Source organism: Corvus moneduloides, chromosome 5, assembly GCF_009650955.1.
Source record: "Corvus moneduloides isolate bCorMon1 chromosome 5, bCorMon1.pri, whole genome shotgun sequence".
Taxonomy (NCBI): Eukaryota; Metazoa; Chordata; class Aves; order Passeriformes; family Corvidae; genus Corvus; species Corvus moneduloides.
This window is the reverse complement of record NC_045480.1, coordinates 66570202-66714380: the sequence shown is the minus strand read 5'-3', so window position 1 is coordinate 66714380 and position 144179 is coordinate 66570202. Positions and strand designations below refer to the sequence as shown.

Below are 144179 nucleotides of genomic sequence, written 5' to 3'. Positions count from 1 at the left end.
CTCTATGCATTTGCATTAATATTCTTAATCCTTTTAAGCTCTTGACCTCAGTTATACCTTGTGAAAAAGATTTCCAAAAGCTATTTGCATTCATGTTGATAAGCTTCTTCTTTTAATATTTTTCTTTTTCAGTTTCACTGGAACCCCCTTCTGGTGGTCTGAAATTCTGAATTGGTTTATTGAGAGCAGTTTGCTAATATCACATCTTTTGCATGTCTTCTGCCATACATGGACAGGCATATCGAGCCTGTCACTTACAGAGTGGTTATTTTCCTGCCTGGTTAATTATAAGCAGGTTTTCAGCATTCCTTAGGAATCCTTTTTGATTTTTCTATATCCAAATCTGATTAGTTTATCCATCTTGAAGGTTCCCAAGTGGTCACAGCCACATAATTTCTCGAAATGCTGGTTTTTTCAGAATTTTTCTCTCCTCCATTCTTTGTTCTGAAATACAGTTTTCTATGTACTCTAGGGCATTGTAGAAAACCAGCCTTTCATTCTCTGTAGTAATGAGCAGATTTCAGGGTTGTTTAAATGTAAGAAACTTAAAAAATTCTTAAAATCTGTGGGTTTTGTGCATATGTTACTCTTTAATAACATCTTTTAAATATATAATTATCTTTGTAGCATTTCCAAATACTAATCACTAAGAATTAAAATATTTTCTGTCTCTGGCAACTTGTCCCAAAACAAAGATAGTAAATTTTGCAGTCTGCTTTAAAATCATGTTTGTATCTCATTGTGAAGGCTACATTTGCAAGTAACCCAAATCAAATTCAAGGAAATGTATATATGTGGTTTAAATTTTACAATACTGGATGCTAGGTGTTATATATATGTGTGTATATACATATATATCTATAATTTTTTTTCCAAATTGATATTTTCTCATTATTCAATGTCATAACCATGTTTTCTGCTTTTCATTTTTTACAGGTCAGATGTGATATAAAAACACTTAAAATTATTTTTATTTTTAAACCTGTGGTCAGATCTGAACCACAGATGACTTGTGACATGGACGATACAGGTCTGTGTTTGATAGATGGCTTCTGTCATCTTTGTCTTGTGTATGTGTGTCTTCAAGCGAGTCTAGTTCTTAAATGATTTTTATTCCCTATCAAACTTGTGATCATTTTTAATATTATTCAAAAATGCTTGGCACATTGAAGTGCACAATTAACTAACCAGTCTAATTTGCAAAATTAGCTTGCCATTCTAGGCTGTGAGCACTACCATTATATTTTAGTATGTAAAGTCTACTGATTTTCATTCCTTTATAATTTTCTATCCTCTTGATCATTTTCTACTTTTAGCAGTCTGAATGTCTGAAGATATTTCCAATGAATGCTGTTCAGTGGTCATGGCAAGCCTTCAATTAACAGATTTGATGTAGCGTATATCATTATCCCATTATCGAGTCATCCTTTTCTTCATTGTTTTTTAAATTTATTTATTTTTGGTTGAGAAATGTTCTTTTCTCTATTAGTATTCTTTAAGGTGTCTTTTCAGTGTTGCCAGTTACACACTATCACCCTGCACAGCGACTGTCATATTTCAGGAGTATAGAAGGCTCTGTTAAATAAAAGCCAAAACATATTTAAATGAAGGAAACAACCCAAGCCAATGCAAAAGAACCTCTCTAAAAGCCGGTCTCCCTTTTATTCTCATAATAAAATTTTCATACAAAGTGATCACCTTAAGATACAAGATCAATTGTGACACACAGTGAAGTGCAACAAGGTACTTTTCACTATTTTAAAACATTAAGCACTTGCATTTAATAGTAAAATACTTTTATTTTAAAAAGACATAGCATTTTGTAGTCTGCTTTGCCACCTCTTCCAAGTAGGCAGCCCATCTTTCTTTGTGGACAAACTTTCCTGTTAAAAACAATGTCTTTTTCCATATAAATGTCATCAAGAGCTTGCACTCATCTTTGAAGGTGCCTTAGAAGGAAGGGGTGAAAAGCTGGTAGATGTAGGGAAGAGTAATGGACAGGTTTTATGAGTGGCTATTTGCCCATGCCATGAAGTGAGGGCTATGATAGCTTGTCACAGTTTCATCCATCTGCTTCTGGCATTACTAATTAGCACATCGTGACATATTTTAAGTTGTCAGAAATTAGCAATTGGGGGTTTTAGACTCTCAAATGTCTTCCTCAAGATTTTCTTTTCTGTTCACATATTCCTGTGATGCAGGTGTTTACTGAAATGGCTCTTCTGCATATTCCATTTAGTGCTGGTTTTTTGGGGTGTTTTATGTTTGTTTGCTTTGATTTGTTCTTCTTCCATGTAAAAATTATGGTGTTATTCAAAAAGTCCAAATAATCCATGATAGAAAGTATTTTGAAGATGCTGACAAAGACTATATTAGTATTAATCCTTGTTTCCTAGGCATTTAGTAGCATATTTCTTTGTGGTCTTCTTAAACTTATGGGATGGGTAATTCTTCATTTCTCAAAATGATGTTGTGCTTTTTTCCCCTATTTTTCCGTTAGGATAGATGCTTTGCCACTTGAGGACTTGTTCACAGCAGAAACATCATTAGAGGAAATAGGGGAGAAAGTGTGTGGACTAAGTCCATATATAAATGAAAGTACATTGAAAGTAACCCTGTGTTATAATATTAATTATTGCCAAGAATATAGTTTTAGCTGTTAAAACTGAGTGCCAGTTTTCAGGAAAGATTTTTCTCTTCTTCCTTTCTCTCCATTGAAGAAGAGACAAATGGGAGAGAAAATTACATGACAAGATTTTTAAAGTGCTTGTTCACATAATTGTGCCACCTCTCTCTTTCTAATAGTTTGCTTTTTCCTAATAGCTTGCTCGGTAAGTTACCAGAGGCTAAATGAAATAGCAATGAAGCACCAAGCAGATGTCACTTATGCTTAAAAATATCAGCAGTAGTTTCTTTTGAATTTCTCACCTTCTTGCAAACATATAACTTGACTTAAATTAGAAAGCCATGAAAGTTCCTCAAGTTTTGTGGTATAATTGATGAAAACTACTTCTTCAGTTTTCAAAAAGCAGGTTGAAAACATCAGTAGTCTCCCTAGGTGGAAATTTCAATGAAAACCAACAGAGACATCATTTCAAAATTAAGTACTTAAATCTGTTGTTTTTATTGTGTGCTAAAAGGCACTTTCTCCCTCAGTAATTTGTTTTCCTCAATTAAAACAATTACAGAATTAAGTGTAAATTGATATTTTATTTTACACAAGTCAAGAAATTCACAGTTAAATTACCCACTACTACGTTATCTTCATCCTCCGGAGTGTATTCACCACAGCGAAGGACTTTATTTTACAATTGCACCACATGAATACATAAATATTAAAATAAATAAAGAGCTATATTTACAAGATCATTTACAGAGTAACTCTGCTGGTTGCCTTAACTTAAGACACAATGATACAAACAAGCCAAAAATTACTATTAAACACTTAATAGAGTATGAACATCCCAGTATCGATAGGATGCCGAGTTTTCTTTGCCTGTTGCTGTAGCTATTATATTGGAGAGACTGCTCTGTTGCTTGTGTTGAAAAGTATGCATGGCAACATATATTGCTGTTCAGGAGCGCCTGAATCAATGGACTTCATGGAAAGTATGGAGGAATTGCACTTTGGTGGTATTTAGAAATCATGGATATTACCATATATATGTATAATTATAAACTATTAATATTATCCTTATATGTCAAGTAGTTTACCTTGCCATTTTAAGTTGTCAGTAGCTTTAGCAGTGTATAGACCCCAAAAAATGCACTCGATGACACTTTTAAAAGAGATTTACTGTTTCTTGCATACTCTGAGTTAGACACGTCGGAGAAATACTGGCAAGACATTCTCAAGAGGTCAAAACAAAAAAAACTTTAATGGCAACCCCAGAAAATTGAGAACGTTGGCAAAAGGTTTAGAGCAGCATTCAGTCAACATAAAACACTTCTCAAAGCATTAATTTAGCCCATTCAACTCTGCAAAATCTAAGCCCATTCGATTTTAAGTTACTCAAAAATTCCAAGAGGGAATTAGAAAAAGGAGAAAGAAAGAAAGAAAGAAAGGACAGAAAAGAAGAAACATAGCTACGACTCCTGGTTGCAGTGGTGTTCAGCTGATAGAAATTCCAAGAGGAGGTAGGGTCAAGACATGTTCTTGCCTCGTGTTCAGCCTTAAATACCCCTTGACCTTCCTGGGCCCTTCTCCCAGGTGGGACTTCTGGTCATTTGGCCACTCAGGAGCTGGGTTAGGGGCTCCAGAGGTGAGTGTGAAGCATTGCCTCTGCTGTGCCAGGGATTGGCAGCCACTGCAGGTGCTGGGATACAGGCCCAGAGAGGATGGGCTGTACAGGGCAGTGCACTGCCTCACCAGAGCAAAACCTGACCTGCCCCTTCACCTAAACACACACATGAAATGTTTCAAGCCAGCAGTCCTTCCTGTCTCTCACAAGCAGGTTGACTGAAGAAATTAAGTGAAGATACATAAAATTCATGTGATTGGAAGCTGAGAATTCATTACTTCTAGTCATAGATTTGCGCTGATGGATAATTTCTAAAATTACATCAAAAATTGTGATGCTAAATTAAGATCAACTTTTGTAAGTAGTGTGATGCTTTCCAAAGTTTGGGTTTTCTCATCAAAATAAGGTAAAAGCAAAATGTCACATTAAAAACAGAAGTTACTTTCCAGTTTTGAAATTAAAAGTCTGAATTCTGTCCAGAGGAGCATAGTAGGATTAACAATGAGGGTAGAACGTGACCGACAATGAATTTTACCTTGTCTGCACTTAAAAACTCTAGGAATATTAATCCTAAGGATAAAAGCTGCATTTGCAACTTACTGTTTTCATTTTATTTTTCCTTTTTACCCTCTGCCATTCCAAATTCTCCCTTTTCCTTCAAACAAACAGAAATCTGTAAGTATGAATAGCTGCAAGGAGACCAAGCATAAGAAGTTTTAGTCCAAATGTTATTTTCTGACAACATCACAAAACAATGGAAGCACCACTTCACCCCCAGCTTGAATGTTGCCACAACTGCGACACTGCAATTACCAGTTTTTAAGCTTACTTTTGTCTGTGGGAACAGTTTTAAAACTACAATATGGCAGACTTAAAACTTTTCTGAATGAGACAGATGGTTTCTTCACATTTTGCTTTCTGGGAACCATTTGCAGTTCTGGCAACTCAGTGGCTACAGAAGTCTGGAGGAGAAAAATCAGCTTTGCATTAAAAAGTGTTGGTGTCTATGTATGGTAGTTATGTATATTTGTATTTAACCATTCAAATTCTCTAGCTTGTCTTTTTGGGGGGAGCACTATTGGAACATCCCATGCCTTCCAATGGGATACACTTAACTGAAGTATAATCCTGACTTTAAAAAAAGAAAAAAACATTTTTATCTGTCAAATACTTTGATAGGTGTTCCCTTCCACAATAACACCCATCTCAAGATAGGCCCATTTCACCACAAAAAAAAAAAAAAAAAAAAAAAAAAAAAAAAAAAAAAAAAAAAAAAAAAAAAAAAAAATTCTGCTTCCTTCTTGAGACATTTTCCTTTAATTATAAGTGTATGATACCAGGTTAGAGATAGAACTGCCATTTGGAAGTACACTACAGTGAAAATGGTACATTGTGGCAGAACAAAATGTTGCCCCTGAGACCAAGTCTTATATAGTTTGGTGTGTGCATGCAACTCTAAATTTAAAATGAGCTAATTTAATGCATGCTTAGGGCTTTTGTCCTTGTCCTCCAGTCCCTACAGTAACATGTGTCTACGTGCAAAGGGAAATGAGGTTAGAAAGGGTAGAAGGAGAGCCTGAAAGAAGGCTCTTCCGAATATGAGAACTGAGAATTGAAGTATGACATCTGAAGTAACTTTAGTTAATCAAATTGCTGGGGTGTGAAGCAGGAAGCATGAATGCGCTCCATTCGTGCAAAATATCATCACATGCATCCTTCCCAGAATACACAATACTCTCTTGATGAGCAGCAGGGAGGGAGGTGTAATTTATGTTATCTAAACAGGTATTTGACAATCTGGAATTGTTTCACTTCATTGACAGCATTTATCTTTGAAACATGGGATAATAAACTCTGCCCACTGCATTGAATGAGGACAGAAATGTACTCAGTCAAGAAGTGCCATGTTTTTAGAGTGAAATTATACAAATGCTGGTGTTGGTTAATGCTCCTTGCTGATTTTTTAAAATATTTGGTTTCTTTTTATATATTTGTATCTTCTTTCTATAGAAAGAAGTGTCAAAACAGAGTGGATGCCTTTACATAATTGTCCCACTGGACTACTTTATGCAGAAAGGCATACTGAATTATAAGGCAATTTTTGGTTCAAATGCAAATGATGTACCAACATTAAAGATTCAGTGCTTCCTGCAAGGCTGCTGTAGGAAGGTCTCAGAGATAGAGAGTACCACTAAGCCACTGTTTTGGACTTTGTCACTTTAAGAAGCAAACATCTCACTTTTTTGCTGGTTTTGTTTATTTGTCTGTTTTGTGGTTTGGGGGGGTTTTCAGTGCTCAGTGGGACCATTTCTTCCTCCCCGTGATGCAGCAGCGACATGGAACTGAAGCGCCAACACCAACCAAGTCCAGCCAGCTGAGAGGGAAATTAACACCACAGGCCTGGAGCTGCCCTGGACAAGGCCAGCACCCTGTCTCTGCCACCAGAAGAACTTTGTAAGCTCCTACCTTCACTTTTTCTTTGTTTCAGGGAGAAGGTTGAACCAAGAAGGCTTCTCCATCACATTGTCTTTTTCCTCTGGACCATGTGGTCTGCTACTGCAGCCACCAACTTGGGTGAGAGGCTTCTTCCCCTTCTTGTTTTCTTTGTTTCTGGGGAGTCCATGAGATTCAGCACTTTCATATCTAGAGGATATTGCTGTTATCTTGTTTGTTGCTGTTTTGTTTTTTTAATAAACTGTTATTTTTTCACTTATATCCTCTCGCATTCATCTCTCCTTATTGATGAAAGGGAAGTGGTTAAAACTAGGTCATTTTGGAGTCTTCACAGCACATAATTTTCTAAGACAGTGATTAAAGAAAAATATTTTCTGATTAGGAGGCAAACATGAAGCAGTGGGCTCAACTCCTTTCTGTCAAGGAATCTACTGTGGAGCGTGATCGAAGAATTTATATACATGGATACAGAAGTGATGAGTGCTCAAAACATACTGAGTCTTGTCACAGATACATACTGTAAATGAACTAGCATATTGTTTAAGAAGTGGTTTTCTCTTTTGTATTAATGCCAAAAATACTGGGCATTTAGTACCAGCTGCTGTGTAGTTGTATCCAGCTGTTATCTCATTACCTTTTCCTTTTTTTTCTTCTTTTGTTTTTTAATGTTTAGGGTGTTGGTGCAGCTGGGTGGTGCTTGCATCCTCTTGTCTCTAGGTAACAGTAGTAAAAGGCAGCTTAAAAGGATCCCTTTTAACTTTTGACTGTGCTAAATTCATCTTTGCTTTTCTTCTTTTCTGTATCAGTTCAAGAAAGGAGAGTCCTCTTCCTTACTTTTTCAGTTTTCCTTTCTTTTTTTCCCCCTGAATGTCTGTATGAGATGCTGAGTTGTCTGTAGGGGATCTCCCTCAGTGATATGGACATCAGCACTAGGTGGATTAGATGATTGTAAATTAGATAGCATATGCACTGTGCTATTGCATTTATACAGCCAAAGCCCCCATTTCAAAGACATCAGACATGAATCAGTTAATGTTGCTTGAGTTTGTCATCTGACATCTAAGACTGGTTTTTTTTTAATATTATAGCAGTTCTATGTATCTTTCCTCCTCCTCTCCTTCTGAAAGCTGAGTTTTGTTCTTTTCTAACAAGCTGTAGAACCTGCTATTCCTTATTACTCTGTACTTGTGCTTTATGACTGTAAATAGCTATTAAATTATTGAAGAACAAAGTGATTTTTTTTTTAGAATATTTTTCCCCTCCCCTGTTGATTAGTTTTTGGCAGGATCTGCATGTATTAATAAAATGATATACTGGGTTGTTTAGGCAACATAAAAATGGATAGTAAATTATTAAACTTTGTATGTGCCATTAATTTCCATTTTAAATGCAATATTTTCATAGTCATGGAAATTAGAATTGGAAAAATATGTATTATGCCATTCTGTTCAATCTCATCCACTGCAAGATTGCCTTGGTATATTTATGATGTATATTTCCCAGTGCTTTATTTTAACTAATCAAGTGATGAGGCTTTCAGAATTTATCTTGGGAAAGTTATCCAGAGCCAAGTGGGTCCCAGTATCAGGACATTTTTATTTTGTGCCAAAATTTCTCTCCTTTTCTCTTTCTCTCTCTCAGTTTTTTTCTGCAAAGTTTCTTTTAAGCAGCATTTCCAGCATATTCTTAAAATCCATAAACTGTATAGGGTTACATCTCATTGTTTTAAGTTGGGTTTTGGATTTGTCAGTAATAAGACAGTGGAAATATTGCCACACTTGCAGGGTGGATAGATGACTAAGGATTGCTCAGGAGTTTGCAATGCAGCTCCCTTATTTAGTATGTAACATAGACTTACATGCCTTGCTACCTTACCTGAACTTCAGTTTTGGCTTTCATTTTTTCTGTTTGTTCGTATTTGTTTTTTTTTCTACATACTGTTTTTCTACAGTGGCTTTATTTTTACATATTCTGTAGAAATAAGTCCTTAATGAAGATTACTGTTAGGTTTCTGGCTTCTACATTGGGCTAATTTTTATCCCTTAGTGAAAGGTTTGATACTTTCCACAACTGTAGTATTAAATACAAGTGGGAAGAGATCACTGCTACTTTTATAGATTGCCTGAATAGTCACTTCTGCATTTGGTCATAGTTATCTCTACCTATCCTAAAAAAGGCTGTGCCATGTAGAAGAAATTCTTCGCATACTCTGAGGTCCTATTCAGAAATGTTGGGAAAAAGAAGTGAATTTATTTGTGCTCCTTAAACAGCACTTACTGGAGATGTGTTCTTCATAGGCACAAATTGTGAACGTGAGATAATCATTCAATAAACAATTGATTTGTGTGAAAATACTTAGAGTGATGGTAGACAAGTCTTTGTAATAAAAATTACCAGCTGCTCCTCTCACTATTTTACAGTACATTCAGTTGCTTTCTTTCAGTACTTTCTTTTGGAAGCAGGACCCTTTCTAGGAACAAATGCTGATGTTTTTGTTCATCCTATTCCATTTTATGTAATTCCTACTCACTGGATCCAGTAAGGAGAATACCTCTAAATTTATTTTGCTGCCAAGAAACCAAGTTGGTATCTGTTCTGTATTAATACAACTGAATATGTTTTCCGTTCCTCAGAATATTCAGGATGTGAATTTACTGAAATTTTTTCAATAAATTCATTTTTGTCTGCCTTTTCTGGGTTGGTTCCAGACTTCCTGTATGATCCTCTTTTCTGAACACTGCAAAGCAGGCATACAAAATTCAAAATGGTGATATTTTTACTCTAGTGTTGAAAAGTCACTTGACAAATTCTACTGCCAGTTAAATTGTTATATGACAGAAAAGGGGAGCAAGTATTGGAAGAAGAAATACAGAACTGCTTGAGTCATCTTTGATAGTCAAGTCTTCACCTGGGATGAAATTCGTCACTGGGCTTGTCCTTGTTTGAAAGGATTATAATTTGTTTAAAGCAGTTGCCATAGTGCTGGCAAGAAGCAGTGACTGTATGATTGCAGGCACTAGTCTCAGAAATGGAGGCTGAAATCGCACTTTGAAACTTCTGAAAGAACTTTTCATTTAAAATATGAAGATGAAAGACAACCTTTTTAGTTCTGGAATTATACTTATGAGATGAAACTGTCTAATAATAAATTATCATATATAACTACTTTATTGAAAAAAATTAAAACAAAGTGATCATGAAGAAACATTCAAATTTCTTTTGTTCCTCTTTTTTCTTGTCCTTTTTATTGCTCTTCTGCTTAAAATTCTTTATACAACAATATAGACTTGATTACAGCAGAGTAGATTATGATTTTCTGTTTGAAAGGATATTTATGTTCATTATGCAGAGATCTTTCTGTGCTTCTGATTGTCTCCAGTGGTTAGGCATTTGAACCTCTTGGATAGCAGCTAGTATAATCCAGTTCTAATAAAAATGTAGTTTATGCATATCACAGGAAGGTTTTAGGCAGCTGTGAGCTATTCATACTCTCTCCTCAGAGAGATCTAAAATTTTTCTGTTTTGAATAAAGTGCCTTCTTCCAGTTAACTGTAACTGGGGAAAAGTATTAAAAAAAATTCCTGATGGCTGTACACACTGTTCTCCCACCCCTGTGTTTAACTGACTCTGGCCCAGTGACAAGACCATCACTTCTTTAGCACACTAATTCAGTTCCCCCTTTTGCTGGGCAGTCTCTCAGAACTGAAGGGATCTGGATTGGGAAGAGCCCGTGGGACATAGCCAGTTTCTTGATTTTTCTGTTTCAAAGTTAAGGAGCTATGCTGGATGGGGTTTTTTGGCTGTTGTTTTCTAGTTATCATTCTTGATATACAGTTCAATACACATATAGAAATCTGCTGACATAGTCACTTGTGCCTTTTTATACAACCAAATTTTAAAAAGAGGGATGTTACAGATACATCTGTAGCCACATTGGTGGCTGTTAAGTCCAGTGTTCAGATGCAATCTTCAGGTATAGTAGTTCAGGAAGGGCAGATTATTGAAGGTGGGAGCACTGGCAAGGGAAGCATCCCTCTATATTTGTGTGGCCTGTACTCCTTCCTAACACCTGGTGTTACACCCAACACGATTGGAGTTGTGATGGTGAATTTAGCAGAGCCTTGTTTTGGTACAGTAAATTCTTACACAAGCAAATGGACATCTCAACAACCCAGTTGTAGGTAATATTTAGGAGAATGTAATTTTTTTTTTTTTAATGTGTCTTAAGGATTAAGAAACATATGTTTTAGCTATTCAAGAAAAGGTGATATTACTCTTTGTGTTGGGTGAATTGAGTCCTGGTGATGGCAGAGCTCCAGGCTGCTGTGGGGGTAATCGAAGCATATCCAAAGGCAGCTGTCCTCCCAAAATAAGGACAACCCTCCGGAGCTGCAGTGACTCACACTTGCAAGCGTGCCTGCACTTTCTGGGGAAATACAGAAGCTTAGGGCTCAGATTAGGTTTTGAAGTATACCTTTGTTAAGGAGATGTTGTGCCTGGGTTAATAAATCCAGTTTGCTGTATTTATAGCTGTGTATCCCTTCTGGGACCAAGCTGGCAATTTTTGGTGGCACTGAAGTGTGCTGCAGCATGTAGTATGAGTAATGTGTGTGTTTACTTCTTCAGGCACATTTGCACCTGTAAAGCATTCCCTGACTTTCCATTCCTGCACTCAGCCTTTTTTTCCCCCGAGACTGACAACAAAAGTGCTGGCTGTGATCATCTTCTATTATAAAAATGGATGTTGAGCTCAACAACTCATATTATGTATCCTCATGAAACAAGCATCACATAAAGCTGACTCAAGGCCATCATGGACGTGATTTGGTATTGAAACCACAGCCTGTCAACAAAAGGCTCCCTAGCCATTAGGAGTCCCTCGAGCTATTCAGTGTTGTATAAACTAAGCAAGCTAATCTGACATGTTTAAGGATTTGTCTTGCTTAGATGCCAGAATACTTGAAAATTCAAACTGGAGACCTGTGAGGAAGGAAAATAAACCAGGGACTGAAGTGTGTTATGCATCTCGTTGTGTAAATTGCAAGGGTGAGGAGGAGGTGTAAGGAAGGGGGTGGGAGAGGAGAGGAGACCAGAGAACTGTCAGCTCTTGAGGGAAATGCTGCTGCTGGCTCTGGCAGAGAATAGTGCGGAGGGAAGGAGGACATTGAAACAGCAATCACAGCAGATGGAGAAACAAGGAAGATACAACTCACAGTGAAGAGTAGCAAAGGGTGTGATACTTTTCATAAGCCCCTTAATGTTGAGATTATTATCTGAAGTTAAATTCTGAAGGTTCTCTGACCACTGTTATAAATCCAGCAAGACTGAAAAGAATGCAAGTACACTGTGGAGAAGCTTCAGTAATGCTTCCGTAGCTATGCACAAAGTGATACAAATAATTTTGCCAATGTATATTTTTTCAAGCAAGAATCTGCAGCTTCCCACCTCATATATGCATCAGTTGATATCCTGTGCAGAGATCTGTCTGACACCCTTTTGCTTTTTTTTTTATGTCCACCTTCTCAAAGACAATTGTGAACTCTTTCAGAGCTCATCACATATATTCTTTTCAGGTGGAAAGAATCAGAAAATCACTCTTGCCTGCAGGTGCACAGAGCATGCTGGAAAGATCACATTTGTAGTCTCTGCATAATCCAGAATCTAAGTCAAAATTTTGGATATGAATTACAAAGTGCGGATTCATGTGCTGTTTATCTGAGGCTTTCTGTTTCTACAGTCTTAGTCTTTGACTCTTTGATAAACTAACCAGCCTACCTTGATGGTTTTTATTTCTGTAGAGAAATGTGTTTATAAGATATGTCTTGAAAAGTAGGAAATAAACCCACAGACAACTGAGTTAATATTTTCTTCTAGACTACGTAGAGATTTCTTTATGCATTTGTGAGATGTGACTGTGTGTCCTGAATACAACTCAGATACTTACTAAGCAGACCCTCTTGCCTTGCGGCTTTTGCTCTAAGGCAGAGGCTCTGTTTTGTGGTGGGGTTTTTTGCTTGGTTTTTTTTTCTCTCTCTTGCCTTTTGCCTTCCCCTGTCGCTGTCACCAGGAGAGCTGAGGCAGCGCAGGTAGAGGCTTAGATCTACTGATATCATTCATATCTACCAGTATTTGTTTCTCCTTATTGGTGGAAAGGGCTAAAACTCTATGGGGAGATAACTCTTTTCAGAGTATCCACCTCTTATTTTGTCTTAAACGGCAGAGTGTTTTAATTCCATTTTGCAGTCAAGGAATGGAAAGTCAGATTAAGTTATCTGCTCATTATAAAGCTTTGTATCAAAAGTGGAAATTGCTTACCACCTTTTTTTTCAGGCTTTAACTGGAAATCAGTGAAAAGAGGCTGTATTAAGAAATCATATTTGGATAAACTCCAGCAGATCCTAAGAGCAGGAGGTCTTTTCTGCTGTCCCCTGCTGACAGCAGACAGATGTTTTGGTGATTCTTCTACCTACACCTGGAGAAGGTTGTCAGTGTCAGCCTTATGACCTGGGAGATCATGGGATGAGCCAGAGAAACCCTGTGGAAAACTATAGGTACTATAGGTACCAAGGTACTATTAAGTGTTTCTCTACAAAGCTATCTTAATTACTCTTGAGTGTTGGGGAGGATGAAAGTTTGGTAATGTATGTAGGCTTGGCAGAAAGGTCTGTGAATGTAGAAGCTGGGGATGAGGTAGAAATGAAAGCAAGTTTTGATATAGAATAAAGGATGTTTTGCTGAAACAGTGATCGCTGAGTAACTGAGAAGGCAAAGGTTGGAGATTTGGAAGGAGATTTTTAGGAGCAGGACAAAGGTATGTGATTACAAACAAAGACATGTTTTTCACCAAGTAAATAAGTCTCAAGAAGAGCATAAGTCAATAGAAAACATGTCTTTACCAAAAAGAAAGATATGGCAGGCAAACAAGAAATGTTGATGTAGCAAGAAGAAGAAAGGTCTAAGAATTTTCCACTGTAAGCTTAAATTGTAACTTACTTACTCTTGTGATTGGATAATAATGACTGTAATATGGTGATGGTAGTAGCTATGATAGGCTATAGGCAAATGTAAAGGTATTGTGTATGGTGCTTATTGGTTGTTATGTGTTAAGATACTCAGCAAAGAAAACTATAGAATGCTTTGTGACTTGAACAGAAAGCGGCTCCCGGTATGCCTACGAGCTGTAGCTGACAGCTGTAGGGCTGGCTCTGCATACCCACTCCCTGAAACGCTGTAACTTCGCCTATGCAAGAAAGAGCTTTCAAGAGAGCCGCCTGAAGTGCAGCCAGCCTTCGTGAGCCTTTCTCCTGCACTTGAGGCTTTTTCTGTGCTTGGCAGTTATGGCAGGTTCTGTATGAGACTATGTATTGCAGTAACGAAACTAATAATAGATATTTTTGATGATGTAATTAAGACTTTATTTAGTGCAATGAATTATTTGCTTCATATATATGGTATTTGGTGTTCATGAGTTTTTCAGTGTAAAAAATAAATTTTAAAAAGTCCATTGCTTCAAAGTGCAAGAAATGTTAAATTTAAACCATTTCTAAATCATAAGTGGTTTTCTTTAGGTGTAGATTGATTGCTGAGTATTTTGCTTATCTTAGAGTTGAATATGACAAGGAACAAGAAAGCACAGGCAAAGCTGCATATATTTTTTCATACCAGTAGTTGACATTGGTCTAGTGTGGGGTCTGTGTGAACTCAGAAGAAACACAGATAATGAATTAATGGTTTGGAACATACGAACTTCCAGAATAGAAGTAGTATCCTGCTTGGTTAGTCACATGGCAAGTAAAGTCATGTGTGCTGTACTGAGAAGAATGATCATAGCAGTATATATAAGATATAAGGCCTTCCTAACTCACTGTTTTGTTTCTGTTTTAGCAGTGATTAGAAGGGATGATTAGGAAAATAATAGAGATAAAAAACAAATATGGAATGCTCCTTCCCCTAAAATATTCTTAGCTTTCTATATTAAGCAGTGTAAAGATTTGAGCCAGCTTTCATGCAAGATGTTAATAATAAAGGCTTTTCTCAGATCATTATTCCCTTAATTTATGTAATTACTTTCTAGTAAAAATACGGTACCAGTGCTTACACAAACAACTTTGGAGTATGGGGAAAAAACCTGTTTCTTTATTTAGGCCCTTTTCATCAGGGGCCAAGTAATTCTTATGCCCTTTGTAAATCTCTTATCCATTTTCAAATATCTTTAGTTGCCATTCGTTTGCTGGTTCTGAAGCCTTTTTGACTGTACATCGTTCACAGTTCACAACTTGTTTCTCGTGCTTCCTTCTCTGAATCATGTGTACACAGGGAGAAAGCTCCCTGAGATAATGGAGATAGCAATGGCAAGAAGTTAATGGAATAGCTACTCTATCTACAGTGTGATGTTAACTGGGCTACAAAGGTATTTATGTGTAGGTCGGAGAAAGAATAGCAACAGAGTGAAGTAAAATATTTCCAAGGGGGAGATACAGGTAATAGCAAGAGAAAAAAGTTTTTATTACTTCTTATTTTGAATACTTTTAAGTTGAACTTTCTAATGAGTTAGGCATTTTTAAGATTTGTTGTTGCTGTTTTATTTTATAACCCTATGCTTTGCAGTAAAACATTACTGTAGCAGACAGTTTTGCTTAGAAAATAATTGGAAAAAGGCATTCAGTTTGCTGCTGCTTTTTTATTAAATGTGCTTGAATTATGGATCAGTCCTGATTTTCCTGATTGACATTATTCTAGGAAAGACAAGGAGTTCTTCAGCATTGAGTCTCAATAAAGTAGGGATTCCTGAATTAGAATTTATATGACAGAACAATGACATGAGATGAAAACCCCAACTAAGTATTTCGGCTGCAATTTTATTGGGTTTTAAGTTGAATTTTAGGTTGATAGAATTTTCAAGATTTGTAGAAACTACTTCAGCTCGTGCTGAACTAAATGAGGCATTTTTTCCTCTGTGTTTTTATGGTTTATGGAGAACATATGATTCTACCACAAAAGAAACATTTTTACAGTGAAACCTCTCCTTTTAAGATGTGGTTCTTGAGTGGAAACCTATATCCTCAAATACTGTGTTCATTCTTTTGACTAAAACTCCTGAAGCAGAGAATGTGAACGGTGAAGCAGTGGCTTTTAGAAGGGTGAAAATATATTCCATACTATTAATGGGAGTTGCCCCAGCAGTATGTCCAGTAGCACCATTAGATTTTTGTGACATAGTGACACTGCTTGAATAATGCCCTTCATCTATCATTACTGCTCTGATTGTGTAGTATTTTAGTGGTGTATATATATATATATATATTTTAGAGCTTTTCTGACACTCCCTTTAGATTTTTAGACAGATATGAATGGGGATCCAGCCTGTGATTTATTTTAAGTGTTGCAGGGAGGCAAGGGGAGAAGTGATTGCTAAAAAAGGCTGCCCTGGAGGGTTGGAGGGGTCAAAAGCTTTGTCATTGGTTCCTTCAGTCACTGTAAGGTGAATGCTCTCACAACACATTTTACAGTAACTTTGGGGAATTAATTGCATACAAGGTTACTGTTTAGTTGTTTTAACCTAAAATTCATGCTATGAGAAATATTTCTAGCTATTTTTTCCGTCTTCTTTAATCAGAAAGATATCTTGGTGTGTGAACCTTCTCATATAAAATGTTCAGCTAAAATATTAAACCAGCAAAGATTATAAATTACAAAATATGAAACACATCCCATCCCCTTTGTACATGCTACGTAGTTATCTTTTCTTGTCCTTAATAGATTCTAATTTGTTTCACCATATTTTCTTTAGAACATTTTCATCTGGAGTATTATGGTAACTTTATGTGAGGATGGACATGGTTCCCCCTCACAGAGGGAAAGAATACTTTACCTGAGGAAGGTTTTTAAGGCTTGAATGTGATTCTTAACTATGGAGGAAGTTATTTTGTTGTTATTTTTAGTTAGAGCTTCTAAAGTGAGGCATGGGCAGTACTGTGAAGCTTTCTGTACCTGCTGTCTAAGAATTCAAAACCTAGTTCACATAAGAAAGAATCATGGAAAAGACCATGGTCTCTTATTATTCTGATGATCAAAAATGATGAAAAAATTCATAACCGCCTTTTCTGTACTTATGTTGTGCAAAACGGTACTTAAAAAACCCTCAAAATCTTCTGTTTCAGAGGGATTTTGCTTGGGTGAGAGTTTTGGGTTTTTTTACATCTAGCACAAAATATATATTTAATCTTCTAGAAGAGCAATATTTTAACATTTCTAGCAATAGCAAACCATTGAAATTATGAACCTGAGATAAAATTCAAATATTTTAGAAGTGTTCAGCCCTGAATAAAATTTTGGGCAGAAGCTCTGGAAGCACAGCAATTATTTGCAGACTGTAAACTGATTGTGAGAGGTGAGTACTCTCTGTATGTTGGGGGGCTGTAAATGCTGTTCAGTATCTAGAATCCCTCACAGGCAAAAGTAAGAATATGTAACTCTTTTTTATATTCCATGATGGTAGTAAACCAAGGGTCTTTTGTGTGTGTAACTGAAGTTACTGAAATAAAAGCTTCAGTTTTCCAGCAAGTGCTTACAATGAAGCCTTGTCTGTGTGTGCATCTGTTTATTAAAAAAAAAAAAAAAAAAGTTATTTTGATTTAGTGACATATTTATTCAAGATGTGAAAATAAGAAAACCCTTTTTCACTGACAAAGCATAAAACTTAGTGGTGTTGAAGATTCTACCTTCCAGTTTAGGGGTTTGGCAGCTGAACCCACAAGCAGATGTCTCAGTCTCACTTTTGCCTTCCTAAGTGATAACACACCTGTACGTTTCTCAGAACATTTCATATTGCTGTTAAACTCTCTGGGCCTCCCATGGTTTTTTAAAAGTCTTTTTGAGACAGAAGCTCAAAAATGCACAAATCTCCATGTAAAGGACTGAAAGGGGGTATGTGAAAGTATAGAGCATCAGAAACAATTAAAGCCATGGGATCGCTGAGAGAGTCACTGCAATCTTTGAACAAGCAAAAATAGTAATTGAGAAGTATACTACTTATATATATGTATATATATATATATATATATATATGGCATATATAGTGATCAAAATACACCTAACCTTTACAAATGCACCATCAAATCAGGTGAGACTCAATTTCACTCTGTTGCACAAATAACATTTAGCCTTGAGTGAGTATTCACACTCCTGCCAAGTGTGATGTAATTCTTCCAGAGGTAACCGACAATCAAAATAGCTTTCTTTTTTCAAGTGTACTTGAAAAGGTTGCAGGAGAAAGTAAGATATCAGAGAGCATATGTTATTGTGCAATAAGCCATGCAGCAGATATCAGAAATTAATGAGGCAAAGAAAGTAAATGCAGCAAGCAGCAGCAACTAAATTTGGGAAAAGCTTGAGTGTAACGGGAGACAGGAACATTAAGTGCTCTCCCCCTTTTCTCTATGACAAACCTGAAAATGGAGGCTTGAAGAAAACACGTAATTCTGTGCATGGAGGTAGCCATGGAACTTCAAAACAAAGCTGTAAGTTGCTAGTGCTATATGCCAAGATAAAATGAGTGATTGAAGAAATACAAGACAAATGGATCTGTAAAGGGTACAGTTTCAGAAAACAAATTTCCCAGATCATATCAATAACCTACTGTTTCTCAGAGCATCATCAGAATGTCCATCACACACAGGATGTTGACTTCATTCTGCAATTTTAAGTAGTTTTAGACATCTGTCTTCTGTGTCTTCCTGCAGAAATGTTTATTTTCCATCAAATGGAAGCACACCTTAATTATTTTTCTGGGGCCATGGGATAGAATGAATTTGTTGATATTTTGTTATAGGCAACAGAAATATACCTTCAGACCTGTTTCATGGGAGGAGGAAGAGGCAACCTCTCAGTTTGTTGAGTGACATGCTGGGTGTCAACACTGAAAAGTCCGACAGGAATGAATGCTGGAATTCTACTATATGCTCTCCTTGCCCTTAACAGCTTGTTAGGTCTCAGCACTATGTGTTGGTTGACAAAATTCTAAATTTCATTACTGTGTAATAAAACAGCTCAGCTTCAAAATTGGTCAGTTTATTGATTTTTAGTGGCAGGGGATTTGAATGCACTCACTCTGTAGGCCGTTACTGTTCGACTTTCAGAAACCAGTCTGCTGTTTTGAGCAGTGGATTAAGCATGCAGATATTGTGATGATCAGAGCAAATGAAATGTTCATACTAGGGATGAAAAATTGTGTGGGATATCTCTTCTGAAACCTTTGTCACTAAAAAAAAGGTTTTAGCTTGAATAATACTGCATCTTTGTGTTTCTTTTTCATGTTTAACTTTTGGAAAAATTATGAGGAAAATGTAGATGTTATAATTCTTTGTTTATTTTTCATGTATGTGGCATTTATAAAGAGAGAGCCAATTTTTTTATGCAGTCATTCCATTGCCTTTTCTTCTAATTCTTTCTTGGTTAAAATCTTAGAATATATTCTATTTATATGAATCAAAAAGAGAAGGAAACAATTAATTTCCCACGACAAAGGTGTTAATTTTGTGCTGCCACGAGGTCTGACAAGTGAGGTACTGACTTCATCTTGCCTGAGAACTAAACGGGATAAGAAAAGTTTTTCTTTGTGTGAAAGAATTGGGATCAGTGAGTTTGTTCATAGCTGGTTGACTGTCACCTTCCTCACACAGGAAGTTTAATTTACTTCAGTTTATTGAAGATAAGGGACTGGGAAAGCAACGATCAAATTTACTGTGAGTCACAGCTCAGCCCTGCTGGGTTTGGGCCCCATGCCACTCTCTGCCACTCAGGAAATACACAAAAAAACCCCCTCACATAGTCCTATACACAGTGAAGTTGAACTATTTAAATAATTGGTGGTTTATTCTGGTTATCTAGAATTTTTGTATGCTAATTTTTTTTATGGGTGCTGGCTTTGGAGATAATTTTCCATAAAATTAAATTACGACAGTTGAAGAAATAAAATCTTATTAGACTATCTAGCCTAAACATACCATACTTTGAAATTATTGTGTAGCATTAAGGGATGTATTCATTAAAGGCTGTGTCTGTCTGATTTTTGCATTTAGATGTCCTTTATATTTGCATACTGTTTCAAGCCTTCAGAACTGTGTAGTTAATGTGAATAGTTTTCATCGATGCTATCTACTTAGAAAGCTTATCACAGTGCTATGGATATTGATTTTTGAAGGTATGAGTTTTGAAGTAAGGTGTTGATAATTTGAATTGTCTTAGATCCAGCTGGTGCAGTCTTGAGGTTTGGTGTCTACCTCTGCTGCAAAAGTGTAAAGGAATAGCATAAACTGATAGGATAAAATGCAGACCTCTCAATCAAAACACATAAAAAAAATAGGTTTCTTTAACTTCTCTTAAAAGGGGAAGGTCAAGAAAAGTAAAGACTTTTGGTCTGAAAATGTGAAAGGTAACCAAATATTTGATTGCAAAAAATTTTGTTTGATTATTCACAATAAAAAGTGGACTACAGATGTGTAATTTACATAAATACTTTTACAAACGTTCAAGAATGACACGTGACTGTCTCAAACACTGTTTAGGACACAGAAGGACTCTGCCAGGAGATGTCAGGAACTTGAGTTAAAATAAAGGTGGTGTTATCGTTGTCTCACACCTTGGGGGAGGTTAACAAAGCTGGGGCATTTGAATGTACCACTGATAATGGACAATTTATGGACCACAAGGAAAGCCAACTGAGCAACTCTGCTGAAATCAGCTAGGACAAGGTAAAAGGTAATTCTGGCAGGGGGAGATCATGACCACTGACCACAGCTCAAGAAAACTCAAAAGAAGACAGAGACTAAGCTTGCACATTAATTAGCATTAGAAGCGAGGGGATCATTTAACCAATAAATTAAGAGAACTGTGTAGCCAATGAGCATTAATTTCTCTGTTTGCAAAAATGTATGCATAGTGAAAAGTTTTGAACAACTTTGGGAGCCCCCATCACCGAGAAGCTTAGGGTGAAGAAGGAGCAACAGGATGCTAGTGGATCCACATGTGGTGACTAACTTCTGCTTAACCTCTCTCTGTCTCTCTCTGTCTCTCCTCTTCTTGTATTTCTTTCTATCTCTCTACCTCACATTTTATTGTTAAATAAAATCCATACTATTGACTTCAGCATGTTGTCTCTTTTGCACCTTAATTTGGTCAGAGGCATCTCTCAATAACTGGATCTTAATATTCTGGTATCCATCTAATGTGGGGATTAATAAGGATTTAAGATACAGCCAACATGGGTATTCAAGAAGTCATATTAAATAGATGTATGTTTTTCGTGGGCAGGTGACAAGCAGCAGCTCCAATACAGTTTGATTTCAGACAGGTTTATTCAGCTGACATCTATATATTTCAGAAGTAAATCACCAAGAATTAAATGCCCAACATGCTTAAATGAAAGTTTATTTGTTGTTCATTGTGAAGTTGGAAGGGTATTCATTATGGGCTGAAACCTAGTGTGGTATTTTTTAGTCCCTTCTGTGATAGAAAAGATAAAACTTAAGGGGCAGTTCTAGGGCAAGGGCTGGCAAGTGCTTGGAATCCAGGTCAAAAAATCAAAATGACCTTGGTAAAAAAAAAAAATTATGATGAAGAAGATCAGTGAAGATAAATGCAAGTGATAAAATGGGAAATAATTAGGTACGCAACACTGCTGCTGAAAAAATAACAGCGCACCACAGTCCAAGTCAGCAATATGTTGCTGTTCCAGGAAAGCCAGAAGTCATTCTGAAATGTTTTCACCAAATTAATGTATAAAAGTTATGGTACTCTATTTGGGGCTGTTCAGGCTTCAGCTAGGGAAGGTGAAAGACCGACAGATACCTGTAATAATGATGATTTTGGATAGGGAAAATAATGAAAAATGTTTTCACTAAATAAACAGTAAAATTTGAGGGTGATGTGGGGATATCAGCCTTGCAATAAAAATTGTTAGAAAGTAGTGATCATCAGCTCTTTTGGTTCTTTGTGGTTTTGATTTTGGTTGGTTGGGGTTTTTTTTATTTGTTGAGGGCTTTTGCTAACAGAAATAAAAAAGAGTAATTTAATTTTTTTAATAATTCAAACTTGTTTAGAAAAAGCTTTCCATCTGGAAAGTGAAGGCTTGGAGCAGCTCCTGCAGGCAACACCACTGGAGGTTTAAAACACACCCCAAAAAACCAAACAAAACCAAAAACCTAAATATCACAGATTTGGAGATCTCATCTGAAGTATAGAACACCCAAGTGATGTTACTATATCATACAGAGATTCAATACATCATAAAGAGACTGTTAATTATTTTGGAGTAGAATTTAGGTTTTCCACATTAAATCAAAAAGTTGTTCTTTCTGTTGCTACAAATGTAATTTAAGTGTCTTTTTTACAATACATTCTAGGTTTCAGCTAAAAATGTATTTTTTCCAGTTTAAAATAAATTTTTAATACATTTTTAATGATTTTAATGACTTTAATAAATAATAAGGTTTCAACAAATCTTTGTTTTCTATTGGGAAAAAAATATTTGCCCCCACATTCCTGGCTAAAATGAGGAATTCATCATTTGTATACCCAAAACCAAATACAAATGATTAAATTCCTGTTTGACAATGAACTCTTTTTGTATGTCTTTGAACAAATTGTAAATTCTAGCTGTGCACCCCAAAGTCATACAAATGACCCTGAAGATTTGGGTCTTTTAATCAGTTAAACTCTAATTTATACAGCCTTGGGTTTTTTAATGTTGAGAGGAGGTTTGTCAGCCCTGCTGTGAGTTCAGAGTACATCTGGCACTGAATATATGATGGTAAACAGGGAGAATTTCTCTTGCTTAATGTACCAGTGGATTACTGTTGATATATATTTACAAAATTTACAGATGTAAATAAAACATAATATAACCTGTAATTATAGATAATTTAAAATTTTATATATCACAATTTTAGAGATTATATTTTATATATATATATAGTTATTTCAGAAAAATATTCTATGGGCAGGTCTTCTAAGTTGATTACTTGTTCTTAGCATAAGCCAGCTGTGCTGCTTCAGTGTGGGCAAACTCAAGTCCACTATCAGGAGGGCAGCACAAAAAAAAATTACAGTAGTATATAAAAAATAGTATTTAAAACCAATTTTTTTATAGCTTTATATTTAAAACATAACCAGGCTGACTCTTATACTGACTGTAGAGATAAACATTTGCTTGAGTATACTATACTACATAATACATATATAAAATTTTTTTCTATGTGTATATATAAAAAATGTGTATACTTGGAACACGAATGTTTAAAGTGTGTTGCCTGATGACCTGCCCTGTCTCCTGTATTTGCCAAAACATAAAAATATACCTACTTTATAAAATTTCCTTGAGATTTTCTCCTTAAGTATTTGGAAATTATTTTGTGTGTTTTTTAATTTTCTTTCAATCCATCTCCTTAGCATCTTCATAGCAAAAATGGACATTAAATATTGTCTCAAACCTTAATGCATGAGACCAAGGATGGCTAGCGTTGTTAGGTGCTAATAAACACCAGGCATTGTGAAGGGTCTGTAAATGGCACATGGGCCTACTTTACAGGTTTAATTAACCCAGTAATCAGGCATTAGGGTGTCTCTGTATGATGCTGCTGTGTGAATTAAGTACTCACCACTCATTGACTTTTGAAGGACTATAAACAGGGTAATAAGACATGATTTAAGAAACCTTTTGAGAATTAATAGCCAGCTGTATATGGTGTTTGATTAACTATTTAAAAATGTTTGATTGATGCACACTGTCAGCAAATGCTCTACCTAATTGTCCAAGTCACATTGTCCAAGCAGTTGGATTTTATTGCTGATTAACGATGTGTATGTTTGTGCATTCAGTGATGTTTCAGAGGAAAGTCTTCCTTCAATGTCACCTTTCTTTCATTTGCTTCCATCTATAAGCCAGTTCCTCTGATACTATGAAATGCATGCATGAATGATTTTGTGATTGATACACAATCAAAGAATGGCTGAGGTTACAAGGGACCTCCAGAAGTCATCTGATCCCACCCCCCTTCTCAAGCAAGGTCACCCTGAGATAATTGCCCAGGACCACTTCCTTATGGCCTTTGAGTATCTGTGTGGATAGAGACTCTACACCTTTTCTGGGCAACCTGTGCCAGTTCTTGTTCATGATCATAGCAAAAAAAAAATGTTTTCTGATGTTCAGAAGGACACTAGAAGTGAACTTCTAGTTCACTTCATGCCCATTGCCTCATCCTGTCATTGAGTAGCAGTCAAAAGGGTCTGACTGTCTCCTTGGCACACTGCATTCAGATATTTGTACACATTGATGAGATCCCTCCTTATGTGGCATACCATGTATGTTATCCTTGTATCATATATTTAATTTGTCTGATTGTCAAGAAGACTTTTTTATGAGAATGTCCACTCATCCTTTTTGAACTGGACTGATTGTGTAGAGAAGATTTAGTGATTAGATTAATGCACTATCTAATTCTGTTTCCTCTTTCAGAGGGTCTAAAACATTTTGCAGTTTATAACTAAAGGATAAATATGCAGAAAGTACTTTGGGAGGAAAGACCACAAGTTTGACTCTCCCAAATCACAAGGAAGTTTTTCTGCTCACAAGACCTATTCATGAGAGCCTGTTTCTATGATTTCTGCATTCATGGCTGATATGTGAGTACTAAAATCTCCAAGAGGAAAAAATGTGAAAATGCATGCCTCAGAGTTGAAAGGCATGACATGAAAATTTGCATGAACCATGAAACCATCTTTTATGTAAGGTGAATTCTCCATAGTGGTTTACAGCATCTGGAAACTCTTTCTGTATAAAATAACTTCAGGTTTATCTCTGAAAAATATATGTACACAGAATAAGAGGGAAGGAAATATACGGTGTGCTGTGTGTATGTATCTATGTGAATATATCTAAAATCTATATTGACCAAGGAGTAATTTTCTCTATCTTGCTGATGTATATTGTAATTCAGTCACCTTTGCTGTGTTGACAGAATGGAAACTAGTCAGTTTCAATGCTTCTTGCAGTTCGTTGATTTTTCCATTCATTCTCTTCAGTTGAATCAATTTTATTAAGGCATTATTAAGTTTTCCCTTGGAAATGCTAATTTTCTGAAATCAGAAGATTTCCTCCTTATATCTTCATGTGAAATATTTGATTGACTACTGAATGTACTACACAGTGTGCCCATTCAGCCTTGCAGAACACTGACAGATTTGCCTGAGGGAGGGTGAGAATCCCATGCCATACCTCCACAGAGGGCTTGTGCAAGCCATGAGTGAGGGAGCTGGCAAAGGCATCTTTTGACCTTGATTTGATCACCCAAACTCCTTGTTCTGACTCTGTTGATATTCTAAGTCTTAATTTCATGGCCTCTTTTACAGTGTCCAGTCCCCTGGCCTTCTGACCTTTACTTGCAACACTTCCTATAGTGGGGATAAGTATAACAACTTGCCAGATGTTACAGACAGGTAGATGTGTTCTGACAATTCCATATTTTCACAGCTCCGAAGTGTTGACACTACCTTGTACTCGTGAAAGAGCTCCATGCATTCCTTAGATTAATGCTGCTGGGTGCTTTTAATGCATCTGTGATTTCTGTTAAGATTAGTTAGAGAAAATGGTTTCTTTGTAGTAAAGAGCAGCAGATTTTCTGAAAGCAGAAGGATTCTGAGTCCGAGGCTTGAGCTCACAGCCAAGTGACAGTGCCAGAGCCAGAGTTAGTGCCAGTCTTTACCCAAATTTCAGACCAACTTAAGTGAGAACTTCTATAAGAAAGAGCAAAGGAAGGATTTTGCTGTTGATGCAAAGGCATTCTGTCATGAGGGAGGCAGAATGGAAAAAATCAGATGGGGAGATACACTTATACACAGTATGTAAAATGTTCACATGATCTCCACTGTGACTTAGACAAAAAGCAGGTACTTTTACAATGCAGCTGTTAGAAGTGTGAATGAAGTGTAAACATGCAGGAAATGTTTGTTGTAAATTCCTATTTCTCTAATATTTTTTTCTCTTAACAGCTTAATAAAACTTTTTAAGGTTATCAAGAGCATGATAAGGAGGATAAATCAGATGTCTGAATTGATGTAGTCTCACTGTGATGTGCCAGTAGCAGTAATGTATAGTGGGGCTAGGACTGCCTATCATCATTTCTTGTGAAATGGTGATAAGTGCCTGTCATGGTTTTAAACCCAGCTGGAGATGAAACACCACACAGATGCTCACTCAACTCCCCCGCCTCAGTGGAAGGGGGAGGAGAATTGAAGTAATACGTGTATGTTGAGATAAGAACAGTTTAATAATTGAAAACAAAGTAAAATACAGTAATAATGGTAAATAACAATTATAATAATAATGGTAAATAACAATAATAATGGTAAGTAATAATAAGAAGAAGAAGAATAAGAGGAAAAAAACCCCTAAGTGATTCACAATGCAACTGCTTACCACCTTTTTACTGGTGCCAAATCTCACTTCCCCAACCCAGACTGGCCTCTCTTCCAGGTAACAGCCCCAGTTTATATAAAGGACATGGTGCTCTCCAGTGTAGAATACTCTGTTGGGCAGTTCGGGTCACCTGTCCCAGCTATGGTCCCTCACAGTTTTTTGGGTTTGGTCTTGGTTTTTGGAGGTTTTTTTTGCATACCTCCTCGCTGGCAGAGCATGAGACAAGGAAAGGAAAAGCCCTTGACTTAGGATAAATACAACTTAGCATAAATCCCAAAACATTGGTGTGATGTGAACACATTTTCATTCTGCATCCAAAAACCAGCACTGTAACAGCTACCGAGAAGAAACGGATGAAAGCAGGAGAGTAACAAATGAGTTCAGAAATGAAGTGGCACTCTTTCCATTCTGATTTTAGGGACAAAATCCTGCCAATGTTCTGTGTTTTAAGCATTCTGGTTTTTTTTCTCATGTCTCTTATGAAAATATATATAATTTTCAGGTTTTTTTTTTTTTTGTATGTGTCTTTCCCCCTTCCTTCTCCCCAGTTCTGAAGAAAATGTATTTTAGAAGGTGTTTGTTTCCTAGGCAATAAGTATTTGCCATTCAGCCACTTGGCTGCTGTGTTTGTTTGCTTACCCTTTGGATCAACATCTGTCTAGCAGCTTTTAGTGTGCTGGCTTGCCATGCAGTGGAGAATGAGTTCTCCTTCCAAAACCCCTCTTGAATTTGGGTATGTTGGTCTCACTGGAGGAAATCCTGGGGAGAAACAGCAGCAGTGTGAGTCATCCTCCTCGAGGTGTTTTTCAAATGGGAGCTTTGTGAAAGTTGTACTGTGCTGCTTGCTCTCCCAGCACAGCGAAGCAGAAGCTGCTGTGTGTAGGAAGAAACGAGGAACTTGTCACAGGTAATACAAAGACTTTTGAATGAAGTTTGTAAGGAGCCATTAATTCCACAGTGGTTTACTCAACCAACAGAGAGAACAATACCACAGGGCTCAGCCACCTCATCTGAAGTTATGAACTACTTTTCAACATTAAAAGGTATAATGAGTTTTTTTTATTGAAAGATATCATTCTATAAGGACCTCAGGTTTATTATAAACAATATTAGCTTCTGAAAAGAAATCTACCAAACTGTTCCTGCTCATCGCTTTGGCCTCTCCATATAAGCCATTCTTCAGTGCATCACTCTTCTGTTTACCTTTGTGTTTAATTTATGTATGCATTAACGCAGAGCTTAACAAAAACTAATATAACATAATCTATTTTTATTTTATTATGTCAGTCCTACAGAAAAAAGGTGTTTCTTCTGCTTAAGCCTATAGCAGTTACAAAGCAAGATGAAACTTCAAAAATTAAACTGAAGAAGCTTTACTGTCTAAATTAATACCCATTAAATTATACTGTTAGTTTGCACAGCTTGAAGTTTTAGATTTTACTCAAGATCATTACTGCAAAATAAAAACAAACAAATACAAATAGTGAAACACACTAACAGCTTAAACTTGCAAGGTACTTGGAGCACTCATGGCTTTTATTATTAATTTATTTCCTTAGAATAACTGAGATGCTGATAGTAATAAATTTGTATTACTTTAGATCATTTAAGGAATTTTTTTTCTTTGTTCTAATTAAATTAATTTTATGACTGTTAATTTTATTAGTTAAAGAATTCTTGTAGCCATTTGGTTTTAGTCCTTCAAAGTCATCATTAGCTTAGGTTATCCAGTTGGAAATTACAGCTGCAGTGTGAGACATCATGGGCTAGTGACTACAATAGAACTTTCAGATCTTTGAAATATGCATTATAATAAATGCATATTTCAAAGATAATAAATAATAAAACTCCAACTTATTCATACTGGCAAAGATATATTTCTTTAATCCTTCATTGATTTGATTATAGTATGACTAAATTTCCATACAGTGGAAATTATTTGTCTTGGGAAAATAAAGGTAATTAATAATAATAATATTAATAATTTAATTTAATTTTTAATTTAATAAAAAATAATATAGGAAACTGGGCTTCACATAGGTGAGTCATTCTGAGGTGAGTTTTCTGTGTGTCAAAAGTGAAGTGGCAAAGCAAGCAGGGGGTCTCCCTGGCTTTTACTCCTGGATCTTGTCTGGGATACCACTCATGGAGTTGACTGTGTGTTGAAGCTGTGTTGGCAGATATGAGGCTAAGGTAAATGTTTGTGAGGGGAATGGACACTGATGAATACCTAAAGGTGTTTTGGGGGAAAATGTGTTATGTTACAGCCTGAACGTCTAAATATTTCTGCTGAGTGTATATTCCTTTATATACAGTAAGTTGAACTATGGATATGGTTCATCTGTTGTATGATAAGTGTAAAAGCTGAAGGAATCAGATATGTTATATGTGTTCTCTGGAGTTTTAATTGATGTTTCTGTGCACACCGCACAGAAAATATCATACTTCTCTAGATAGGGACAAACCCATTTACACTCTCATCTACTTCTAAAGACATTTGGCTGTCTATTAAGCTCTGCAGATTACTTATAAGACAAGAAGATAGACAAATGGAGTATGCTCATAATTTTGATCTGAAATTTCTTTGCTGATTAATAATTTGCTAAGGCAGTATCAGAGCTCTATCTCACTGTGTAGAGCTAAGATCAGAAGAAAGCCAACAATCTGCTCAAGATCCCATAGCTGGTCATGTAAATCTCTGCTGTGGCCCCTTTAACCATATCAGAAAATAAAGCTATAAAAGATTATTAAAATATATCTGGAGAACAGGATCAAGTCCAGCAAATAGTGCTTGTAGACCCTATGTAGACTGTGCTTACTACTGCTTTCTTATTCTAGTTCATGTCAAGAAATGATTTGGTGTGCTTCTGTAAACCTCTCTACTTTCAGTTTTGCTAAGTGATTTCTTGTTCATTTTCCTTAGAAGCTATTTGGTTTCAGCGAAAATTTATGAAAAGATTAGGTTATGTGGAAAATGAGTATTGAGGAAGGTTGTCCTGATTTTGCCATACTTTTCATTTTCAGAAATATTTGAAATCTTTTTTTGAGAAAAAATAGACTTGTAGTTTATAATGGTTTGGGTTTTGGTGATGGGTAATGCCTAAAAGAGTACAGCACTTCTGTGATACATAAGCATAAAATTTTATCTTCTAAATATTGTGCGTTAGAACGAGCAAAAAAAAAATTAAGTTTTAATAGTTAACAGAAGGTAACAGACGTCATTAGAGATAAGTGAAACTGTTCAAATTAGGCTTTGAATTTTCATCTAAATGTGCTATTCCAATATTTACAGAATATTTTCTAATACATGCAGATACTTTCCCTTTTGCATTGTATATGAATATATATACTGTTAAAATAACAGTACATTGTTTAGATAAAAACTAGAAAAATATATCCAAATATGATGGCAATAACCTGGGAGCTGGGAAACACTGATGCTGGGAAATTAGGCTTTTTACCTCTGTTTGAGACATTCAGAATTGTCAGTCTCACAGAGGAAGACAAGGACAGTATCTTCAGAGTCATTGGTGCATATTTAGTATACTGTACTGGTTCATTAGCTGATGTAGGAGGAAATGTTTTTATCAATAAAAGTTGAGTAGTGAGAAGTTAATATATATAAAGAGAAAAAAATCATTGTTCTAAGTCTTTTAGAGTGAAGTCTGTGATGTTCCAGGCTTCACCTGGAAATCTTGCTGTGCATCTGCCTGTAGGATATTCAGCTCTAATTCAAAAACAGCCATGAGAAATGTGTCATTGCTTTTGGAAGGAAAAATTAAGTACTATATATGTAGCCCATTAGTGTACTACATACAAAATTGAAAATGTTTCAGTATGACACCTGCTCTTTTTGTATCCTACTGTTTATTTATTTTATCTGTAACTGTAATATAGTTTTTTAAATCTGTGATACATATTCTTCATAATTTCTCATTTGTCATTAATCAACATATATCTAACAACCTTTGACATCTCTAATTTTTTTCTTTGCTCTCTGCAGCTGAAGAGGGAAAAAATACATTCTTTGTTGCCTTAAACACCTTAGAGCAAAAAGTGCAAAATCTAAAAGATTTTTCCCTGAAGATAAAAGCAAAGGTTTTGGAAATAGACTGTGAAACTTGTTTAAAAGTAAAACTTGTTTAAAAATTACAAAACAAGAAAGCCCTGGTTATTTGGTATACGCAAAAGGCCAGACTATGAAAGTTGTTTATCCATTTTCCTCACTTTGAAAGCAATGGGAATTAGATAGCTAAGTGCCTTTTGAAGTCTGACCCAAACATCCTAGGTGAAATTGTGTCAAAATCTCAAGAAAAGCTACTTGTTTTACCCCTTTCAGCTCTGTGACTTTAGAGTAGCTGAACTGAGGTCAACAGTTAAAGTGCTTCAAGTTGTCTGTGGAGGAGTGTGTTTGTCTTGGGGAAACTACACTGTAAATGCAAATTTTGCTCTCTATTTCCAAAGTACTCATCATCAAAACATCTCTCAATGACTCAAAAACTCTAAGGAGCTCATTGCTCAGACTTGTCTCTGTTGTAGACAGAAATACTTGGATTTAAAAATTGTAAGTAGGGGGTATGTTTCTTTACATGTATGCACCTGGTCAGTCCTTCATTTGCAGCAAAGTTCACGATACAGACTTCTGTATGGAATGTTATTCCTTCCTGCTGTGGAACAAAGTAACTGAACAAGGAGAAAACATCTGCAAATTGAATTCCACAGTTCCTTATGGAAAAATATTCCAAAGTAATACATTATGCTTGAAAGCAATGATTTTTTCTTCTCTGATTTTATGGGATGAGACTACTTGAAGGTGGCTTTTTTGTTCAAGCATATCCTTTCTTTGGTATACTTTTGATGATTTCTGTCCATACTTGTATGTACTACCCAAGCTCTTCTTAGAAGGGACTTTTTCAGTGTTTCAAAATATATTCTCAGCCAATAAAACTAATACCCTAACACATTTTTTTTAAAATATATCCTTTACCATTTGTCCCTCATGATATATATTTTATAGGAATTCTTTGGACCTTAGAGAGGAATTGATGTTTGCTACTGATAAGGAGCTGAGCAAGTAATTCAGCTGAGTACTGTGTCTAAAAATCACATCATTTATATTTTCTTGCTTTGGCTGTATGAAGCATTGATATTTTTTGTTGTTATCATGCTTATTACACTGTTTTAATCTCTTTGTTACATTCTTCATCCGCTTCAGCAATAGTTATGTATGCCCCAAAGAACATAGATTATCTGAGCTTTATGTCAGCACAATTCACATTAAAAATGTTAATTTTTTCCTTGTGCTATACAGAGTGTAAAACACACTGAACTCTCATAGAGGAAGGTTGTGACAACTGTTGTCTTGTTTGCACAGCCAATAGATTTTATAAAGTCTTTACTGCTCCCTTTTTCATGTTCTGGATTGCATTGTCCAGGTGACCATTTACTGCCATTTTTTCTGGTTACATACGATCTCACTTGAATGGAAGGTCTGTATCATTTTCTTTCTTCCAAATGTGACTTTCTGAGGCTCTTGGCTCATCACTTGTTTCACAGACTATAATCACCTGATCTATTAAGTTGAAATTTTGTCTAAAACTACTTCTCCACATTTGACACACTGTCAGCAGAGGATGTCAGGTTCTGTGTTACATCCAAGAGAATGTGCAATGTCAAGTGACTCTTCTGGTAGAAGTAGCACACATCCATTTTATGTTGTCTTTTCTTGCATGCAATGGCAGTGGCTGAAAAACACTTCTCAAATGGCCTTCATCCATGTGGATAGCTAATTGTTTGTGTTTCATTCCCACTGAGTCAGGAGAATCTTTTGCTTAGCATACAAGAAAATAGGGACCACAAGGAATCTAACCAAACTGATGAAATAAGATGGTTGAGAAAACTGTAATATTTATCCAAAAAGGAATTCCCTGGCCCACACTCACCTCTAGTGTTATGCTGTTGCTTAGCAAAATCGTAGATTCCTGTCTTTAGTTGCTTATTTATATAATTGCATATTTATATAAATATATCCATATGGATATGGGGTGCTCTACATCCCCAAGTCTCTCAATTCTTTTCTCTCTGAAAGCCCAGCATGAACTATTTATGTCAAAATGTCACGTGCATTACACCATTATTTGACTGAAATAATCTAGTCTAATTAAAACAACTGGAAGCTAAAGAATAGACATTATATATATAACAGTGGCTTTAGAGGGGGAGAAAAAATTTCTTGTAGCCCATAGCACAAGCAGTTTTCAAAAATATAGGCTTTCACAAGGTACTGTTAGGAATTAAACTATTAGGAACTAAAGTAAGAAACAGATCTTAATATGAAAATTTATTTAAATCCACATCCAAATAAAACCACCCCAAAAAACCAAACCTTGCCTCCAACCCTAAAAGTTGAGCCAACCCTATATAATTTGTTCAGAGTTCATTTCTTCGTTGAATTTCTCTGGTAGACTTCTCTTGAGTTTCGTTACAGGAGTGAGTGAGCTGATGTACTTAAGCCTGTTAAAATATGGATGGGAGCAATTTCACTCTATTAAGATTTAAGCAATGCATTGGAAGTACAGTTGTACCTTACAGGATGGTGTAAGTCCTGGTATAAGAGAATAGATGAATTATAAAATAAATTTGGTGGCAAACGGTCCTTGAAAAGTATTCATTTGATCACATTTTTTTTTACATGATTCCTATGCTGCTTAGCAAAGCCAGTGAAGTTATTTTTTAGCCATCAGAGAACAAGAAGGACAGAAGTCTGCTAAGCAACCTCTCTTATGCTGCATGCCGTGCTACAAAATAGCTGTTTAATAGGTAAGCAGATCTTTCCCACTTAATTATAAGACAAACAGGTGTGTGGAGATGGAGGAGGTGGAAAAAGCTGATAAAATTCTTTAGGAAGGGAGGAAAGAAGGAATTCAGCTGTATCTGAATTGTACCACAGCTTCTATTAGTAAAACCATTTGTTTCAAGTAAGCTGTAAGATTTTTTGTTGGGAATTGGGTTGCAAATGCCTAAAAAAAAAGCCAAAAACGTTTTAGGTTTTTCTGTAGAAAGACATTTGCCTTTGAGAAGAATGTCCAGAGCTACAAGTCATTTAATTTAGCTGTTTATAATCAAGGAAATGAAAGGAAGACCAGAGACTATGGTAATATACTGATGAGTACTATGGAAAATTCCTGAATTTAAATTTGCATATTTTTTTCTTGGGCACTGCACTTCTGTATTCATAAAGCAGAATGAAATAAGAACTGCATTCCATGCATAAGGAATTTCTTTCTCTTTACTTTAGTGTAAGTCAGCATTGAAAGAGACAACATCCAGATGACAACATCACTTTTCCTTTTTCTCTGTAGGTCAACTTATTCTTTATTTTTGGAAACTCTGATCAGTATGTATTCTTGACAAATGCTGTTTATCTCCAGACATTAGAAAGAAAATAGGGAAGCAGCTCTAAAGAGTTGGCTTGACATTAGTAAGGAAATAGGAAAGCAGCTCTAAAGAGCATGAGCCAGAAATGAATGACTTAGATTTTATTTTTCTCCAGTTACAAATTGACATTGCTTTCTCAGTGAGGATGAGAGAATGTGCAGGATCTGGCCCTTGTTCAGGAAAGCCTCTTATCAAAACTTGATGTACTGAATTATTTCTCTGCCCCTCTCGTTCATGTAATGCTTCTAAAATATTTGAATGGTGTATTTTTGTATCAGTAAAATTACAAACTAGATGCTGAGACAATCAAAGGTTGGAGTGTACTGTTGAACATGCATGTATTAGCCCTGCAGGGGTAGATAGAAGTTTCATATACAAATACAGTGACTGAATTTAGTTCACAGTGTGTAAATGGACTGCTGAGAACATTTTTATGTTGCACCCTGATGCCCTGTAATGCATTCATACTGCGATGCTCATTTGTTGTGCCACGGTCATGTTGTATCCCTGAGAATTTTTTCAGTGGCCTTCATCTACAGATGAAGAAAAACAGGGTATGTTAAATAAATGCAGTGGGAGTTTTTCAAATGACTAAGAGATAAATTAAGTAATCAGCATTTCACCTGTGGTACAAAAATGGATTAGGAACACTACAGGGTAGGTTTTCAGCATATAAAGACTCTGAGTAGCTGCAATCTTTGATAATGATGAGAGTTGAATATTTAATTCCCTGTGTGCCTTACTGAGAATTAGTTAGTAGCTATATGGGACTTGAGATCAGCTAAAGCTGTCTGCAGCTCCAAGTTTTAATTTCCTAAAGTTGTGAATACTTTTTCTTTTGGCTTACAGATCTGTAGACACTCTGCTCTGATATTATACATGCAAATTGAGTCCAACTGGATCTTTCTTTCTCAGTCTGAGCTGATGAGAAAAGCCCCATGATAACCATATGTTACACTATCTCTGTAAAGGGAGCAAGGGGATATTCTGTACTTTTCGTTACTGTCACTGGATATGTAACTTTTTCCTGAACTGCATATTTAGGTACCCATGGAGAACTGGATTTACAGTCCTGTGTTTCCTTAGATACAGTGATTTTGCTCTGAAAACAAAAGAAAAGATTTTAAGACACAAAACAGAATATTCTGTGCAACTGTGAGGGGACAAATATGTCTCAATAGCTGAAAATGCATCATAAAGTTAGTTTTTCCAGCTTTCATGAAAAAATGTGTATTTGTCTCCTTTATCATTTTCTTTGCTCTTCTGAAATGAAGGATAATAGATTCTCTGGGAATTTTTTTTGTTTTTCAGGATTTATGTTAAAGACTGGTGTAGGTAGCTTCAAATAGCTTCAGTAGTGTTTACTTGCTACTCCTGTTTACTGAGAAAGCATTCCCTATAGTTCTCTCTCACAAAACTTTAAAAGTTTTCCCCATTCATGAAAATTCTGTATGTTTTTCCACTGCACATTGTTTTCCTGTTCCCGTAGTTAGTTTGAAATGTGGTATGACTATTTTCAGACAAATAGAGATTTTCTGATTTTCTGTTTCAAAATTTTGCTATGTGGTTAACATTTTTATTTTATCTAATTTTTCTGAGCAACCCGTGTGTTTTGTGAAAATGAGAAAAAAGTTGCCAATCAGGCTTTATCAAGCTGGGACTAAAATTATGGAGATTGTACACAAGAATAGTAGCTATTTGTTTTTTATCTCTTGCTTTGTAGATCGTGCTCAACATTGTTGTAGCTGACCTAAGACTTCTAAAGGTTTTAAATACCTTCTTGAATATAATGCCTAAGGTTTTACATAGACATTAAAAAAAATGTTAAAGAGAAAAATTGTTTCCCTTTTTTTTGCTATGCATATTAAGATCATACCTAAAAAAATTATATTTTGAAACAAAACTTTAGACAATATTTCCATAACTCATAAAAATGTTAAGAACTATAGAATTACAGAAGAATTGGCATATATTTATTGGCATATATTGGAATATCTTTTCTGAGGGGAGACCTTATAATTCTCTACAGCTCCCTGAAAGGAGGGTGAAGTGAGGTAGGGTTAATCTTCTCCCAGGTAACAAGTGAAAGAACAAGAGGAAATGACCTCAAGCTGCACCAGGGGAGGTTGAGGCTGGACATCAGGAAGAATTTCTTCACAAAGAGGGTTGTAAATCGTTGGAGCAGGCTGCCCAGGGAGGTCATGAAGTCACCATTGCTGGAATTATGTGAGAAATGACTGGATGTGGCACTTAGTGCTGTGGTTTAGTTGACATGGTGGTGATCTGTCAAAGGTTGGACTCGATGACCTTGGAGGACTTTTATGACCTTAATGGCTATGTGATATTTTGTATTGATTTAAACTATGGTATAGTTAAACTTTAAAAAACAGGGGGAGAAGATCAAGTTGAAGAGATAGATTATATGAATTTTGGGGGATTAATAAAATGTGGAATATTTAATGGAGTAAATGTGTTGTGAGAATCAAGAAGAACTCAAGATGACCTTGCCTGCTGAGGAGACACCATTTTAGTTGTAGAAACAATAGGTTTTTGCAATTTTTCTGTTTTGCCAGAGAAGCAGAAGTTTTGCAGTCACACAGAATTTCTGTCTCTAATACATTTTAGATGCATTTTGGTCATAGGAACTTGTTTTGACCATATTTGACAATGCATTAAAGTGTCAAAAGCAAAATCACATTGAAATAAGCAGATGGATTACATGCCCAAATGAGAGAAATGCTGTATTACTTGGTTATCCAGTAAAAATGTGATAAATGTCCTAGGCTCAGGAGAGGTTTACTGGGAGCTTACATCTTCAATACACATCAAGGTCAATCAACTACAGGTCACAAATCTATAAGATACCAGTCTTCATTAGAGCTCGTAGGATTGCTTTTGTGTTATTGTTTGGAAGTAAGGCTTAGTAAGACTTTTCTGTAAAGATGTTTTCTTTACGGGTTCACAGACAGATGATGTTTCTGTCAATTGGATATCAGTAGTTTTGTTGCCTGGCTTAAATTTTCTTCTTAAAGTATTAGCTTGAAATAACAGCAGCATAGATTTTAGAGAGCATAGGGGCAAATATTCCAAGGGAATGTGAGAGGGTAATTTGTATAGGGCTGAGAAAATGAAGGCACAAGGAGGAGACAGGAGGGCAGTGAGGGCATAGTTAGTGGGACATTTTTCTGCTTAAAACAGAGGCATGTAATTGCATATCTTGTCGTCAGGTTGTTTGTAGGTGTTTAGTTTGCTGCAGTATGTTATCTCTTTCTTCAGTTAGTGCGTGCTCTTTCTCAGTTGTTTTTTGTTTAAAATACATTGCATTTGTTACTTTGTGTTAAAAAAAAGTATTTTCTCTCCTGTGATGTGGCCTGTTTCCCTGGCTTTTGGTAAGGGGGAAGTAAAAGGATGTTGGGGTTTTTTTTGATGGGGTTTCTTTTTAGTTTTTTGAGTGTTTTTTTGTAGTTTTCTCATTTTGACCTCCAGGAACAAATATGTTGATTGCAACCATCAGGAGAAGTCAACTTCTTGGGGAAAGGTTTTGGGCCAGGGTGGGAGGAGATGAGAGGAGGGAGCTCAGTCTCCAGAATTATTGTGTTAGTGGTCCCTAAGCTGTTTCAGAGTTTTTCAAATGACAAGTTGTTAACTGAGGAGTTCAGTAAAATGCACTTGAGGAATAACTGGGTCCAGCATTAAAGGCAATAATTTGGCCTCTTAATGCTAACAAATGAAGTGTATGCTGATCAAAACTGGAAGGGAAAGATTACTATTTCTTCAAAAAATGTGAATTAGGCTGCATTTTTAAAGAGGATTCCTGTCCGCTTGCCACCCACTTTTAGAAAGAAAAGTTGTGCCCAGGTGGGGCTATTTTGTAAAATCTTTTGATAAAAAGATAGAAGGATATGATAGGAAGGATTGATTATATTGTTATAATTTGTGTATGTCATTATGAGTTTACTTGTTGGGGAATCTCAGAGCGAAATCATCACATGAACTAGGTAATTCTCAGAACATGAAGATCTGAGTATTTTGACATCAGCCATCCATTGGGTAAATAAAGGTTTCCAGATGATTTCTTATGCAAGTTTTTTTTTTTTTTTAATCTCTTTTTCCTTTTTTTTCTTCCCCCTTTAGGCATGAACCAGGGCTGATTGCAACAGCTTATCCATATTACAGATAATCTACTAACCACCAAAGTATTCTTCTTGCTTATGATTAAGGTTGTTAAAGCAGTTTTTATTTATGTAAATTTACATCCACTAGCTTATTAATATTCCCACACTGGGTGAATATTATGTATAAGGAGCTGCTTTATCTGGTATGAAAAGAGAATAGTTTTTTCAGACAGATGTTGGTCAAAAATCTTACGTACATTTATTTATAATAATAATATCCAGAGTACCTTAACAGCACCAAACAATGGCTTTAATTCACTTGACATTTTTGTTATTAAATAATCTTAAGAGATATTTCCTTACTGACTATGATGATGACCAGTAGGCTTATTCACTGTTTTTTTGATTTCTTGTATTCCATAGAGGAAAAATTATGAAGGCAATTTGAACTATGGAAAACTATGTCTGCATAAAGTGGGGGAATTTAATATCTACTGTGATGTGACTACCTGTATTAAAACCCAAGGGGGATGAAAGTGAATGGAAAGAAGGAAAATGTCATTTGGGAAGCATTGTTGGCATTTTCAAGATTGCTTATTAAGCATTTTGTTTTAATGAGCACACTTTAGTAATTTCGTAGGTTTTTGACAATTGTCAATAGTGGTGTCATTCCCAGAGCAGTCACGAGTATTTAGATCCCTGTACTGAGCTTAATCAACTAAAATACATATATTCTCCCTATTTTGCTGTCCACAAAGCATATTTTTCACTTGTCAAACTCTTTCTTCTTCAGGGCTATTAATCAGTTTGGAAGAGTTAGCTCTTAATAATTTAATTAAGTCTTTGTATTATAGAATATGGCATTAATTTAATTCCTAATTTAAGGTAGTTAAATAACCTTATAGACCTGATTAGGTGAATTACATTGAATATCTGTTGTTGAAATAAATAACATGAGCCTTTGCATAAATGGCATCTAATCTCTGTAATTATGATTTAAATATTAAATATTGCTTTTCTATTTTTTAATGTTCATGTGAGATCTACTTAAATATTCTCTAAAGGACTGCCTTCTAGAAAAGTTGCTGATAGAAATTGATTGTGAAGGGTGAATGTACTTTATGCATTGAATATTATAAGTATGAATAATTTGAGATTAGCACTGGGCTCTAGAAAACACTGGATTAATATTTAAGGAACTGGTTTGCAAAACATTTGAACACGTGCGTAATTCTGAACACGTGTGTGTATAGATTCTGTTACACACATAAATTTACACATCATAGTGCCTTTTTGAGTCTAAGGCATGTATGACAAATTTCTTTATGACAAAAATGAAAAATATTTTAGGATAACATAAAGACAAACCTTTCCTTGCATATGTTTTGGGGTTTTTTTGTTAAATTACCAAATTCATTCAGAGAAGGATTAAACCAGAACTCTTTATCCCCTGTGATGGCAATATGTAACACTGATGAGTTACAGTGCATTGAGTACTTTTCATTTCCACTCAGTTTATATTTGCCATTTTAAATTTTATCATTAAATTATTATTATTAAATTATTATTATTAGATATCATTTTAATGTTATCCGAGTTTGAAAAGCCAGCTTCTTTAATATCTCTTTCTTTCCCACTGTTTGTAAATATGAATCATAGGTATTCTCTATTTTCAAGCCTATTGTCTCACTGTTCCATAAACAAAAAACAAATGGAATTACTGGGATGATAGAACACCCATTTCCATAGTAATTGTCTTTTAACATACCAAACACCATGTCTAGTCTTTTCCCTTTCTGCAGTGCCAGTGGGGTTTTTTTCAGATGGTTTGCTTTCAGGGTTTTATTTTGCAGAAGGAAGAATGGATCTTAGAAGTCTGTGAAGTGCTGGTAGCTGGAGGTGTCTGAGCAGATGGGCTCACTTAACGCGTGTAAAGAGCATAAAAATCAACAGCGGGAATGGTAAGCATGCATGAGACTGTGCATCATCACAGATATGTCAACTCCTCTGGTCCCTTCTTAGTCTTTTAAACTGTCCACAAGTTCTTTACTGAGACAGACTTCATAGACTTTTGCTGTTTGCTCTTCCAGATTGCCCTTTGAAGCAAGCACGTCTTGACCTTGGACTGACAAAGGCGTACTCACTAATAGTAAGAAGGGCACGTTCCTTGCTCTCTCTCTGAATAGTGATTGTGTGAAAATCTTGGGATGTTGAGTGGACAAGGCTGTGTTCTCCCACAGATCTTTACCTTTCTCAACATGAGGTTTTCAGTGAGCTGTGACAGACAGAAAGAAAAAAGATAGGAGCACAAGAGAGAAGATCCACTCACACAGATTAGCCTCGATATGCATTGATTAAACACAACAGTAAGAGATTTTAAGATAGGCTATGTAGCAAAACAATAGATTTTCCATTTTATTACCATATGGAGAAATAAAGAACTTCTATAATTATTTTTATAAATTAAATTAGATAGCCAAAAGTGAAAATTATATGCAATAATAATAAAAAATACTACTTTGTTTTTGAAAGAAGCAGAAGGAAATTTATGGATATTGCTTCTATTTTCCAGCTCCACTAGCTTTCACAGAAAATTCCCTTAATGAAAGATGAAAACTAGATATATATTTTGCATAAATGTGTGACTTTTCAAAAAATGAAGAAGTTATTGGAAGAATCTGAAGTTAGATACTTCTCAGTTTTTCCTTTTTCTTTTATTTTATTTTCCCATTGAGAGAGTTGGGAATTATTTAACTTGAATATCTGCAACTCTGGCAGGTGAAATATTATTTTCACCTACCCACTCCTATTTCTTGAGACATGTACTTGGTACTGCTTTTTTTGTGGTTACAGTATTTTGGGAAGTATCTTTTTTGTTCCTTTGTTGAGCCTCGATTTCAAAGCACCTTGGGCAAAGGCCTTGTTCCACCTATAGTTTTAGTTTCACCTAATCAGCTATTTATTTAGAGCTCCAAAAGATGGGTTTGCATGAATACACACAGAATAGAGTAACAAATCAAGCTGCACAATTATTCTACCTGGATTCCTGTACTGACTTGTTGCCCTCTGGTCCGTACGTTGCATTTCTGCCTGCCTGCCACACCTTACTTCACAGCTGGAAAGTACCAATGTCTAAAGCTCATTAGAGCTTCACTCTGTTCTCACATTCACATTTTTAATGATATTTCTTGTAGTCACAAACCTAATGCATTAGTGTCCAGGTGGCATAATAGATGGAGGAAATGTTATCTGGTACTTTTGGAAATACTTCAAATTGTTTGGTTTGGAATATTCTAACTCCAGAAGAACCTTTGCAATATTTAGTCAAAGTTTCTTGAAGCATTAGCTGGAAAGTATGAGTGATACACCCTAGATTGCAATATCAGTAAAATCTGATTAACATTAGAAAGAAATAATTGCATGAACTCACATTTAGTAATTACATTAATAATACAAAAGAAAAAGCAAAGTTGGCATCACATTTGTGTCAACTGCTTTGTCATTCTGGCATAATGTATGTTTAATAATATGTCAGTATCATTTAGTCTCTTACAAGAATATAGATGTCTTCACTTTAACTAATGACCGTAAAAAAGTAATTGAAATGGACTCAACTGCTTTATACCACTGTGGTTCTTTGTACTTCACTTAGTTTATTTCTCCTTTCCCTGTGATTACTTGTAGGTGCTTAAGCAATTTGAGTATGAAGAAATCAACAGAAATAGGCCAATACATATTTAATTTTGACCTATAGCCTCCTTCATGGAATTTAAATCTCTTATGCTTTCAAATTAATGGTAATTTATCTGAATGAAGAATCATGTTAAATATGCCAGCAGTGCAGTTCTGACTAATCAAAGGAAAGTAGTAATTTTGCAAAACTAAGGTTCCTGATTGTGCACCTTTATTTTCATGAGGGTGAAGATGTTTGTGCCCAGACACTTGCACAATCTTCTGCTTACACAATGTGTCTCTGACTGAATATGCATAGGGAGCAGTTGGGTGACCAATCCATCCCCCTTTAACTCATCTTTTCTATTTTTCTTTGAGACAATAATTTGCTCTGAAACAGATCCAAGGATAACTTTGATGGATGTGAAGCTTTGATGATAAATCAAGCTTCAGAGACACATTCATTAAAACAGAATGGCAAGTCTACCATAATAAGAACCAAGTGTCTCAAGCGTCTAGAATGGAAACATCTACAGATGTTCATTCCTAGAATATCTAACCACCTTTGTAGCACCCCAGATAATTTCACCAATCCTTTTTCATAAGGTTGCAGCACAAGATGAACTATAAAGGCCACAATATTTCCTTTCTTTATAGTCTTAGTTTATAATGCCTTTGCCTAACTCAGGTTTGAAGTCTCTGAGGCAAAAGCTATCTTTTTTTTTCTAGCAATGTCCGTGACTAGAGCTCCTGATGGTTAAATATTACCAACAAAGCATTGAAATGCTGTTCTTCTAGAATATAAAGTAGTTTTGTGGTTGAACTCATTTATTTTAATATTTCTCTTGCAGACTAATAGCATATTCTTCTCAACCAATCAGCCAGTCAACACTAACGACTCAGAGGTAATTTATTTTTTGATATAGGAAATTCATTGGAAGTTACATTTTTATTCAGCAGATGAGCAATCTACTGATGGCTGCAAAATTCATTCTGTAACATGAGACACATAGAAAGTTTTGCAAAAGTAGAGAAGAAAGTGCTATGATGGCTTCATAACAGTTGAGGATTTTATCTCAATCTGAAACTTTATTCTAACTAAGGAAACAGCACTGTCACTACAAGACTATAAATGCAAAATAATGAGATTTTATTTCTCTGTGTACTGTGCTAAACAGACTTTCACTTGGCATTTATTTTCTAGTGCAACATAATAGATTAATATGATGTTTTGGTTTTTGCGTCTGATTCTTGCAAGCTCTTACTGTGGTATAGAATGATTTTGTCATTCAGTAAAAGTTCTACAGAGTTAAGTGTCTAGCAGCAATACAAATTATTTAATTTAATTTGATCTGGAATGCTATTCTGCTCTGATTGAAATACTGCAACTTTATTAACAGTCTAAATTGTTGTTCAGTTGTCTTGAAGAAATAATAATAATAATAACTATAATAATAATTTCATATTGATTCTTCCCTCCAGCTAGTGATAACTGAATTTTCTGTATATCATTGATCAATAACAGTGACATCAATGTTATTACTTACATATACGAGAAAAAACCTACTTCGTTTTGGATTACTTCCATGTATGTGACCACGAGATTTTGGGCTAGAAAAATCGGGGGTTTTTTGTAATAAATCCAATAGGTACAACACGTATCTTTTAATAACATTAAGGAATAAAGGTAAAATCAAGTGCTTTAATGACTTTCTCGTCAACCCTTCATAAGCTCCTTCCACAGAAACAAATGCAGGTTCAGAGAGGCTGGGTCGCACAAGTGATTATGTGCTGGGTGAAATGGTGGAAGGTGGAATGGAAATGAAATCATGTGGAAGAAAAATGAATTATTAAGAAGAAGGAAAAAGATCTTGAGTCACAGCTTTGGGGGGGTACATGTTTGTTGGAAGGCTAATCCATTCTGACCTGTACAGTCCTAGTTAGTAAGTTATATGAAATCTGTCTGGTGTTTGGTAGAGGATTTTTTTTTTTTGTTTTCTTTCCCTTGTATCCTTCCTTGACCTTTACAGCATAACATAAAGGTCATCTGATGTCTTGAACTAACGGGTGTACTAGGCTATATATTTGCGTAATCATATGAAAGTTCTTTATATTTCCTAGCTGTGTGTCAAGCAAATGTTGTATATTCATATTCGCAACATTATGCATTGCTGTGGTCCAGAGTTAGAAAATTGATTCATATGGAAATAGCTGAGAGAAATTTGAAATATAAATGCTCTGACAGCATCCATATTCTCTGCAGCATTGTCAGGAATTCGGCTGGCATATTTGTAAATCATCAAAGGGCATGCTGGTTCAGAGACTCCAATCTGGCTTCCTCCAACTTGGATGTGTAGAGGTCAGTAGTTCTGACACAAGTTACTACTCAGAGCTCTCCCTACAAAATACCTTCTGCTGTTACCCCTGTGCCATGCAGACACACCTTTCATATTTCTACCCATGGAAGCACCTTGGGGCAGGGGGCATTCATTTTTTTGCAGTCCAAGCAGTATCACAGGCAGCAAAAACAGAAGAGTCAGCTGGCAAGGCAAACTCTCAGGCTGTGAGCTCTATGGAGCAACACTGGGATGTGCAGACTCTGGCACAAGGGACTTTTAGCCTGATTGGTTCCTCAGGATGATCAACAACAGAAATGCATACCAAAACCTCTATGAAGTTTTCAAAAGTTGGTTACTGCCACTTCATGTACACGAGGTAAAGACTTGCACACATACTGATTTCCAGCAGGAGAGGTGGAGTGCATTTCCAGGACTTTCACTAGGCTTCTGTTTTCCCAAGACATTGCAAAGAACTACTCAAATTATCACTTTGTTACACGCATGGTGAATTCTTCCCCCACAAACCAAGCAGTGTGACACAGCATTCCCTTGACAAAATTGTGAGTCTGTGGTTTGGCTGCCCTATGTTGATATGCATCTAATTTTCAATTCACAGCAGTTTACTGTCCTTGGGCTGATGGTTTCAGGACAATTCAGACTCCAGAAAACCCAAGTGAGGGCAATTTAAGCAGTCACCTAAAAAATCCGAAGAGCAGTAAATAAAATAGAAATTACACTGACTTTTCTGGAACTTGAAAATATTTCTTTATATATTTTTTTAAGACTTTGTCCGTTTTGTGATAATTGTTGAGTCATACAGAAAAATAGCATAATGTTAATATGGGTCTCTAGAATGAAACTTTGAGTAATCAGTACCGTGTTACAACAGCTTTTTTTTTAAACCACTACTTACATGACTTACAATATCATTTACTCCATAGATTTTGTGTTTCATAAAAACGCCGTGCAGCTGAGTATGGCACATGAAAGGATAAAGATACATATGCAATACTTCAGCAGCAGAAAAGAAAAACAAAATACATCTTTCCTTTGTAATCATAAAGGAGTACTTTTTTTAACTAAGCATCAAGGGGCATGTGTTCACAAAGTGTATTACAGAAGTTACATTTCTCATTAATTTTTTCGTAACTGAGCTTCTTTCAAAACCAGACAAAAGCAAAGGGCTTTTTGTTTTTGTATTAATTGGTGTCTTTGTGATAAAGCATTTTTTGCTCTGGTGGCCGATAAAATAATCAGCATTAGGGTATGTGTGTGAATATTCCCTTAGGGTTCACTTCAAAGACTAAAAATGAGGCAGATTTCCATACGCATGAAGAATTGCTTCGGGAATGTATGACATGTTGTTTGATAAACACTTCTGAGGTAAACCTTGTAGTATGCAACATACAAACAAGGTATATGTCCTTTTAAAATTTTTAATTAGAGAAAAAATATTTTCATCAATATGAAATGATGGAAGGTTATTACAGCCTAGAGGTTTTAGAGCTTCTGCAGGTTGGTATATTCTATTTATTTTCAGAATACGAAGATGTGATTTTAAGTTCTTTTTCGAAACTGACAGCATTAAGGATTGTAGAGAATTTTTACACTCTTACTTACACACAGGGGAGTTTCTCTGTTCATTTAGATCAGAAAGGAGCCAAATCTGGCATCTTTACCCAAAGTTCTCTACAACATACAATATCAGGAACATTTGTCTGGGACCATTGTTTTGAATATGAGTATTCCTGCTTACAAATTGTGTCTCTGTATTTATGATTTTGGCAATCAGCCTGAACATTGCATACAGATGAACAGGCCTTGAATACCTGAACAAATGTGACTTGGGATATTTCAAGATAGACGAAAATTTCTGATGCTCTTAATCACCTAGTACAAAATGTTGATAGATGGTGCTGGTGCAGTCACATGTGCATGTTGTAGTTATGCTGAAAGAAAAATCACACGAGTATTGTCATTCAGGGAAAGGATTACCTGTGAGCCAACCTTTATTTTATAGCATTTGCAGAATTCTTTGTATGATTGTTAGGGAATTTCTAGGGGAAAAAGAAAAAAAATGAGATTATCTACTGCATCTAAAGCTTTATACTCTGCCCCTTAAAAGCTTCTTTTATTATGTAGCTAATGGAGAGCTCATGAAATGGAAATTAGTGTCAAAGGTCAAGAAGAGAGCTACCTGCTTGTGAGGTATTTTTATCTGCTAAATAGTGATAAGAATTCACTGGTTTCTGAGATGCAATTTTTTTTAAGAAGAGAAGACAGAATCAAATGATGAGGCTGTTCCTGAGCACACCAGTGGAATGTAAGACTACTTCTCGGTTATGACTTTTAATTGTGCATCTGCAATTTGCAGCTCCTCCAAGTTCCTCCTTGCTCACTACAACAAAGGAATTTTTGATTTTTGGTCAAATTAGGGCCTCTTGGCCACTTGTGCAATTTAATCTTGTTGAATTTCTATCTATGGTGTATATTGATTGTTCTCAGTTCAAGCATGGCCAAAAAGACAAAACCAATTCCTGAGTATATTGCCAAGGCTTGGGTTCCATATTTTTTCTTCTGTGTTCTTCCTTTGTAGTCTTGATCAAATAATTTATTTCCTTTGTATCACACTCAAATTTTGAGTGGTCATCAGAATGAAAATCCGGAAGAGAACCTGTGTTTCTGTACTACCTAGAGAGATGGTACATTAGTTGAAGTATACCTTATTATAGTGCCTGCAGTATCAGTTGTCACACTTCTGTTTTCTCATCACGGTGCTTTTATTTCTGTAGATCTTGGTAGACTGTAACTGATATGCTTTTTTCCAATCAAACTCGATGTCTTCTCTTTTGAAGGTGTGACCAAAGTAGCTTGCTTAGTGCATACTGATTGGCATTTTGCATGAAATTTTGCAGATTGTGTTCTTTCATTAGGCTTTCGTCATTCTGTTTTCTACTCTTGCCATGTACTGTAATGTCTCTGAGGATGACTTTGACTCCCGTTGTTGTTGCTAGTATTACATGTACCTATTTCTGAAATAGTTTTTGTTCTAAAGAGTATCTAGACTCAAAGAGACGGGAGTTTTTACAAATAAAGCTAAAACAGTTATTTTGGTGCTTTGTTGGTATTTATAATAAATTGAAAGCATGTGACATGCACTGGTGACAGAAAGGCTACAGATGACAGAATTTGGGACTAATAAATTGTCATGTTTTTTGAACCTAGGGTTCGATGAATATGTGAGATGCCTGAGTATTTTCTTTTACAGTCTAATTGCTTAATTAATTCATCCTGATAATCTTTTCAACACTACTGAACCGTGCTGTACTGTGGAGTTCTCTATATGCATGAGACCTTTTTGTTAATCTTGAGAGCGAGATCCCCAGTACATACAATCATATGGTATTTGCGCTCTATATAATATCTCAGAAGACATTTGAATGCATAACTATTCTAATCTCTCCCTCTCCAATTTTTTCTACTATTACATATCCTGTGATAAACTCTGCTGATATTATGACTTTTTATCAATTTAACAAGCTTTTAATTTCAGATTTTTTTTTAAAAAGTATTTTACTACTTAGAGAAAGAGAAATATATATCTGACATTTTAAGCTTTATGCCAGCATTTTTCTTTTAATTTCTCTCCTTCTGTGAAGAGTGTAGGGGGAATCTGTGGGTCTTCTGAGAGTTACATGGCTGCACCTTATCAGTGCTGGCCTTGAGACAGCTGAATTCGTAGTAAGGGATCTGACAGAGAGAGTGTAGTTTGCCTCTTCTTCAGTTTATTGATAAAGCTATTACACAGAATAGGTGCTAAGATGGATCCATAAGGAACCTGATTTTTGGGCCTAGAACAAACCAGTAATCACTAGTCTTTGTTGACTTCACTGGGAATATTTTGTGAATGACTTCACATTTACCAGGGAAAGAAGTTTTGAAGTCTGGACAAAAAAATTTCCCTGCATTTGAAGAAATTTTTGTGACAAAATGAAGTCAAACCAAAAGTAGAAATTTGATTGCAAGTTTGGCACAAATTTTCTTGAAGTCTCTATTTCTCAGTCTCAAATGTAGATGGAAATGACACTATTAATTGTTGATGCAACTTAAGCAAACAGTCAGGAAGAGGATAATGTGAGTTACGCTGATATGCTTGGACTTTGTCTATTTTTACAGTACACTGTGGTCTGTCTTCAAGGTTTAACCCAGTCATTACTCCTGTGGCACTGCCTGATAGCTCTAGACCTTGTGCACTTCACTTAGCCAAAGCATTGCATCCCTTCTATTTGGAAGGTCCTGGAACTCTCCCACTGGGTGGGAGTAATCTAGAATGAGCACACAGAAGAGCATTAAGAACTTGTCCCCTCCCACTCACCACTGAGAGTGAGAGGACCAGCCTCTGCCTTTTCTTGACCCAGAACTTCTGTTTTCTTCTTTGGTATTGCCTTTTGCATAGGAGAGAGCTCCTTGAAAAAATGTGGAGTCACCAAGAAGCCATCTTATATTTTTTCCTCTTCTGCCTCAAAACTTTCTTTTGCAAGATATTCCTGGTAAATCGAAACCTGACAGTTGGCAGACAAATGGAAGAGGGTAGTCTCTGCTTTTGGCAGAGGGTTCTGTACACCCTATGCTTTGTTTTGCCGTACTCCTCTCATTTGCTTTTATTTGACCCCCATTCCATGTTTTCTACTCAATGTCACAAGTCAAAGTCTTCGGGAGAAGTCTGTTGCACTCAGACTCTTCCAGGGAGCAGGAAGTGTCCTGGTTCTGGCCATGATGGGGTTAATATTTTGCAGTAACTAAGACAGGACAAGGCTAGGACATTCTATACCACCTCACATCAGTTTCTGGGGATGGGGGAAAGGGACTCTGTTCCAGGGAGAATGGGCTCCTTCTGGTTGAGAAAATGTGGCAGAGGAAGCCATCAAGTATTGTCTGGGGACAGGGGAGGAGGATGTTTTTTTTCCATAGGAATAATTTATTTTCTTAGATCCTCTGTCATTAGTAGTGTTGATGTTACAAATAATTTTCTTATCTCATTGCTGTTTCCAGCAAATTGTTCTTCTCTGAACTCATGATCTTTGCCTTTTGTGCCTCCAGTTGGAGGAGGAAGAGAAAACAGCACGTAGTTTTAGTGGGAGTACTAAATTGGAGCATAGCATATCTAAATGACAACAGGAATTAAGGTCACTGGATGCCTAAATAAAGAAATGTAAACAATAAAAATGTTAACAATGGTAAAGTTCTTGGTGGTGTAGCAGACTAGCAGAACATCTGTCTGCAAATACTGGTAGAGGAAATTATGCCAGTTTTCTCTGTAAGGATTATGTAACACTGCCCTTCCTCGGGAAGAGTTCTTCCTAAAAAGAATTCTCAAACACTTCATTATGTAATTTATTCTTCAATTCAGGTGATGCTGTTAGTTTTACTTGCTGACAGTTGTTTTTGTAGCAATTTATATTGCTATAGCAGACTTCTATAGATCACTTTTATCTGTTTTTGATACCAAAGCTTTGAAAGTGAGTGCCAATAATTTTACACACAAAGTCTGATATGAGCGTCCTTCCTCTCAGAGATCTGTTTTTTTTGTGGTGAAAATACTGAAGATTTTTTGCATATTCTCCTTTATTTCATTGCTTTTCCTCAGCAATTTAAATTTCTCTCATGCTCCATGTGCTTTCTGCTTCTATTAATTTTTCTCTCTTTGGCTCTCTTCTTTTATTGTAAATGTCTATTTTTTTCTTTTCTTTCACACACAAAGAATTAAACACCAGCCTTTAAAAACAACAGCATTTTCCTTTATTCCAGTTAACTCTCTATCTATATCCCCAGCATCCACATTTCTCCCTTTTATATTTAAGCTAAACTCAATCTGTGCTTTTCTTCAGACTTTATCCTTGACCCTCTTTATTCACTTGTTTCATTTCCTCAGGTTAAGTTTGGCTTAAGTCATCTTTACTCCCTTCCTAGTCAAGTTGGGTCCTCCATGACCTGTAAGTCATTTTCAGCACAACCAACTCTTCTTTCTTTATTCCCAAGTTCTTTTTCTCCTTATTCTCTGCTACACCTATATCCAGTCTTGTTCATGCATCTATGTTTAGCCTCCTAGTTAGTAAACTCTTTTATCCTCTTGGGGTAATTTTCTTCATAATCACATAATAATTATTTTCCTCCTCCTCAAATGTAAAACCCACTTATAAACTGAAAAACATAGTTAACTACAATGGTTTTCTCATGACATATCAAACACATCAAATAATCATTAATATATAAAGGCAATTTCTCTTAACCATTTGTTACTATTAATAAAGTGTTTAGAATTAGTACTTTGTACTCTCTGCCATACTAATCTGCTGTACTATTTCAGAAAAGAAAAGCCATTATAAAAAATGCAGCAACATTTCTGAGTAAAGCCACATCTTTCACCTTCAGTTTTCAACCGAGACATACTTTTAAATGTCCTACGTAATTTTAACATCTGCAGACTTCACATAAATGTCATAACACAACATATGGAATTAAGCAAATTATGTCCAAACGTCCCTAGTTGCTTTCTTTTTTGTTTGAAGGTTGACAATTATTTCCTCAAAGTTGCATTACTAAATATATTTATAAAATTAATGTTACAAAATTAATCTCTTCAGCAAAAGGACTATTGCTGTGGCTATGTAGCACATACACTTTGGCAAAAGGGGGAGAGTTATCTTGCTTTGCATAGCTTTAATATTTACCAAAAGCAAGGTACAAGTTTTGCAAATATGTGTGTGTGATATGGTGTGGTTCTGATGTTTTACTTGTTCTTCCTTTTTATGACATTTAATCCTTGTGGTTCTCTGGCTCATCAACTCGTCCATAATCTAACTCTGATGTTTCACTGCATGATACTTAATAAAAAGAGGACAGCAAAAGTAAAAGACATTATTTCTTATTTTGTACATTTGGCTATTTTCTAGTCACTGACAAGTGAAAATTTTTGTTACCTTTGAGAGAGACGAGTCTCTCATTGCTTATAGTTGGATGCTTAGTCAGAACCTTCCCCAACCCCAGAACATTTATTCTGAACCTATACATGCCAAAGTGCCTTAAAATAATTTTATCAACTGATTTGTTTGAATTCTGCAAACATAATGCCAGAAATCTGCTTTCACATATGAAGTCTATTATCATGATTCAGAGAGTAACTCTGGATTTTTTGGGGATGGAATGGTGTACAGCTGGAAAGGTATTTGTATTGGACATGGTATTAACCTCTGAATAGTTCCACTTTTTGTGTAACAGTGCATTATTTACCAAATATTTCAGTCTTAAAGTCTCAGTTTGGGAAAAATATTACTTATGGTCAGAGGGCATTTTCCAGTTCTATTCAGAACCTTGCATCTTCTGTAAAAAGCTGTGGTTTCCTGGTAGATGCACTCATATACACCTGCCTGCATAGGAAGGATTGATGATTCAGCCTTATTGCATATGTCATAGATCATCAGCTGTAATGCTGGCTGTAGAAAGAGCAGGATTAAACTATTTGAATGTTGAATGCTTAGTCTCTTGGCTCTCAAGGTCATTGTTGCATATGATTGCCTTCAAATAATTCATAGTGTTTGCTTGCTCATTTGCTGTATATGGATTATTTTTTTTTTTTCACCAAAGAAATGTCTTTTGAGAGAACTTTTATCAGCAAAGTAGGAAATTATCTGGTGAATATTAATAAGCATGTCTAGTGTCTGATGCTTGAAAGTAAAGTTTAAGTGTTTGATCCTTAGCTGCACTGCAGTCGGCCTGAGCCACTCAAGTACGTATCGTGAGTAAAACTGAGAAAAGAAAGAAAAACAAGAAAGAGGCTATTGGGGTTCATTACTTGAAACAAGTGGCATCACATGCTGGAAGAAAAATGTTTTGTTCTCCATTTCCAAATGATTGAAGAGCCAGCTTGTTTATTCTTTAGAGCACAATATATCTTCCACAAGATAAGATGCAACCCTGATATGAGGGCTTTGACTCCTGACTTTTCATGGCACTCAGCCAAGCTGGCTGTATGACTGAGAGCTATCCTGATGGGAGGAGGGAGAGGCCTCCATTTCCTCTATTACGAAGATCATGTGTTTCTGACCACATAGGAGGAAGGAGAAAAATGCAGCTTTTCTCTCAGTTTATGAATAGAATTGGAGTGAGAAGGTCTTTGAGGCAAGTCTTTATCATGTGCACAGCTGGGGTCGATGACTTCCATTCTCACAATGCTTACTCAGGGCACTGCACTCAGCCCTCAGCGTGGTGCAGGGATGGGTGCATTTCACCTTGAAAGCTTTAAGGTTAGTGTCTGGCATCAGTGATTACATTTGCAATTCAAGTTAGTCTATTTTCTGCTTTTTAGCTTTTATTCAACTGAATTTAGTGCTTGTGAAAGGTGTTCAATTGTTATTTCTGGAGACTGATCCTCCTCTTGTCCAACACTACCCCTTCTGGTGTCCCTAATGCTGAAGAAATATCTCTTAGAAGTGAGAATTATTTTCATGTAGCTGTAACAGCTTTAATGAGTAGCTTTGTATGGAAGAACTTAAGATAAATATGAGCCTATCCACATTATGGATGGCTAGCAAATAAACAACAGAGACCATCCCCTAGTAGAATAAATACTGGTTTAAAATGTTCGACCTTAAAATTGGGGAAATGCAAATTGGTGGCTAAACTTGACTTTGTGAGTTTCTGGGAAGCAAAGCAGTGTATCTCAAGATACTGGGAAAAAGGGTACATCAGCAGGGATGTTTCTTTGGGTTTTCACAGACGTGTACTTCTAGCATGTAATGCAGTGATATCCAGATTGGAAAAAAAAAGTGGAATTTTAAATAAATTATCAGACTAATTTAAAGATCATTGCTATAGAAAAGGTAATATACTGTGTTCCAAAACATGAAGGTTTTTTTGTACTATGGGAATAACAGAATACGATGATGTTGTGTAAGAAAGGGGATGTACTTGCAGAGCTGAAGCTGAAAGAAGCTGAAACTCATGGTTCTCATTAGAAGTTGTGTTAAAATAGGGACAAAAGAATTGAATGCAAGTTATGCATAACTCCTGCGCAAAAAGTTTCCTAAGAGCCGCCATGTGCTGTGTATGTTTTAAATCATTCCAGCTGCTGGAGATTTAGAGGAATTCATCAATGATATCAGGATAATGTTCTCTGTTTGCAGGTTTCTGGGATGCAGCATGGTGTAATGGCAGATTCATTGGTCTAGAGAAAGTGAACATCAGCATGCATCTCTAAATTAGAAAATACAGCTGAAAGCTGTCTTGGGTGTCTCTTCATAGCTCAAGAAATTAGGAACAAAGCAAGAATTATGTTCACTTTCTGATCCTTAAGGAGGGAAAACCATAGGTACCAAATGAAGCATTTCCTGGAGGTGTTTATAGAGCAGTCCTTCAGAATCCTCTATAATTCACGTATGTCTCTATTTATATATACACTTTGAGGTTAACTACCTAAAGATTAAACACACCCTTTTCTGAGTGGTTCTAGAGGTGCATTTGAATATTTCCTTCAAAGAGGGAGGACTAAGTCTTGATGTCTCAGATCTTTGGTGAGTTAACTGAACTATAAATAAAACAGGAATGCCACATTTTCCAACCATGTTTGTAAGGAATCAGAACTGTGCTACATTTCAGGATGCATACAGAGTTTAGTTTTTCAACTGTGATGGGGGGTAAGCACGAAATAAACGCCAGGTTACTCAGCTGTGTCAAGACATAAGCCACTATTAGTCTTCTCCACCAGAATTTTGGTAATCATAAGGAATGTGAGTTTTGAAAGCGGATAGGCCTCTGACGTTTTTATCTTTCTAGGCTGATGTAGCTGTATGGAGATTACAATTTTAAATTTTTGAGCCATCTGTAAGTCTCACTTTTAGACTTAATGTATGGATTTGGATTTTAAAGCCTGTCTTAGCCAAATTAATATGAACTTCACTAAAGCCTGGAAGCTAAAAGTGTGAAATATGAAATAAGCTCAGAATAGGAAGTCTGAGCTTGCTATTTGATATTATTGAGCGTAGAGCTAGACTACCATTTTCAGATTCTCTTTTCAGCCCAGATCTTTAAAAGATTTGTGCAAAAGGCAAATAAGATTTCAGGAAAAAAAATAGAAATACGAGTCTTTCAGGAAAGGAAGAGTTTTGTGTTAGTAGGAAAATCTAAGTTACTGAGACGAGGGTATAGAAACAATTTGAGTACTCATAACAAGTATGTTTTTGAGGATGATCTATCCAGCAGCACATGATTCTTCATGGTACAGGAAAAAGTAATGCAAGATCCAGCTTGCAGTTGAAGCTAGGTAAATTAGAATTGAATGCATATTTTTAGCTTAAAGTACTGCAGCTATTGAAAGATTAATTGAGGATGTGGTGAAGTCTCTAGATTAATTTTATTATTTGAAGTCTGTAAATGTAAGACTGGATGTCTTTCCAAAGGTGAGTTGTAAATCAAAGAGCTGGACTAATTATATACACAAATGCACACACACACACACACACACACACACACATATAGGCTCTTTGGTTTGTCATGCAGGAAATAATTCTATATTCAGCTAACTGCAAGCTGTTTCAGGCAAAACTACTTGGCACTTCACATTTAGGGAGCTATTAAAGATGATGCTGGAAAATGCTAATTCCCTCTCTTCTAACATCAGCATGCTAGGGCTGTGTGCAAGCAGCTCTCCTGTGGTTCATGATAGACAATAATTGTTCTCTCAAGGGAGCTCAATTTCCTCCATTTTTAACTCCCTAGTGTGGCCTTTTACTCATGGAAGAGATAAGCCCTCAAACTCTGGTGAGGTAAGCAGGGAGCCATTGTAACTCAACTGTACACAGCAGGAAGGGAAAAAAAGTCACTTAGTGATCCCTGGCTTTTGCATTGTCTATAGTACCAAGGCAGAGAGAAGAAAAATTGCTTTTCAACATCTGTCTCTGAGCACTGAAATTATTTCAGCTAAGCTACCCAGGCAGCTGAGAGTGGAGACAGGTTCAGCTATGTATAGCACAAATACGGCATAGAGACTTCGACTTAAAAGCTGTTGATTGGAATAGTTTTGGTAGAACTGCAGTTTATCAGTCATGTCTTTACTTTTATATAAATATTTTCGCTAAGTATTCATACCATATGACCAGCTTAATGTTTCAAAATTTCTGTTTTGTAGCAGAAAAAAACAATTCCATGAGATGTAAGCAATCCAAAAATGCTCACAAACAGTAACTGCTTATTTCAACCCACAGACAGAAAATATCTGAGTTGTGTTATGAGAGCAATAGATGCATTCAATTGAAATCAGGATTGCTCTGTGAACAAATACCAAAGAGAAGAAATTTGCATTGATTACAATTAGTGTCAGACTGATATCCTAGAAAATTTAACCTTACTTACAATGCCAATTTAAGACAAGCTTAAGCACACACTTAAGTATAATTAAGTGTGTGCTTGGTCCTTCCTTGATCTGGGGGCTTTTCACTGAAATGTATGCACAGGGCCAGCAGCCCCCCTGGTAAATTCTGCAACCCACATAACTGCCAGGCTTGGGTTCTGATTTTAGTGTTAGAAGAGAAACTGTAATTCATTATGCAGTTACTCAGTCAAGAGTTGTAGTTCCTGCTGGTTGTGACTGTCTAAAAAAATAACATAAGCACATTAGGAATTACCTCAGAAAATAATAAAAAAACAATCTCTGGGTATTTAAGGATGTTGATACTAATTGTGTACTTTAGAGAGCGAGGTTCCTAATTCAAATCAGGGAAGAGCATTGGGGAGGCCTTCCCTTTGCACTTGTGATTTTTGTAGTGCTGTATTGTTCAACGTAGGGATTTCTGTGTGAATGATCATAGCAGTGGGCAGATGGAGTGCTCCTGTAGTGCTGGAATCGGGACTTGATTTGATGGGTAGTGTTTTTAACTCCAGACACAATACTATTTTAGTGCTTCATCAATCTCTATATCCTTATTTCATATTTTAATGCACGACAGCAATCCTAAATTAATATATATTTATTTTTAAGGCATTGTTCATAAAACCTGGGATAGTATGGATACATACATTACAAAGAATAACCATCCTCTGTTTAGAAAACAATGTAACAAAACCTGAGATCTTAATGGTCACTATGACAGCTTATCTTCACTTGATTTCTTCAAGAAAAATTTTAATTTAAATGTACACTTTAATTTATTTATATTGAGACTGGATTTTCAAGGTGATTTCCTTTTATTTTCAGTATATTACTGAAAAGTCTCTGAATGAATTAAAGATTAGAGGCCATCTCAATATATTTAGATTTCTATTGAGGCCCTGTAAGGTTTTTTTGGTCATTATATGTCTTGGGATTCCTTTAACATTCTCTGGTGTCATATCATTCCCAAGAACAACTTTTCATCCTCCACAAATGACACCTCTTGATGACCCTGGCCTGTTGTGAATATGGAATTAATGAATGTATTTACTTTCATTCATATCTCTGCTGTCAGCACATTGTTTTTTGCCATCTCTCTGAATCCCACTGATCTGTCTTCTTCACAATGTTTTTCATGCACTTGGGGAAAAGTCTTACCTCAGCCTCTTGTACAGTTTATTGTCCATTTTCCATATTTGACTTATCTTTCCTTATTTCAGCTTCTACCTGTTTTATATTATGTCTAATATATAATGCCTTTCTATTCTTGATTACCTTATGCAGGTCTGATTTCATCCAGGCTGGGATCCTCTTTCCTTTCTCACATATTCAGCCAGATAAAATGCAGAAAGACTGAGCACATTATGCAGGAATACCCTATGAACAAACATTTCTTCTTTGCTTTCATAAACTCTTTACTTTCTTCAAACTTGTTATTTCAAAGTTTTTATATGGATTTATTTGGTTTTATTGTGTGAGGGGATTTTTTGTTTGTTTTGTCTGTCTTTTATGTTTTAGAAGCTCAAGTTCTACAAAACTTGGCCTCTTTTAATGTTTAATCTCTCTTGGGTGCATATTGTTATTTGTATCTCCTACATTACCACAGAATAAGCCAGAACTTTTTTTTCCCCACACCACTTTCTTAACAAGAAAAATACTTTCTAGTTACTCCTAAGTCTAGGAAGAGTGTGACTTGTAATACCACTTTCTTGTGCATTGATTTCTATCATGGCAACTAAAAAAAGGTAACAATTTTAAAGAAACCTTTCCTTTCATAAGCCATTCTCACTGACAGAACAGGCTGTATGTGGTGTGCAAACGACCAGCTTGCTTAATATCAGCATTTCAGGAAAATTCCTTTAGTTGATATGATCAATGACATGATTTCTATCTGCTTTAATTTTGTATCACTGTAAGACCATTGATTTCTTAAGTATAATTGTATGCATAGATTGATCTAAGAATTATAAAAATACCCAGGAAAAACACAGAACTTTACAGATAACTTGAAAAATACATTTGGGATTTAGATTACACTGAGAAACTTTTTTTTGGCTGGGTGAGGCCTGTGAAAGAACCTCACTATTAAGAGCTGAGCTTTACTTATCTCATCTCTGACTATGTCTTTGTATCTTAAATTATTTGATTACACCTCAGATGAGCAGTATGACATTCTGTTGCTGAAAGCCCCATCCAACCTGGCCTTGAGACTTCCAGCGATGGGGCATTGAAAACTTCTCTAGGCAGCCTCTTCCAATCACTCACCACCTTCAAGTTAAAGAATTTCTAAACCTAGCTCATTTTTTGTTCCTCTCTGATAGTGACTGGATTTTTCTTGGAATCTGGAAGGAGGTGCTTCTATCTATAGGGAATAGGCTGATGCTGCTTTCAGTACAACAGTAATGTGGTCAGACTGCACAGAAGACAAAGAATAAAAAATACCATGAACACCCCCAAAACGTGGCTCTGTGTCTAGACAGAAGATTTCTGGTGATACTAACAGGCTTCAGCATTGCAATCTAATCAAGAAAGTTCCAAGGTTTAAAATCTCATCAGCATCAGCTGAGTCAGCACAATTAAAGATCAACCTCATGAGTTAACCTTACTTGATTGTAATGGCTGATATTTACAAGCTCGGAGTGTGGGAGAAAACAGGATGGTCAAATGTGATAATGTGTTCATTCTGAATGTTAAGTCATTATTTTTTTCCTCATGAGTGCACTGCATTATATCATTTACAAATTAGCATATTTCTGGCTTTATTTCAAGGTGAAAGCAGGTCTCCAATACAAATGTGTAGGAAAGTATGACTGAGAAAAGTATTGCTGATACAATTGTGCAGAAGCCTTTCCAGAGATATTGGGATAAGGGCAAAACAAGACAGTCCTTTTCTTCATCCAAACCCATAATTCTGTTTTATTTAGCATTTAACTTGAAATGACTGAGAGATTTTTAAAGCCTCACCCTTCAGTTGTACCAAGTGAGTGCGCATTTGAAAGGGTGGGTGCCCTGTGATGCTGCCTTTCCTCACTAGTCTTGCAGCATGAGAGAAAAATGACAAAATTAAGTTTGGCTGAAAACCTGAAACCTCTTGGAGAGTGGAAAATTGACCTTGAGGTACATTTATCAGTTGTTCTATTTTCAGTAGAATATTCAATAACTTACAATGTTAGTGAATAAATGGTATCCTGTCTTCTGCTTATACACTTAATCTGCTTTGTAAATGACTTTTCTTTCCAGTTGGAATGGTGGGTGACAGCTTTTCCCTCGTAGCCAAACAGATGACTTTTACTTCTGTGACACCTACTAGTAAATATATGGAAATTTAAGATGTAGCCTTTAGGTTTTGGCTCGAAGGAGTTAAAAAAACTCTGACAAAGGCTAGGCAAAACTGATACCGGATAAAGTAGTTTGCCCTCACAGAGTAGTTCTGAATACGAATATGATAGTTAATGTTAACCTTTTGATCTGTCTTTGGTCTTGTTTTAAACATTTGTGTAAGAACTGGTAGCTGTTAATTTGACTTAACCTATTTTCTTTCTTATCTCTGATAGTTAATATACTCTTGTAATATGGATTTTCTGACCATGATACATGTTGCAAAAACAGGCAATGACTGAAAATATTGTCCTTTAATATGTATGTAAAGAAACTTCTCTAAAGTGGGTGTTACTTTGAACTATATTAAAACTTTGAACATGTCTGTTCAGCTGTAGGATTTCCTTGCGCAGGCATACTTCAGGAAGGATCGTATGGACAATGATATTTAGGAATATGTTTAGAACTCTGTTACCTCTGATGACATAATCCTGACCACACCGAGTAACAAACCAACTTTGTTGGTTCCTGCTGCGTGATGTGGTTGTTAGGGGTTGTTGCAAACCTTTGTAAAATTCTTCAGGCATGCATTAAAAATATAACAAACTCAATCTGTGCTGTAAAATTCTGGCTGAAAACTCTAACCAAGATGCTTAGAAGTATTTTAAAGAATTTTTGCTGTCTGAGATGGAAAAGTGAGTGTGCTCCTCTATAAATCACTATTAGATACAAGTGGATTTTTGCTGTTTTCAAAGGGATTTGGGTAAGATTATCTGCTATGATCAAGACATACGTTAAAAACTGAAAAGGACTAGCAAGTAAAGAAAAATCATGCTTTGACACACAAAACTAAAATATAAATAATTACACTTGTGATGTAAAATGTGTGCTTTCTTCAGTTTCATTTAACAACAGTTAAATAAATCTGCAAGGTTCACACTTTCTTTAGATCATTTTATGCTGACCTATCAGTTTTGTAAAGAGCTGTACTCCAGTGGGTAAAGGGAATGTTGTACTCAGTCGGTGCTAATAATTGTTCTTCCTGACATGGCATTAATGAAAAGGTTTCTGTTCCAATTTACAAACATATATTTGAAAAAATAGTTTGGAACTGAAACTCTCAAAACAAAACAGCTGGTGTGAATTTTGGATAGCAGTTGAAGTTTCACATCACAGGTTAGTTTTGCTTACTGCACTGACCAATTTAATTGTACGCAAACTACAGTTAATTCATTATTGAAGTGATCACTGTCAAATAGATCTTTGAGTAAGTCTTTTAAGTCAGAGCAGTATGTGCCAGCTTTGATCAAGTTTTTTTCTGCCCAATTAGTTACCGAGGAAAATAGAAGAAGAACTAAATGTAGGAGCAATGTCACACAATTTCATTGAAGTTTCCCTGTTGCTTTGTTGCTCTCATCTTTCTTATTCTTTCCCCTGGGTTTTGCTGCATGTGAAGCTGAGTTTTAGGGATGGAGTATGAGATGATATAATATATACTTGCTTCTGATAGTGACTTCTGTTTCACCTCTCTTTTGGTGCTGATATGCATAGTTTGGTTAAGTCTGCAGCCCACAGATTTCAGGCTGAGAATGAACAAGAAGGGGTGACACAATACTTTTAAAGCAGCTCTCATTTATTGGGCTGATCTACCTCCAGTTGCATCTACCTCCTCTGGTTTCCCCAGTCCCTCACTTACAGAGTTTGTGCCAGTTGAAACTTCTCAGAACTGCAGAAGTGAGAGCCCAGAGCACCTTTTCTTCCTTCAAGCCACTTGTAGCCTTAGAATTTCCACAGAGGTGGGAAAAATTAGAATTTTTTTGCATCTATCAGCAAGTCAGTCATAGATACTCTTGAGTTATTTCATCATTTCAACAATGTGCAGGATATTACTCAAACTTAATATTCTTTTCAGAAGAATATAGAAGCAAAATCTGTACTCAATTAGTAAAGCAAGAGAAATCCAGCAGGCAAGACTTTTCTCTAGTTTATTCTCCCTTCTAAAATATGGGAGATGCTGATTTGATATCCACCTTCTAAAACAAAAAACAGCTTAACAATATATAAAATATAGTCCTTATACTCAGATAAATTTACTCAGATTTGGACATTTCAAACTGAATGTTCAGTCTGCCTTTGACAGAAGGAGAATTTTTCTTGGGAGCAAGAAAAATTTGAAGACAGTAAAAGATTACTGAAATGGATGGAAATCTCTCTAGTAAAGGTCAGAGTGCAGAACAGCTGGTGGAGCTGTGCTCTGCAGGTTTGAAAGCTGTAGATTGAGTTGAAAGAGCCTCAAGGCATGCACCAGCTAGAAGTGGAGGAGAAGAACTGGGAAAGTAACTCCTGCCCACTGCAAACTGCCACAATGCCTGATATAAACAAAAGTGAACCAGCCTTCTCAGTGTGTCTAGAAAAAAAAAAACCAGCCAGTGCCACAGGACAAAAATCAAAGCAGTCATGCAAAGGCACAAATTGTCAGATGCAGTACACATGACACTAAGCCAAAACAGAACAGACTGATGCAAGAAACATGTTGAATTCTTGGGTAAAAAGGAAAGATAAATGACCTCATGGAATTACTAACATGATGTGTTTAAGAGCAGTTGATACTTGGTGGTGATTAGCTTATCACCACAAGAACTGCATTTTTCAAGTAAAGAAATGTCTAATTTATGATTAATTTAATTTCAGCGTTTTTCAAATATGACATGATAATGACTTATAAAAGCTCAAGTGCAATTTCAATTAAAGATGTGTAGGTGGTAGGAAATTTGCATATTAAAATAACGATTCTTTAAAAATATATTGTTTTGAACTCCATTAGATAGTACGTTCAGTTTTCTCATTATCTTGAGGCATTTGTCTTTTATCCATCTTTCCTATGTGTTCTTGTAGCTTTATATGCAAGGTGTTTGACTGTACATCATACAAGGGAAATTGATGATATAAGTGTATTTCTAAACATGTGACAAAAACCTTTTAGAAAGCCTTATTTATGGTGAATGAGCACACTTGGGATAAATTCATCTGACTTGTTTTCCATTCTACTTGCAGAAAACCTCAGTGGTATTGCAGAGATAAAACAGCATAAGTGGTTTTTTTTTTTGAAGGAATACAATAGCTGGAGAGCAAATTATAAGCAAGCAAAAAAAAAAAAATTCTAGTGGTGAAAAAAGAAGTATCAAAATTTCTTTAGACATCCACCTGTCCTTCTCTGAGAAGAATGGCACTATCAAAGACTTGTTTTAGATGGGATTTTCATCATAGCTGAAGGGAACCTGCTCCTTAGAAATACACAGCAGGAAGGCGTCACTAAATATTTGCATTTGTTGAGAAGAATGATGAATTTATATTTTTATTCCAATTTAAAAACTTATTTTGAGTTGTTCTACAGATGTGATTCAACTTCCCATATCTCTATGTAAATTGTAGAGCCATTGTACAATGCTTGCTACACAGTGGAACCCAACACATTACATTCTCTTGGTTGCAAAATGGGAATGAAAGACTGAACTCATCTGCTTTAGCTCACTGAGTCCAACTTTGCAGGAAAGAGGTGAATAAAACGCTTTAAAAAGAATCAGATGTACTAATGTTGTAGTAGAAGAAACTATGAAAAGTCAAGGTCAGAGACAGTAGGAAAACTTCTCAAGCTTAACAAAGCAAAACAATATAAGCAGCAGGCAAGCAGAGCACTCACCAGAAGGACTCAGTCCAGGGGAAGTGTCATGATAAATGGGAGGCTTTATCAGCAGAAGTTTCGAGACCCTGCATTGTCTGGAACGAGTTCAGGATCAAAAGATAAACTGGACAATACAGAGATGCAGTGGGCAGTTCTGTAATGTTGTGATGCACTCCAAGCTAGGGGTAGTCTGATGTCACATAGATGGCTCTTGAACAGACATTCTGGCTTTGCTGAGGAATTCTTAATTTCTTCTCAGGGAATGGAACCCTACTAGCTTTTCAACTCAACTTCCTCATTCTGTGCATTTTCTCTACTTGCAGAAATAAAAAATTAGATTAGTCTCTTAATAAAAAGACCCTCATGTACATGAAACTTTGAAAATTAATGAGTAATTGTTGCTTCAGTTCTCACATACTTTCATATTAAGACAAATCCTTTGGAATTTCAGAAACTCTTGTTTTGAGAAGACATTGTCCAACTCTTAGAGAAACTTAGATTCTTAAAATTGCTATATTGTGCATCCAATCACAGATGCCTTTCTCATCCTGAAATATTTTTCATACTGGTTTCAAAATACTACAACTCTGTATATTTTTTTATATGAAGTAGATTTTAACTTAAATGAGAGCTGTAATGAAGGCATTAGTTCATATTGCATCATCAGCCCCACCAACCTTATTCAGTATACTTCGGTTGCCATGCACATGCTCAAAAAAACTTTAAGTATATGGGGAACAAATCTGGTGGTGAATTTTGCATAGCATGTAGTGTTCCTGTAGAATGTGGGTGACATGGGGGGAAAAGAAACCCCAATGACAACTGGAAGCCAACCCAAAAACAAAGCACAACATTCAAACGTCTTGATATAGTTAGGTAGTTGTACAGGGAATTTATACAAGTGCAAAGAAAACAACTGATAAAGCAAGTTAGAATGATTTCAAGAGCTAGTAAGATTTTTCTTTACATTTTTAGCTCAGGCTTCTTTCAGATAACTAGGATGTACAGCACAAAAAGCTGAACACGATCACTTGTGTTCTGTGAGTTTTATAATGCTCATGGCAGAAAGAGGATAAGAAGTGTTAAACAGCTTTTAAGATTGATTAAACACAGAATGAAAGCTGAGGAGTTGATGACTGCAAACCCCATTTATTGTGAGTATAATATAATATATGTTTATCATATAAAGCCATTAGGTTACTAGATTTAAAAAAAAAAGGAAAAATAAATTCTGGTCTATATCTAGTCTGCTAAAATACTTGTTTTCCTCTGCTCCTCATTTCTTATTTGTAATTCTATGGATTAAGGAGTTAATTTCTTATTTGCAATCTTATGGATTAAGGAGTTAAAGATGAATGGTTTAAGAAGGGTAAATAAGCATGCTGGGTATAACTTACACTTTTCAAATGGAACTCAAGGATTAGATAGAACATATGCCATATTTTTTAAAAGGGGAATGAAGTAGTAACTGCTTGCTGCAAAACCTAGAGTCCCTAAATGTCATTAAATTTTTCCTGCTTCTGAAGCAATGTGACTAGACTTGTTTGGCCCACTACCTTCTCCCTCTCTGAAGAGGATATGCTGAAGATGAAGAAAACTGAGGGAAATCTCATAATTTTTAGCTTCAGTATCACAGATACATTTCTAGTATAAATACTTGATTGCTAGCTAGACAAATGGAAGGTAACGTTCAGACCCTGGGTCTCAATTCACACTGTCCTCATCAAATAAAAATAGGCAGGCAGCAGACAACCAGAGGTGTCCAAAAGTATTTCTGTAAAAAAAAAAAAAGGCCAAGGGCAGAGATAAAAATACTTTTGAGATCAGCGGTGGAATTGGGTTTATACTGAAAATGTGATGTGTAGGATAGAAATGAAAGTAGCCTTTAGTTATGGAAATATTTCTGCAAAATATTCAGAAGGATTAATCTGCCTTCTGTCTCTTAGCACTGCATGAACAAAGAAAAACATCCCACTCTACTGTGCCATACTCTCCAAGTTATGTTATGCTCTGCTAGCATTTCTTTTAGGTTATGTAAGCTTTTGATATATACAGAACACTGTAGGATTTATGGGAAAATTCCTGTTTATCAAGATTTTTTTTGTACCCTGCTGAGTTTTTGGAAAAGTCTTTCTTAGCAAAGAGCAAAGCCTCATCTGAACACTAAGTTCTGCAATTCATAAGTGATGGCAAGCTAGATATTTACAAGGAGTGGATCATCTACCCCAGTGCATATGTACATAAAGAAAACTTGTTCCTCATGACATTTTGTTTCTCATTTTTCTTTGAAGTCCATGTTATATGCTGGTGATGCCCATCAATCAATTCTTGCCTTGACCATAAAACTATTGTGGCATTAGGATATTTTTATTGAAATAAGGCAGACAAGATTGTGGCCTATATATAAAATGTTATCATATGATATTTTAAACATATTCTTTCATCTTGTTGTGTACAAGCACTTATTTCAACCATCTTCTCTAAGATACATGTTGTGAGAAAAAGGTGAGATTTTACCTTAAACCTGTTCAAAGTGGTCATAAAATCCTAGTTTGATGGATCAGGCACCATAAAGGATGTTGGACGTGGTTCCTTGCTGGATAGCCATGTGCTATTTCTGGTTCTGTAACAGACTTTATGGACACCATTCATTGGTTTTTAGTTTGGCTTCAGTGGCAGAATCGTAATTCACAAAACTAAAATTTAAACAAACTGTTTCTTTTTTATGGAAACCATAATTTTTAGCTGAATGCAATCTGAATAGTAAATGTGACCATGAATCATTGCAAGCTACAGTTCAATTTCTTCAGATTGCTATGGCAAAGAAAACATGTATAGTGTTTAAATGGACAGGCAAATATTCCTACTGGGGCAGATTAAGATGATAAAATGAAAACTACAGAAGGGATTTCTACTGACATTGATTAACAGGTTATATTTTCCAAATCTCTATTATTCCAGTATTTACTTACTAAACAAAATATTTATGTTCCTCATTCTCTTATTCTTAAAGGAATAGCAGTTGCAGCACAGCCCTTCTCTGGGGAGGGCAGTGCATGGTCTGCTGACAAGAGAATCTATGCATTAGTTTTCATCTACCTTTGTTGTCAAAAGTGATGTATTTGGAACTTTGGATCCTTGTTTGTTTTATCTTAGCTTCAATATTTTTGCATGATGAAACTGCAGATGCATTACTCCTGTTCCACCAGAACCTGCAAATGGAACACTTATGGTGCTCAAGGCATTCCTTCCCTGAATGCACATTCACAGGACATGCCTCCACACATTCTGGCACCATCTTTAGGCTGGCTCATGTCATAGCTTCCATTGTATTCAAACAATCATTTTCCTATCTTAGTCTTAAGTGCTCCATGCTTCCTCATTCTCATATTGTCCTGGATAAGATGTTGCTTATTTCCTGTGTTTGGCTCTGTGGTGATGGCCTACATTATCCACAAGAGGAAGTCTTACTCTGATTAAAAACGACTGCACACACCAGGGGACCTGTAACTGAACACAAAGGAAGCTGTAAACATTTTTTCTGTGTAATTGCACGACACTTGGAAAGACTGTGTCTGTAGGCACAAATGCTGTTGATATTATGAAAGTGCAGCAGCTTCTGGCTGCCAAGCTCAGTAAGGAGATCAGAATGAACCTTAATAGCAATAGCGCATCCTACTTGCTGTCTTGAGAACAGTTTGTACCTGTAATTATTCATACATGCACACGAATGCTTAGGCACTCTAACAAGCCCAGTGTTCTACACACAAAAAACCCCCCAAACAAATTAATTTGGTTTCCAGTAGAGGATAATACAGTTCTTCTTGGCATATTCCTACATGGCTTTAGTAAAGAAGATGCATCTTATTAAGATCATACTTAAAGTTATTTAAATCAATTAGCATTAAAGTTTCTGTCAAAAGTAAACATGTGCAGAGAGATTGTCAGTTTGGCTCACTTTATACTGAGGAGGGATGGAATGCCTTTCTCTTACTTGGAATTTCTCTATATTTGAGGGATGGGGAGGAAGTATAAAGTTGGGCTATCGATTTGTTGTCCAGGAATTAGTGAGAAATGTATATTCTGCAACTTTAGAACTTTCCTGAGATTTTTGTACTGCTGTGTTTGAATTTGGAAATGGAGCAAGTTTTGTGGTAATTACCCCTAATACCATTTTGATTAGAATCTCATATGCCCACATTTGTTTAAGAAGAGAAAAAATATCTAGAATATTTTTTTCTCTCCCAAGATTTTTTGTCCACAGTAAGCACCACAAATTTTCAAGGAAGGGACTTTGCAGAAGAGTGTGCATTAAAAAAAAAAAAAAATTGAGATTTTATTCTATTTATAATCACCTTCCTAAGTAAATTGCTATTTTAATTTTATTAGCTTCGCAGATTTCAAATTTTAGCCATTGGATTGAGCTATGCAGTTGCCTCCAAGATGAAGGAAATGCCTCTATTCATATAAAGATTGGGGGGAGCTATTTACAGAATATATCTCTTCTATTTGGTGAGGGATTTCTATTTGATGCATGGGGACAATTGGTTTGTAACTGAGCTACTGCCTTAGGGAAAAGAGAATGCAAACGAAAGGCCTTTATGCACTCCTTAGTGCATGTATCAGCCTTGTTCTGGAATGACATTCTGAAGTCTAAACAAGATGACTCTGGAGAAAAGAGCATAAAAAGGTGCATTTTGAGAAACTACACCCTGTAGCCGGGAGCTGTCATGGTTTGTCTCCTCTGTAAATTGACATAGTAGGGAGATCCATGCATTTATCAGTGCAGTGTATATTGCAGAGAGATTTGTAAGGTAAAATTTTGTTTGATAACATTAGAGGGACAGATTTTTGTGCAAGGGTTATGTAAGTAATCATGTATAAAGGACAAGAATGACAGGGCTGTGGTGAGGAAGCCTAGGATGTGGTTTGAGTCCTGCTGTTTAGAAAGAAACCTACACTCATGTAATTGTTAGTGCTTTGTTCATATTTTAATTTAAGGTTAGAAATCAGGGTTTTGATCTGTAAAAATTTAATTCTTTTGTGCTGAATGCATCATCAGAGCACCATGAGTTTGCCTGTTCTAAGGAGCTCTTGTACTCAGTACTTTTAACCTTAGCACACAGCAGTTCTCAAATTGTGACTGTGGCTTCCCTGGGGAGGCTCACGTCTCTACCAAGTGAGATCCAAGCAGATGTCAACAGCATGACTCCTTTGTTGTTTTTCTAGAGATGTAGTGTAAGTATAACCTTGTTATGAGTACTCAATCATGAATAGAGAATGGGAATCCTGAAGAGTTCAAACTTTTATAACTTTACATATCTGAAAACCTGGGTCTTAATCTTTTGTTCAATTTTTATGTTCCTAAGGATCTACCTAAGTCACTACCTAAGTTGTCTACTGTCATGGTTTAGTATAGTTTGGGTTTTTAGTAAAGAGGGCGTCAGCCACAGAAATTACTCTCTTGCAAAGAGGTGCTTACAGCTTCCTCTACGACTTGACAGAACCAAGCAATTGGCTAGTTTGAATATTGGCAACTTTTTGAGCCACTTAAGAAGCTTGACATGCCCCTGTGATCCACATTTAAGAACGAACAGAGCCCGGGAAAGCTCTCTTGCCTTCTGGCTTTTGGACAGGAAGCAGGTGGGAACCTGCATGTGTCCCAGTGGGGCCAGGCCAGGCCTTGCTTGGGCTGGGCCAGGTCTTTCTTGGCCCGGCTGGGTCAGCTGTGGTGTGGCCCTGTTCCATCCACGGCACCCCCCCCACAGCCCTGCTCCGTGCAGGCAGCCCCTGGTGCGGCCAAAACTCATCTGAGGCCACTGCCCCACTGCCCAGCAAAGCTCATGTGACCAACAGCAATAAGTGAATTCCAGCTGCAAGGCCCTTTAGTGCGGTAAGTTTCTTCCAGAACAGATGAAGCCTGCAGACACCAATCCTCTCCCGAGTCGGAGGAAGAGGAAAGGTGGAGGCAAGTGAAGAAAACACCATAGAGACACCAAAGTCAGTGAAGCAGGAAGAGCTGAAACCCTGAGGGAAGAGAAAGAGGAGATGCTTCAAACCTAGAAGCTGAAATTCTGTTGTAAAGCTATGGTGGTGATGGACTGTGATACATCAGAGTACCCATTGTAATTTCATGAAAGCGTGGGGGGTGGAGCATTCAAACTGTACTTGTGAGCAAAAGTACCTGTGCTGAAATAAGCAAATGACAGTAGCTGTAATTTGGTGAGGACCCTTGCTCCCAGGGAAGGAGGAGGGCCTCTATTCCTAGAGATGAAGATGCTCCCAGAGATAGGTGAAGAGAACCTTTGCTTCTGAACAGCTCAACCTTAAAATGGTACCCCAGTAGCTCAAGATTGGACCCTCGAAAGCAGTTGTGGGGAAAGCTGTAAATTGGGGGAATGGACTTTGACATGTGAACAGAGAACCAACCCGGGCGGCTGTCTTGCTGTGACACTGAAGCCATGAGAGAACTGTTTCTTGTGGAGATAGCATGAGCAAGAGAGACTCCTCTCCCTAAGTGAACTGAAAAAAGGTTATTATAGAGGTGGTAAACTGACTGGAAGTCTCAAGGGTTTTCTTTTTACATTGTCAGTGGGAGAAGGGAGAAAGGTGGGGGGAGGAGAAGTGTTCTGAAGGTTTAGTCTGACTTTTTTTTCCTTCTTTCTTTTAGGTCTGTTAATAAACTTCTTTAAATTCTTTAAAATTTTGTGCCTGCTTTGCTTTCTCCTAATTCTTATCTCGCTGAAAGAAAATAAATAGGTAATAGATATTTTGAACCAAACCACTACACTCTAATTGGTGTTTCTGCCCGGTTTACGAACTGAACCCGCTACATCTATCTAAGGTCACTTGGGTTTTTTCCCATGTTTCTGCTCAATATTTACTTTCTCTAAAGTTTTTGTAGTGTTATATTGGATGGTTACGTGGCCTCACTGCTGTCAGAAGTGGGATGCTGTCCTCTGACCTGAAGTGCCTTTGGACACCACATTTCCCTCTGAGGGAAACCTTGAGTGATACTTCTGTAGAAACTTTTGGAAACTTTGCCACAACCTCCCCTCTGAGGTAATTTGTGAGGGAAGTTGTGTCGTTTTTTTTGAAAATCACTATCCTGGGGTGGCTAGTGTAAAGAAAATATTTTGCTTTCCTTTCTTGAAAATTTTGTTAGTTGCCACACTCCCCCTAGGGTGGAGTTGGCTAAAGAAAATAGGGATAGTGACAGACTGGTTACTCAGAAATCTGAAAATGAAATAATATTATCTTTACAAGATTTGGTGAAAGAATTGTAGTGTCAGCAAAATGAGGAAAACAAAAAAAGGCCGCTGGCAGAGAGGCTGCTTGCTGCTGAGCACGAGTGTTTTAGGGAGCCTCAAATGGATTTTCGGACAGCGCATGAAAGAAAAAGAATAGTACAGGAAAAATTTTGGGGTGTAGGACTAGTAACATTCTCAGAAATAAGTTCTTTTGACTCAGACCTTTTGTGTGGAGGAGCTGGGACACGTGTGAGCTAATCTGTTGTTCTAATAAAGTGCAAGATGTGGTTTTTATATTGGCATCTGATGACGAAGAAGGAGCATTGCAACCCTTAATTAAAATTGAAACCTCAAATGATTGGCAGAGTGAGCAAACTGCTGCTGAAAGGGTGCTGTGTATGGCTGCTGAAATGGGAAAGTCTGGACATGAATTGGGTGAGACTGAAACCCAGTCAGTATTAATTTTGCAGTGGAATGTCGAAAGGCAATGTGTGCTTTCTGGGCAGCAAAGAGTTAAAATCACTGGAGCAAGGGTTATTTGACAAACTGCCAAGGTCAATTGTCTCACAAGTGAGAAAAGGAAATTTGCTGATCTTAACCCTGAAGGAAACCCAGAGAGTGCTCTATCACAGTGCTGGATATTTGCTGCAACACAAAATAGAATTTCTGAAGTTATGGCTAATTTGGATCTACTAACAGCTACAGTATTAAGTGTTGCAAACCTAACATTAGAATTTCTGGTACTAGCACACATTCCTTCAACAGTAGAGGGATGGCCTTACACTTCCCTTCTAATTCTCTTATCTGGCCAGTTTATTACAGGAAATTGAATAGCAATACTTTTCCCTTAAAGGCTGCTGAGCTAAGTTTTGTGGAATTGGTAACTCAAATTCAGAGAGCTTCCTACTTGTGGGTGGCTACCCTAGTTGTGAAAAATATATGTCTTTTATGATTCCATTCCAGAAACCTGAGAAGGCTGAATTAGCCCTTACCTGCATGGTGGGAAAAGGGCAATGCACTTTTAATTGACTACTGCAGGACTTAGATGCTGCGCTTGCCTCAAACCAGAGGAAACCCCCCTGAAAAAAAAAAAGGGAAGAAACAGCAGTGGGGTGAACATTTAATAGAATAAAAGTTGGGATTCCACCAGAGAAATATCAAGCCCGAGCTGTTAAATAATTTGAATCACTAAAGCATAACTTTCCAGGGAAGCTCGTGGTGTTGTTTTTTCCAGGAATGCCAGCACCCCCACCACTGAAGATCAAAGGAATGAGTTCCAAGTGGGGAATCTGCCAGCAGATTTATATGAGAAAACTCATAGCAAACAGCCAGAAACAGAAGATAATAATTTTTCCCTTAAGCACTTTTTAACTTGTGGTTACTTTGGTGCTATATGTAAGAATGAAATCAACACTCCAAATTTTCACTCTTCTTTCATAGGAACCTGCTAACAGAAGCAGATGGAAATTTTAACTGCCCCCCTAATTGCCCCCATAATATATTCATAATTGATAACTGTATTATCAGTTACTAATATTTGTGATTTGTTTCTGTGTTCATAGAGACCAACTTGTTGGGACACCAAATATTAGTAGGATTATATAAGACAAATCATTTTATGTATCGTTAGTTTGATTTTTTTCTAAGTTTTTTTTCCTTCTTCTTTTTAATAGAAAAAAATTGGTGTAGGAAAAGGTTTTACTTTTGTTCTATGGAGGTATATTTTTGTTTCAATGAATTGAGCATTAGAAAATCCAACCAAATATAGCCTGGGAGTTGGTAAAAGAATCCATCATTCAAGTGTGCATTTATTGACTTCTGTTGAGCAATGTGATATTCTTCCAGCGCCTCCTTCAAATCTAATAACAATACTGGACTTTTAACAGTATTAGTATCTATTGCATGAGGTTTAGGTTATATTTGTCCCTAAAATTTGGAGCATGGATAAGATTTGTGTACAATAATGAGGTGAATTTTTTAACTCATGTGTTGCATTGAAATTTGAAGTGACTTTGGCTGACAGCGATGAAGAGATCTGGAGCTAATTTCCACTGCCTCAACTAATCCATCATGCTTTTTAACTGTGCACACTGACTGTGAGCTGGAAATCGTGGCTTCAGTATATGAAAGCATTGTAGAACTCTTACTCTTTAAAGAATTTATATTTTATGGTTTTTTACACAGCAAAAGACCCATAAAATACTTTTATGGCCCAGCCACAATAGGACAGAAAGCCTATTGTATTGTTGTATCTGTGTGGGTTATAGAGGCCTTGAGGTTTAGTTAAAGGATTGTTATTATGGTTTTTGAACAGTAATTACGTGAACTAGCCTATTTGATTATGCTAATGAATTTGTGCTTTGATATTATGGATGTTAAAATCCCTTAGATCTCTATGGAAGTGACCTAAAATAATTCCGGTCCCTTTTAATGACTATGACTTCATCAAGGTATTGTGTTCCCCAGGAATTAGAACTATTAACCTGAAGGAGACAACTGAAAAGAGTGATTTTTCCTGCAACCATTCATGGGTTTGAATGCTGAGGAGACGAGAATGGGCATAGCTATCACTGCTTTTAGACAGAAGTGCAAAATGCCTGATATGAGTCACCTTTCCTGCAGTTAAAAAGGGAGGGGATAAAAGAGGGAAAAAAAAATAGAGAAAGAAAAAACTGAATAATAATCTCTGCATCGAGAAAGTGGTTTATTTTACAGCCTATGCATTATTGCACAGGCTTTGAACTGAGATAAAACAACAAAATGCAGAGTCTATTTAGTTAACGTAAATGGATTTCAATTTTCTTATGCAATCTCAGAAGCAGAGAACAAAGTTTTATCAAAATTATTTTAGAAAATTAATTCTGCAGTTTAAGTCCACTGTGCCTAACATATGTACTGAGATTTTAATATCTTTTTCACTCTGTACACTTTTTTTACAGGTATACCCTAACTATCATTCAAATGCCTGCTTTTTCAGTAAAAAGTTCTATATCTTAGGTGACTCAGTGGTGAACTTCTGTCCTGTCCACATGTTCTTTCCAGGTATCAATGTGGATAATGTGGGTGCACTCCAACATGTCATATGGATTTTACTCTTTGGGTTACAAAAGCCTGGTGCAGAGTAACTTGCATAAACAAAAATGAAGGAGGACAGTAGTAAAAGGCTGCAAAAATTCCAAGGTGTCATTACTGCTGGCTTCTGAATTCCATTAGTTTTTACCATTACTCTGGATTACTAAGGATGTGTTTAATTAAAAAAAAAATATTCTTATCAATGTAAAGGGTCCAGTCTAGTTTCTTTTTACTCACACAGTGAAATGCATTGAAGTTGAATAAGGGTATGAAAATCTACTCCTACTTGCTGTAAGGTGTAGATGTAGTCAACAGTAGTCTTCATGAGCTTTGTAGCACTTCCTAAAATAAATATTTTTCTGTGATATTTTACCTTATTTTGAAATGTAACCTCTTTAAAACAAGTCAAAACCAAACCAGCCAAACAAACAAACCAAAAAAAACCAGGACACAAAAAATCTTCAGGAGACGGACATTTGAATTCTGAAAGGTGCTTTTGAGATCTAAATGTGTCCTCTGCCCATAAAAGTGAATATATTTAACACTTGGAAATTGATGGAAATTGCAGTGAGACAGCCTTCCTTTCAGTATCACCTACTTAAAGATGGTGCCTTGAGGGTATCATTAGTTATTAAAAACTATTCAAACATCTGTGGCCTGGAAATTAAGCTGGAAGTTTTGTAAGGGGCACATTTCATTGTGAACGCTCTTCTGGTTTTGAATAACGGTCCTTGAGTGTTATTGTAACACATTTACGTAGTGCTTTCATAGGCTTCCTTCATACTAACAAGGTGAAGTACAAAGCAGTTTTCTTTCTTTTCTTACAGACCTTTAAATAGGTCAGGTAGCCTTTTAAACTCATAGTTTTTCTAATTGTGTTTAGTCTTTATGTAAACGGACTCCATGACAAATGCCAAGTGAAACGCTAGAAATCCTAAACTGAAGGACTTAAAGAGTCACTGAAACTTCCACACTGTCCAGGCCCAAAACATACAGAGATCAGATACTAATCAAAGAGAGTAGATATTGGAAAAGGGTTTAACCAGGTTGTGAATAGCTCGCTGCTCATTATGGCATTTGGAAGAATCCCTTTCAAAAAAACAAAGGCAACCAGGGATGGTCAGAGCTGTGATACAGCTGACTATCCATGGAAGACTAAACAGTTAAGGAATTCTTAATTTCAAAGGGATGTGTTTAAGAAGCAGTTTAAAAGAGGGGTCTAGACTACAAATGCCCCAGAGAGGATGATTAGAATTTATAGCTTGCTGGGTTTAAGCATTTTAGAAATTAACTTTTATTGTGCCTAATATTTGTTTGATGATCACTCAACATTTAAGCAGAAATTCTGCTGCGTTCTCTATCTAATTCAATACTGGTCCTGTGGGCAGCAAATATTTAAGGCTCCCTGGTGAATTAAAAAACTAGAGGCACAGTACTACCCTTACTGTATTAGTATGTAAATCCAGCTGTGTTAAGGAAATTTATCAAATCAGTAGCTAGTGGAGACACAAACTGAAGTCTCAGGAAAAGGCATTCTGAATCTAGACCACAGCTTGTTTTGGAACAACTTTACATATTTCCATCTGTTTAATCCCACAATAAAAATCTGTTCATCCTTCATGCCCCTCAACAATTCCTGGCTTACAGAGATTTTTTTTTTTCATTGGTAATTCAACCTGTTTGCATAGCATAAGCTTCAAAATGAAAAGAATTCAATTAGGAAAAAAAATCTATACTTATGATTTACCAAATAATGAATAGTTTTTTTCCCATTAAATTTCAACTGCAAAAATCTCCATGGCCTTGTATGGTTTACATGACCTGAAGACATCATTTGGCACTTAATTGGACTGTGTGTTTGGGAACAGATTTCCTGTAAAGCACTTAACATGCTTTAACTCTAGTTTCATTGAGACTTCTTTGGGATTGTTATGAAGAATAACAAGGACATCTGAAAGCAGATTTCTTAATTTCTGTGTGCAACTGAGGTAGCATTAAATGGCAAAGCAATTTAAAAGTGCCTGCTCTTGTGACGAGAAAAGTTTTCTTTTCAGTTTTAAGTATTTTGATATGCACATGTTTGTTCTCAGAAGTGCAGTAGGGCTTTAATTGCTTTGAATAAAAATACCTGAAATCAAAGTTTGGTTTCAGTGCAGCTGAGTTTGAACACAGTGGAAGGACCATGTTTATAAATCTTAAATAACTTCCTTTCTCTGGAGGTTCTTTTTTGTTTGCTATGGAAAACAGACTCTAGTTAGATCTGAATAAACCAAGGACGATATGCAGACCATGAGGTGTAAGTAAATGTGTCGTAGTGATGTAGTTAGACCTGATCTAGTCCCAATGATATATGAAATGTATTCCATTGTGGTCATTACAGAAGCAAGAATCTTGCAGCACTGAAATTTGGGGTAGTCTCTCTGATCATTTTCTGTTCCTCTGACACCAAAATATAACTCCATGGTGAATGTTGCAGTCTGTAGCCATATGTGATTCTACGCCTTTGCCAACATGTTTTTCGGTTTTACTGCCTATTTTTCCCTCTTGAGAGGGAAACTCCTGCAAAAGATAGAATAAAATTGTAGATTTAGACAAAAATACTTCAGCATGTTTACTCTCAGAAAATGTCTGTCTCAGAAAATCAATATAGCACTTTTAGAATGTTTCATTTCAAAAAAGTAGGTTTTGTTAAATAAAGTTGGAGGATTTTACTTTGAGTTACATTTGAATTATTGCTCTTTTGTTGAGGAATAAAGAAATTTCCAATCCTATGAATTCCTCAGCTCTAAAAAATGCTGAGATTTGATCAAGTCTCGGAACATTAAAAAATTACAAGTAACATCCAGGGCAAAAATGAACAACAGCAAGCTTGTCTTGAATTTTTTCTTTGTGTGTGTTTTTTTATTTATTTCACTCTATGTGCAAAACTTGTAATATATGAACTTTTTTTTTAATATTTTTTATGAAGAAACACTCCTTTGAAAAGATTGAAAAATTGATACAATACAGCTTTGAATATTTTTTTATATTTTTGTTCTGCAAACTGAAGTTTGCATTGGCGGAGAAAATGCCGTCAAAATAATCAAAAGATTCTGAATACAGATTAGAAGATAATATGGGATATGGGCGCAATGCAAAAATAATAAAACTAAGGGCAGAATATCAGAGTTAGGTAACGATTTTACTATTTTGTAGAAGCTAACCAATTGCTGTTCTCTCCCCTCCGCCCTTTAAAAAAAAGCAGCTATTTTTATGAAGGACCATATCTTTCTTTCTTAGTTATTTAAAAGAGTATGCTACTAGGCTGGGGAGTTGTTACAATTGGTTCTTCTAAATTTTGATATTTGAGACGATAAAGCTTGCATTTTTTTTTTGAGTCCTTTTGTAGAGATTGTCATGAAAAGGTTTTCTTTTATAAATATTTACAAAATATTTTTGTCATTGTGAAAACATATATTCCTAGTAAAGAAGTTTAGATAACCATCTTGTAGTCTTTCTGCTATCTTTGGGATTATTTTTTGAATCAGCTGTTTGTCCCCTTTACTTATATCTGGTTTTCATTTTATGTTAATAACATCACATAGAGTTCAGCCTGACTAAAATAATCAATTAAAGAGTAATAGAAAAGAAAAGAAAAATAGAAAAAATGAAACTCCAGGAATGTCAACCAAGTCTGCCTCAGGTGGGCATGAGATGCTGCTAGGAAGAGGTTAAATTCACCAGCTCACCTCACTTCAACTCCAACAACTCCCTGAATTAAGTAAATGTAAAATAGATTTACACATTTTAACCCTCTCAGGAATTAAGTCCTGAATCAGCCAAAGTAGTACCTGGACTGGGATACTCAACAGGTTGCAAAGTGAAAGTCCATAAATTTTTGATGTGATTGTTCAAATTGCTCCCGGCACTGGCAATTGAAGGGGTCTCTTTGCTCATGCCTCAACAAAGGAATAGCTTAAGGCAATCACAAGCATTTTCTTGCTTTTAACTAAATGAAGCTGTTTCATTACTTTCAGCTGATGTGTGTGGGCCTATGCAATCAGGAGGAAATGATGTGAAGGGGCTGGACTGCAAAACAATGGTACAATTTTTGTCTTTTTACAGGACAAAAAGCAGGAAAGAGACCAGTTGTTTCCTTAAAAAAGACCTTGTTGCTTATGTTTCATTACAGTATTAAAGTGTCAACACTTCATTTAGCTGAAAACTACATCACCTGTGTGAGAAGAAAGTGAGAGCACAGAATCAGGAACTTCAGGAATCCAGGAACTTAATGTTTTTTTTGTCAAATACTGTTTGGTTTTCTATACATTCCTGTAAAACTTTCCTACCTGCTTGGGTAACATTTTTATACCCCTGTCCCATGCTTGCACTGGGACTACTTTACATCACAGTGCCAATACAAAGAGGTCTGAAAGAGGGCGTAAGTTATTCTACCACAACTGATACAATGTGAGATTATTTTTCAAATAGATTCTTCTCTTCTTCTGCCAATACATTAAGGTTGGGTACTGCCACAAAGGAAAACAGCCAAAAAATGCTCACTTCTAGCAGATTTTTCAGGCCTAAAAATATTTCTGAAATGTTTCATAAAACTTTTTATTTTGTTATCTTAGTCTGAACTACTTTGAGTAATTTAGGGATAGCAATGCACTAAGGCATTTAAGGAAAAACAAGGTTTGAGCCATTTGCATTCCAGCCTCATTGGAGGGCTGATCTATTTTCAGTGACAACGGCTGTGGGAAAGATGATAAAAACATCTGCAGCATCACCAGATTTTAATCTTCACATTCAGAGTTCTGAGATAATCTTACAGATGTCTGTACCTCATTACATGGCTACTGGGGGATTGTTTCATCTGGTACACTTTTGCAGCCGGGTGTACCTTTAATAAGCAATCTGGCATTAGCCTTCTGTTTCTGCCACTGGAAAGCACAGGATTGTGATATATCAATGGTACTGTTAATTACACTGCTGTGCTAGGCATCATTAAAGCTCATAACGCTGAAAGGCATATCAGGAGGATTCACTTTTACTTAAGTGAACCTGCATTAAGCGACTCAAGGAGACTGTTGCAAGTTTCGTTTTCCTGGCAACCCATGGTTCAAGATGAAAGGTGCTTGCTTCAAACACTCTTTTTCCTTCAAACATTCTTTTAAAAGTAAAAAGAAGCAGCTGTTTTACTTGAGACTGTTGACCAGTAATAGAGCTCTGTGATTTTATGGAATAAAGAAAACAATGTTGTATGAAATACTTCAGGTATTCTTGCATTTATCTCACATTCATATGGTTATAGAGGACTTCTTTTATATAAATTTTGATCAAATTCCAGGAGTGGAGGAAAAGAAAAAAGCAAGAAACATGGAACAATATATTATGTGTGTATATAACAGAACCCTACAGAGAAAATTACAGAAAATGCTGTTCTCTCTCTCCTTCTTAACAAACTAGGCATAGTTCCAGGGATCCAAAAGCCTATAAACTAGCTTGTAGCATAAAGTTCTTTTCATTCAGTATTCCTCTTGATCTGAAGAATACTATTTTTTCATCATAGGAAAACTGGAGTGACAACATGAAAACAAAGTCAGCAGTTATATGCGCTTTTAGGAAGGCGTAATTCTTGTAATATCTTCTAGTGAAACATCATACATAGAAAATACTTAGCAAGGAAAGCCAAGATCAATAATTCTTAATATTTACATGACATTTGCAGTTATTGCACAGTTTGCTTGGCTTGTGTGTTAATTTATTCTCTCAGCCTAAATTTGACTTTTAATTAAATTATGTGCCCTTATATTATACATTTGAAGAGCATGACTTTCACAAATGCCTTACAATAATACAGCTAGAATAAGAGAGATGCTGGTACTCTAATCACTGTCATGGTAAACTAATTGTTACAGAAAAGATGCGTTAGATCTAGTTAAGTCATCAAGTGTGTGGACTTTATTAAATATTAATTAAAGTTCTTGTTAATTGAAATGGATTACTTGCTTAAATTACTCACATTTTCTTATCTGTAACAGCAGTTTCTGAAGGTTTTAGATATTAGAAGTTCCAGTGTATGTGAAGAATTGCATCCTGTTCTCTCCAGCAGATAAACACCTGACTCATCACCTTATTATCTTCAAATTTTTGTCCTCCTGTTTTTACAAAAGGTTATGTGTCAAAGAAGGGAGTGTAGTGTGCTGGGAAATATTGAATTATATATTTTTAATGATCATAGAGTTGAAGGAGCTGATATAGTAAAGTCTAGCATTATGAAAAGCAATTTTTTGAGTAGTTAGAAAATCAACAGAGATACTATATGTATATGTATATGTATATGTATATGTATATGTATGTGTATTTCTCTTGTGATTTCTTCTTAATTTAAGTGTGGGAACATAACAGTGTCAGAAATAAGTGAGTTACTTTTTTGCCCTGCCGTATTTATGCAAGCTGAAATCCTACCTTTGTTGTAATCTGGCAAAACAGCTGTTGCCTTCTGTTTGAATAGCATTTTCATGTACCTATGTAGCATTACTCTTAATTTCAGGATAGTCTATTGAGAAGATGTTCAGAAACAGAGGGAAAGATTCTTTGTATTGTGTAAAATATCAGAAGGATTTTCAGTGCACTAAGATTTCATTTGTACTTTAAAGGATTGTCAGAGTCTGCAGTGAAAATTATTGTATAAGGAAAACCTGCTACAATTGTATGACTAATTATGCAGGAAGGGGTAATTCATACCAAAATATGTTCACAGTTAATTGCAAACTGGAAAAACAATTTCTTCTTCAGTAACCATTGAAAATAATAGGACCTTCATTATCCCAATACTCCTGTCTGCACTAATAAGATCAGATTGTTGGAGAAAAAAAGCCATTATAGAATCTAATCTGCTGCCGTCATAGGGAACTATGCAGTTAGTCAGGAAGCTCCATGGGTTGCAAGTCTAAGAACACTTCTAGCCTTATATAAAATAGTCCAGACCAAAGAAGAGATTGGAACCTATATAAGAAGAAATCAAAAGTTATCAAGAAAGTGTTCAGTATTCTAGATCCTTGGATCAGTTTGGGAATTGTTAAGTAAGGCTCTGGCATAGTCGTGACATTGAACAAATATGGAGAAAAACCCAAATGCTTCAATTATGTTTTCCTGACTTTACATAAACTCAAATCAAGAATTTAATTACTTTCAAGTTTTGCTTCCCTTTTAACATCCTTTTAACATTACAGGTTCCTTTAACCTGTAATGTAAGCTGCAAAAATTGTTTACAAAATCTTCACTTAGTGAATATTTGTCAGTTACTTTTAATCTTTTACCACATATCTGTGTAGAAAATATTTCTTCATTATCGTAACCTGTTAGATTTGAATGAGGAACATAAAATTCATCAGTCTGAAATTTCTTCTATTTTCTGTCAGTAGAAATAATTTTGCTAGTAATCAAATACTCACTTTGTAATACCGGAGCAGCCAATGGGATAATCCATAAAAGCAGAAAGGTGACAAAAGTTTGAGAGTTCAAAAAAATCTTTATCTTTTATATGCCTCTTACCTATATTTTAGTGAAAAGAACTAATGCACAGGGCTAACTTTTGAATATGTTTCTTAAGAGCTTTACTGGCATACTGTTCTCACCCAAAACTTTGGCAGCTTTAACAAATTATGACTAAATCTACCTAACAATGTCCACCTCCAAAAAAAAAAATTATAAGTAAGATTAAAAAACACTCTGTTTTTCAAAATTACATGTTCATATTTATTTTTCTCATTTCTTAATTGGGCAGATGAACTCAATCTTCTCACACTTGTGCCTGAAATTATGCAGTGATGGAATTTCTATCACAGAAATTTTAGCTTCAAGTTCAAACAAATTAAGGGAAATCCTATAATGATATGCAAGAGGTACAAATGATCACATTAGGCTCTTCTGATTTTTAGTCTGTGAATTGTGAGATCTGAAAACTTAGCTTGAAAATAAAAGGTGAGAGCCTCATGAAACATCTAACTCCTAGAGCTGATGCTTTAGTAAAGCCTCCAAATATAAGAGCACTGTAGTAAAAATTGTCAGAGTGATCATATTATTGGCAGATTGCTGATGACAGTTGTATCTGTTTTCGAGGGTTCCCTAGCTGAGTGCACTGATACGAGATTTTCACTAAAACAGGAGCTGTGTAACTAGTCCCAGCTGAATTAGATTACTCTTTCTCAGGATAAAAGGCGTCCCATAGTCCATGATGTGATATTTTTTGTCTTTTCCCAGGTAATGAGAGAATGCTGGCAAAGCGATGTCTATTGTTGTCATGGCTGCATAGAATGGTGTTTCCACATTTGAAGAGGGAAGAAAAAAGGTTCCCTTTTTTTGTAATAGACTCTTTTTATTTTCTTTCTCTATCATTTGGATGATAGTTAAAACTGCCCAGAGGTCAGATTTGTCAGAAGCAGCTTGGTTATAGGCAGGAGACACGAAGTAGAGTTCAATATACATATGCCAAGTTCTATGGACATAAAATGACAGACAATGTTGTGTGGTACAACAAAAGGTACTTTATGGTGTAGAACACCCAGGACACGGGAGAAGTGGGCCAGACTGAGAATACACTTGTGTATATACTGGCACAATTATTTCCAGTAGAATTCAGCTGTTCAAAGGATCTGAGCCCATAACGTATGACCTCTGTTCTACAGAGCTCTTAGAATTCTCTTACTTCCCAAATGTTTCTTTTAGACTAACTGCATGGAAAATTGGGAGGCAGAAGCTCTCGGTAAGAAAAATAACTGCAAGTATTGTTGGCTGCACTGATGCTTCAAGAACTGCTATTCATCTTCTATAGTTAGTTTATTTGGCTATAAAATTTAGGCAATTCATCAATATTACTGATATTTCTATAATTTGAAGGACTTTTTTTTCAAATAGCATTCAAACTACTGTGTATTCTTAGTTTCAATAGCATGCCATTACAAGTCTCTCATTCCACTTATACTCAAAAATATTACAGGAAAAAAACATCTTAATTGGTGTTTAAGACCAAGACAAAGTTCTTTAATGAAGGACAGATGAAAGACACACTCAATATAAAATTCTGTTACTGTCTGTGACTTGGACATGCAGTTGGGAGACAAAATCCTTGCAAGGGATTTAGACATATCCTTCTGGAGGACTGGGGTTAAAATGCTTCACCCAGCTTCTGAGGGAGACTTAGTAATTCAAGCATTGCCAAAAGCTCATCGCAGCTAACCTTCATTTTGAGGACAGAGAAGGGAAAACCCTTCACCATAAGGATAGTCACAGGCTAGTGGTTCGTTTTAAAAGCAGGTTAATATTGCCCCGTCTTAAAAATAGTGCTCATGGGGAAAATATTTCTGCTTTGAGGAAATAACATCTTTTCCTTGAGCCAAGCTTCTATAGGGTAAAAATGGGATGAGTAATAAAATCTGTGTGTTTTATTGGATAGTTAAAATTCAAGTACTATTTCAGTAAAAGGTTTGCAACCAGTGGAAATTTATGTAAAAAAGTAATTATATGCTAGTTATAAAAATATAACGTGATTATGCATATGATTTATGTGGTCATTATAAAAATTTGCCAACCTTACTTTGTGTTCGTAACAAGATCTATATTTTAATTGTAGAATAAAAGCTACTTTAAAAAATCTAACAACTTCAAGTTGTAAAAATACAGCTCACGTTACTAACCTTTTAAACTCTATGAAAGAGTCAATGAGGTTTGAGTAACTGCATGCTTGGTGGTCTGCTCTTAGTATTATGCAAGCCTAAAAAGTGGTTTTTAATGGAAAAAATAATAACTTGAAGGAAGATCAGCTAACATTCTGTGGGCTTGACTGAATGTAATCAGTGCCTTAGAAAAATAAAGGGTTGAATGAAGATGACTGTGAATTACCACGGTTATGTGATCACAAAAAAAGTCAAATGCATTTAAGAAATTATATTTCTCACAGATATTGGTGGGTATTAATTCCAAATTAATAGGTTTTCCCCTGTTAAAATGTTAAGATAATAGAAAAAAACTGCATTTGCATTATACTTATTACAGATCTGTCTGTGCCTAAAAAATAAAAGACACCCCCCAAAAAATCTACATGTTTAATTATTCAATTCTTTCATCTGGTAAGATGGTAAGATGAAAACTATTTACTTCAGATAAATGGCAGTCAAAAGCAAGACATAAATATTTTGGAAGGTTGGAGAAGATGTGGAAGATAGGATTAAACTGAGCAAAGGAAATGTTAGATGAAGTATAAATCACAACTCTTTTCAATAAAAGTATTTTTCTTTCACTGTAGATCAGTAACATCTTTCTTTTTGGTTGTTCAGAACTAAGCACTGAGATACCTGCTGTAGAGAGCAATTTTATACTGCCAAGGACAAATACAATATGATCTAACAAGCTTTCTCTCATCACTAATTCCTTTTTGTGGTACTTTAATCTGGTGATTTGGAAAATTGAAAAGAGAATTGCAAACAAGATGAATACTTGGCTTGAATTCGTTCATATTTTTCTCTATTTCTCCTCATGGCACAGCTATAATTATGTTCTTATGAATTTGCTGAGATTGTACTTCTATTTGTCAAGTATATTATTAAGGCATTGACCTGTATCACTCACAAACTCAAAACACAGTTATTTAAAGTAGAACCTGAAGCACCTTAAGAGCTTGTCTGTTCTTGTATGCCTGGGATTATCCAAAACAGAAGGAAAAGTCATTTACTTTAGTCTACTTAACACTACTGTTTTTCTTTTGTCACAGTAACTGCTGTTGGGTGTGGAAAAGGCTCCTTGTGCCATCTATTTTTGTGTCTGCCTTGCATAAGTGGAGCGCTTCAGCTGGAGTGGCAAAGAATCTCCTGTCCTCTGGGGTGATTCAGCATGCTGCTGCTCTTAGGAAAGTAAGCAATTCTTCCATGGCCCACGTGTATCAGCAACCTTTGAAAGGACACAAACTTTTAATGAGAGGTGGCCCAACTAAAAAAGGCTTGAAGGAACTCTCATGACTTTGTAAGAGTTGAACTGCTTCTTCAGTCTTGTGTATTTCATAGCTGCAAGCATGTTTCTTATGAAATCACACGTAAGCCTCTCACCTGCACCTGAAACACTGGGACTATGTGCTTTCCTTCCTACAAGAGTCTGCCCTGGCATCTTTTTTCTGGGAACAACCTTTGGATGTATTCAATTTTTTGAGTAGGAATCCAAATTTCAACAGTGGGCTGCTGGAAGAGAATGACAGTTCTTTACCATCGGAAGGAAAGCATGTAGCCCCAGTGTTTCAGATGCAGGTGAGGGGCTGCCCAGGGGAGGTAAAGGCCAGCCAGATTTCTTTTCCTGGCAGCTTCTGTCTGGGAGCAATTCTTGGATTTACCTCTTTATTTTAGCTCGATGAGAGCAGAAAATTTTGAGCTGGAAGGTGAAAAAACCTGAGGTTTAGGGATGAATGCAGTAGCAATATCAAGAGCATCGGTTAGTGAAATAAGTACATCAGTCAGGTGGTTTGTGATAGATACAGAAGTGCATTATTCTTCAGAAGTAAGAAAAACTTCTGTGCTTTTTGTCGTGGTCAGACTTCTAGTTTTTATTTTCAAGGTCTTACATGTAATGTATTCCTTTGGGTATATGACTCAATCAAGTTTTATTTGCCTCTGACTTTCCCGCTCTACCTTGCACTGGTGCAGCCTCACCTTGAGTAGTGTGTAGTTTGGGCAGCACAATATTAAAAAGACATTAAGTTATTAGAGAGCATCCAAAGGAGGCCACAAGGATGGTGAAGGGCCTTGAGGGGAAGCCATATGAGGGGTGGATGAGGTCACTTGGTCTGTTCAGCCTGGAGAAGGGGAGACTGAGGGGAGATCTCATTGTGGATTTCAACATCCTCATGACCAGTGACAGCACTCAAGGAAACAGCATGAAGCTGAGTCAGGGGATGTTTAGGTTGGGTATCAGGAAAAGGTTCTTCACCCAGAGGATGGTTGGGCACTGGAACAGACTCCCTAGGGAAGTGGTCACAGCACAGGACCATCCCTAAGAATGACATCCATGTGCACAAGAGCATTGTCCAAATGCTTCTTGAACTCTGGCAAACTTGGTGCCATGAACCTGGGAAGCCTGTTCTGGTGCCCAACCACCCTCTGAGTGAAGAATCTTTTCCAATATCTAACTTAAACCTTCTCTGACACAATTTCAGGCCTTTCACTCTGGTGCTGTCACTATCACCATAGAGGAGAGATCACTGTCTGCCCATCCTCCTCCCTTCACGAGGAAATTGGAGACTGCGATGAGGTTCCCTCCTCAGTCTCCTCTTCTGAACAAACCAAATGGCATCAGGCACTCCTCAGACCACTTGCCCTCAAGGCCCTTCACAATATTCCTTGCCCTCCTTTGGACACTTAATGTCTTTCGTATACTGTGGCACCCAAAACTGCACACAATATTCAAGGTGAGGCCGCCCCAGTGCAGAGCAGAGCAGAACAATCCCCTCCCTTGCCCAGCTGGCGATGCTGTGCCTGATGCCCCCCAGGACAGGGTTGGCCCTCCTGGCTGCCAGGGCACTGCTGACTCATGTTCAACTTGCCATTGACCAGGATGCCCAGGTCCTTTTTCACAGTGCTGCTCTCCATCCTCTCGTTCCCCAGTCTATGTACATCCAGGGTTGCCCCATCCCAGGTGTAGAATATGGCACTTTTCCTTGTTGAACGTCATTTGGTTGGTGTTTGTCCAGTTGCCTAATTGGTCAAGCTCTGACTTTGAGGGATTTAACAGCTCCTCCCAATTTTGTGTCTTCTGCGAACTTGCTCAGTATCCCTTTCAGTCCAAGTCATTTATGCAGATGCTGAAGAGCAAAGAGCCTAAAATGAAGCTCTGTGGAACCCCACTAACGACAAGTCACCAGTGTGATGTTACCCTATTCATTATGAATGATTTCTGGACAAAACTGAACAATTTCTGAATTCTATTTTTTTTTTTATTTTTTAAAATAGTAGCTATTTCACTTTAAGCTACAGATATTTATTCTAGCTTCAGAAATAATTAGGATTCAACTAACCTGTCAATTGCTTCAATAATTGAAATCTCCACAGGTTGCTAGTGGTTCTTGATTGTCCCAGCTGGGATCTGGAGACAGCTCTTTTTGTGTTTCTGGTTGAAGTCCATGTCTAGAATACAAATGGCATTTTCATGCGTTAGCCAAATACCAATCTTAAAGTTCTTTCATCAAGGAAAGTTGATAGTTCTGAAATGTCTGTGAAATAATACAAATCCTGGTATTGTGATATGGATTCACTTCAGCTACATATGGAATTAAAAATTCTAGCTGCAGTGTTTTTTACCCATGTTTATAAATCTCAGAGAAATTATTAAAGCTTAGTAGATGCAACTGCTTTAATTATGGTAACATTAACTAGAAAGTAATATATATGAGGAGTCTAATCAAATTCTCTGGTTGTTTATGATTGAAATTCACGCCATTAATTTGTCAATTATGTATTCATTGTTAATGGGAACAGCGATACTGTTTGCTCACCTCAGCGTAGCAGTGTTATCTATGTATATCATGTGAGTTTTTGACTCAGATATATAAATATGGTAAAGATAATTTTCTAGGTTAATATACTCAACTCTAACTCATGCTGTAAATAAATGATTGTGCATGTGAAATCACATCTCCTTAATTCTCCTAACAAGTGCTGAAAGGGTGGAATTAGAGGAGTGGTATCCAGTGAAAGGACAAAAAGGGGCAAAATCCACAAACTGAAATATAAGAACCACTTAAACTGAGAAAAAAAAATTCCTGTGAGGGCAGTCAAACACTGAAGCAACATTCCCAGACTGGCTGTGGAGTTTCCTTCCTTGAAGATTCAGAATGTCCCCGGACATAATCTTGAGCAAGCCTGCTTGAGTTGGCCCTGATTTGAGCAGTGTGGGGTGGACTAGGTCCCTTCCAAACTGAGCCCCTCCAAGATTCTGTGTTATCCTTTCTTAGAACTGTTGCATTTTATTGCAGCTGATATTTCAATGGTGTAGCAGAAAACAATAGAGAAAGCACTTTTGGTTGTTTTTCACTATCATGGGTTAGCAAAGCATAGTCTTGGAAGTGATGTTCTTGCAAAGAGGTGCTTACAGCTTCCTCTGTGACTTGATAGAACCTATCAGCTGGCCAGTTTGAATATGGACAATTCTTTAAGCCACTTAAAGTTGTGACCACCTCTGTGATACACACTTAAGAATAGACAAACTCCCCCCCAAGCTCTCTCTCGTTTCTGGTGCTGGGACAGGTGGCTGCGGGGCCCGTGTGGGGGCCAGCGGGCCCGGCCAGGCCCTGCTTGGGCCAGGCCGGGCCGGGCCACGGCCATCCTGGAGCCGATGGACCTGTTCCAGCCGTGGAACGCCCCCCCCCCCCCCCATTCCTGCTATGGGCAGCCGGAGCGGCCCGGCTCCCCCTCTCCAGTGCGGCCAAGATTCAGCTGAAGCTGCCCTGCTGTCCGGCAAAAAGATCATGTGAGCAACAGCGATAAGCGAAATTCCAGCTGCAAGGCCTGGGTGAGATTAACCCTTTTAGTGCTGTGAAGAGCTGAAAACCTGAGGGAGAAGAAAGAGGAGATGCTTAAAGCTTAAATTCTGTTGTAAAGCTATGATATATCAGAGCACTAGTTGTAATTTGATGAAGGCATGGGGGGTGGAATGTTCAACTTGTACTTGTGAGCAAAAGCACCTGCGCTGAGATAGGCAGATGTTGACACAGCTGTAATTTCATGAGAAGTTTGAACAGGGAGTGATGGAAGCAATGAGGACTCACTCCACATGGAAAGGAGAAGACCTGTGTTCCTAGAGATGCTCCCAGAGATAGTCCTAACGATGAAGATGAGGAAGACCCTTTGCTCCCGGGGAAGGAGGAGGGCCTCTGTTCTTAGAGATGAAATGCTCCCAGAGATGGGTGAAGAGAGCTTTTGTTTCTGAACAGCTCAACCTTAAAACTGTACCCCAGTAATTCAAGAGTGGACCCTCGAAAGCAGTTGTGGGAAAAGCTGCAAGTCAGGGGAAGGGACTCACATGCGAGCAGAGAACCAACCTGGGCAGCTGTCTCGTTGTGATACTGTTTTCATAGCATGGACAAGAGAGACTCCTCTTCCTAAATGGACTGAACAAGGTTATTATGGAAGTGGTAAACAGACTGAACATCTCAAGGGCTGTCTTTTTACATTGTCAGTGGGAGACGGGAGAAAGGTGGGGGGGGGAGGAGAAGTGTTCTGAAGGTGTGGTATGATTTTCTTTTCCTCTTTTCTTTTTCCTTATTTTAGGTGTATTAATAAACTTCTTTATATTCTTTCAAGTTTGGTGCCTGCTTTGCATTTCTCCTAATTCTTATCTCACAGAAGGTAAACAGTAAGGAGTATTTTGGACCAAACCACTACACTAAATTGGTGCTTCCGCCCAGTTACAAACTGAACCCGCTACATTCACTGAGTGTGTTTCTTCATGCCCAGCTGAGTATGTGAGTCAATGCCATTTATATTTGGATTGCTGTGCCAGTAATCTTTAACGAAGCTAGGGTCTGATTTCAGGCAATTCCCCTTAAATTACTTGTGATCCGTTCTCTGTTTATTATATCTGAATGTTCAGAACCTGAACATTATGTGGCTTTTCAGTCTGAACTAACCTTGAACTGAGTATTTATAACATAGCACCTAGAGTTCTTGTAAAACGTAACAGAAAGCTTTTTAAATGTTGTTATTATTACTAATGGGAGTTTAATACTTTAGTCAAGGAGAAGTAAGATATTTTGTCTACGTGTGCAGATAGGTTACAAAAACATTCATTAAAGGAATTTTTAAGAGCTGTATTAAAATAAATATAGGTAATACACTGGTCATGTTTCAGAGGCATTTTTAAGGTGCTAATAAAAACAGAGAAATGTAAGAAAAAATAAAATCAATTTCAAAAGAATTTGGTCAGCTTCAGAGACATTAAATATTATCATTTTTCCTCCTCTAACAGTTGGAAAATGAAGAACACACTTTATGTGCAGTGTGCTACTTCAAAAATTGAAATCAAATCCAGAATTGTGGTAATTTTTTGCACAATATTTTTTTTTACTTTTGTTGCAGTCATGCAAATCACTGAAATATATAGCAGTAAGAGTTGTGCATCCCACTCTGCAAAAGTATTAAACATAATCTAATTTTTAAATGTAACCCTTTCCCTACCACCTATGTGTCCCTCTGTTCTCCATACCTTTAAATAAGGATGGCTTGCTGCACTGCCTAACTCTGTAATAGTCTGAGTATATTCTTAATATCATACCAAGAATTTTTAAATTGTACATATAATGGATTTTTCTTTTTCTTCAGGGGCCATGGAGAACACTTAAATTACAGTTTTTATAATAGGCTTTCAATGGTGGAAAATTTTTGTGGGTGCTCCTTTGATGATGTGTTTCTCTAGACCAATTATTTCTGTGCTTATTCATATGTGAGTAAAAACCAAACAGCTTTTTTATGTTTTACTGTATTCCTGAAGATGCTTGTTTGTGTCTTCTTCCTTATTTTTTCCTGAAATGCCCTACCCAGCTCAAGCATAGTCATGTAAGCAGGATTAAAAATCCCGAGTTGCAGAAATATATTCCCTGTAATGTTCCTACTGAGATGTCTCATAATTTCCTGCAGAAGCAGTTTATTGCTCACTCATAATCCATTTATTTTCCAACTGCAAAGGGCAGACTAATCTGATGTTTTTAATTTTACATTTGTGCAGTTGATTTTTTTTCTCATCTCACTAGTTCAGTGGGTTTTGGGGTACAATCAAGCAAAATGGGAAGACTGAAGAGAATGATAAATAAAATATACTTTAAAGTAGAATAAGTACATTGAGGCGCTTGAATGTACCTAGAAGAGGGCAACAAAGCTGGTGAAAGGGCTGGAAGAAATGTCCTGTGAGGAGTGATTTAGGACAATATGTTTGTCCTCTCTGAAGACAACCTCATTGCTCTTTGCAGCTTCCTGAGGAGGGGATGTGGAGAGGTGCTCACCTCTTCTCTCTGGAAGGATTTTTTATTAAAAGGGGTGTTTTAGCAGCTAGGTTCTTTTTTGCATAGAATAAGATGAATTAAATTCAAACAGGAATATTTGTGTGCTTGTGTTACCTCCAAACACTGTAGTGGCTTGCCAACAGCTACTACAATATTTTAGAAATACATTTAAGATTTTTTTAACTTAAAAAATTAAAACCATGAAGTATAGTTATATTAAGCTCATCAAGAAATCTCAGCAATAAGTTCAATAAACTTTTAATTAAACACTGATGGGAATATTATCTCATTTTGCCCATCAGGAACAGTCAGAGTTTTTATTGGACTCATCACTACATGAACAATGGAAATTCATTCATTAGTGTTGCTCTTACATTATCGAATCATAGACTCATTAACAGAATCTTGTATGTTTCATTTTGTGTTATAATTATTTCTAAGTAGAAAGTATGACCATGGTCACAACTCACCCTCTGGTGACTTCAGTGGGCTTGCCAGCAAACTGTGTTTCCTGATTAAACACCCTTCAGTCTACACCCTCTGGGATCAGTGGGAGTAAGTGGTCACAATACCAAAGCTGGACACATACAGTAGGCAGCTGAGATTTCTCATTCTGTCTTTTATAATGTGCAATTCAAAGATAAACACTTAATCCCCTGTAGCATTAATGTTGCATCCAATGAATAATGGCATTGCCGTAGGTTTTGAGATATTTCTGATAGAAAATTTCTGACTCCACAAATATCCAAAACATCATAAGGTAGAACAGAGATATATAGGAAAAGAGTTGACAAAGAGGCGTTTGCACGTTGGGTTCCTCCTCACTGGACTGCTGACTGCAAATGAAGGGATTCGGAGAACATTTTGGTGGTTAAATATAGACATGATTCTCACCTTGACCACATAGAAACTTTACACCTATTTCCATAATATACTAACCTTAAAACCCTGAGGTTTTGCAAATTCTGTACCTAGAGCAACACGTATTCTGGAGGAAAGGCTTCCACCTATCTGGGTATTGCTACCTTCTTGGGAAGGCAGAAATTACCAGGTTACCAAAACTGAGTGAAGGACCGCTTTCACATTCTTTATGTGTATCTCTCCCAATTAGATATGTGTACACTTGATGAGGATTAGCCTCCATTTTTCTTGTGTTCTTTTTGTGTATTTTTTGATGTATTGATTCCCTATTTAATTTTTAAATATCTATTGTATTTGCTAGAAACTAATCATATTTTGTCTTTAGACGTTTTAAGAAAAGAATTATGAGTTGCAGAAGACCAGTAAAGAATTAGTGAAGAAGCTACTAGGCTGTGGCAGAAAATGCATAATAAATAAGCACAATATATATAATCTGCTGCATAAATATGAAATTATATATTTGCCTCTGAGTAACTTTCCAAATTCAGCTGAACTCCTCATGCTCATGCCAATATAATATAAAAACAAACTTGCAGTATCCTTGATCCAAATAGCAGACATGAGACAAAAGAGATGGTATGTCCTTCAGCTCTGATAAGAAGCTTCTATTTATCGGATAAATAGGAGAAAAATGTAGATGGTTCTTTCTTGGTTGTCTGCTCTAATGTATCATCATAAAGTTTTGAGACCACTACAGTAAAGCTATCATGATGATATATGGGTGATGCTCTTTTAAAAGTGGTAGTTGAATAAGAAATACTTCAAATATTAATAACTTTATGCAAATGGGGACTTTGGTGTATTACAAGAGTTGATGCCATTGAGTGCCATGTTGTGCTAGTCTGGTGTCTTCTCATTGTTCTTTGTACCCAGGGGACTGTGTTAAGCACATTACACAGGAACCCATCTCTTGGTTTAGGTGGCTTAAGAATTGCTCTTATGGATTACTAATATCTCGTGGTGTTAGTTTACCTGGGGACACCAAACAAAATCCTGCAAAGGCAGGTGCTTGGTGAAAGGGAACAGTTTCTGCAGCAGAATGTACGTAAGCAGGTGTCAGTAATTCTGCTGATTTCAAGAGATGGACTAAGGCAAGGCACAGGTTACACTGCTGCTCTGGGAGGGGATTACATTTAAGTAGTAAGAGTAATGGATGAGAGTGTAAAGCCTGAGGAAGTACCTGATCCAGGAAATTTGTTTTGAAATCTGCACAGCTTCAATTACTTCTGTGGAAGATCCCCCTCCTCTGCCTGTTGTTTTTTTACTGAGCTTCTCTTATTTTTTTTAATTAAGCTTCTGAGACTGCTATTAACAAAATGCAAACATAGGTTATGCTTATCCAGTGTAGCATTTCCTATCAGCTGCTTCACAGAGGTGTTCAGAAGCTGGTAGTACAAAATTTATGGCAAATCCAAGTTTTTGCTTCCTCCCACTTTGCCTCTAGCTGCGTTATAGCTAATTTGAGTGAAACACTTAATTATCTATTAGCCAAGGCTATAATATAAAATTAGTCACAGCCCTCCATGAAAAATAGCTAGCAACTTTCTCCTCATTAAAAATCAAACACAGACTTACCCATTTTTGGTACAAAGTGACTGGAGTAAAATCTGAATCAATAAAATTAATATGAAAAAACCCCCAAAATTAAACCAGAAGAACCTGGAAAGGAATGGCCATTTACATTTTAAAATTTATTTCCCAAAGATTATGATGTCACCCTTCTTTTCTAGCTTGGAATTTCTTAATACATGGGTGGGGTACTACTTCATTTCTCACTAGCCATAAAAAAGTTCCATAAACGCAGCTTGATCTTCAATTGTAGAATTAAATATCATTTTAAAAGGAATATATATCAGATTATTCTGAGAGACACATATTTATAGTCAACAAACTTCAAAGCAGATTAATGAAGAGGTTCAAAAGGGATTTTGCAAATTCATGGTCAGCAGATACTAAGGTCAACAGGTGTATGCAAACCCCGTAACATCCCAAATCCAAGCAGCTGTGGATACCGGGAAAATACAGAGGGAAATGTACCACAGAGAGTGTCTGAGAACGTGTGCTATTCCTAAACGGGCTCTTTGGTGGCTTCTTTGGTCTTGATAAACCAGTGTTCTTAATGGGCTCTTTCTTGCGTTCTTTGTTGAAAATTTTTTTACTCTTCAAATATAATAAAATAAGGACATTTTAATGTGCATCTGCTTTATGCACTTGCTCTTTGGTTAGTGCAATCGTTCATTTTGAACTCACACATTCCAGTGGAAAAGGAGAGGAAAAAATAGATGCACAAGGGCATAATGTCAGCATATATACCTTTCAGATATATCAGCACTTTCATGGTTTTGTTGTGAGATCGCTACTGTTCTACAGGGCATCACAGTGAAAACAAGTCTTGAAATTCCAAATATGTTGCTTAATTTGATGCCCTGGGGGTTTCTTGAAATGTCTTAGCTTCAGCTGATATTTGGATCATCTTTTCGTAGAGCTTTTTTCAGGGTCACTTATCACTGTGGGCTTAGGAAACAGTTTCAGTCGTGCAGAGAGGGCTCCCACTGAGTAAATGGCAGGCGCATTACCTTGCAAACCGAGATGGATTTGTTTGGTACAACTTGGCTGTCTGACCGGCAGCTGACAAAATCTGGTGCATGCAGCCTGTTCACTGAACCCAAAAGGGGTATGGTTTGTTTAACACACATGCACTTTCTGATTTCATGTAATAATAACCTGTTTTGTTGTATAGCCCAATATACAGTAAGAAGGAAGACCAAAAAGGAATAGTTGCAGTGTTCATGTTTCTTTGTCTGAATTTTTTGTTTCTAGTTATTCTGGAAATCTGCCAAGATTTCCCCCATCTGCACTGCAACACAGATGTCTACATGCTTTTAACCGCTTTGGGGTGAAATAATGTAGCAGCTAAATACTGGAATGGACATCCAGTGCCTGACTGAAAAAGCTTGGCCCTCAGTATTTGATACTTAAAATAAAAAGCTTGCTAAGTGATTTAAATAAGCCCTGTGTGCTTGTGCCCCATTGTATCAGTAATTATTTTTTAAAAGTTTTATGCTACTAGTTTGTACTCTTATCCTTTTTTTCTTTTTCTTTCTTTTTTCCTTTTCTGCTGCAAAGTCTTTACTTCATTGGCATTAATTTAATTTATTGCATTGATTTTCTTAAGGATTTTTCTCTCTTATGTGAGCAGTGTTAGTTTTCTTTTTCCCTCAGAAAAGAAATCCCCAAAAACTTGCTTTTGTCAATTTATTAGTAGAAGCAAGAAGCAAGTAAAATCCCATTATTGCTGATTGCATTCAAAAAGACAGCACATTTTTTCACCTCTCTTAGTACATGAGCAAAGTTCCCATGTAGCAGGTGCTTGTAATTAGTTTGGAATTCAGTTTGGCTGGAAAATTCCTTCCTGTTCATTGCATAATTTCACTACTACAGTCCCAAAACAGTGGTAGGTAACAGCGAGAGAAGTCTCTGGTACTCTGGTATAAATCTTAGAGAATATCCCCTAAATCCTGCTAATGCAAGCTGCTACTCTGAAAATTAAAATCATGCAGGTTTTGGGATCCCTGACACTCAGGTCATATGACTGAATGATAAAAAAAAGATTCTTCAGTAAACATAATGCATAAAACAAAACAAAAGGTGAAGTACCTTGCTGGTTTTTGGCTCCTCTGTGATGTAAAGGATCATGTGAGGAAGTCTGACATCTCCATCACTAGTTTTCAGTTGGAATCACATCAGCCAAAGCTCTTGTTCTTACTTTTGAGGCATGTTGCATGATATTCCACAGAATTTTGTGACAACAGTAAACAGAGATACTTAGCATCAGCTGAAATACTAACAGAAATCATTCTGAAAACCCTTTTGTGAAGGTGGCTGCCCATGCACTACCATGTATGAAATACATGTTACTCTGGTGAAGAAGGTTGCCTCGTTTGCATTGATGATTAAGTCTTGCAAAATGATCCAAGGTGGACTTTCTTTCAGTACCAATATTTCGTAGGCTTTCCCAGGTTCATTGATCTTGCCAAAGAAATGATCATAAAATCAAAGACATGCTAATGCTTTTGAATAGAAGGCAACATTTCTCAAAACTGAGATATTGTCAGTGACATATAATCGATGTTCTACTAAAACCAATCAGTTGGCTTTATTATTCAAATAGCTAAGTGTTGATAAATTATACAATTATAAAGTGCATTCCAAGCCCGTGTTAGATTAAATGGGTGGCTGTATATCTGCTATAAAAGATAAATCACATTACACTATTAATTGAATAAGTGAAACACAGAATTGCAAAACTTTCATTCCCTCCAACTGTTGAACAGACTTTTTATTTCTTCATTCCTAACCTATGTACTTGGAACAAGGATGTTTTAACAGCTATTCTAGAATGTTTTCTACCAGATGTCAGTAAAGCTGACTAAAACACTCACATTTCTCATTAGGATATAGTGTTTTATCTCCATTCTGACGCTTGTCACAGGGAATGCCCTGTTTTTTGCTAAAGCTGGCCTTGCAAATCCCTGAAAGCCTGGAATTTTGCCTCTTTTAGTCATACTGTTTATCATGACAGTTTCATAAACATCTCTGTAAGTGCAGGGAAGTTTTGGTGGCTTTTAATGATTGAATAACTTGATTCAAAAACCATGGCTATTAAAAAAACCCCCACCACATCTGAAGCTATCGCCACATGGTCACTTTGAATCTTGCCCACTGACTTCTACTCTTGTGATAGTTGCATTTTTCAGATATCTAGTATTCTTTATACTAATCCTCAGCTTCACTATTTGAATTATTCTCGGGCTAAATCCTGAAGTCATGTGGAGATAAAGGCAGAGAACATTTCTCCACCATAGTGCTTTATTGCCATTACAAGTGTGCTGAACAATGGAATAGGTGCTCTAAAACCACCAAATTTTTCTAATTGTCTGAATTTTCATTGTCAGCTGACTAAAAGGAGACCCTCTTCACACTGATAATAATTTCCAGTTAAGATTTTCCTTCATCTTTCAATTATTTCATAGTCTCAGTCAGTGAAGCGATGCCTCCTTTTGTTGCGTTCCTTAATAAACTTTGAGGGCTTTCCAATTCATACGGCTAATAAACTGTATGCAATAGCTTAGACTGATGGGGAAAACTGATCACTTGATGCAGGTTTATAAAGACCACTGTATCATTTTATCTTCCACAAAAGGGCTTGCCCACTGTCAATGAATAAATAGTCTTTAACTGTAAAACATGACCACGGGGTCTGTCCAGGATGCTTTCTTGAGATAAAATCCTCATTAGGTTAATGGAAGATCACCGGCTGTAGCCTACATTTTATTTTGTATAATGAGTTCCTTTTTATACAATAAAGCTTATGAAAGAAGAAATTATTGGCTCATAGGGCAGAGATGGATGAATATAATAACGCTTCTGTTGGAGGGATTTATGATGTATATTTAGCATTGCAGACAATATACTAAATCATTGCCACAGCCAACGTGAAAGATACATTCGTTGTCATTTGTTTTTACCAGCTTCTCTAAGTTCTTCTCGGATGTCATTCTAGAGATTTCTAAATCAGTCTCACTTTGTGTTATTAAAAAGTCTATTATACATTCTAATACAGCTCTAAAACATGGCAAATTATTTCACTTTCATTGTTTTTGATGCCATTAATATCTACTCCCTCTTCTATGATATTTATACTAGATAGAAGAAGCCCTAGTGCCAGTGTTATGAAAACAACACAGTAATTGAAAAGGCAGATAAAATGTTTGTGAGAAATGTCATAGAGATAAATTTTCCCCAGTTTCCTGGGACATCCATGTAAACTGACAGTATATTCTTTGGTCAGATGCTGCTGTTAATATTAAAACAAAAAAAGAAATTATTAGTTTGGAAAGGGCTTAGAAGGGCAGATTCAGTATTAGAAGGGCAGATTCAGTATTGTAGTACATGAGCTATGTCCATAATACTGACCGTGGTAATATCTGTAATAAGAAGAACACATGCAATTGGATTTTTTTGTGGAAACTTCATAGGAGCCTCTATGGGCACACCTGTTGAGGCCACTGTTCACTCACAAGTAGACATGCCACCAAACTCTTTGTACTATTTTTATGCTGCTCCACATGACCAAATAAAAAAACCCAAAACTTGATTAAGGCTTTTAAACAATGCAGAAGGCTGGGAGAGTCAAAAACTCAAAGAATGAAAACTATTACATTTAGTGAATACTCATAGCTTGCATTCTTCTGGTTCTATGACCTCTAGTAACTAAATACGGTACATCAAAATACTGCTTTGATCAAGCGTGTATCCATCCGGTGCAATTTTTGTATCTTGGAAAAAAAAAGACTTAAAAATCAATTAAGAGTGTTTTGTTGTAATGTATGGCAATATCTTCCAGGTATCTCAGAGAAGCTGAGATATCAGAAATGGCTTCAGTCAAGAGGGAAGACAGGTTGTATGGGAAGAGGGTTTATACTGAAGTGACGAGAATGTAACCCAAAAAGTGGCAGTTTCTCTTGTAGTTCTCAGAGGGAAAAGTGGAGACAACGATCCCTACTGTCATACATGAAATCCCTATTTGTGCTTGGTCTTTGCATATTAAGTGCTTTAAGTAATTAATTTTGAGTTAATTATTTTTAAATTGAATGTTACAATTAACCCATCAGCCCAGGTACAAAAATCCAGTTCCATTATCAGTGTTTTCATTTGTTTAAAGTAGTTTATTAATAGAGTTGCACCCTTCCCAGTTAAAATTTTCCCAGGAAAAATCACAAACTTGCCCTTTTCAAACTTCAAACCACTGGTACACCATAAGAGTTACCTTTCCTGTGTTTACTGTATACTTTTACAAGTGTTTTGAGGTGTGTTGGATGTATTTTAATACTTTTTGTAGGTGTTTCACTTGCATTTTGATTCCAAGGCCAAAACCCCACCCAGTCTTAATAGCCAGCAGCTATTTTTAGCCACGGCCATTACTCTGCAGGCAAGTTCCATGGCAACCTGAATACCTGAATTTTAATGAAAGTATTGTATTCCCTTATCTCTAACTGATACCACCCCCCCCCCCCCCCCCCCCCCCGACACCGATGAGCCATTGGTGGACCGAGATGATCCATCAAAGGGAAAGCACCAATCGCTTTGGACCGAAGGGGCGGGCTGTGGGTGGGCTGTGGGCAGACTGGGGGCAGAGCAAAAACTATAAAAAGGACAAAGCCAAGAGGCGGGCCCTCTTCTCTTTTCCCCTCTTGCTCTCTCCAGACTAGCTGTGGGAGACATCGGTGCTGAGCATTAAAAGCCTTACCCCTTTTAAGGGGCTTTTAGTAATTTTTTTAAAGTCAGCCCAGCACTGCAAGTTCTTTTTCTCTACCTGAGGTCTAGTGCTGTCTCAGCCAGAAGATCTCATATCCCTGCGCTCCTGGGGCATACCGTCTACCGAGCCATAGGATCCCAAATTTTTATATTTTTCTGATTTCTGTAATTTTTCAATTTTTCTGTTTTCAATAAATTAATCTTTTCAAGAGTTGTCTCATTTCTCACACCTACCAGGTTTGTGTTCTTTTAAGAAATATTTTGCTTGTTCTTGTTCAGTTCACGTGGGATGTATTTTGCTCAGGTGCATGGATACATAGATGACTTGTTATTAATAGACAATTTTGCTTATTTGTGTGTAAAGGCTTCAATTCTTTTCCAGCTTGTCCAAACATGTTTTTCCTTATTTTCTTTACACTATTACTTTAGGAGTTATTGAGATATAATTGATTGCTAGGATTAAGCCATACCCAAGTGACTTTCAGATATTTGTTATTCATGGTATTTTTCCTATTTTAAATTAACCTTTGATGAACAAGAACATGTGTTAATTGTGAAAGAGAATATTGAAATGGCTGGCAAAGTTTTATAATACACAAGAAACTTGTCACTATGGTGAAGAAACTTGAGGACATTTCGTCTCTTTTACTGTCACCTAGTAAAAAATACTGCAGTTATGAAATGTGGTTTTGTTCCACAGCTACTGATGGTTTCCTCTGTCAGAAGCAATCTATAAAACAGTGTCTCTGTGGCTTAAACATGTAGATTAGTCTGAAGTTTAGTGTAACACAGTTACAAGTCTTCTGACTGCCCTCAGAAGAAAATGGCAAGCATCTTTTCCATCTTTCTTTTATCTTTTCATACTGGCTGTTCAGCACTCAGAATATGACATGTCCCAAGCCATTTATTGGGAAAGCCCTGCAGGAAAGGCTCAAAAAGCATGTCTCCATTTTCACTCACAGGAATACTGATGATAATTACCCAAGTGTAATGGCATAATGAAGGAGGAAAGCTGTTAGTCAGTCTTCAAATCTGAAAACATCATTTTTGCATTTACTTTTAAGTTTTGAAAAATAGGCACAGATATGGTGATAGGTGCTTTGTGCACACTTGCTGTATCATCGTTGACAGCTTCATTTTTACAGGAACAATGCCCTCTGAAGACCAAAATACCTCTTTATCTTGATTGCCTGAGGACAGAATAATCTAGGATAAGCAAGATAATAGGAACTAAATAACTCCCGGTCCCATTGATGACCTCTAATGACCATAAAGCACAAATAATGCACACTCAAACTAATCATTATTTATAATGATTTCTGAAACTATGTTATGAAGTCTGAACTAAACTCAGATTAAAATCAATATTATGTAACATCAGTAGTGATGTGTCTTCTGGAGTCAGTATGGAATACAGAAAATGGTTATAAAATAATATATTCATTACAATCTGTGAATTCATGTTTACAATAATACTGATTTGTAATTTTGTTATGCAAAGAACACCAATGCTTATGGTCTGGTTATAAATCATCAAGAGATCTTCAAGATCATCTAGTCCAACTGTCAACCTGGCACCACCACAATCACCCTTAAAACCTATTCCCAAGGGCTACATCTGGATGCCTCTTGAGTGCTACCAGACATGGTGACTCTAGCACCTCCCTGGGCAAATTATTCCAATGTCTAACCACTCTTTCATTTTTTTTTTTTCCTAATACCTAATCTGAACCTCCCCTGTGATATATTTTCCAGCTTTCTTAATAACTATGGGTGTATGGTTCCACTGTGTGTTATTATCACTCAAAATTTCACTGCTCCCAAATGTGGAAATTTATACCTGTAGCATCTTATTTCTAAAAGCATCTTATTGGGAAAAAAAAAAAAAAAAGTAGGTTAAATGGAATCATAGAATATGCTGAGTTGGAAGGATCATCGAGTCTAGCTCCTGGCTCTGTGCAGGACATCCCAAGAGTCAAACCATGTGCCTGAGAGCATTGTCCAAATTCTTCTTGGACACAAGACAGGCTTGGTGCTGTGACCGCTTCCCCGAGGAGCCTGTTCTAGTGCTCAACCACTCTCTGTGTGAAGAACCTTTTCATGATATCCAGCCTAAACGTCCCCTGACTCAGCTTCAGGCCATTCCCTTAGATCCTGTCCTTGGTCATGAGAGTGAAGAGATGAGTGCCTGCCCCTCTGCTTCCCCTCGTGAGGATGTTGAAATCCACAATGAGGTCTCCCCGCAGTGTCTGCTTCTCTAGGCTGAACACAAATCTCAGCTGCTCCCCCTAAGGCTTTCCCTCCAGATCCTTCAGCATCCTTGTGTTCCTCCTTTGGATGCTCTCTAGTAACTTAATGTCTTTTTAATATTGTGCTGCCCAAAACTGCACTCAGTACTCAAGGTGAGGCTGCACCAGTGTGGCATAGAGCAGGACAATTGCCTTTTTTTCTTTTTTTTTTTTTTTTTTTATTTTACGTCTCACTTTGTTTGCAAAGTGTTATTGCCACTGTTTTTATATATATATATATATATATATATGTGTCACTTATATGTACAGAGAGAATGTCAAGATTACAGTTTTAGCACTTGTATAAATGTACAAAATTAGCAGATTTTTAAAAAGGATTCCAATTTCTCAATCGATGAGGACTTCTAATTGCTTTTACTTCCGAAAAGAGAATGCATTTATTTTTTGCATGCTGTATTTATACACAAATGTGGCAAGAAAAATTCAAGCATATTTCTGGCACTGCAAGTATGGAAAATTAACATTGAATTTAACTATTTTGGAAAACTGTGTTTGTTGAGGCTTTGGCATATGTTGCATTTGCTAGTAAAAAAAACCTGTTGCAGGCAACCACTCCATTTAAAGTTTACTGTTAAGTATGACTTTAGACAATGAAAGCTGTATGAATGTTTTCGTATGTAGAGAAGAGAAATCAAACAATACTGAAATGACCTTGTAAGTTTCCCGATCATTACTAGAAAGAGATTGCACATTCTCCTTAAAAAACCATTCCGAGTCTGAGAGAGGGCAGGGAATGGATGAAAAAAAAGGGTAAAAAAAAGAACAGGAAAAAAAGAAAAAGGAGTCACACAGTAGTCAGATAAGATTCTTCATCTATGGACTTGCCCTGCGCTTTTCTTCAACTCAATTGAAGATGATCCAGTGAGTGAAGCTGCTAGGAATGAAGTGGGTGTTTCCAAGTGCCAGTCAATGGAAAAATGATAAAAATGTTGCAGAACCCAATGTGGGTTTTCAGAACTAGGAAATGAAATGTCCGTGTCCTTTGTATTCAATTCAGCTTAGTCTCCCATAGTATTTTAAATGCTTGCAAATTTTTAAGAAGTTCAACATGAACAAAATGTTGAAATCCACAGCAGGTCAGTGTTTTATTCTATGAAACCCTGTAACTCCAAGAAAATAGTGAAATATCTTTTATACAGACTCCACTGCAAGTATCTTACTGTGCATCCGATACCATATCAGTATTGTCTGCTCCTCTGTCAAAAGAATTTTTTTAAACTTACATACTTCTAAACTTTCAGTTCTTATTTGAACCCATAAGAAAATAAATGTCATGTAAAAAACTTAAGTATAAGGAATATTATTATCATAATTGAGGAAAATAATTTGGAAATTTTTTTCAGACAGGTCAACATTATGGCACTTAGTTCATTACCTTAAGTGGCCACAATAAATAATCTATTTTAATATTTCAAAAGAGAAGGAATGATTTCTGACTTTCTGCAGAATTAATGAGTAGTAGATTCACGGCTGATTATGTTTCTTTTGCTCACTCTGCTCAGGCTTTCCTCTGCAGGACTCTTTCTGCACTGGCATGCGTGGCCAATAATCTGGTTGATCCATTAAAAAGGTCCAGAACTGGGGAAGAATATAATTTCGTATGATAAGCTCAGTTAGTTTTGCCTAACCTTTGTATTATTCTCTTCCTTCAGGAATAGCCATGGTAGCTCTGCTATCCCTTCTATTAGCAACCATATTTGAAAATCTGTAAAAACTCCCCATTTTGCAGCAGGTTCTATTGATACATAGATTTGAGAGATTCCTTATGCCTTCAAAACTTCTTATAGCCACCTGAAAAACGTGAGAAATGATGACAAAGTGTAGTAAGTTCTCCTAAGTCAAATCTCTTAACAGAGCTGTAATTATTTGCCATCTTTGTAGCTCCAGGGTGCAACTGCATGGCTAAAAAGTGGAGGTGAAGAGAGGGTTAGCTGGATAAAATGTTTATGACTTTAGAAATCTCTCTTCAAATAAACTGAGTTCTTATTAGGCTGATTGAGTTACACTCTTGTGTTTGGGATGCTCCAATGTGCTTAAACATCAATAAGATCATGTGAAAGACCACAGAGTATTCTGATGCTAAAATAGTGAAGTAAAATTAAAAGCTAAGAAAGTAATTTCATCCTGGTTGATAAAAATTACTTGTAAGTGTGTAGCATCCTGTTAATGACATTGTCTTAAGAGTGACTTCAAAGACAATGTTTCTTTATTGGTTTCCCAGAAAATCTTCATCCAGGTAGGTTTAATTGATATAAAAGGGTGGTATATTAATTAAGGAAAATTTCTGGCCGAGAGGTCACAGATTTGCCTAGGAGTGCAAACACCAGAGCAGCAGGTGTATATGTGTATACAAAAGATCTAGCCTGCATCATATAGGGTCGGTGGGAAAAGGTAACTGGCCTTCTGTAAGAGGCCATCTCTTTAATATTGCTTTTTGGATCAAATTCCATATAGATTTGAAATCCCTAATGTGAATTTTGCTAATTTATGGTGGGACACTGAACAAACACATATCTCAAGCTCATTCAACCTTGTACAGGCTTTTGTAAATGAGTTTATCAAATATGACATGGTGTCTAAATACCTTTTAAAACTTTTTATAATTATGTCAGTAGCCACAATGCTCAAAAAAATGAAACTGGGAAGTCAAGTTCTCTGAAGTTAGGAAATTACAGGATTTCAGTGCAACCTGAATTTTACCACTTTAAACTGCGTGCAGAGACTGTTTAAGGTCTGAGCCTTTCAGCCTGCAGTTGTGATAGCACTGATTTCCAGAAGCCTATGTTCTTCTCTACATCTGAGGGTGGTTATGCAGGCTTTCAAGTGACTTCCAGCAATAATTTTAAATGTACTTTATATTTGTTTTCTTTCATTTTATTACAGACATTTTTAAAAAGAACACCTGTTCCACCTTGTCAGCAGGTACTAAGTTCTACTTCTCATATAAAGTTATGACTGAGGAGAAAAAATAGTACAAATTGTTCATTATAAATACAGCTGAAAACATAAACTGACAACATCAGTTCTCCTGTTTCCTGAATTATCAATCTTTGATTCCCAAACTTAATATAGATACTTTTTTAGAAATTTATTTGACACTTTTTTTGTGATGAAGATTTTAGATGAAAAAAAAAGTCATCAGTGCACGTATTTTAGCTCATATTGTGAAAAAAGACGTGGGCTCTGAATCTATCCTTGACGTGATATCTGTGTAAACACTTGGCTGGATCAATAAGGCTGCCTTTGATTTTTGGTCTAAAAAAGAATACTGCTATCTGTTCTTCCTTTTTAAATATTCTAGGTTTTTAAAAATATCTCCAGATACTGAGGTGTAACATGCTATATTTGAAGAAATTAAGGAATCAAATAGAATCATCTATTTCAAAGATTCCCTGGGAGGCTTATTTTGGTTAATTCCCTCTTTCCACTGCTGTGTTCTGTGAAGTCATTGAGTAGATCTGTGGTTTTCTTTCAGAGACGAGAAAAATGGCCAAATGAGATTAAATTAATGGGTTTCCCTTTATTCAGCTGCAATCTTTTCAAGAGACTTGATTGATGTTTTGCTGTTTTCATATTTTGTTACGTTCCTTGCCATTTGAATGAATTGTCAACATTATAATGTCTTGAATACTCTGTAAATTATAGCATAAGTACTCCCACTTTGTTTACACACTGAATTTTGATTGATCTATCCATTTTATATTTCTTTAGTTTATAACTTTCTTAATTGCTAACTATAATGGGACCAATCAAACCCCAAATTATTTAAAGCAGAGCAGCAATTTAATCTGTTGTCTGTCATAGATGGCATGAGGTACTATACCACAGCCCTGTTTTAAATGGTTCTGAGAATATACATGACTGAATACCATGTGAAGATGTTTTATTTGCTAACTTTGTTTTGGTTTTTAATGAGCCTGGTTTAAATGCTGTCTCCTCCCTTAGGTGAGACTATCCTCTAACTGTGTACTGTTCTGTTTCTCTGTTCCTGGGATAAAGGTGATATAAATGAAAAGTGAGTGTGGAGGAGCCATCATGACCACAATCGATGGAGGAAGTGTTACTGCGGCAAAAAGGGAGGTAATGGGAGCTGATAGAATTAGTGGTGTACACTGAAGCTGGACAGTGTGAAGAGGAAAGAGAGGGCAAAGGAAAACCTACGGAAGAAGAAAAGGAAGAGAATGTGAGTGGAAGAAAGAGAAAATTTTCCAATCCTTTCAACCTTGAGACTAATCCTTCTTACATGCTTTCTCTTCTTAGCAGTCAGTTTTACTTCCTGTTCCCTTTCCCCTTTGCCCTTCAGAGGCAGGGGAAGAGAAAGAGGAAAAATAAAAAGAATAGACGGAAAAGCAAGAGTGTAATTTTCTTCATTGGCACCATGACTGTGTAGATTGCTTCTCCTTTCGGGCGTTCTAGTGTGCTTAGTGTTGTTCTGGAACTGTACTTTTTATCGTGTCAGTAATTGTGATGAGAGAAAACTGAGAAAGGGTATGACATATACGGCTGGTTTGAATTCTCTCTGTAGCTCACCATGTTTCTTATATGAGCAAATATATTTTGTGCACCTGGAGCATATCACAGGAAAAAATTGCCAGACAGAACTCAATGTGCACAGAAACTGGTTTCATCCTTAAACCAGACCAGTGTTAGAGATTGTTTATGAACACCAAGAACAAAATATTTCTAAATGTGTGACCTGGATTTTTATTACCAGAACAATAACTTTTTTGTTCATAAGCATTCTCATTCTCTTTTTGGTAAATCTTGTGCCGCTCCTTGAGTGGAGTTTTTTTATCAGTGGAGAGCAGGCTGAAAATGTTACTGAATCTGAATAATAGACTCAGATGAAGTGAACAGCCACAAAAGACATTAGGCAATGGGAGACCTGAGCCTGAAATACTAAATGAAGTGTGCCTCTTTAGTCTTCAAGAAAAGGTATGTTTCAACAGTAAATATAAAGTTCAAAACACAGGATAGAAAATACACCATTTTATTTTGCAATGGTTTAACATTCTATAATTAAAAGGAAATTATAGGCACCTGTTTGTGCATTTTAAAAAAAATGGATCAACAGCATGAACAAGTCAGACATAATAATTTTTCATTACATTCCTATTTCTATTATTTTCAGCCTGTGGATCTGTGTTGGCTCACAACGTTGGCTCTGCCCTTCTTTAGCAGTCAGGTGGTTGATATTTTTTTTTCCTACATCTTTGATTACCCTGCCACAAAAATGAAAGGAGCCTCATCAGATTTTATTTTAAGTCTGGGAACTTTTCCTACTTCTTGAACCTGAATGAATATTTAAGCAACTCATAATGCAACAATTGTTATTCTGAGGGAAAATAAAAAGCAATTCTCTGCTGAACATCTCTGTAGCCTGATGGAAAGGTAATGGCACTGCTGCAGACTAGAATAAAATCAAATCCTAATTGTTTTGGTGAATTTGACTTGCTAGCAAGTCAGGCTTTAATCTCTGCTTAAATTAGAAACCTTACTCTGTTCAAATTCCTGTGGGGTTGCTGTCTTTGGCTTCCATCTACTTCATTCAGCTCAGCTAGCGAATGCTTTTGAATAATGTCGTGATATTTCCATTAAAGAATTCAAAGTTGCTGAGAAGAAATGTGTCAAGATGCTGATAAAATTCAACAGAGATAAGTTGCAGTGATGAGCCTGAGGTTTGGCAAATTCCTCAAGCACTCTAAGGGGCGTTAGTGAATAAGCAAAGGTCCAGGATCCAGGGGCAAAGCTGTTTGTCCAGAGTATTTGCAGTCAGAGTAAACTGGAATTCCGATTACTCCAAATGCAGGTTCTGGTCCTGGTGGCTGATGAAGCAGAAGGGTATACCAGTGACTGCAGTAGCTTTTGGGAAGGATTTGAGCACATAAGCGAAAGAAAGACGTTTTAACATCAGTTATTTCCTTGGGAAAGTGAGCTAGGTGTTGGGAAAACTATAGATTCAAGAAGTTACTATCTTGGTCTGTTCTTGGTTAAGCATGTCCTGCTTTTCCCTTTCCTGTACTCCTAAATATACCGTGTAAAAACCTTTTCTACAGCAAAGCTGATAAATAGTCTAGTCCCTCACTTTACTGAGAGTCAAATTTTCTCAATAGTGCATCACTGTTCTGGTTTTCTCTTTCTGCAAGGAATATGAGGGAGGTCATGATATTGCCAAAACAGAGTTCACAATTGCTATCAGTGTCAAAAAAATGTCAAAACCATACATTGTAACAAAAAAAGAAGAAATCTCTCAAATTCTTTTGGAGTTGTGTAATTGAAATATGTAAGGACAGACTATAAAAATAATGTACAACAGTCTGAGGTGCAGATTGTTAATTGGTTTGTTCTAAAGCAGGCAAAGACTTCAGCATATTAATTTAAAAAAATAAATGAAAAAATCTTTAAAAAACCATTTCTAACCACTTTTTAAAAAAGCCCTCTGAATACATGTATAGGCACCCAGGAATTCACACAAATCCTGCTATTTATCAATTCTCTTGGGTGACCTTGAAATGACTCTATCACCCTGACTCAAATCAGCTGTATTCCTGGAGAGTGGCAGGAAAATGCATGTATAAGAAGAAAAAAAAATAAGCAAAATGTTCTTTTCTGGTGAGCTTGAGTTATAAGATTAGATTATGGCTGGCAGAATCAAGGGCACATAGGCATGGCACTTGATGATTATGATTTATGGGAGCATTAAAGAGGAAGAAATCAATATATAGTCTAAAAGTTCTGTTTTGCTACGATTAATCTAAACACCCTCCTTGGGTTTGTGATGACAGAGGAAGGCTATGTTGATAAAAACTTTTCCTTTTTTCCTCACCAATAGTTTCAATAACTTCTAATGTACAAATCCAGCTTTATAAAATGAACCTTTTGTAGCCTTTCATTTTAAAGAATAAAAGCTAGTAGGTACAATTTGCAATAAATCTGAGGTCAAATGTGACACCAGATAGACATCTGCTAAAAATAAACAAAGTCATAGTGCACTACATGAAGATACTATTAGCAGGATACAAAATCAAAAGAAGAGTCTCTCCACAGGGAAAAAAAAAAAAAAATTCTCCCCTTCAGCTCTTTTTGCCAGTTATTTTCTTTCTTTTGAAGCCTGTGGCAAAGTGGTGTCTTCAGCTGAAGGTTTGTGCTGGTTTTAAATTTATAACTTAGTGCATCTTAGCTCTAGTCAGATATTTGTAGCAAGCTAAAAACTGTATCATATTTTTCTGTCTAATGAACTCTATGTGTTTTATTGATACCATTTTCTTATGTGGTTGTCTGAAAGAGTATTTCTTCTGAAACTTTGTTATTTTGAAGCATATATGCATAAATATTTTTTTCTAGTAATATTAAATATTTTATTTCTAGGTATTATAGGAAATAAAAAAATATGCAGTTATAAGATACATACATCTGTATAGCCAAATATCTGTCTCCATCTTGGCCATCCTATAAATGTCATACAATCTACTTAAGACTGGGATAGATAAACACACAATTAAGACTCACACTGCAAAAACACTGCAATGTATTTTGACTAGAAATGCATTGTATGCTTTTTCTTAAGTGTCCATGCAGTCTCTGCTGGTACTTTTTAAAAATACTGCTGGGATGTGGGGTTTTTTGAACATCCAGTTTTAAACCCAAAACTTAAAACCAACTGAACAAATCTTAAGCATCAGTACATAAACACAGACAGATGAATGGAGCTATTTCACTGAAGTGGTTTTGTTTCTAGAGGACTAACTTCTAGTTACAGAGTAGAGTTTATAAAGAACATCTATCAGAGTATGTGATATAAAGTAGAAACCAGGAAATGGGAACATCTCAAAGAGAAATAAATTATGGGAGAAGTTAGATACCCCTCACCCATCCCAATCCAAAAAAAACCCCTTACATTATAGGATGAACTATATGGATACATTATAGTATACATTGTATGGAATGACCTTTTTCATAGTGGTTTAAGAGGTTCAACATTTGTATATTGTCTCTTAAACATCACCAAAACTAATTCTAACTGTCCAGAATGACTGTAGCTATAATTAGAGATTGAAGAACTCTAATTACTGCACTGCAGAATGTTAAGAAAAATAAGAAGTATAAAATACTCTTACAAATTATTTTTGCTTCTGAAAAAATATTTCTGTACAGTTATATTTTTTAATAATTATTTAAAATACAAACATACCTAGAAATGTCACTACAATTTGTATTGGAAGAATAGTAATATAAATTATGAATAAGGTTCTATAAGTTAAGATACTAGAAAACTATCATTGGAAAGAATTGCTTTGTAAATATCAATCAGTGTAACTTCACAATATTTTTATAAAATAGAGAAATGAATGGTATTTTTTTTTTTAATTTCAGCTACTTTGTTAGTATAAAGTATGTTTGATGGAGCCCTTGACAATATTTGGAAGAGAAAGGAGAGGTCTGTGTTGCTACTCTGTTCTTAGAACAGCACAATGTTTAGCTAGTAAGAGTCTAATTTCGTTTATAAAATTCATTTAAATATTAACTCTTAAAATGAAATCCTGCTCATGAAATCTCATGTATATCTTTACAATTAAACCAAACTTCATGAGTAGTGTAGGTTAAGGTTGAAAAGTGTATGTTAACTTATGAGGTGAAGAGAAAGGACTGTTTATGGCACAGTGCCTCTCCAGACAAATACTTCAATTATTAAAAGATGCCTGGAAACAGTGCTGTAGAAGACTTTTGTATTTCACAATAAATGTACAGCTGACTTCACAGCATGCTAGAATCCATGAAGAACAGGCAAAGGGGAAAGGCTGTAGTTTTATTTGTGTTCCTTCAAGAGAGAAATAGTTTGCTATTCAGTGAATATGAAATGGGCTTCCATATCTGTTCAGTTTTTTGAAATCAGCATAAGTATTTCTTTTAAACGAAAAATAGAGAATAATTTTGGGTTAAAACCCAGTACTCATAAATATAGAAAAAAAATCCTGTAGTTATGGAAGAATCATTATCCAACAATTGTGTGGGAATGTTTGGAGCAGACTGATTGTACTTAATTGCACAAACTTTGAGAAAATGACACACTAAATTAGAAGGAAGGACATTAAATTATTTTGCAGTGGTAAGTGATGCCATGATGATTTTTGCCTTTTCTTTTATACCTTTTATAACTTCTGTATTCTTATTGTTTTTTGCCTACATTCTTGGACTTGTTTGTCAAGCTAGAAGACTAAACATTTTAGAAGCTTCGTAGTTAGGGATCAGTGTGCCCCAGACCCCAAGGTCCTCTCCAGAACACATTCTGTAAACTAAGATAGAACCATCCAGGGGAAGGTTCCTTGGGGAGGGGGCTCACTCGAGCCTCTCATTGGAGAATCTTTGATAGATCTGCTAATTAGTAAAACCTATAATGTTATACCTGATCTGTTGTGAGTGTGCATTTTGGCCCATTCCACCTGGACGTAGTGCACCTAAAGATCCTTAAAATAACTACCGAGGTAAAATCCCTTTTTCCCTTCTAACCATGTTTGACTCTTGATTTTAAGACCAGGAAAAGGCATCATAAGCATGGACACTCATCAGCTTTCCTGGTATTCATTTTTCTGTTAGAGTAATTGTCATTATGTTTAGATTTTGGCAAGTTTAAAATCTTCCTAAAATTACAGTTTCCTGAGCAATGACTCTTTTTATTTTAAAAGTGGCAGAGTCAAGATAGTTTTGTTTGCTCAATAACAGATGTCAGGTATTTGAAAGGTAATGAATAGTGAATGAATGAAAACTTCTCCCATATAATTTGTTCTTGTCTTTGATAGAAATTATATCTGACCAACTAATTCATCATTACTTCTTTCAAATAACTTAAGGTTTAATATTTATTCTGATTACAAGTTTTGATTTATGTAACTTTTAAATTTAAGGCTAAGTATTAATGAAACCATAAGACCTTTTAAGGAATATAACCTGTTCTCAGTCACTGTGAGTGTATTTGCATCTCTTCAAGTTTATCATTCTTAAAGGACATAATCTCTGTGAGGAAGGCAAAGAACTATTTTCAACTGTAGCATAGAGAAATACCCATGCCGTGGGAAATGCTTCAACATTTCCTTCTGAGACAGAATTTTAAAAATCTCATCATTCTTGTATATTTTTGTCAGACAACAGAGAATAATTTAAATTGTGTGTTACACAAGTCTCGTACAAAGTATAATGCTGTTGACCTCAATCTCTGCATTAGAGGTAGGTTTTTTCTATCTTGAAACTTTTATTACTAAAACCAGCAAATAATATAATGCAGAGTTCAGAACTGCTTCAATGCCCTTGTGATACTTATCACCAGTACATTTTAAGATAAACAATGGAAAAAAATGTGAATAAAATTTTGCTTTAGGACAAACTGCCAGCTCTGGTGAAATGAAGGCTTGAATAAACCTGCAGCTATTGAAGTCATGAGTATTCCAATGTTTATATTAGATTTGTGTTTTGTTTCCACTTTGTGGATGATACTGTTTTGGTTTTTTTTCTCTTTTCCATTCTCTCTACTGTAGATTGAGATAGCCTGAAAGAAAACACTCTAGTCTTGTAGCATTTAGTTTTTCAGTACCAGTTTGTTTAAACTCTGAGCTAAATATTTCATTTGCTGCAATAGTAAGAACAGGAAATGACATAATAAAAAAACTATCACATAAGATACATTTCTTGAATAGCAGAGATACTGACCTGTGTTTTGAATGCCTGTAATGCTTGTGAGAGGTGCTGGTTAAATATGCTTGAGTATCACTACACCTTTTCGGCAAAGAATGGCAATGGTTCATCCAAGAAGAGAGCATCAGAAGCAGTGGGGGACATCCAGTTTCATTGCAAGCATCTTTAACTGTGTTTCAGGGTAAGAAAGTCTACGTGCAAGATCGATCTTTTGTCTGATCTGTTTGTGTCAGTTAGAAGAATGCTTCTGACTATCAAGGCATCAGCTCAGTTCAAACAGGATAGATACTATGTGCACATTTCAAAGGCATTTGGTGTAGAGGGATAAAGAAACATAGTCTTATTCTGTCTTTTACTGAACACAGAATCTCCTGTAGTGTGTTTTTCTCCCCCATGAATTTGGACCCCTCTGGGTGAAAACACTTCCAGACATACAACCTAAACCTCCCCTGACTCTGACTTATGATCTGTGAAAACACATTAAGCTTCATGTTTTTTGTTGTCTTGTGTACTTACTGTATGACATGTACAGTGGAACTAACAGTAGGGCCAAGCTGCATCTGATTTTACAGAAGCTCTGTTTTTTAAAGCTGTTGCACTCATACAAGCAAAAGACAATGAAAACACCAAAAGTTTTAAATAGTGGAGAAAATACAATATACTCTGCTATGTGTTACTAGAAGAGAGTTTGAAGAGATAGCTTATTCACATTGCAGTCTATCTGCATTGAGAAATTGAGTAAAGAAACTCACATCTCTTGTAGGCTGGAAATGGATACTGGAAGTCAATCATCTCCATGGACATTTACTGAATATGAGCAAAACTCAAACAAGTAGTTTGTGGCTGGAGGACCACAAACTCTAAATCAAAGTTAGTTCATTTGTTAGTTCAGCAATCTGCTCAGCTCCAGATGTAAAGTCAGATTATATCGACCAATTAACTTCTGCATAGTGAATTTTTCAGTTTCAAATGCTGTATTGACAGTAAATTGTATTCTACTGATCACAAAAACACTATACCTTAAACACAAGTATAAAATGCAGTGTAAAGAGCTTCTTGTTTTGCTGATAAAAATGCCTGAAAGAAATATGACCTGGTAGATAATTCCATTTTGGAGAGGCTGTGAGTTAAAGGAAGGGCAGTACAGTGCATTGGATTCACAGCAGAATGGCTCTTGTGAGACACCTGTAGCCTTGTTTGCATTAGAAGCTGAAGCCAATTTTAGTTGTATTATGTCTCTTTGTGAATGCACTGGGTTCAGAGACTTCCAAGGGTGATAAAATGGTCATATCCTAGATTTGGTAAGGGAGGTATGTTTAGGCAAGACCTTGCGGTAGGTAGGAAAAGAAGCAAAAGCAGGTGGTGTCTCATTTGAAAAAAACCCAAGGAAAAATAAGACAGTATTTCTTTATCAAAAGTTGAAAGGGTCAGAAAAGGACAAGGTAAAACAGATATGTGCACTGCAAGGTAGTGAAGAGACATAGTTGCTGATGTCTCAAATAGTACAGATAAGTCAGTAAAAGAAGGTTTGATGCATTTCACTAAGATGACCCACGGGTCAGAAGAAGCAAAGGCCTGTGTTGGCTCTTTAGCTTAAGAAATATCATCTGTTCTTGGCTTTGTCAGCATCAATGAGCATCACAAGGATGAAATTATGAGTAACGCTATCATCATTAGATGGGTACTAGGAAGGTATGTAAGGGTGTATAAGCCCAGCATCTAGCTGTAGTTGGGAAGACTAATATACTTCAGGATTTAATAGAAACTGGGGTATTGATTGATCCCAGGTAGGTGGAACTGCTGGCTGATAACCGTTATGATGAAAAAAACCATAATATCACCCAGTAATTTTTAATGACTTGGAACAAAGTCAGTGAAGCAAACCTTTTCTGAAGATGAGAAAATAAATCAATAGAGCAGCTTGATCAGGTTGGTTTGGGGTCCTTGAGTGCACAGTCAGTTGCATTCTAAATGCCATAAATATCTTAACACCTCTCCAGAGATGAAAATGATGTCTTTATTGGTAATCCATAGGGATTTAATTTAGTTTATTATTATCTTCACTGTAAGATATTTATTGCTTATATTTACATAAATATGTCTGGATTACACGTACGTATTATTTTTACAAGATAGTGTCTGGTGGCATAAATATCAAAGGACAGTTTGGTCTAGGATATTTGGATACTGATATTAATGTGTAGGGTCGCAGGTAGAGTTTTTACATGTCTGTTACCACCTTAAAAATCAGGTATTGTTGATGAACAGCTAGAAGTTGGCTTTTTTCTGTGGCATTTGACAGATCTTTTACAATTCCATTAAAACCTTCCAGGATCTTTGATCCTTTGACATTCTTTATCTAAACCAAAGAAAGGGTCAAATATGCTTTCTTGCACAGGCTGTAATCTTTTTAGCACTTGTAGTGGTTTGGTCCAAAATACTCATTACTGTATCTTTTTAAAAAGCCTTTCATATATGGGTCTGCATTTCTGGGGTATTTTTGTCATATAATTGGAGTATTTAATTGATTAGCACTAGGTTCATTTCATTTCATTTCATTTCATTTCATTTCATTTCATGTCATTCTTGTTACATATATGGATGTGCAGTTGCAAATACTTCTAGTCCTCTGTTTACCTCAGATGATGTATTCATGCTCCTTATGCTTTTTTCTAGAACACCTGATCTACTTGCCTATAATCATAATCATTTTTGCCATTTTAAGAAGTTTCAGATATTGTGGTAAGACCCATGGTTTATAAAGAAAATATGTTAATGTGGTAATCTGTAGAATTTTAGTAATATTTTCAGATTCATGCTGCTCAAATGAAACAGGGATGAATTCATGAGACCCAAAATATAGGCTTAGATGTCCTCCTTTCTGATTGTTTCTATTTACCATAAAAATCCAACAAAAAAGATGAGTTTTCTTTCTACTTTTTATGATATCTAAATTTTCTAAATTTGAAAAATTGCAGAGGATAAATTATTATTACGTGTGTACTTTGCTAAAAAATCTGGAAAAAATACACTTTCTCTTGGCTCTTTATTAAATAATGTATCTTGATTATACCTCAGTAATGTTACCAGCTTTATCTAGAAGAGTTTGAGAATTTTAATTGAACTTTATTAGTTTCCTAAAATAATCTTTCATGCAAAACTAATGCTGCTGATTGACTATTACTGCAAGTTTCATTGAAAACTGAACTGCAGGCTTTTTCCTCTTAACATGGCAAACATTAGACCATTCATGTTTATGGATTACTGAATTTTAAAGACAAATTAATTTTTGTCTTTTAAATTCCAAAACACAAAGTAAAGCTTGAAGCAAAACTAACACCTTATCTTTGAAATTTTCACAGTGCACATGCATTGAAAATCGTTATCTTATCTTCAGGCTTCAAAATTCAAGAGTTTCCCTAGGGTAAACTTGAAACTGAATGGACCTATAGCATAAATTCAAAACATGTTTATACATGTTAATTTGACAGCAATTTATCTGTATGACTTGTTTTGTTTTAGTATGATGACTTCCATCTCTCATAATTAAATTGTCATGCACATTCATAAAGCTTAATGAATCAGCATGATTTGTGTTTTTTTCCTTAATTTTTACAGCTTGGTAAATTTGCTTAATGTGCATTTTACACTTTATAAATAATTTTACCATTGATAAATAATGCTTCCAAAATATTCTTCTAATGCTATGGGCTTGATGGCTTTCTTTTTTTAATTGGATGTGCAGAAGATCCCTACCTCTACTGAAGGAGGCTCCTTTCTAAAAAATATTTTGGCAAAATTTTTCTATTTATATTGGTCAGACTCCTCTGAATTGTTCTTAACTTAAAAGAGGAGCAAATTCAGTTGTCTTTATAGTTTTCTGAAATGCTCTGTGGTGTTAGAACCCATTGATCTTGATCAGACTCAGTCTACCAGAGCAATAGCAAGTTGTTGAATTGTCTTAGTGTGGCTTTCCTGTCTCAAATTTGTTGGCAAAAGAACAGGATAAAATAGAAAGCTTCTGTGTTGGTCAATATAAATGTTTTTACTCTTTCTCTCTTGCAACTTGTACAGTGAAAAAATAAAGATTACATCCTCTTACTTACTGTTTTTTTCCAGATGGCCCCATTTTTGCATCTGCATTAGTATTAAAAATTTAAATGTTTTCTTTGAGTATCAGTTCAACAGTGTCCTGGCAGCCAGAAATGTCTCTTCTGGGCTAATTTTCCTACTGCAGTTTGTCTCCTTGTCTCTCCACTATTATTTTTTAAATTTATTTTTTATGTGCTCTCTCACAGTGTTTAACTCTGAAGTTGGGAAACAATTTCTGAACAGATATTGGAACAAGACATTTACATACAGCTGAAACCCATATTTTGGGTAAAGCTGCATTTTAGATAAGTTTAGCCCATTTTATTCCTAGCCAAAAGGAAATATAAAAGACACATAAATATTTAAGTGAATTCGGTCTTAGTGTATAGAAAACAGATGTGAATTACTAAGACAAATTGCCTTTGTATTAAACTTCTCTTGCACAAAAGTATTCTGAGTAGCTCATTAAAAATACCTTGTGGGTAAAATTTCTGGTAAACCAATACGCTTCAGGGGGAAGTCAAATTAGTAAGCACTTGAAAAGTTTCTATTTTCCCTTGTCAAGTAAAACCTTCATTCTCAAAAGTGACTTTGTATCTCTCTGTCTATTTGAATACATTTTTATATTTACTTAGTATGCTAGGAGAAAAATACTGTTGATTGAGCTTCTGTGTTTTCTTTAGAACCACGTGAGGATATTGTCTGGCTCTTTCCAAAGCCTATAAACTCACAGGATATTTCTATCTCTAACCAAAAGAAGCATGTAAAAAAAAAAAAAAAATGAAATAATGACCCTAATAAAAGAAAAATATCTGGATTTTTCTTTCTTAATAAGATTTGGTGCCAACAGGCTGTTTTAATGACCATCCTGGTTCATGTCTGTTACAAAATAAATATTGTAATGTTATTGTTACTCAGTAATTAAAAGAGTGACAGATAAAATCCTCTTCCTCTACACAATTTTCTAAATATCACACAGGTTTGCCCTACAGCCTGAGATAGGACTTGTTCTAGTTGTGCTCCCTAATGAAAATAAGATTAAATGCAATTTGAATAACTTTATGGAATTGGGGTTTTTTTAATGCCTTGCCTTGAAAAAATTCTTAAATCATGCTTTAAATTATTTGCAAAGAGGCCATGAGACTCAGTTTTGGAAGACAGGCTCATTAACTAACAAACTTTTCTTCCACTGTCCACTAATTTTCCCTGAACTGTTCTTTTCACAGGTGAGAGAGGACTAGAAAAGATCTTCTGCGTGTCTCAGCATAAGAAAAGATTTTACAAATCTTTTATATGTTTTTTTAATAAAACATTTTTTTCAGTAACACACAGATAATTTTTACGTGGGGTGGGTGTTATATTTGTAGAAAAATACCTTTAACCAGCAGTCTGTCAAGTTCTGATCTTTTTTCTCTAGGACTGTTTTATCTCTGTGTCACAACACTTATTTTTAAAATCTTATTGACATCTTAAACTGTATGAAATGCGTCTGGAGGAGCTTGCAGCTTCTATGAGAAAAAACAGCTCCCCTTCATTATTCTAGTTCAGATAAAGTGCAGACAGATGAGAACAGCTCTAGTAATCTTGCCGAGTGGAGCAGTAAACTGCATAATCTGTTGAGTCACCCGTGATGTGAATGTAAAAGGCTGAGGCATATAAAGCATGGGAAAGGGAGACTTACACTAAAATGGTGTACGTGGTGTCGTAGGTGAGAAATTCCCCCTTGCATTGACATTAAGATGCAGTGAATATTAAAATGCAAGCACAAATTTAACAGACATTTGATTTAAATTTCTGATGTCCTAATTTTCTAACTCTCTTGAGAAAAGAAGAAACAAAGCCTGCGCTTATTTGATTGCATATCGTATTGAAAAAATTATATTTAGAGGAGCAGTGTTTGAAATCTTGATGTCTTTGAAATCTTGATATTGGTCAAAAAGCCTTAGAAGCACCAGGTCTGACAGTTTAATTTTTTTTCAAGGTGTATCATGTATCTCTCTAAACTTCTTGTAATATAATCAGAAAGTACTGACCCATAAGCTAAAAAAATAGCATAAATCATACACTTAAGCTTAGTGAATCTTGTTCTGGAAAGAAACTCTAGTGATAATAAATGAATGATCTTATTTTGTCCTCCTTGTTTACTCTGTCACTAGGTGTGGCAAGACATTACAGATCTTCACACCTCTAAAAGGACTAGATAAAACCTTATGGAGATAGATGTCCTGCTCCTTCGTGTTTTAGCTTATTCACCAAACCAGTTTTTATCACTTTTTTTTTTTTTTTTTTAATTTAAATAATTGCAGATAAAAAAAATGGCAGACAAGTATGGAACAGCATTTGTGAAGATACAGAAGTTTTCTGGCAATATATCTTCATTGGTTTGTTTCTTGTTCCATTCAATGAAATTTTGTCTTCTTAATGAATGCCATTAGAATCAAATAGCTCCATATACAGAAGAGTGGGAAACCTACTTTCTGGCATTCATTTTGTTTTCTTTTTGTCTCTAGTTGTAATACAATTTGGGTTTTAGGACAGCTTCTGCAAGGCTAATAGTTTTCTATAAACCTCTGAAAGTCACAGTCTAATGAAAAATCTGGAAAAAAAAATCCAGATATAATAAGCCAGTTATTAATTTCACTAGCAACATATCATGGCAATATTATTTCTGTGTAAGCGAGCACTGCAAAATATTACTGATCTTCCATGTGAAGTATACCTCATTTCAAATATCTTTCCCTCAGTCTCCACGTGTACTGAAATATTTCAGGTACAACATTGCTTCTATCGTATATCTGCACAAAACATGTTTACCCCAGAAAATTTTGCCCTTTCTGGGTAAGATAACTAATTATTCAAAAATTAAGGTACTTTCATATAGGTTTGAAATGGTAAACCCCAGGCATTTATTCATTTTAAAAGAAAAAATCAATAAAACTTTCAAACATATAGAGAACAGTCATTAATTATAGTGCCTCTGGGTTTAAAAACACTGTAATTTTCTAATTACGGTGCTTCCAAAGTCATATATTCTGATTTTCTCTGAGATACGTGCCTATAACTTTAGTAAGGTTAAGAGAGGTAACATGTAACTTCAGGAGAGGTAAAATCTATTCTAAAAGACTTTCATGTACACACAACAGCTCATAATGTATAATAAAATAAAAAATATGGTCATTTTTATGATAGATACTGGAATGAATTATTACGTAATCTCTGTCTAGACTTTCAAAAAAGCTCTGGTTAATATACCTGAGGAAGGGAAAATAAAGACACAAGAGAACAAAAATGTGATCATCTGTCTTAAACATAATTTAGAACAGTTTCAAACTTTCCCTGCTGCTATATTGTAATTGCCAAAATAAGGCCAGCTGAAGCCATTCTCTTTTTTTATCTCACATTCTTACAGATGCCATGTTCAAAATAAGTTGCTCAGGGCAATGTGGGGAGGTGACAGAGTTCAAAAATGTTTGAGGATTTTTCAGAGTTAATGTTTTGAAAGCCACTATATTTTTTTTCTTCTGTTTTGGCAAGAAGTATTATGCATTGAGATTGAAAAAAAAAAGGTACAAGTATTTCATGTAACAATTTTGAGAGCTTTAAGAGATATCTGATGGATGATTTCAATGTTAACAAAAAAAATAAGCTTCTTCCAACTTGTGATACTGCAGAGTCAAACTAATTTGGAAAGATGGCATCCGGGTAAAACCCAGATATTATTTTTTTATACTATATCTTAATTTTTTTAGGTAGTTTGTCAACAGCGATGTTAACTAATCCCATGGCATCAGATGAAAATTATCCAAATTTATTCCCAGATTTCCATGTATTTTAGTAATTCCATATAGGCTCTACTTACAGAGTCTCTGCCTTAGATCTTTGGTAGGAAACACGATTCCTCCTGCAGAAGTGGAGACGTGGGATCTGATATATCCAGGCTATACTTATATCCATCATCTGAGAAATCATGAGCAAAACTAGGTAGGTGGGGAGACAGTAGCTCAAAACCCTTTTTAGATGATATGCTAAATGTTTCTGTGGAGTCATGGAGATGGGTTACAGACGTATGTATTTGATCAAGCTCCTAGGGACAGCAGTTTTTCATTCAGGAAACCCAGCAAAATTCAGGCATAAATTAGAGCTACATGCACAAAATCAATGCTGTAGGCATCCTACTTCAGAGCACAGGGTTTAAAAGCATGAACGATGCATCATGATCTTCTCCATGTTGCAGGGCTGGATTCTCTGATGACTCCCACTGTTTTGAATCTTTTTCAGGAATCTGTCAAGACAAGTCTAAAAGTCCTGACTTTGGTAATTAATTAAAGGTGGTAATTGAATCAGGTATTTTGTTTTTATGTACACCTCTCATTTCATGAGACTCCCAGCCTTTTGTAGACACCTAAAGGGGTAGTTGCATTTTTCAAGTGCAGCTGACAACTCTCTGATACTCATGCTGCTAACTACCTGATGGAGAATGGATGTTTCTAACTTTTGATGTTAAATGAATGCAACTGCTTTGCTGGTAATTCAAATGTTCATGATCTGTTTCTTACATTTAGAAAACAGTTATCCAGTCATGCTGGATTTGATTAACTGCTCTGTTTCAGGGGAGGAGCTGCAGTGTATGAAGTTCTATAAACTGAAAAAGTGAGAAAGAACCACCAAGGAAACAAGATATATTGAGTGAAAATGATTTATCGTTCTTTAACAGACAGAAAACCTCTATGCTACATGGGATGGTCCAACTGGTAACAAAGCTGTTTATCACACATCCTTCTTTGATTCTCTTACAGGTTGATTTTTGTTAGTGTGTTGTCTTAGTCCACTAGTTCAAGTGAAAAGATGTGAGATAATATCTGATTACTTTTTAGGCTGAAAATAATTTCTGTTAACATTGGAAAAAAAGACATAAGAACTATCACATCAACTTTAAAAGAACTTACAATATTACAAAGGATATTGGAATGCTATGAACCAGCTTTTAATGTGTGCTTCTTCACTAAGGCAGAAAATTGCACTGGGGAAAAAACACCCAACCTGTTTCTGCTCCATTGCAACAGTTTCACAGATGATGCCTTGCTTTGAATTTTCTTTGGAGAAAGTTTAACATTAGTAACACTTTGACTGTTCTGATGAGCTCTGATATAAATTTTAATTAAAAATCAGTTTGGTTGCATATGTATCTGTGCTCAAGAGAAGTCTGATATTTTTATAAATTATTATTCTGAGACATTTCTGCTTCTTACCAACATCACTGATTTCATTGCAGGAGCACAAGTGTAATAGAGTACAAGAATAGGGGAAAATTGCCTTTTTTTTTTTTTCCTTCCTCTTTACAATCACCATCATAACAGTTTCCTGGTTTGCCAATCCTATTCATGTTACAGTCTCTGTCACAGAAATAAGAATGGAACTTTAATGCCAATGCAGGCTGTAAGATAAGTGGCTGCACGACAGAGTTACTTGGAATATGATGGTCTGCAATCCACTTATGGGTTTTCCTACCTAGAAGAGAAGAGATGAATGGCAATCAAAAGAGAAACACTGAATAAGGCAGAATGATATATTTGACTTTTGGTAGTGAAGGGGAGCTAAGAAAGTAATTTTTTGGTGTGGGAAGATTTCCTTGAACTCCCTTTCTGCCTGTCCCCTGTCAATTTTATTGTCAAAGCTGATGCATTTGACAACAAGCCTCCTAAAGAATGGTAGCAATAACCATGTAACTGCAGTTTCAGAAACAACAGCTAAACCCAAAAATAAATTAATGTCCTGTACAGTTTTCTTTTCAGTTATAGTAATCAAGGGAATTGGCCCATGAAATTACTTAAATTAGTGCATTTGTGTCATTCCCAATCTCTTCTCAATAACATTTGAATCACTTTATTATATATTATAACTCTTGCTGTATGTTGGCAGATATCTTCAAGTAGCTATCACTGCTGATTGAATACTTATGCTCAGTTATGACTCATTTAAATGCAATCACAATTATTGGGGTTATTTGGCTTATGAGGTTTACCCCAGATTATACAGAATTATAATTCAGATATGAATTTGACCATTTTGTGGCATTCTGTTGTTACTTGGTAGATAATATTCACTGATTTTTAATATAGCATCATTTTGTTCCATGTGCCATAGGCAAATGCTTCATCTAATTTAATGTGTTGAAACAGTTGAAATAGTTCTGTAGGTGTTCCTTGCCTTGTATTTGTTTATTCTACATTTTATTTAATTCTTCCGCTTTATAACCTGACATCGTCTCAGAGCGTTTCATCTAATATTGCCTTTTCTTAGACATTCTGAATGATTTTCTACTGTCAGCAGTTGTTCTTCCTCAGATTTCCTGTCTTCCCAATCTTTTTCTGGCCTTTATGAGACATACTTTATTATCTGTCCATTTTGAAACACATCAAAAGAATGACATTCTGTAATCTTAATCTTTAAGAGCAATTTTCACTTTGCCTGCCCTGGCCCAGTTCTCCATATTCTGGATGCTTAAAAGAACTACAGCCAAAGCACTACTGTTATTATTTAAATGGTGTTACAAGTTTCAGTCATGTTATTGTCACAAGGACAATGATATCAACAAATATGCCGCTCTTCAGCAGTGGAAAAGGAGAAAAACCCATGCTGTCAGAGGAGTTCTGTGAGATGAGTTTTCTGTTGATGAAACCTCTGAGATTTCCTTATTCCAATCTCAGGTGAAGATTAAAAAAAAAAAAAATGACACTTTTACTATATATCTCAGTACTTCAGTGAAGGTGATTTGACAGCATCTCTTTGAAAGACCAGATGGTGGGAGAATATTCTGAAGTCTGTTCTTTTCTTTCCCTCCAGTAGATTGTTTCATTCCAGTGGATAGTTGATAGAGAAGGGAAATTCATAGCATAAACTGCTTTCTATAAACTTCAAAATCATTTGAGAGGGAAACAAAGCTTTATTACTTTAGGAGGGGGTTGAATGCTGTTTAAAAGGTGTCTCTTATCAGCCATTTTATGGAACACTTGGGCAAATGAGTAAAAGCTACTGATGTCTATGATTGTTAAGTTCAAACTCTTGCTTTCAGCAGGTGACATTCCATATATATGTGTGTGCATATATGGAACACAGAGTTTATTGTCTGTCTAGGTAATGCTTTAACAATTGTGAGCAATGCAATGGGGGATATATTGGAGCAGAGATCTCTCTATCTGGACCCCTGAATATCTTGATACCGCTTTAGACAAACAAGGTTACATAATTTATGTTCTAAAATAAATTCATATAACATTCCCAATAAAGTATTTTAATGCTACCACATACCTGTGTAATTAGGCAGTCAAATCTTGCAACTTTAACATTCAAAATACTGTTGAAGTTTCTGTTTAAAACTGTACTAGTATTCTTGTTTCTATGTGTCTTTATAATACTGAGGGTAGACCTTTCTTCAAAAGAAGCAAACTTATGCAAAAAGCCACAAAATATAAAACTTCAGCAAGTTACATTAGCTGGTTAAAACATGAAAAAATGATCAACTTATTCTCCTTTAAAATGAAAATATTTGAACATCAAATGCAATGAAACTATACAATATCTAATCCTCTAAATTAAATGGTTTTGATGAAACAAAATCACTAGTTGCCTAGGCCATTTTGGGAGTGGAAAACAGAATTATATTTTCTGGATTGCTTAAATGAACATGAGTAAAGTACATTTTGTGCATGAACAAGGGGGAAAAATATGCAATGAAGCAGCAAATCAGATAAACACCTAATTGTCTTGAATGTTGATGGATGGTTTCCCATGGTACCAAAATGATGTGTCTGGGAGTGTATTTCTTTCTTACCATTGTTGTTGATGATTTTATCAGCATATTGGTTCAAATAGGTGACATTTTAAGGTTAATAAAAAGTAAACTGCAGCATGAATACGTGAAACTTATTTCAGAAAAAAAGCAAATCACTGATTATAGTAGAATAGCTGTTTTCATCATCTTTCATATTTCTGAGTTCAGAGCAGTGTTCCATACCGGGAGAAAAGAAAGTCTGTCAACCTTTAACTAGCTCTTTAAGGTTTGGGGCTTCGGGTGTTTTTTTGGCATCCATCTTGAGAGATATTTTGGTTTTGCCCTTGTCCAGATTGAATTGCTGGCGAATTTTCTACCTTGTTATACAAACTGTGTTTTTACAATGTTGAAAATGGGATGGCTTTTTAAAGCATACGCCCTGCTGCTTTTGAGAGAGGCAGGGAGAGTTTTGTCCTTAATGCTTCTGAAATTCAGTTGGAGCCACTGCTCTTTGCAAGCATGGGCAGGTGCTGTGTGACTGTTCATGCTGAACAGCTCCAAGTTCCTACCAGTCAGAACTGCACTATCATTTCTTTAATGCTGAAATGATGTTTTTTCAGTCCATTTCTGCACTGTTCTAGACTTTAGGCTGCAGTTGGATCCCAGTATAACTAAACGTCACAACCTATGATGCCATGATGTGGTCAAGATATGCAAACATTGACTTTTTGATTGGGATGACTTTATAGACGTTAAAATGTTTATATATGTTTGACTGTTCTTTTATCCTCTGGTAGTAATTCTTGTTTAGGCATAGCTGTACACATTTAATTATTTCTTTTTTTTAATGAATCAGTCCCTCCAAAGTGGTAATTAATTTAGATGGCATTCTGTGAACTATGAACTCCTTGCAATATATCATTTTTTTGCTGCTGCACTGCACAGGAAAGTGGTTTTGGCAATGCCACATGAACAGAAGTCATTAATCATCTCTATGTGCAGCCTGTGTATACGCAACCAAACCTAACACTAGCTTTTACTGTGTCTGATAGCATAGAGTAAATATTAGAAACGAAAGGGTCAACTCAATTGAAATCTAAAGTATTTTGTCTAAGAAAAAATTGGTCTTATTTCCTAAAGGAATGACACTTGAAAATGTGAGTCTCTGCTGACTGAACACAGCTGTATCTAAAGTCTGAACTATTACTGCGTTTCCAAAAGGTTTATTAGCAATCCTGATTTGGGCTGAGCTGTTGTCTCAGGTCTCACACATACTAGAATATCTTTCTGTGTGAAAGAGTGAGACTGTGAGTATCCCAGCAACAGAAGTAAACCAAAAGCTTTTCATTCAATTAGCATCTTACCAAAGAAGAATCCAGCTGGAAGACACAGATCTATGGCAATTTGATAGATATAACTGGACCTCTATAGAACACGTTTATCTTCTTGTCCATGAAAAGGATGATTTAAACCAATATTGGTTTTTTTCCTCTCAGTTATGTGTTTAACCTGTTGCACCTTTGAATAGACTGCAAGAATAGAAACTTCACCATTCCCTCCTGTGCTTCACTATTTCTCAAACGACAAAAACTTCTTAACTCTCCGGCACCATTACTCCTATTGATTATAGAGGTACTCTGATAAGCATTTTGGTAATTTGGCTTCTTGTCAGCCACTCTCCAGTAAAAGAAGATGAAATTTTTTTTCCCCACTATGAACTTCTAATGTGCCGAGCCATCTGATCCTTTCTGACTTCTTCTTGTGAACAAAAGCCAGCAGACCATGACAGATACAAGGGGTATGGAAGAAATTTTGCCTCTATAATAGCGGAAATAAAGAAACTATTTTCTAGTTGCAATGGAAGTGAGCTGCAAATGAGTGAAATGGAAGTAGATGATACCAGTCTTCTCTTTATAAGCCTTTGTTCTGAGTCTTAGGAGGAAATTAATTGGAAATGCGAAGAGACAGAGAATGCTGTTTCCTGTGGGGTTTCATGTATCCTGTGATGTACCAGTAGGAACACTCACCCTCAGATTTTTGTAGTCTACTAGAAAATGTGCATTTTGTACAAAAGGTTTTCCTGTTTTCTAACGATATTGATTTCCTGATACTTTTTTATTGTTTACTGGTTGTATTACAGTACTGTTGAAAACTCTCAGCTGAACTTTGAATTGTATTTGTTGCAGTATATATGTATATATATACCTATGGATATATTAATAAAGCATAAGCTGCTTGTTTCTCTGCAGAATAAGCAGGCGAGGAGTGCCTTTTATTGTGAGCGTTTGACTCACTGCAGAACTTGCAATCTCGTCTTCCTGCCCAAACCATCAACATATATACAGGTGTACAGGAAACGCTGTTACCATTTCCTACACAGTGAACTGAAGACACCAAATACTTTCCCATAAAAGCAATGAGGAAAAGACTCAAACATTTATATTTATTTTTTTTTAGCACTGCAATGAGTTACTTTTGGCATAAGACTACTCTTCTTGCCTTCGTGGAATCTATGTATAGATACTGAGAAATGAATTATCACTTTGCATTTACTGTTTCCATACACATGCAAATCTTGTTGCAAATTAGGTGAGAAATAAATAAAGATACTGTTTTGCAATCAGTTTATGGTCTCTTTTATTCTGTGCCAATCATACTTTGAATTTATTTTCCAGCTGTTTCATACTTTTTTTCTCCTTACAGTCAAGGAGAGGGAACTCCCACTGACAGATTTACCAGTTATTTTTGGTGTTGTCTTGACGGGTTATAATCTCAGTAGGGGATATTGCTCCTTCATGAATTATGAAACTCTAATACAGTTTGTAGTATTGTGAGATTTTATGAAATCTGACAGATGGCTGTTCTGTTCTTCTGAGCCTTGGTTATCTTTCTAAAAACTCCTAGGTGTCTGAATATATCTAGATTTCAGCAAATAAAACCACAGAGCCTTATCGCTGGGATAATCTTTACAAACATTGCATGGGCTCTCGTGACCCATAAACTTGTGTACTGTAAAATAACCCTTTACAGTGTGTTCTCAGTGCAGGTTTCCCTGCAGTTACACCTTGAAAGTGAGGTTTCATTTCATATGTATGCGAGTGTCTGCCGGCGCAGATGAATGTGAGGGAATAGCAAAGCCATAGAAAGAACTAAATTACATTTTTCATGTACTTTCAGTTGATTTCCTTCCAATTTGCCTATTAATTAATTTCAAGAGGTACCTCTGAGACTCTTTTTAAAACTATTCATTAATGTGCATATTTTTTATGGGTGTGAGGTATACCATAACCACATTTATGTTCAGATGGAGGACTGAGGCCAAGAAAAGTATGGTAGCAAAGAGGGTTTTGTCTTGATTTTCCTGAGAGGTATTTTCAGGCATTGAGAAGGTACCTTGCATTTTGGGCAGTAAAACAGAAATAAACTGTGAACCTTTCCAAGATCAATAGCAGTTTTATTATTAAAACATTCAGCATGGGAGCCCAAGGCCAAAGCAGAAAAAAACCTGGGGCATTCTGGAGGAGCTTGCACAGCAATTGCCTTGAAAAGCCTTTTATAAACAGCTTAATTACATTGCTCTCTGCTGGTAATAGAAAAGATTGCAGTCTGATGTTTAAAACCTGGAGAAAAAAATATCCCTCTGGCATAAAAACTGGTAGAAGAATTCAACAGAGTGTTTCTGGGTTTGAAATCAAAATAGGGTGCTTGGGATTTCTTTTTCCGTATAAACAGGATGTTCCTTTCCTTAGAGAAAAATGATCCCACAGCTATAGAGGCTGATGAGGGAACTGCTATGTGGAATTAGGAGGAAAACATCTGCTGGGGTCTGGTGCCATAGATTTTTTTTCTGGTTGTTTTAGTTTTACATTCAAAATGAACACACACAATGAGGTTAAAAAAACCCCAAAAACAACCTTTTCCCCCATGAAAATGTGTTGGGAGTTAATTCATTGTTGTCTGGGGTTTCACCCAAATAATTTTTCTGATCAAATATCAATGCATACTTTGTGCTACTGAAGTCAATAGCAGCAATGAATCTTGTTAATATGTGTTCATATCTTAAAATGAGGCAGGAATTAAATTTTTGGCTGATATGTGCACAGTAAAATCTTCAAAATTCCCCCACTCATATTTAGGTACTAAATATTTAGGTACCAAATTTCAGATACCTGTACCTGAAGTACCTGATGGGAGTCTGCAACAGAGATGGGGAGAGACAAGAATAGATATTGACAGGGAAAGGGTTTCAAATTGAAAAAAAAATAGGTTTAGCTCAGACATGAGAAAGAAACTTTTTTACTGTGAGGGTGGTGAAGAACTGGACCAGGTTGCCCAGAGAAGTGGTAGATGCCCCATTCATGAAAGTGTTCAAGGCCAGGTTGGAGGGAGTTCTGAGTAACCTGATCTAGTGAAAGATGTCCCTGTCCACCGCAGCGGGGTGGGAACTGGATGATCTTTGAGGTCTCTTCCAACCCAAATGATTCTGTGATTCTATAACTAGGTGCCTAAATTCTACTGCCGCTGCTTTGGTTAGATGGCTCTGAAAGCTCACACATCAGCTGATGGGGAATCCAAGGCCCAAGAAAATTGTGCGGATGGAGGCTTGACTGAATGTGAGTGGAACACTCTTTGTCAATGGCACTTCCTTTATCTTTCCACCATAAATGTTTTTTACATTCCTAGAAAGTACCCAGACTCAGAGGAAGGCAAAATAATCTCTATCAGTTTTTTGATGGTGTAATTGCCTACCTACTGTCTTTTGTCAGTTCCTCAATTTACTGGCTTCAAAGGAAGTACACAAGCAGCATAATTAAATTAGTCTGGGTAGTGAATGGGGCCACTGTGCATTGTAATGCTGACAGCCAGCTTCTCAAAGTAGCTCTACAAGTAGATATGATCCATACATTTTGAGTGAAATTGATGACCCTGCTAGTGCTTATGGGAGTTTAACAGTCTTCTATAGTTTCCTTCAGAGCTGGAATAAACATCAGGAAAAATTAGGAGAAAAGTAGCCAGTAACTAAAGAGATTGTGCCTTTATAGAAAACCAAAACAACTTTCTAGGTAATTATTTCTCTTTTTAGAACCTTTCGTAATAAACCCACTGAAGTTGCAGCCAAGCTAAAGGGTTTGACAGTTTTCTGGACAGTTTTAGGGGAAAAAGCAGTTTAATGAGCTTAGCATAAGCAACGTCAATGTAACAGGCTGTATGCAGGCATGGGAAATTTGATTGAACCAGGAAAAACAGCAGAGATTTGATAAAAGATGGACAGGAAGAGAGAAATCAGAGTATAACAAATGAACCTCATAATACATTCAGTACCAAAGAAGACTCAGGGGTACAGTAAACTAAAAATGCATAGTGAAAATGGTCAGCAAACTAACGGTCTCCATGACATGAGTTTGGTTACTCCTGGTGTCACAGCTTTGGTAAAACAGGTTTTATTTTTAACCTGAAACATCAGTCAGGAAATAGCAGTCTCGAGATACTGACTTTATCGACCTTTTTCTGACATGGACAGATTGACCTAATGTGTTGCTTACTGGAAGTTTTGAGTGAAGTTTTGAAAGATCTTGTGTAATTGAATTCACTGATTTTTACATGTTAGAATAATTTCTGAGAAACACCTTTCCTTCCATAGAAAGAATTGCAGGATGTGTGAATTATTCATGGAAGGCAACTGAAGATCAGGTTCATTTTGTATAAAAAATTAAAGATTAGGTCAGGACTCCTTGGTACTGTAAGGTGCACTGGCATTAGTTTTATTCCAGCCACTTCATTCATGGTTTTCATGTTGTCCTTCAACAAGATCATCCACACTTTAAAAATCTTAAGGAAAAAACTGAAGTGCTATTTGTTACAATGATAGTGCAAGTTAATTCTATGATTTATTATATTTTCCACAAATAAGTCACCTGAACATTTCTAAGTGAACAAATCTTTTTAACTGTTCTTTCTTCCTAAGAGTATTTTGTTGTCCTAAGTTTCCATTCATACTTGCTTTTCTAAACTCCATGTACTATTGAAAGCCAGAAAGGGGTGACTAAATGAGAACCATTGAACTCTGCTTTCTATGGCTTAGAATGAATGAGGTAGGAGGTTTGAAGGACTCAAACTTATTTTAAAGGAAAGTCTACCAATACTCTTTTTATCTTAACATTTCATAAAACATAATATGATTGCTGTGCTGTCACTGTCAGTAATAGTTATTAATATGCAATCCCTATTTATATGATATGTCGAAATTGAAAACATATTTTGAAAGCTCTTTAAATACATGTGCCATCATAACAATGTAAAAATACACATTACAAAAAAAATTGCATATAAACACAAAGGATTCCTACAAAATTGTGATTTTAGACAATACACAATTATTTAGATATCCCTAGTGATATAGCTGGAGCTTTTCCTAGACACCTTGTCTTCCAAAATCGGGGCAGTGGAGAAACAAAAGGATGTATTCCATCTCGGCTTCTTGACTAAGCAATGGGAAGCTGCTGGAAATAAACCGGTGTGGAAAATAGCACTGACCTCAAGTGACTAACTGATGATGTTACTTCAATTTTGTGTTTTAAAAAAAAAACGTTTCATTTTGCTTTGAGTGGGCAAGAAGATAAAAGGAAGGAATTACCAAGTGAACAAAGAGTGTATTTCATGTGATATATAGTAAAATCCTATTCTTCATTTGGTTCTTGAAGATGTCATGGGTGGGGGGCAGAATCCTGAAGATTCTCATTTCTCTTCTCAAGTAAGCTTTCTGTTGGAGACTGATAAAATGATAGAACAATACTCATTACGTTTTGTAAAACACTAAACTTCATTTTTGTAATTCATTCTTGTGTTGTAAAATTAGGTTTAGTCTTGATCATCAGTGTGTTTCACTTCTGTACTTTTACAGTGATATATAAAAGATTTATATGGATATGGACATTCATATGAGCCTTTTGTTTCTTTAACCCCCCCACACACTTAGAATTAAAATGTCTGGAGTAAACCACTGCATAATATATCTATGCAGAGCTGGAGAAATCTCCAAAGATTTCCAGCATCAAAGGTCACTTTTTCTTCTGATAGCCTACTGACCTTTACATTAATTTTCTATTTTATTAATTTTCATAATTTATTTGCATGGTTAAATACTGAGAGCAAAGTGAATAAAAAATAACTGGGTTTTGTAAAACAGGACTTTGTGGGGCTAATAAAGCTAGTTTTGCGAATGTCTGCTACTTGCATTCTCAAAAAATAAAAAAGGCACATTTTTATTTGTTGTATACTATGCAACCAACAGTATTTTAAAGAAGCATATATAATGAACAAACAGTAAATTATTGGATAATAAGCAAGAATAAGAGCAAGGTAATCTTTACTCTGTCTTTTAGGACACTGAGTTTGAATGACAGAACAAAAAGTGTTACACTCAATAATTATTTCAGGGAATAGACCACAAAAGTGCAAATTAGTGCATGTTTTGGATATGCTACTAGGTGGCTGAGATGAAAGGGTACATTTGTCAACAATATTTTTCTTATGATGTGATTCATTTTTCACCAGTTTTAGGTGGCTGTTTTAGTAGTGACGCACTAATTTTGCAACGATAGGAGCGATCTAAAAGTGATTATGTAGGCAAGCTGAGTGGCAAATATGGTGGCTTTTTTTCATATGAGACTGACCTCGTTGACTATTTATGAATTTGTACTGTGTTCCGTAGTTTGTTCATGATGCCAGGAATCATAATCTTCTATATTAACATTGACGTTGAATTCATTGAAGTTAGTAAACTTTACATACAGTTGAAATTTAGTTTAAAATGTGTTTCTAGAATATTGTTATTATTAATTTACTTGTAGGGAAAAAATTCACATTGTTATTGTTTATAATACACATGATTATTTTATGAAAAACTGGACTTTAATTAGAGATATTTCAGTCACTTTTTTCCCCCCAAACTGGGGTAATTCCTGGATTTCACCAATGTAAATGAGAGGGAGATAAGATTTAACCCTTTTCTCTGTCATAAAAATGTTTTGACTGTATATTATACATGTCTTCAGATTTATATTGAAAGACAACTGAATAGTCTAGACAAGCTGGTTGGACTATTTCACCACAAGGGAACTGTGGCTGAAAAAGTACTTTACCATATTATTTGCTGTATTTTTATTCTCTATTGTCAAATAATAAAAATGTATGTCTTGAAATAGCTTTCACTGGAAAGCTTTTTTAATCCAAGATATAATTTCTCATCTAAATGAAAAAGAGGAGGCCCCCAAAATCCACCTACATCAGGCAGGCACTGCACTTGCATCTGAGTTAAGGAGCATAGCAACTAGATCCTTGACTGATCTGAAGTAACACAGTAATGAAATTTTTGAGAGATCATGACTTTTCCAGAAGCAGAATAGAAACATTAGCTCTTCTTTGTCCCACCGTGAATGTTGATGAAACCCTCTGCCACACCATTCTTTAAAACCAATTCTGGAAACAGGAAGGGAAAAATGAAACCGGAAGCATTAGTAGAACTGTTTCCCCTAATTCACCTCTAAATTGGGTTTTCAGTGATACAGTGATATTCTAATAAAAAAATACTAACTAGACCCTCTTCCTCCCCCTGTCTCCAATCACCCTCCCCAAAAACAGGACTCCCTTGCAATGACATCCCCCTCCTCTGAATGCAAGAGAAGGAGCTGCACCCAAGACCAGTTTGGGTTTTTTTGAGAAATCAAAAAGACCTCATGCTAATGAGAGCTTTTCTCTGCAAATGAGCTCATTACTGTTCATTTTCCTCTGCTTTTAATCTGTTCTTCAAGTGTGTGTCATCTTGAAAAGTTTCAAAAGGCATTTCATGAATTTGCAACAAAAGCAAAGTTAGGACTTGCACTAATGAAAAGCATAGTCATGCTTCAGTCATGAAGGCGGGAATTTAATTATTGAAGAGTGGAAAGGAGGGATGGGCCACAGATCAGAGAAGTGAACTGGGGAAAAAAATGTGAAATTATACAAAGGGAGAGAAAAATGAAAACTGAGAAACTACAGCTATTAAATTTGTGAAGTACATGACAACTACAAATACATTATAAATTGTGAATATGTATAATTTTCTGACATAGTGTATTCTGTCTGTGCTGAGATTATTTTAATATTATAATTTACAAATAAAAGATTTTATTCAGGATAATGGAAGGATAATTTCTAAATAAATCAGAACTTTAACTATTTCTTATTTTTCTTGATTTGACTCCATCTCTGTTGTTCACCAAGTTTAGAATTGATTATACTTGGTTTCAGAATACCTGCATTTAATACTTAGTTTTTATTAACCTGTGCAGGATTTGATGGAATGACTCGATCTGTGACTTAGATTGCTCATCAAATAACTTAGTGAATTAAATGCAGAGCTGAACAGTAAATTTTAAATGATCCCGTATGTACCAGAATACAACCATTACAATCTATTTTGTTCTGTATATTACACAGCTTTTACAAAATTTCATCAAATTTGGTTTCTACTTTCTCTCCATGTAGGAATTTATCCTAAGCAGTTTAAGATATTGTAAATACTGAATTCTTTTTTTTCTTATGTGAGAAAAAGTTGGGGGTTTTTTGTCAAGCAGTGTAAGAATTCAGAAATAAACATTTTTTTCTAGTATTCCCTTTTGTGATGTGCGACATTTCTTTGTATTACTTCTGATGACTTGGCATGAGTCATTTTCATGACAGTGAAAGCACGATGCATAACTGAAAAATGGGCTCTCAGTCTGTGGAGATAGCAAAAATGATGGCCTACAAAGGTATCAAAGTCCTTTAAAAATATTAAAATAGATGCCCTCCAATAAAGCTTTTGTTTGTGCAGTGCCTTAACATGTAAGTTGTGTAATGGAAACAGACTACTACAATATAATTGTGTAAAGTGATGTAAGTACATTCAGTTAAACTGAGGTTCTGCTACCTCAAATGTTTTCATTTCTAGAATTTTAAAATATGTATACCTTATTTCTGCTCCTTTAAAAGATAATTTTAAAGTATTGCCTGTTTCCTCTGAGGCATTTTCAACAGAGAAACTGATGATGACAACCAGCCCTTGTAAAAGCCTAGAAAATATTAAAAAAAAAAAAAAACAAAACTCACTTGTGCTTTCATGTTCCAATTAGCTGCCATTGTTGTCTTTTAGCTCCTCTTATATTAGGTCTTCTACATACTTAGCAATCACTGATGCTGCAAGTTACTGATTACTGCAAGTGACAGGAAGTGATGATCTTCCCCTTGGAGGACTGCACAGGCACATATATCCTACATCATCTCAGTATTTTGATACATTCTGCACTTTCAAGGGGCTAAAATAAACTCCTAACGCATACTTACTCAAGGGCCACGTGACTTTTCAGTGCCCTCTATTAAAGGTCATGATGCAATTCAAAATTATAGTCATAAAAATAAGACATTGTGACTTATTACAGGGAAATACAAAGGTCATAAACTTCATTTAGAGGTTAGATTCTAGTAGAATCTTGGGGAGGTAATGAGTCATGTGATTTATATGATAAAATGAACACATATTTTACATTCTGCTGCTTCAGACAGAAAACAGGTTTTGCATCCACTCTAGTTGAGGTGAGAGTGCAGCAAAGTGTCCTTTGCCTGGAATACTGAAACTCATTTGAGAGCTATGACTGCAACCAGAAAAATAAATGTTCTTGAAAAGACAAATTTTTCTAGAGGGGATAAAATAAATTCTCAACTTTGGCTTCTGAAGATGAGTCAAGTTGTCAGTTTTACAGTGAAAACCCAAGGCAGCAATTCAGTTTAAAATTGAACTGAGGGAGGTTCCTGTTTGGACTTTCAAGCTTTGTACCAAAATAGGGACAAATGTAGGTATGGTCAAATATAAAACAGCCAAGAGGATTCATTAGACATTATATTTTATAAACTTTAAAGAAAAGAGAAAACTTGGTATTGTCATTAGCTTTCATAGAGTAAAACAAGAAACAGTAATAAGGAAGCCTTAGTACTGACTAATTTTACAAAGAATTATGAGTATTCTTTCAACTGAAGGTTTAAAATAATCTTCATTCATTGAGAGAAAAATGGTTATGAACTGATTCTATTTAGAACAAAAATTACAATAAATATGGACACATGATTTTTTCACACTGAGTAATTAAAGGTCAAAATCTAGGTTATAATTTTCTAACTGAGATAGGTTATCCTTACAGCTTGTTTAAAGATCAAGCCTATGTTTTTTGAGATACCTCAATACACATTTACCCAGTAAGCATACTTTTATTTCCAGATGGTAGTTTGATTGAATTTAAATGTGATAGGCTCCTGCTTTGACCTCAGTCTCTCCATTTCCTTTTGTTGTTTTATCATCCATGTTTTCTATTTCAAGTGATTTTGGCACCAAGGTTGAAATATTTAATGCACACTGTTAGGCTGAGCAAAATAGATGCAAGTTGGTAAAGGAAGAGATGTTTTCTTCCTTATGTAAATCAGCTGAGCTGAGCAATAGTGGTGCTTTCTTCTAAGATTTTCCATTTGGTAGTGCAGCTGATTTCCAGCCATTCCTATTTTTCATGCAGTATGAGTTGAGTTCTGAGCGCATACATCACTGACCGCATGCTAAAAATGGAATTCCATTTACATTTAATATATCGTCCTGCAATTTCTTCTTTCGGGAAGGCTTTCTCTCTTTCTCCCCTCAACATATAATGATGGGGTGGGCTGTTGAAGAGACTTAATAGCCCTCTCAATGTGCAGAAAAATAATTTAGAGAAAGATATATAAGCCTAATTAATAAAATGATACTACTTCATCATCTGAGCATCACCTAATTAAAAAAAAAAACACCAAGAAAAGATATAAGTAGCCTGTTCTTTGTCTGTGTGATTTTTACACTGGCACAAGAAGTTGTCATCCATTTCTTGAAGCTTGTGTTAAAAGCATAAAGCAAATTGAGGCCGGGAGATGGAGGGAAATCTAACACTTTAAAGATTAGATATATTTTGAAGATACAACCATAAGAATATTGATAACCTTTAAAAAGGCTCACTTTTTTCTTTTTCTTTTCAGATTTTTATGATGGATTTCAATGTATCTTTAGTTTAAAAGAAAAATATATCAATAGACAGAACCTATCTTTGGATAATCATGTGTTGTGATTTTGCTCCTAAATTATTCTCTTATATTCTAAAATTATGAGGATTTGGGGATGGAGCAGAACTTAGTAAAAATTCAGCAGTTTTGAAAACACTGTTGCTTACAACGGTTATTGCACAAAAGTAAGAGACAGTAATCAATTTCATCTAAAGAATAATGGGACGAATTTAGTAGAACTAGAAACTAGAATTGTGTTGTGAAGATGTATGCAGGTAACTGAACAATTTATATCAGTATACTTCTTTTTTTTTTTTTTTTTTAAAGGATTTTGTCTTGACAAATTTACCAAGGCCCAGTTCAAACCATATGAAAAATTACAAAATATGAATGAGCCTCTTTGAGTGTCATAGCCAAGTTCAGTTCCAGCTGAAGATACACTAAAGGGTTGTGCAGAAACCTGTGTAACTGTTTTGTCTGCCATATGCACAAATCAGCTGCAGTCACTTGTAGGGGTTCTGAGGAAAGGAAGGATTTGGCTGGAGCAAGGATGGTTTGGAGTATGGTGGAAGAATAAGCAAGGTGTTATTCTTAAATTTGCTTTCTTTTTAAATTACACGATTGTACATGGTATAGTACTAGCACAAAAAAGAAAAGAAGTGCTGTCCTCATTAGATGATGTCTGGTCCCAGTGTTAAGGTAAAAGCAGAGAGATTTCCTGGCTCTTCCTTTAGAACATGAAAACAAAACCACAGGCACTCCAAAATGTCATACAGAAGTCAGTCAGAGCCTTTTCTCTGATCTCAAGAAGTACCAATTGAGGCTTTGCAGACTTCCTGCGAAGTTGGAAGCTCTTCCTTACTCTAAAAATTATTTATTAGACTAGGTATACCAAGGAGACTCATCACACCGTGAGGGTTTTACTCTTGGTGTCTCTTCTCTTTGTTCTTGTGCTTGTTCTTGTCTCTTTGCTTGTGCTTGTTCCATTTCTATTTGTTCTAAGATATTGTTTCTCACCATGTATATAAAACAGAGTAGAAAGTATCCCTTAAATGCTATGAATCAGTGTTTTAGCCAAATGAATAAACTACAGAAATTTGAAAGCGCCACTGCTGTGCCTGCAACCTGTTGATACTGTCATTTGAAATCACTGTTTTCTATTGCAGCGATTCTTCATAATTTACTTAAAAACTGGAAGACATAAGTTTGTCCTGAGAAGAGGCTAGATCAGAACCAGAGGCAATGTCCTTTCTGATGAATATGGGGTGTTAAGATATTCAAACTTCAGATTTTTTGTTTTCCATGTTCTGAGGAGAGGCATTAGTTCGTTAGGTATAACAAAGTTACTGGTGAGAAAGAGAAGATTTTCAGTTGTATGCAACATGGAAGTGAAGTATTGGAAGCTGTTCTTACCACATTGGTCTGCATCATATAGTCCCTGAGCAAAAAGCATCTTCACCAATAGACAAATTCTCATCCAAAAATTAAAAAAGGAAACAATGACACCTAAAAGTAAAAATTCTATTTGTTGTATAGGTTTATGGATGGTGAAATCCATTTCTAATGAGCAAAATGATACTGCTCTAATGAGAACTATTTTGTGACCTATGAATTTATGAGATAGAATTTAAATGTTCAGCTCAGTCTTGCTGTACAAAGTCTGTCTTCACCAGAACTACATATAATTAAATCTGGAGCACACATTTGCATGGTAAAGTACAGGAAACTTTGTGCTGGAAATCTCCACTGGTGAAGTATGTTCAGCTGGTGAGATATGCAGCTCAGCAAGAACATGAGACATCCAGATCCTGAAATATGCATTGTTAAATAAAGGTTTGTAAAATGTCAGCAGTTAATGTGTAACTCATCCTGTAACGTGTAGTCTGTTGAAACTCTTAAAAGCAAAAATGGATCAACAAAACATACATCTTCGTGACTAAAATTTGCAAAACAAAGTTCTATGCATCCTTATATTAAAATTTACTAATTGAGATATTGCATGAATAAGAATTTGAACAGAAAATTGTGTACACACATCAATGAAGAATCAGCTGACAGTCTGATTTGATGTACACATTATGTAACTTATTCACAAAATTAAATGAAATATTAAATGACAAAATATGTTATTTAGATGAATCATTAAAAAACACTGAGAAGATTGATAATTGATTCCTTATAGGCACTGATATTCTAAGCAGCTGTTGAGAGGACCCGAAGCTTCACACCAGGTCACATTTACTTCCATTGCCATTGCAAGGAGCTCATTCTGTACCTACACAGGAGTATCAGGATTTGACAAGCTTTGGAAAGGTAAAATAGCATGCTCGAGATTTAGTGCTGGAGATTTGTCTCAGTTTTCTTTCCGTTTTGGTTGTCTTCTCTGCTTTCATGCACATAGGTTTGTAATGACTGAGTCCTCACCAAACCAGATGAGAAGACTCGAGAAACTTCTAAAAGAAGTCAACACTAAATCACAAAGCAAGATTTCTCTGCCCTTGGCTAAGGAGGAAAAATGCAATGTCTTTTGTTTTCCATTTAGCTGGGGTTGCTCCCCCCTGGTATTCAGTCCCCCTTTGATTTCTACAAAGTCTGTAGGCTGGATTTTTTTTCTCTTAGAAGTGAAGAAAGCCAGTACAATAGAAGTAAGCCTGCTTTTGGGGGATTGGCAGTCCCTCCCATGTGAGGCATTTGAAGATCTTCAAAAGGGCTGTTTGCTGTTTGCCAACAGGTTTGAAGAATTTTCTAGAGGAAAAGACAACCTTAGCAAAATTGGCAAACTTGAGATTTCCTTGCTACTCTTGGGTTTTGTTTTTGTTGTGGTAATGATAGTGAAATCATATGGATTTATTAGATTTATATTTGCTATGATAGGAGATTATATATTCTTCCTAGTGATAAAGATTATATCCTTCTGTGATCTTCTTTGATACCTTTTCCATCCTTTTGATGGTAGGATTATTATTTTTGTATCTTTGCAGATCATTCTTCAGCTAAGATTATGCACAAGACATCTTGAATTTCACTTCCTTGCAAACTGTGTACCATCATAGCTCTGAAGTGAAAAGTAAATCATCAGTCTCATGAAGATGCAAAATCAACCTTGATTTTACATAACTTACATAAACTCAGATAACTAGACTGGGTGATTTGCTCACAGGATATCACTGTGCTCCAAAATGTCCATTGAGCAAATGTGATACAAAGAGGCAAGGAGCTATTAACTACTTGTGGCACTCGTTTGCTGTATGAGAAGGTTGTTACTGTCAAATGTGTAAAACGCATTAAGTTCATTTCACTTAATCTCAAAGCATGAGAGCAGCACATGGGATCAATGACTTTCTTCTGGGCTATTCTGTTTCCTATAGCAACTGTTCAGGAAGCTCAGGGAAGGCTGAAAGGACAAGCCAAGCACACAATGATACTCTCATCTTCAAGGCTTCTGGAGCTGGAGGGCATGCCCTTGTCCTAAACACCCTTTCCTAGATAAACATTCTGTTGGTTTGTCTATTTGCTTTTTGAATCTCCGCCAAATTCTAAAACTGAATTGAGCTCCACGCTGCAATACATACTGCCTGAAGAAACAGCTCATTTATTAAATTTTGAACCTACCCCATGTTTTTTCACACCTCCCATTTTTTCTACTAGAAAATATAGAGAGTAGTTCTTATTTCATATTTGTTTTCTGTTGTGTCCTCTCTGAGTTACAGTTATTTCTTGTTTGGCAGGCACTCAAAAATCATTGCTGTAATTTCTTGTATCTACATCTAATTCTAATCTAGCCTTTATTGGATATTTGGAATGAAAGTGAGTCACTTAAATGAGCTTCTGGCAATAGACATCACATCAAAGGCTTTTATTGATGATCTCTCACAGAACTGGCTGATATTGCTGCTTTCAGAAAGGAGTTGATGAGTACATCATATTTTGGACCCTCTGTTCCAGCTCACAGCTGCACAGACCAGTATGTCGGAACTGTTTTTCAAATATTTTACTGAATTAAAACCTTTTGAGATTTTTCCTTGTCTGAATGAATTACCAGTTCTTCTCATCAGCCTTCCTCCTCATCTTCCCTGAAATCATTCTGGGGATGGAAGATACTGTTCCAGAAGTCTCTGTGCAGCACAGACTCTGCCTAGTTGAAATTGTGGGATTTGTCAAAAGTAAAATTTGTCAAAAGGCTACCTCAAAGGTGACTGACAGTCTGTGGGATGCTTTTGTCCTGTGGTTCTTCTGCATTTGCTTGCAGAAGTGCCTAGAACAGACCCTGTCTGTGTGTCCACTGAGGGTGCCTAAGTGGATTTGTATGGTTGGGATAATCTCTTAGCACAAGTGGTTTTTCAGCCATCAGCATTCGACCTCTGGGCAGAGTACTGAGAGAGAGTGAAGGCTGAAGAGTGAAACAGTAGAGGAGTAGAGTACTGTGGTTAAGGAGACACAAGTAAAGTAAGAGAGTGAGGACAAAAGGGAGAGGTGGAAAGCAAATTCAGGTAGCAGTGCTTCATAGGAACCTGTGAACAGTAGTGAGACTGCAATGTAATTCTTCTTTACTACTTGCAGTCATTCTACTTGTATAGTTGTGAGAAAAAATAAATCCCAAACATTGGCTCTGGGCAAGATGACGTATGAACTGCTCACTAACTATAGGTTGTTACAGATAAGATGAATATTTTCATCTTTCCTTCTGGAGAATGAGAAAGAACTACTGCAGAGTCCACCTTCGTCTGTAATAAAGACTCTGTACCTCTGTATTAAGGATTTGCAGATTATAATTTTCACGCATGGGTTCTCTTCAAGCCGATGTCTTGGGCTGCTGATCTTGAAACAGTTTCCACAAAGAACTGTAGTTGAAATACAGGACTAAATCTAGTCTCAGTCTTACATAAAATAGCTTTTTCTGGCCCTAAATGATTAGTGTGATATATTTAAGAATATAAACCCCATTTTCTATATTTGGAATTAGACCAGAATAAATACAAAACAGAATATGCCTTGTGCTGCATAGTTTATAACTGAGTTCGCTTCCTTTTTTTCTGTCTTGAACATATAGCTTATAAATTAATGGGGCAGCAGAGTGAAACAGAGTGTAAATACTGCAATAAAATTGAACATTTTGCATCTTTCTCACAGTTATGATCACTACAGAATATAGTTATTAAATCTCAAAAGATTACTTTAATTTAATTGCTTGTGTAATGATAGCTTTACTGAGTCTAGGAGTCCCAATGATTTTTTTTAAAAAGCTGTAATACTGCTCTTCTTCATTTAGAAGGAAGCTGCAATGTTGAATTTTCATGTGAACAAACCTTTTAGTTGTTAAGTAAAAAAATAAAAATTCTATTGTTTCACATCTTATATGAAATTAATTTAAAATTTGTTATGTATCTTTTACATATCTGTACCCTTAATGTTATTTTTTCTTCTATTAATGAAATTGCCATTTCTTTGGTGACACTTTTGTGTCTTGATAAACTGTTTAAAAAGCAGCAAAAAGCAGCAAAAAAATCAGTGTGCTTGACATCTGAACTGGAGAAAAAGACAGTATTAAAAGCCTGATCTTTTATCTTTTATTAATTAATGTCATAACCTTTTAGTCAATCACAGCTGGCTGACACTCCATGGTTCATCAGGCATGCTCAGGGGTAAGTGTATCTTTCTCTTTTTTGTGGTCAGAGGTTGACCAGACAGGTATCCGAGCACTTACAACCAGGTTTTTTTTGTTCTCTTTACCTCTACTTAGGCTTATTTATATTTTCTTGATCTATTACATATGCATATACTACTTAGGCGCTTGAACTTGGGCTCCTCAGGGAAGTGGTCACGGCATCAAGTCTGACAGAGTTCAGAAAGCATTGGGACAGTGCTCTCAGGCACCTGGTGTGATTCTTCAGGCTGTCCTGTGCAGGGGCAGGAGTTAGACATTGATGATCCTTGTGGATCCCTTCCAACTCATTCTGTGATTCCATGATTAACCATCAGTGCTTCTATGATCTCTTTCAGTTGCTGTAAAGTCCTAACTGCCATCCTCAGGCAGCAAGCCTCTGGAAAAGTATCCTGGCATGAAGGGATGCTCTAGTGTCCCTGCTCAATCTATGTTTTATTCTTGGAATATTTCTGTCTTTAGCAGAATCCATTTATGACCTGAGTCAGGACTATGACTCAGTTTAGCATTTACTTCCCATCATCAACCACAGTACCCATGTATTGCCTATGGCTCCCCTTGAACACCAGCCTCCTTTTCTGTTTTTGTGGTGAGTTCATGAGAACCTGGATATATTTATGAACACGTTTGGCATCCAAGTTGACATGCTTTAAAATCTGTCTTTTATCCACTGATAAAAGCAACATTACATGAAAAAGAAGTAGATTAACAGCAGAAGATATGACATAAATATTTAGACCACTATTGGCATATAAACTGGGCACAACAAGGATTTTAATGAGATTTGAAAAGGTAATTAATTCATATTCTTGAAAGAATTATCTAAACGTGTGGAAACTGAAAAAAAAAAAAAACCCAAATAAACAGAAAAAAAATTAAATAATTGCAATGTTTGTGTGAGAAAATACTTAGACTTTGTCGAATATAAAAATAACTCAATCACTTTGCTACCAGAAGAGTTTTCTGTAATGAGGATAATGTCTTAGGGAAGGATTTTATAAAAATTAGAACTTCTTTAATGAACATGATGTCTGCAATGAATAATTTAGTAGAAAAATAGGGGACCTAACATGGTTCAGGTATTTTTATTGATCAGTCCTGTGTAAGAAGGCATTTTAGACAAAGCTATTATAACCAATAATTTCTGTAACAAGCACATTTATTGTGATGGCAGTGCTTTTCTCTCCTTGAAAAGAAGTTGCTATTATTATAGTTTTCTTCAAAAGGCAAAAATCTCAACATTTGAGTCAATTTAATTAATGAAAATGAGTATTCAAATCTAACACATTTCTTTATGGCATCCTTTATTTACATCTCTCAGCTGACACCTGTTATTGCTTTCACCATCACCAGTAGCAACAGAATCCTCCAGTCTTAGTTCTGTTTTTCTGTACCAGTGCAACATCCAAAATAAGTAATTATTCATCCATCTTTCTTGTTTCTCCAAGTCATACAACTTGTTTCATTCTATACATCTGTTAACAGCTGTCTCTGCTCTATATTTGCTACCATGGGAAGCCTCAGATATTGAGCATTTAAAAGCAAGTCTTGCTAAGCCATAGTCCAGGAGCTTTTCAAGTTAAGAAGGAATAAAATGTCAAACTGTACATTCTTGCTTTCATGAGCAGCAAAGCTTTCCACTATTTACATTTCTGTGGATAGTGTGAATTGTAATTCTGAATGATTACCAGGGCAGAAAGATAAAATCCACATGCATCTTTCAGAGAAATATATCCTGTTTTCATGTAATAAGATCTGAGACAGAATCTTCAAAGTCATTCTGTTTTGGAAGTCTTCCTCAAAAATTATTATTCTTTCTGTCAAGTTAATAGATTGTCAGAATATGATTTGTTTGTGGTCAGCATATTCACTCAGAGAAAAGGAAGATTTATGTCTTCAATATGTCCATTTTGGGTCTTCATGGGATTCCTAGAAGGATTATCCAAATATGTTCAAGATGAAAATAAAATCTCACATGAAAAGAAGTTCTTGTAATATTTATGGCAGCCAACAACCAGTATTGGTTAAATACAGAAATTAAAAAATGGTATCTTATGAGAACAATTTAATGAGGAAAATATTCCCAATAGAAAAGAGTTTTAATTTGAAAGAGGTCATCTAATTTCAATCTTCACAGATACTGGAAATCAAATAACGGTGTAGGCTATGCAGGTCTCTCCTGTCTTTTTACTTTTTGTATTGTTAGGGTGGCATTATTACAATTAAAAGCTGCAGCCTGTTTCCTGTACCTAATATGGGAAATAAATCCTTTGATCATTTTAAGCAGCTAAAATTTACATTGTACTAATAAGACTAGTGTTTCTTATTTCTCACTTGACTGTACTCACAATCTAAATTTTGTAGGGCTATGTCTCTACGTATTTAAGAGAGGAAGGTGATGCCTGTGTGCCTTTTCATGCTAAAATATTTGAGTTATAGACCTACTCACACACGTAATTTAAGAGAAGTCTAGGAGGCAAAAAAGACCCCCAAAAAACTAATGTACACCTTATCCTAAAAAACCACTGCTGCTGGTGTCATGCATTTAGTGATGTTAATGTAGCATTTGGGAAACCATTTGGTGAAAACCTGTTGAAAGCAAGAACTCCTTTTTCATTAATACGCTCATGCTTCTACAAAATAAATTTGACCTCTGCGACATTTCCTCTAAAAAACCAAACTTGTACTCATTTTGTTTCCAGTTGTAAAAGCTTTCTGCTCATACTTTCAGCAAGGTACTTTTCCGCAGTGGTTGGTTTTTTCTCTACCATTTAAAATGTGAAAAGGAAAGTCACTCCAAAGGAGATGAAACTTTGTTTGTTTACTTCTTGTAGGATCCACAAAGAACAGTTTAAGGACTTAAATTTGAAATAAGCCTTAAAATTTTGGAGACAAAATGTTTTCCTGAAGTGTGAACATAAAGATAGATGAAGTTAAAGACACTGTAAATATTCTTTTCTACTTCAAGATATAATGCCTGCTGTTCCTTTCATTCAAATACTCACTTTCTGAGGGTTGTAAAATTTGATTTCATGAATCCCAATTAAAAGAAAACATTTAGAAAACTGGTATTTGTGGAACTCTTATAGTGCTATCTTCTAGATATATTTTGAAGTGTTTGTGCAGTGGCCAGATGTAAAGAGGCATTACATTTCTAGTATCAATATCTTCAGAGTAAAATACAGTAAAGAGTTTGTATAGAAATACAAGCAACCAAAACCAGAGGATTTTAGATTAAAGAAAACAACATAATGTCTCTCCTATGCAGAAGAGTTTGATGTCATAATTTTAATAGAAAAGTGCTTTTGATTGCAGATATTTTTTACTCCTGTTTAATAAAGAGATATAGAAGGACAAAAGAAATTATATTTCAATTTGAAGTTTTATCAGAGTGAAAATTTTCACTCTAATCTATTGAAATCCAGCTAAATCTATTTGAGTCCAGCTGAATAAAACAAGAGTCAGTCTTTTTCTTGAAACTAAATACTTCTCCTGCACTGGGGATGGTGATCTTGGTATTTTGGCTTAATCAATGTCCCATCGAGCTCACTAAATTTTTTTTTCCTTCACTTGATTCTTACAATTAGCCAAGAAGTTTAATATCTCTTAATGGAACATCAAGAATCACCTCCTGCTGAATGTAAATTGACCATTTATCTTTTGCTTTTGTGGTAATTGTGTACTCATTTCCAACTCCTTCCCTCAAAATATATTACTTAATTAGTATTTATAACAATGGCTTATTTTAAGATGAGCTTCAAAGGTTTAAGAATAGTTTAATGAAATATTTCAACTTCTGACTGGTAAAGCCATTATTGCTCTCCAGAGGGGAGTTGTA

General features: G+C 36.0%; 1 long non-coding RNA gene across 1 annotated transcript; it reads right to left on the bottom strand.

The window, feature by feature from the left end:
• Positions 1 to 26769: 26769 nt before the first annotated feature.
• On the bottom strand, positions 26770 to 118753 carry LOC116444767. The gene is made up of 3 exons (XR_004240478.1): positions 118675 to 118753; positions 85513 to 85621; positions 26770 to 26925 (listed from the first exon to the last, which is right to left on the bottom strand). It is a non-coding gene; the product is annotated as an uncharacterized LOC116444767 (long non-coding RNA).
• Between the last annotated feature and the right edge of the window lie 25426 nt (positions 118754 to 144179).